This window comes from Carcharodon carcharias, chromosome X (assembly GCF_017639515.1).
Source record: "Carcharodon carcharias isolate sCarCar2 chromosome X, sCarCar2.pri, whole genome shotgun sequence".
NCBI lineage: Eukaryota > Metazoa > Chordata > Chondrichthyes > Lamniformes > Lamnidae > Carcharodon > Carcharodon carcharias.
The window spans coordinates 15,537,081-15,681,259 of NC_054507.1; the positions used below are offsets into that span (position 1 = coordinate 15,537,081).

Sequence of the window (144,179 nt, forward strand, 5' to 3'; positions counted from 1 at the left end):
ACAGCAACCCATAAACTTAACCAGGCACCAGGGAAAGCATTTTCACCGTACAAATTCCAAATGAGGCTCTTTTCACTTTGGTTGCTGTGGAGCCAAAAGGTTTACAGCTGCCTTTTGATCTCACATTGCCTCTGCTCTGCACACCCAAAACCATTGTCTTGTTATACTTACCACTCCCATTGAATGTTAATTCTCATTGTATCAACAACCTCTGAACTAAACCTCTCTAACAATAAAACCCCCTTTCATAGTACCAACTTTATTAGTACTATGAACATATGGCTTGATATCTGCTCGAAAGGCATCAGTTTTCACCCCACTATTCAAAAAATATAAATGCATGCTATCTCTCTTACATATCAAAACTAGTGCCCATCAAAGTACCCAGACTAGCTGGCTTTAATCCAGTTAGGACACATCCACAGACTATACCTCTATTTTAGAAAAAAAATATTTTCCCAAAATATTATATACATTAAGAGCTTCATGACACCAACTCAGTTAAGAATTTGGACTTTAACCAGAAAGACTTAATTCCAATAAAATTAATGAAACAAGCCTTTGAAATATGCACAAAGTTCCTTCCACAGCAAGTTCCTGAATTCAGATGTGTCATCGGGTTAAGTGAGGCAGGGCATTTCCTCACAGGGGAGGAAACTGGCTGAGTCACTTCTACCAATGTCACAGGTCTCTTACTAATTGATCCAAGAATAATGTTGGCATAGAAGTAGGAGCAGTTTGCTTGCCTTCCACACAGACAAGGACGAGGACACAGGATGCAAATAGCAACTAGGAAGGTCCCCAGGTTTGATGTCTGTCCTATGCAGATGTTGTTGATGTCAGCTGGGGTGGTAGTGGATCACCTAACATTGGCCTGGTCTTCCTCTGGCTAGGGAAGGAAATCACTCGCCGAGTTCTGCTTCTGATCACCAGCCAACGACTTCTGCTTGAAGTGCACACTTCAGGTGACAACAGCAGTAACTTGCATTTATATAGCACCTTTAATGTAGTAAAATTCCTCAGGTGCTTCACAAGAGCGCTATCAAACAATATGACACCGAGCTACATAAAGAAGCATTAGGACAGGTCAAAGAGGTAGGTTTTAAGGAGTGTCTTAAAGAAGGAAAGCAATGTAGAGAGGCAGAGAGGTGTAGAGAGGGAATTCCAGGTCTTGGGCCCAGGCAGCTGAAACAATGGTGGAGCGATTAAAACCAGGAATACTCAAGAAGCTAGGATTAGAGGAGCGCAGATATCTCGGAGGGATGTGGGGCTGGGGGAGATTACAGAGATAGGGGAGGGGCGAGGACATGGAGGGGTTTGAAAACAAGAAGGAGAATTTTAAAGTTAAGGGGTCCCTTGACTGGGAGCTGATATTGGTCAGCAAGCACAGGAGTGATGGGGGAAAACAGGATTTGCTGCGAGTCAAGGCAAGGACAGCAGAGTTTTGGATGACTAAGTTTACAGAGGGTAGAATGTGTGGGAGACCGGCCAGAAGTGGATTGGAATAGTCACTATAGAGGTAACGAAGGCATGAACGAGGGTTTCAGCAGCAGATGAGCTGAGGCAGGGGCAATGTTACGGAGATGGAAATAGGCAGTCTTCATGACTGTCGCAAGTTCTGTCGAAGGGTCATGAGGACTCGAAACGTCAACTCTTTTCTTCTCCGCCGATGCTGCCAGACCTGCTGAGTTTTTCCAGGTAATTCTGTTTTTGTTTTGGATTTCCAGCATCCGCAGTTTTTTTGTTTTTATTTTAGTCTTCATGATGGAGCTGATATATGGTTGGAAACTCATCCATTCAAATCCTATACCAAAGTTGCGAATGGTCGGGTTCAGTCTCAGACAGTTGCCAGGGAGAGGAATGGAGTCAGTGGCTAAGGAACAGGTCTGTGTGTGATGCCTCCACTGTTGACTAGCCAGCAGATATTCTTTAGGCTCATATTCAGAAAGTGATCATTCAAGTGAGTTATGAGAGGGCTGCAGTTAACAGCTCCAGTAGGAGAGTAAAGAGACAATTGATTCACTATATCTATATATAATATAGCACAAACAGAGAAAATGCTGGAAAAATTCAGCAGGTCTGACAGTGTCTGTGGAGAAAGAAAAGAGAAAAAGCCCTGAAGGGTCATACAGACTTGAAACGTTAACTTTATTTTTCTCTCTCCACAGAAGCTGTCAGACCTGCTGAGTTTTTGCAGCATTTTCTGTTTTAGTTTCAGATTTCCAGCATCCGCAGTATTTTGCTTATAGCTTGTGAATGAAGAATAGGCCTCAATGTAATAAATATCTGGAGAGATAAGATGCGAAAATACTAAAGGCCAGCATTCGTTGATCATGTACGTGGAATGTCTGGAGAACAATAAACAAACAAACAGAAAATGCAGCAAAAACTCAGCAGGTCTGACAGCATCTGTGGAGAGAGAAAACATGAAAACACAACAGAAAAATGAACATGTGCAAGGGGGCTGGGGAAAGTGGGCTGAGTGACCGCTAGCGCGGTTAAGTGTTAACTCTGCTTACCTACCCACTAACCGCACTTTATTAGGAAACAAACACGGTGCTCATCTTAACCAAACACACTAAGGAACTCAACTTTTTTTTGATGAAACTACCAAAAGCAGTCAGGAGACACAGTTCATTGCTTGAGTAATGGTGACGTCAAGCTCAAAACGCACTGTGAAGTGCTGGCTTTGTATTAGTTCATTTGGAAAGATTAGTAATCGGACATCCCTCTACCTCTTGAGTCTATGTGCCTCTATCAAAGTGAAGAAGAATTATCGTGAACCTAACACCCAATGAATGTTGGCTCCCGATTGCACAACCGGGGCATAATTGCCGAATCAGATGTGATCTTCACGCAACAGCTCGCATGAAGACTTTGCACTGGATAGTGACCAGGAACTTAAATCCTGGCTGTTGTTTCACTCCTTTCACAATTTAATTAAACGATTGCTTCTGCGGCTTTAAAACAAAAATAGAATTCACTCCAGGCTCCACCGGTACATCTCCTAACTCTTCCTCATATCTAAAATTCATGATTTCAAAAATGAATATGCTCAGTGCAGATGATCGCAGAACAAATAACTGCAATAGCCACTAAATGCCAGTCAGTGGTGCTGCTGAACTGTCTGTTCTCAGAAAGCCGCCCTTCCTGATTTTAAATCTCACCCCACCACCCCCCAAAAAGGCTTGCATTCTCATCTGTGTACACCTTAAATTTCTCAATTAATTCAGTGAATGTGAGCATTCTCGGCAAGCGAAATTCAGAATCCCCAGGACAGAGTTAAAGGCCTCAGGCTAGCCTGACGGGGAGGAGAGAAGCAGTATAATTATGACAACAGGTTGGAACAACATGGGTTGCGGATAGCACAATGGATTAGGAGCCTCAACCACATTCACATATGAAAATGAGCTAATTCAGCACAGACCATGAACCAAGTCTTTGATCTTCGGGTTAGCATGCCTAAGTATCACACTCTACAGTACTGGTTCTCGTCAACTAGAAAAGGGGAGGGGCACAAGGAAATGCACCATATGACAATGTGAAATTAAATGAGTTGAGAAAAATAACTTCAATGCTGTACTAAAGCACTCCAAGTATCATTTATTAAAATACTGATAATTGCATATGCTTCAAACAAAGCCAGGACTCCAGAACGTGAGGAATTGCACACCCTGTTCAATTTTCCAGCTGGCTTACTTTGCCATTTTTCCTCATCGTACATACCAATAATTACTTATTTACATGCTGGATAATTTCAAATGGAAGCAGTCTGTGCCTAACTGACCATCAGGAGGATTAAGCTGCACGATTCTATTTCCATAATGGCAGTGCTGGTAGATCATTCAGTATTTTCAATGCAAAAAAAAACTTGCTGCGTGCGTATGTGCCGCAAGCGAGGTCAATAGGGTCATTTTAGTATCCGCCTTTTCAGTTATACCACTGCCAAGTATTTTGTTCTGAAACAAAGCTCCCCTACCTAATAGCAGAGAACTTCCTTAAACTACCAACCCACAGGGATGCTAATCTCCGCTAATTCATTGGAGTTACTCAGTCAGGCAAGTGGCGTTTGGGAGACTTCCTGTCATAATGTCAGGTTTCCATGTGGCTCCTGGAGGGAATTAAAAGGAAGATTTCCCCTTTCGCCAGGTTCTGTGAGACTCCGAGCAAAACAAATTGAAGTGGAAGGAGGGTGCAGCTTTGAGGAGCTGGCCGACCCCTACAAAAAATAATTTCGTTTCCGAATAGGAGTACCAGACTGGTCATGGGTAAGGAAAAACGGATTCACATGTGTTATGTCCAATGGTTCATACATGGGAGGGGGAGCAGAAGAAATCTTCTCTATACCTCTCTTGAAGCTGCTGGCTTCTTCCAGGGTTCTATGGACATCAACAGCTTTCCAGTACCTCATCCAAGTTGCCATTCTTCGCATGGCTGTCAACAGTCTATCTGACCATGGGAGGCATCACAGCAGAGCTCAATCTGGTCCTCTACCATCCATTACCCATCAAGACTCAATAGCTAGTGATCAGAAGTGATGATATTTCTTCTTCCTAATCCAACAGTACCCAGGCCAAGTGTAGTGTCCGTAATGCCCCTACTCAGATTCACCAACTCAGCACAAACCAAGGATTGAACCTAGGCCTTCTCAGTCTCACTAGTTCAGTATCAAACCAAGCAGTGTACTTATCACTAAACAATCCATGGATTTTAACAAAAGATAAGCTGAGTGGTTTCCTTGCTCATTTGGCCCAAACTAGATTTGGTTGTGCTGGTTATAACATGCATCTGGACAAAATATGGTATTGAGATGAAATAGCAAGCAGAATTTCCATCAATATCATATCTTACCATTAAAGAAAGATGTTTCTCCATCAACACTAATTATCCAGGTTTTATATATGGGAGATGGTCCTACATTTACCATAATACTGCAACAAGTACACTTCATGGTTGCAACAAGTACCAGCTCGCCTCAGTTGATAGCACTCTGATTAGAAGGTTATGGGTACAACTCCAAACCAGGACTTCAGCAAATAGTCCAGTCATGCCTCTGCCATACTGAGGGAGTGTTGCTTTGTTGGCAGTGCTGTCTTCCAGATGAAATATTAAGTTAAGGCCCTACCTAACCTTCGGGGTGAATGGAAAAGATCCCTTCAGGAGTTCTTTGAAAAGCAATATGTTTTCATGGTCAGCTCGCAACTTGGTCATTCAGCCCAGTTTACGTGTGTTGGACCTTGCTGGGCTAGTCTGTTTGGAAAAGGTACAAGTTAAATACATTCTGACAAGGAATAAAGGGTGTCTGTTAAACAGTGGAGTTCCATGGGCAAAGGGATTACAACACACATGACATTTAAGAAAAATGCAGATGATAAATATAGAGGGTATAATATAGTAGGAAATTATTAAATATAAGTATAGTTAGCAACCAAAATGGGAGATTAGGAAGGCAAAATGATATACAAATGAAGAACAACAGATAATAAAAAAAAAGTACTTAATAGTCAAGGAGTGGCAGAAATGTTTAAAAAATTAGGCAAAGTACTTATGAGAAACGACAGGGGTAGTTAGCGAGAAAGTGGAAATATTCAAAAGTTACTAAAAAGTTAATAGGGCTGAAAGTAGATAAGTCACCCTGCCCTGTTCCTAATTTGTATGTTCGTACATGCATACCATAATACTTGAGATAGCAAAAATGTGCACCATCATGTTCCAAAAATCTTTGGAAACAGGAATTATGCCAAAAGACTGGAGGATAGCAGATGTTACACCCCTGTTCAAGAAAGAGTAAAGGAATAAGCCAGAAAATTATAGACCAGTTCAATTTATGTCAGTTGTGGGTAAATTGCAAAGGATTTGTTAAAGGCAAGTCATGCTTAACCTATTTAATTGAATGATTTTGAGTAAATTATAGGATTGTATAAAGGGAATATGATGGGTGTGGCTTTTCAGAAGGCATTTGATAAGGTACACGGTATTAAGAGAAATACAGGCACATGAATAGAGAGATGGCTAAATAACAGAAAGCAGAAGGAAGGAATGAATGGTGCTTTACCGATTAGCAGCTTGTAGGTAGTGTCTGCGCCCAGGAGTTGTCCTGTGACATTTTTTAATTTTCCAAACTTTGTAAATATGTGGACATAAACAAGAGGGATGAAATCAAAAGATTGCTGATGAAAGGAAATTGGAGGATATGACAAACTGTGCGGAAGAATGCAAATTACAGAAGGGAGAAGCCAAGTTTGCAGAGAGGAGATAGAGGTCCCTGCAGAGAAATGCTATATGAAGTCGGATACTTTGGGAAAAAGAACAGTAATAGGAAACTCACCCTAAACAAGACATTTAACAGAAAGATCTAAGGGTGGAAATACAAACTCTTTAAAAGTAGGAGTGCAGGTGGAAAAAGCCATAAAAACAGAAAATGCTGGAAGTACTCAGCTGGCAGTATCTGTGGAGAGAGAAACAGTTAATGTTTCAGGTCAATGACCTTTCATCAGAACTGGAAAATGGCAAATTGGTTTCTGGATTTTCTATATACAGCCATTGAACACTAAAGCAAGGAACTGATGTTCAATTAGTACTAAATATTGGTTAGGCATAATTGGAGTACTGCATGTGGTTCTAGGCACTCCATTATAAGGCGGATATTTGAAGCACAGAACAGGTACAGCAAAGATTTACCAGAAGAGCACAAATGAGAGGCTCTAATTATGAAAAAATTGGAAGTTTTTCCAATGGAACAGAAAAAGTTAAGGGGCAGGGAAATTTAATAGAGGCTTTGAAAATTATGAAAAGTTTCAAGAGGTTCAATTAAAAATCGTTTCCACTGGTTGCCAAATGACTAACAGATGGAGGATTATCACAACAGCAATGAAGGGGGAAGTTCGAAGGAATATTTCCCCCCCACAGATGATTATTAAAATATGGAACGCTTTACCAAAAGTTGCTGTCATGTAAAATACGACTATATTTCAAAAAATATAAAAGCATACATTAAAAGAGAAGTGGGATTAGGAGTAGACATCTCTAGTGAAAGAGTCAGCAGCAGCACAGATATGGTAGACAGAATGTCCCTCCTCCTGTACTGTAGTTTCTATGCATTTGCCTCAACTCTTGACAGAAACCAGACAGCAGGTTCTATTTTACATAGGCCCATATGAACACCAAGCCTAGCCCTACAGGGACACAATCGAGTGTCTCTCATTAAAGTTGAGACACCACAAATATTTGTAGGGAAAATTGGTCTACCAAATTATTTTTCTTTAATTAAAAAGTAAAATTGACAAATAAAATCCAAATAGTACAAGCATTTAGTTTTAGGGCACGTGATCTGGATATTCTGCCATCCATTTCCATCATACTAGAGAACCAGAAGTTGGTCAATATTTCCCGTTCTAAGGATCACATACTGTATTCATCTTCCCAGATTATCAATACTGCTTCATAGTGGACTTATACTCAGAAGGAACTGGGTTGAAACTGCCCTAAATCATTTCATGTGGGATCTTTCCAAGCAGTAGGCAGAGACTACTTTCACCCTGGACTAGACTTAGCCTCCAAAAGGCAAAAGGACAGCACATGTATTATGTGATCAAACAATCATTCCAGCCACACCATATGCACACCAGGGTTGATGGGGGGACAAAATGTAAACACAGAGCAATCCAATCAGCAAACAATTAATTCATTTGTATCGAAGGGTTATTTATCATCTTACTTTATTAAATATGCACCACAGGCAGGCTAATTTTTAATAGTTTATTTATAGACATCAGTATGCTGATAGATGCTTTTGGGTGGGGCAATATCACACTTTTGCACAAAAATTTGGCTCATTTAAACAAAAAAGCATTCGTTTTATTTAGGATGCTAATTCTGCGGAATGCCAGAATGCAGCAAACAGAGCACCAGTAAACAAGCGAGGTCCACCCCAGTAAGAACAGGAAGCAGCAGCCATGAGAGCAGAGGCTGGCAAATCGAGTTATCTGCCTGACAATGAACTGCAGAATGGGAAGCAACAGATACAACGAACAAGCCACCCATCAAGAATGCACTGCAGGAAGGGGAAGCAGCAGCTGCAAAGTCTGGCAAGGAAGGTCACCCTAGTGACAAGTGCACTGCAAGAAGGAGAAGCAATAACTGCAAACTGGCAATTGACATCATCCCACTGACAAACTGCAGGAAGGAAAAGGAACAATGTCCTCTTAGTTGGCAAAATAAATACCAGTGCAGTATTACACAATACAGCAACACGATGCAAATTGTTTGGCACAGAGGACTGGGCTTTCGGGGGAATCTAATCAAAATATAATCATTTTGTTTTCAACAGAGCAGTATTCCACTGAATATTTTTACTAAGAATGCTCTCTGGTGTGTCTTATTGAAACAAAATTTGCTGCTAGCAACCAGAGAGACACATGCGTTACTTTAGCAATGAATGATGAAATAGGCCTGCATGTATTTTATTCAAGATCTTAGCATTTCACATTATCCTTCCTGGATTATTACACACCTAGGAAAACAAAAACAAATGCATCAAGTCTTAGATATCTGCATTCAATCTGAGGCTATTGTAATTAACGATCATCACAGTGGGTGGACAATATAACAGTCCTCATCAGGAAGGGCATTCCAGCCTTACTGCAACCTTCCTGTTGGAAACCCTGCTTTATAGCTTGTGTTTAGAACGTCAGCTTTAAACTGTGAAGGTGTTTCAGCTTCTTTCTCACAAAATGCCCATTTCTCAGCTCCACATTTGATGTATCATGTCGCAGGTTGTAGCTGTCCTTTGTAGACGTACTCTAGAGCAGTGGCGATAGTCCTCATGTCCATCTCAATACTTCTCGCCCAGTTCTCAACATCTCCAATTTCCTGGAGGAAAAACAAATGTTCAGCAAGGCTAGACAAAAACAACATTCACTTGCTGCTACAGTTGTCATCGATGGTCCTCTAAAATTCAATATTTGTATGCCAGTTTTTGCCCATTGCCCAGATGCCCATCTTCCAGTAAAAAAGGAAAGCACTTGTGTTTATATAGCTTCAGATCTTCAGTATGACCCAAAGTACTTAACAGTTAGTGAATTACATTTTGTCAGAAAATGCTGCAACCAATTTGTACATAGCAAGTTCTAATAAACAGTTGACATTATTTGTTTTGGTAATGTTGGTTGAGGGATAAATATTGACCAGGACACCAGGGAGAACTCCCTTACTCTTCTTCAAAATAGTGCCATGGGATCTTTCACATCCACCAGAGAGGACAGACGGTGGTCTCGGTTTAGAACCTCATACAAAAGACAGCACTTTGACAGTGCAGCAATCCCTCAATACTGCACTGGAGTATCAATCTGGATTACCGTATGTGCTTGAGACCCTGGAGTGGGACTTGAACCCACAACCATCTGATTTGGAGGCAAAGGTTTTGGCAAGATATTTGCTAATAGGAGGCATCATAACCAAGCTCAATCCTATTCTAACACTGGAACTTACCAGCAGGGCTTATTTGGTACCAATCAAAAACAGGAATTCTGACAGATTGTCTGCTCCCTAGCCAATTGAAGCATCCTGCCTGGACATCAAACATGGGGTATTCCAGTCTGTATGGTTTAACATTACAGGAGGTAGTGTCTCTGCTTACTCAGCCATTGCAGAGCTTATTACATAAAAACTGGAAAAAGGAAACAGCTGTTTGATCCAACTGGTCCATGTTTATGTGCATCCTCCACTCCATCAGTAATTCCTAATCCCACGGTCCTGTCTTGTTCCTATGTCCCTTTATTCCATTTTCCTTCAACCACCTATCCAGCCTATTATTAAATGCTGACATGGTCTCTATTTCAATCATTAACTCTGGTAGTACATTCCACAGTCTCATAATCCTTCTGTGTAAAATGCTTCCTTCTGCTCTAGGTCCTAAATCACCTACATTTAATCTTATGTTTCCTCATTCTTGACCCCATAACCACTGAAAACAATGGTGATTATTTTAACTCCCCAATATGGGTGGGGTTGGGTTAGGGTTTTATTGGATGCAGGATGGTGGGGGGACAGGGTTGGGGGGGGGGGGGGGGGGGGGGGGGGGGGGGGGGGGGGGGGTTTCCAAAACAGCTCTCAGAAAGCAGGTCAGTTACTTTTAAGGAGGCTGCATGCGTCCATTTCAGCTACTGTTGGCCAGATTTTCCAGATCTCGGCAAACCTGGCTGGTAAAAGGAGGCAAGAAGGGCTGGATCCATAAGGTTAAGTGCCTTCACAGCACTGCCTGTGGTGGGCTAGTAGGTGCCAGAGTGTCTCCTCTAAGCCCAACAAACCAACCCTGTAAACCCACAATTTCCCCCTGCAATTACTGGACTCCCTTGCAATCTCTGACCATCCCAGCCATTCTCTACAAACCCTGTGATCACCAGCTTCCACACCCCCCACCACCTACCCAATGATCACTCCCCACTATCATACCAAACCTATTTGCTCCTGGGCTGTAGCCTTCCTCAGAAAATAGGCAACCAAGCCTGTCAATTAGGCTGACTTTCAGGTAGGGAAACTGGGAAAAGAAAGGAAATATGCCCTAGAGTTAAAACTCCTTGCATTTGAAGAGACCGCACTTCTGGCTTTACCAACCATAACTCTTCTCCCACCACTCCAACTCCACAGGTCCAATACCATGCCCCAGTACATATCAGGGCCAATCAGTTTCTACTTACTCTGTCCTATTCCTTCATATCAAATCACCCTGACATCTCCTCTGTTCCAGCAAGTAATGCCCCAATTTTTCAAGTCTTCCTTTGTATTTATACCTCCTCAAACCAGATAGTATCCTCACGAATCTGCCCCAGCATGTTTCCTATAGTGTGCAGCCCAAAGCTACAGAGTATGGCATCTGTAAATGGGTTAGGGTACAGGCAAGATTTTTTTTTATTGAATTATGTTGTTGCCACTGCCCACCTCTTCTGGCAGGCAAAACAGATGGTGTGCGGACCTACTCCCAGTCCTCTTTTTGAGCTACACAAGAGTGATGGCCTGCCACCTGATTATTTTCTGCCCCCCTTATGTGGAAATGTCTGGAACGGATTTAGCAACTAACAAGACTAGATTGTGCAATGAAGCAGTGAGGATTGCATCTGTATCCCACCAGTCTCTTGTGCTGTGCTTTGCTGCTCGATATGCTGTTACACCACATCACTATTAATGTTAATTGGCTAATTGCCATAGAGGAGGTACAGAATATTAAAGGCAAGATGTGATGGTCAATTAAAGGCCTTAACAGCCGAACTTGACAATAACAGGAAACTGGTGATCCGGCTCCTTGTATTCCATTTATACTGTAGAGGGGTTTGTTTGAAAGAACATTCAGCACAGAAAAACTTTGTTGGCTAGGGTGTGTCAGGTATCAGTGTGTTAGGCTTTGTGCTATCTATCTGGCCAACACATGGTCACACTACATAGCGGTTAGATTAAAGAAGCCGTTAGCCAATAGGTAAAAGGATTTTTTTTAAAAAGTCACAGTTCATCATTTTATATTCTCTTTACTGCTGTTATTGTGCTAATTGGTGGAACTTAAGGACAACACTTGTGCTAGCTTTTGTATGTGGATAGGATTGAGCTCCACTGTGGTGTCCCGTACAGTTAAATAGCCCACTAACACTTGCTGTCTAGGTTCACACAAAGAAAGGGCAGTTGAATGAGATATCAGAGGGCTGTACGCCCCTTCGCAATTGTACCCCAGTGCCTTCAGCAGAAAGGGGGAAAAATAGTTTAAAAGTCTGAAACAGAAACAGAAAATGTTACAAGCTCTTATTAGGTGAGACAGCTTCTGTGGAGAGAGATACAGAGTTCATGCTTCAGGTCAATTACCTTTCTTTCATCAGAACTTTTGTCACAGGCCTGAAATGTTAATTCTGTTTCTCTCTCCAAAGATGCTGCCAGGCCTAAGTATTTCCCACATTTTCTGTTTTTATTTCAAATTTCCATCATACGCAGTATTTTGCTTTTGTCTCAAACACCTGAGCATGCATCAGAAGCAAGAAACCTCCATCTCATCTTTGGACCTTGATTCAATCAGGATCACAGACCTGGAAGTATCAGCTTGGCTTAATGTTACCTTTCACTTTGGAGGTAGATTTTAAATCCCACCTGCAGGAACAGTGCGAGCAGGATGTTAAGGGGTAAGCAGGGCATGGTGAGGGATTGTTAAGCTGTATTCCAGCCCCGACAGCAGAACCAGAGGGTGGCCAGAAGAGGCCAAGGTTAACCTTAAAGAAACTATTTTCTTGGTGTCCTTGGAGGCCAGGAGGAGCAGAGTGTTTTTCCCCTCCAGATCCCTGGGTCGCCCCAGCCTTAGTCAGGCCACTCTTTCCCACCATTGGCATTGACTTCAAAAGCCCCTGCCCAATGTTTATTAACTATTCACTTGGGACCCTGACGTCTCTGGGCACCCAACCCAATATTTGCTCCTACCCAACTAGGTATGATGTCACTCCTACCAGTTTTGAGTGGAGACTGTCCTGGATTATATAAATGAAGCCCAGGGTTAAAATACCCCGGGTCTTATGCTGAATTCCCCAGTGGGGATTTCCTTCCCACAATGCATTGCCACCTAACTTCAGTTAAAATCGACCCTTCGAAGTCAGAACACAGTGATTCAAGCTGCAGTCCAGAACTTGAGCACATAATCTAGGCCAGCAGTTCCCAATTTGTTGGTCGTGATCCCAATTGGGATTACAGGAATAGTGAAAGAGGTTGAGAGAAATAAAGTCATGCTAATCTCCACCCCCCACCATATTGGCCCAGAGGTGGGAAGTAACCAATCACATGACAAACTCCCAGCAATGGACACATTGATTCACTGTGGCAGCTCTGATCAGGCATGTTATGACATAACTACGCATTACATAAATATGTCAGACACTTCCCAGCGCGGTGGTGATGTAGGCGGGCACAGATCTAGCGACTGGTGGCAGCCCAGTCACCGAGGGCCCAGGATTTCATCTTAGGTTTTCATATCGCAAACTTTAATAATTATATACTGAATGTTATTATGCTAATTTATTGCTGTTTTGCTTTGGCTGGCATCCAGGGTTGCGTTAATTTTCAATTCTTAAAATGGAATCCTATTGGAAAATAGTTCTGGCACTGCTGATCTAGGCTGACACTTCAGTGTTGTAATGAGCAAGTGCTGCACTGCTGGAGTTGTCAACTTTCGGATGAGATGTTAAACGGAAACCCGATCTGTCTTTAAAAAGATCCCTGTGCACTAATGGGAAGGACAGCAGGGAGTTTGTGCAGGTTAACATTTATGCCTCAATCAACACCACCAGAAGTAGATTAACTGGTTATTTCTCTCTTTGCGGGACTTTGCTGTGCTCAGATTTGTGCCGTGTTGACATAGTTAGTAACAGTAACTGCACTTCAAAAGTAATTAATCAGCAGCTAAATGCTTTAAATACCATTTCCTTATTTTCTTACACCCAGCCTTTAAGGCTTTGTTCTAAAGATAGCCCCAATAATATAACTTGGTAATATATCATAGCTGCAGATTGCTTGTGGAAGGACTGAATTACAGATTCAGGAAGTGGGAAAAGGTCATGGTTTTAGGCATTTATTATTTACTTTCCACAGGTACATGATTTTTTTTGAAGAACAGCTGGATGAAAAGAATGGAGAATTTAAGGATAACTGCAGAGCTGTGAAGCATAATAGTTTATGAAACACAGATATACACCAGTCAAGCCAAAATTGCTTGACTGCATCACTTACACGTGACATTATTGTGACAAAAATAGCACCTGGCTCTCCTGCCTCCCTGAATCCACATCTCCATGAAAGCAGTGATTCTTTTGAACTAATGATTCAAGTTAAAACTGGATTTGCCAGGGTTATGTTAAGATCGATTTTATTTTTCTCCACAGGCCAGCAGATGGTGCTCAGCGCTGCATCAATTCAATGTTGCTAACCAAAGAGGTTTTATCTTTTCTCCATCTAGTTTTCTACCCTCCTTCTCTGAAGCACTGACTGACCAATGCTGAGGTATAGTTCAAGAGTACTCGCTCCCACGCCTGGAGTTAGGGTTGCCAACCCTCCAGGACTGTTGCCCTGGAGAAAGAACATATCGGCATTTAAAAAAGTATTTTTAAAATTTTTCTTTGAGCACTTCTGTTAATTAGTTCTAAAAATATAAGAGATGTACAAAAAAGACTGTTTGACAGTCAAGGATCATCCAATTGGGTAACAAAGTGCTTCTTTGCTTTCTTACTGGTGTGGGGAGGTGAGATGCCATGAGGATCAAGGTGTTGGACAGCCAATTGCAGCAGTATCGGGGCAGGGTGGCTGAAGGCTAGAGGTCATGTGATGAAATCTCCAGGAATACATTCAACCAACGTTAGCAACCCTACCCGGGAGCATGTCAAACAAATGTCTATTCTTTGTATGTGAGCCTAAACAGTGAATGTGAATAGATTGTCTAATCATGGGGGACATCCCAGAGCTTCCTTGCCCGTACTGCTCATGACTACATGATGCACCACATTTCCTAACTGAGGGTAGAGGCTGGGAGGATGTTTCCCTGGCTGCAGAATCTAGAATAAAGGCTCTGCCAGTTAAGACTGAGATGGGGAGAAATTTCTTCATTCAAAGAGTTGTGAATCTTCAGAATTCTCGACCCCAGAGGGCTGTGGATGCTCAGTCATTGATGGATTCAAGGTGGAAAGCAATAGATTTCTGTGTACTATGGGAATCAAAGGATATGGAAATAGTGCAGAAAAATGTACCTGAGGTAGAGATAAGCTACGATCATATTGGTGGAGTAGGCCCGAGGAGCCATAGGGCCTACCAACAGGGTTAGAGTAGGGAAACATGATACAAGGGGAAAAAAATAAAAGCCCAATGCACACAGCATTTGTAACAAGATAGATGAATTGATGGCACAAATAGAAATGGGTATGATCTGCTAGCCATTACAGACACGTGGGGCTGAATTTAATGTTCCCAACGCAGGTCCCACCCACTGTTTGGAGAACCAGTGGGAAACGCACGTTGCTTCTGTCAGGGAGGCCCAACTAAATTAAGTGCCTCTCAGGCAGTTAACTGGCCAGCGCAGGGCCTTTCCCAGGATTTAGAACCCTACAGGCAGAAATCCTGCCCACTGAGAGCTGCTGGCCAATCAGAGGTCAGCAGCTTTTCATTGCTGGCAGCACCACTGGGAGTGGTGGTGTCTGGTGATAATACAGTGAGGCTTTCAGCAGAGATCATTGTGGGATCCCTGGGGAGGGGCGAGTGGAATCAGTTGGGGGGGGTCACAGGAACGTGATCGCCAGTGAGGGGAGGAAGGAGGGTCGGATGCAAAGGCAGGGCACTGGCTTTCAGCAGCCACCCACCCTCCCGATGCCAGGTCCCTTGATCAGGCATAAATGCTTTTGAAAGAGGGAGCTCCAGGAGGCTGCTGTCAAACCCGACAAGGTTTGCTGGGTGACCTTCAGAAGGTACGGCAAACTAATGCAAGTGCAGGAGAATTCCTGTGCAGCCACTAAATTCTGGCGGGCAGGTTTCCTGCATCAGCCCATTTCCACCACTGACTTAATGGGGGTCAGTTTTCCCACCAGAAGTAAATGGGATGCACAACCTTCCCCGCAATTACGCTGGCCCACATAATCATCCGTGGCTAACTAAGGAAGTTAAGGATAATATCAAATTGAAAGAAAAGGCACAAAATGTTGGGAAGATTAGTGGTGGGTTGGGAAATTGGGAAAAATTTTAGAAACCAGCAAAAACAGGATGGAGAAAAGAGATGAGAGAAAAACCAGCATGAAATATAAAAACAAACATTAAGAGCTCTTACAAGTATATAAAAAGGATATTTACTAAATACTATATACTAAAGTAAATATTGATCCATTAGAGTGAGAGACTGGGGAATTAATGATGCGAAATATGAAAATGGCAGACACTTTGAACAAATATTCTGAATCTGTCTTCACAGTAGAGGACACTAAAAGCATCCCAAGAATAGTAGAAAATCAGGGGAAAGGGAAGGACGAACTTAAAATAATTATTGCTAGAGAAAAAGTACTAGGCAAATAATGGGACTCAAGTGCCCTGGACCTGATAGCCTGCATCCTGGAGTCTTAAAAGAAGTGGCTTGAGACAGTGAATGCATTGGTTGTAATCTTCTAAAATTCCCTGGATTTTGGAAAGGTCCCAGTGGATTGCAAAACCGCAAATGTAATATCGCTATTCAGGAAAGAAGACAAACAGAAAGCAATATGTCGGTGATCCTAAAATTTGTCATCGAGGAAATGCAAGAATCCATTATTAACAAAGTATAGTAAAAGTTCTATTATCAGGACAATGTTCTAGGATTGGGAGGTGCTGGTTAATCAAAAATGCCGGTTAACTAAGATGCAAGGTAAATTCCGCATTTTCATTCATTCAGAATGCCCCTGATATCATCCACAGTGGCTGGGTGATCTCACAGTGATGTGGGTGTTGAGGTTTCGCAAAAGCTCACGAGCGTGCAAAATCGAGTGAGTGGCACTTAGGGAACGTGGAAGGCTAAGACTGAAGCGAGGGCAGGCTTTTGATAACAACTACCCGTAAGTTTCACAATTATTAGCGGTTGCGTGGGACTGATGGGGGGGGGAGGGGCGTGAACATAACCACTCAGCAACGAGTGTTAGCACCAGCTTCTGAGGGACGACAGACATCTCCAATTAAAAAAACAGACCCAACACAGCAATTCCAGTTACTACAGCGTGCCAACTGGTACAATGCCAAATGACAGAAATTTTACTGTAGTAGCAGGACATTTAGAAAATCATAATAATGGTTATATGAAAGGAAAATTTATTAAAGTTCTTTGAGAATGTAACAAACAGGATGGATAAAGCAAAACCAGTAGATGTAGTGTATTTGGATTTCCAAAAGGCATTTGATAAGGTGTCACATAAAAGGTTACGACACAAGATAATGGTGTTAGGGGTAACATATTTAGCATGGATAGAGGATGGGCGAACTAACAGAAAAGAGTCAGAACGAATGGGTCATTTTCAGGTTAGCAAACTGTAACTAGTGGAGTGCCATAGGAATCAGTGCTGGGGCCTCAAATATTTACAATCTATATTAATGGCATGGATGAAGGAACCAAGAATATTGTAATCAAATTTGCTGACCATACAAAGAGAGGTGGGAAAGCAAGTTGTGAGGAGAGTACAAAGAGCCTGCAAAGAGATATAGATAGGTTAGGTGAGCGGGCAAAAAATTGGCAGATGGAGTATAAGGCAGGGAAATGTAAGGTTATCAACTTTGGTAGGAAGAACAGAAAAGCAGAATATTATTTAAATAAAGAGACTGCAGAATGCTGCAGTGGAGGGATCTAGGTGTCCTTGTACTTGAAACAAAATAATTATCATGCAGATACAGTAAGTAATTAGGAAGGCAAATGGAATTTGGCCTTTATTGCAAGCGGGATGGAATATAAAAGTAAATGTCTTGATACAGCTGTACAGGGCATTGATGAGACCACACCTACAGTACAGCTTTGGTCACCTTACTTAAAGAGGGATATACTTGCATTGGAGGCAGTTCAGAAAGTGTTCACTAAGTTGATTCCTGAGATGAAATGGTTTTCTTATGATGAGAGGTTGAGCCTATACTCACTGCAGTTTAGAAGAACGAGAAATGATCTTATTGAAACATACAAGATTCTGCTTGACAGGGCAGACATTGAGAGGATGTTTCCCCTCTTAGGGGAATCTAGAACTAGGGTGCGGAGTTTCAAAATAAGGAGTCGCCCATTTAAGATGGAGATGAGGAAGAATTTCTTCCCTCAGTGGGTTATAAATCTTTGGACTTCTCTTCCCCAGAAAGCTGTGAAGGCTGGGTCACTGGATATATTCAAGGCAGAGATAAAATGATTCTTGATCTACGAAGGAGTCAAGGGTCATGGGGGACAGGCAGAAAAGGGGAGTTGGGGCCAAAATCAGATAAGCCATGATCTTATAAAATGGTGGAGCAGGTTTGAGGGGCCATATTCTTATGTCTGCTCCTATTTCTTATGTTCTTATTCCTGCTCCTATACCTTACTTTCTTTTGAGCCATTGGGAAGAGCCTCAACTAAAGGTTTTTAAGCCTTATAACAAAGAATATACTTAGTAAAGCTGAAAATTCAAAGTGCCCTTTTGCTCTGCTATTAATTTCCAATTGGGGAAAAAAGGAAAATTACAAAACAGGTGCGTAAGTCATTCCGTAAGTTTCTGAATGATGAACATTATAAAATGCAAAGAAAACAACAAAAGAACTACAGCACTTTTCTGAAGACCAGGAGTCTTTATCACTTAAATCAGATGCAGAAATACTACCAAGTAATCAGGCAATGTTGGTACATTCCAGTATTTCCCTAAAAATTGTGACTTACTTATAAGAAAATGAGGAGGGATTGAATGGCTCCCCTCTTTTCCCACTCCTGTTTTGATCGCAACAGTTTTTTTTTAAAAAAGGATATGTTAGTGTTTAACTATTTACGTGCTGTGACTAAAGAGCCAGGTTGTTTTTTTTTTAAAAAAAAGGGAATAGTATCTATTGTACTTAACCTGGTCTAAGAAAAATAATTTAAAAAATGCTTTGACTTTCACACACACACACTCAAAGTTCTCACATGCAAATAGATCACAAATAGGAAGATAGATTAAGCAATTTAAAGTCTAGTAAAGTTAAAGGGGCATACAGTTCTTGAAGGATGTTGACTTGGCTAGCTTCAGGCTGAACTTGGTGGTCCTTCTGGGTTGGTGTTGAGGCAGTTTAGAGATGTGGACTGATGATTTATGGGTTATGAGATAGCAGCTATGGGGTTGAGTTCTTTATTAAAATCTATGTCTACAGCACCTGAATAGTCAAAATCAGCAGAAAGAGTACAAAACTTGCAAGGTGGATGGAGAGAGAGGGAACCCACTCAGGGCCTTGCTCCTTTAGTGTCTCAGCTGCTTGCCCTAGTCTTCATAAAAAAACAGTTGCTTAAACACACAAAGGGTAGCCGGCCTATCACATGACCCTCTCTCTCCAACTGCCCAATGACCCAAACATGGTCATGATGAGGGTATTCAGTTGTAACTTGATTAGATTATGGCTGGGAACTCCTCTCTCAGTCAGAGTCCCATTGTCCAAGTGATTATGTCTAATGGTTTGGTCTCCAGCCAGTTGAGTACCCAGGTGATTGTCTGGATGCTTTGCTAATGGGATAGGAGATGGCACCCATACTTCTTCAAGATAACTGTTCCTGGTGCAGCTTTGCAGACTGCTCATCTCCATTTCAATGATTTTGGAATGTAGAAGGTAATGTGATGCAAATGTGCAGCCATCTTTGACTATGATCTCAAGTCTCTGGAATGTGGCTTTAGTCTTTTTTAAAATTCAATTAGGAATTTCCAGCCAGTAAATTCAAAGCTATTTTTCATAAAGCAACATAGTTTATCATTCGCATGTGCCCCCATATGATGTTTTCCGGATAAATCATAGTCAGAGTTATACAGCACAGAAACAGGCCCTTCGGCCCATCGTGTTTGTGCTGGCCATCAAGCACCTATCTATTCTAATCCCATTTTCCAGCACTTGGCCCTTAGCCCTGTATGATATGGCGTTTCAAGTGCTCATCTAAATACTTCTTGAATGTTGTGAGGGTTCCTGCCTCGATCACTTCGTCAGGCAGTGTGTTCAAGGTTCCAACCACCCTCTGGGTGAAAAACAATTTCCTTAAATCCCCTCTAAACCTCCTGCCCCTTACCTTAAATCTATGCCCCTGGTTATTGACACCTCCGCTAAGGGGAAAAGTTTCTTCCTATCTACCCTTTCAATGCCCCTCATAATTTTGTATACCTCTATCAGGTCCCCCTTCAGTCTTCTCTGCTCTAAGGAAAACAACCCAAGCCTATCGAGTCTCACTTCATAGCTGATTTGATTTACAAATTTTACAATCTGCAAGAACTTCATTAGCATTAAAAATTGACTTCCAAGGAGATGTCAATGGTGGCTCCTTGCTCACAAATTTGCAGTGTTCTGATAGGTGATGGGTTATTGAAGTCGCATTGTCCTGAACAATTTCACTTATTAAATCGCTGATTGGCAGAGTGGAATCTTATAAATATTGGACCACTCGAGTTCGGAAAAATGAAGATTCCAAAGTAAATATCAAAACTCCAATGATATACTGAACTATATTTTCCACAAAAATAACAACCCTGCAGAAATACAATCATTGAGTAAGAACCAAGCAGCTTCAAACACTCGACACTGAAGGTAAAGACTGTTTATCCAGTTGCTTGAGCAGCAGCTGGAGAGCTGAAAATAATTATGGCATCTATAGTTAGCCAAGCTTCTTAGGAGACTGACTGGCTTCACACCCACAGGTGTGGGCTCTTGATCTGAAGCAAACAGCATACTTGTGTTGTCCCAGTGCAGTGGAGCATTTGAGAGGAGAACATTTGCAATGAGATGTTATGAACGACTTTGAAATGGCCAGAATGCACAACAGAGCGCTACACAGCTTTTTGAAATGCATCATCAGATGGATTTGTATACGATATTTAAATAAAAATAGGACCTTCTTCCTCCCAACCGAATGCCACATACAAGAGGAGTCTTTTTTATTTTAGATATTGGACTGTGCTTTGGTTGTGTCAGTTTGCAAAAGTCTTTCTGGAGTGGGGGAGAGGAAGGATTCACTCCAACACCAGCAGCTTTGATAGTATCAAGAAAATAGCTTTGCCTGGCAGATATTACAAGCATCCAGTGAAACCATTACTGAGAGGCAAGGAAGTAAAAATGTAAAAAAGCAGTGAATATGCCACCCAGTAGAAAATTCAGCCTCACCATAGACAAAGCTTTCCAAGTTGTTGACTATTGTATATCGCTACTGATGGAGATTCAATTCCCTGACTTGGGACATCAGTGAAGATGGTCATTAACCTGGGATAATTAAGTGATTATGTTGTTCCAGACTGAAGGCAGCAATAGTCTCTCTGACAGCTGTTGGAAAGATATAGTAGCTCATTATTTCAAGGTTTAACTATAGTCACTCAGGAAATGTTAAAGTAGGTTTGGCAAAATGCCAAAAATCAGATATACTTAATTCCCTGTTCCCACAATTATAAGCCAAATGTGTAAATTAAAACAACTCCCCCCACCAACCCCTCCTAGGAAAATGAAAATTACAAAAAGCACATTTTGCACATCAGATTCAGTCAGGGTACACAGTGTACAGAGCACCTACAGGGTTGCAGAGATATCATACACCAAAGCTTCCATCCAGCTCGTAAGCGACCTTGTACATGCTTGGGCAGCACTGAGATAGTAAAAATATTTGGTTGTGGATCAAAGTATTAGTTTGCTCAGTGGATAGCACTCTCACCCAAGTCAAAAGACTTCAAAGTTCAAGCCTCCTCCAGAACTTGAGCACATAATCTAGGTTTACACCACAGTGCAGGATTGAGGGAATGCTGCACTGTTGGAGGTGCTATCTTTTGGTTAAAACGCTAACTAACCAAGGTCCCAGCTACTTGCTCAGGTAGGGAAGACATTCACGGCAGTACTTGATAGGGAGTACTCCAAGGCCAACATTTCTGTCTCAACCGACACCAACAAGAGACACACTGGTCATGAACCTCATTGTTGCTTATGTGATCTTGTTGTGGGCAAACTGCCATTTTTACCTACAAAACAATAGTGACAGCATTTTAGAAGAAATTCACGGGTTGTTAAGTGCTTTGGGACATGACAAGGCACTATATAAATGCAAGGTTCTTTCTTTCACAGCCCCTGCTACTCCATCTGTTTCATTTAAGATTCTGCTCAAAAGGCCAATACTTTGATTGAACACTGATGGGATCAAATCTAAATTTTTCCTGTTTGGAAAAATAAATCAACCAAGCTATTTTGAATTGAATTTGATCACAGTCGGTTCAAAACACAATCAAGGTGATTAACACATTTCGGGATATTTTACTGTATATTAGGTCCTTCCCTGTTACAATTTACCTTTAGTGCCTGGTTGAAGTTATCCACCATACCAAGCCACTGTTGAGTCTGTTTGGCAAACTGGGCAGCCTGGATCTGCAGAGTTTTTACTTCATTGTCCAGTTTCCGCTGATTCACGTAGGCCTGTGCCACTCTGAAAGGGAGACAGCAACACATCAATCAGCACTCTTGCAGAAGTGACAACTGGCTGGTTGCTTATGCAGCCACATAAATGGAAAAATATGATCTTGTGAACAATTTTATCACAATTGCAATTAAGTAGTTATCTCAATGAACATTCTGAATCTATTATTTTGCTTAAAGTACAGCGCATTTGCACTTTAAATTACGTGGTCACGCAATTGTTGCATTCTTCAACAGCACTTCCCTGGCCTGTGCCATCTACCATCAAGACAAAAAGAGGCAGCAATGTTGTCAGAGCACCATCCTTCTCATGTTCTCCTTTTAAGTCACACAGCAGCCTGGCTTGAACATGTATCACTCATCCTCCATCATCACTAGGCCAATATTCTGAAATTCCTTCCCTAACACCATCACAAAAAGACTGCAGTGAATCAAGGAGAAGTCGCTGCTGCATTCTCAGAGCCACCTTTCCAGTGCCACCAACATTCCAGAACAAATAGTTTAAAAAAAAATCTGCTCCAAATAGGACCCCACGCCAAACCAAATTAAATTCTCACCCAAACAGTTCACAATTCCCATTCCCCTTTAGTTATAACCAAGTGTATCCAATAAGGATATTACATAAGGCTTCAATAGTTCTTTCGAGTTCTGGCACTGGGGTTAAACAAATATTGATGGCAATATATAATAAAAGTCCTGACTGCAAATCAGTTCACTTGATTTTAATGTCTGAGATGGGCAAACTCACGCCCCCTTTACAGAGACACTGGGCTGGATTTAGTGGACCCCACCGGAGCAGGCATGATGATGGGAGGGGGGGAATTGGACAGTAGTACTACCTGCATGGGATTCCCAACGTTGGGAAAACTGTCCCCAATTAACTTGGGGGAGGGAAGGGCCTGATGTGGGAATCCTACCCGCTGGCGACAGGAAGCCAATTATTCCTGAGCCCACTGTAATTTAGCAATTTAACGGACTCTACCATGCCTCCCGAAGGCTGCCCAGCAAACCCTTTTGGGTTCAACCGCAGCCTCGTTGGGGACGGAGACAGGGGGGATGGGGGTCCCTCACTGACAGGCACTTTCTGCCCGATCGAGGGACCCAGCATCAGAAAGAGGGGCGCCGAGAGCCAAACCCCCTGCCCTTGCTTTCTACCCCATTGCTCCTCCCCTCCAGTGACTCACGCCCCAGCAGCCCCATCCCATCCTCACTCGTCTGTGTCCCGGGATCCAGCATCGATCCTGGGGCTGGGTCTCAGTGCATTACCAGCGGCAGCCACCACTCCCGCTGGTGTTGCTGAAAATGGAGAACTGCCGGCCTCCAACTGGCTGTCAGGTTTTGGGGGCAGGCTTTCCATCCCACTGGGGGCTAGATTGCATTGGAGAACCGACACTAGCTAGTTAAATCCCCAATGGGCACTTAATTGTGTCGGGCCTGCCCCTCAGAAGTGACACAGCGTTCCTGCCGGTTGTCCAACTGGGGGGGGTGGAACCATGCTGCTGGAACAAAAATCTAGCCCACCGTCACTACGTGAGAAGCAAAGACCTTGTCCAAGTGATAATATGTGCCTGCTCCTTCAGAAGCTAAAACAGCTGCTGCTGCTGGCAGAAGAGATCGCCTTGCCTGGCTACATACAGGCTAAGCATACAACCTGTCTATACAGACTGAGCATTGTGGCTTTCACATTGTTGGGCTGCACAGGTATTGAGGAAGATCCAAATGCCAAAATAAAAGCTATATACCGCTGTTTATGTGCTGCTGCCAGTGCTGTAGAATCCATCCCACTGCGTAAATAACAGCGATTTCTTGCATTTATATAGCACTTTTAATGTAGCAAACATCCCAAGACCCTGAGAACAGGAGCATTATCAAATATAAGTTTGACACCAAACCAAATACGAGGTATCAGGACAGGTAGCTAAAAGCTTGGTCAAAGAGGAAGGTTTTAAGGAGTGTCTTAAGGGAGGAGAGAGGCAGAACGGTTTTAGAGGGGAATTCCATAACTTAGGCAGTTAAAGGTAAGGCTAGTGAAGTTAGAGCAACAAAAATCAGGGATGCTCAAGAGACCAGAATTGGAGGAGTGCAGAGAGATAATAAGACGTATGCTGCTGCATTCATGTATTACAGAATCACTTCAATTTGAAGTGAAGCAGTTCCGTACTATGCAGGAGACTGATGTTGCAATGAATTTGGAGAAGGTTGAAAAATCCATGAGGATTAATTGGTTAGCAACAAATCAAACTCCAGAATGAAATATAACCAACAAGCCAGCACAAATGGCAATGTGCAATAAGAAACAGCTGACAAAACGTCATTCCAAGTAACAGACTTAAAGTGCAGTATGTGCACAATTATGGCGGTCATACTTTTCAACTGCGATGTCCTGCTATAGTCGAACAGCTTGCCAGAACTACCAAGACTTTTGTGTGAAGAATGATTCACGCATGGGGAACTGTGTCTGGGCATGAGTTGGTCCTTTCAGGAGGAAGGCAAGAGATTAGGAAGATGGTTCTACTTCAATTTTTAAAGTTACTTTTCTCCTCTTCTTTAGGCTCCCCCACCCTCAATTTTATTTTGGAAAAGGTGGCAGATAAAATTATTTTAGCTTTCTCCTTTCCAGGGCAAAGATATTCAAATAGAAAATTCTTTGGGCAAATGAAAATTTAAGAACCACATCACTTACTTTCCAGGGTTACTTTCTTAGAAACCCTGAAGCAGTGACATCTACCTTGACTCAAATCAGCAGGGGTGGGGTGTACCATGGGATGTGATTAGTTCAGTGCCAGAGGCAGCCACTTCTTAATGTCAGCTTGTGAACTTGACTTGAGTGAGCTTAGGCAGCAATGGGGAAGCTGGAAGGCATGTGAACTAATGTGAGGGTGTTCTACATTTTAATTATGATTGTCAGAGGCGCTCAGGCATCCAGCAGGCTTCATAAATCTCCAAATAATCAACCACATGGCCAGTTCACAAAATATGCCAATAAGTTTGTTAAATGATAAACAGCTCATAATCCAGTGAAGTACCAACCTGCAACATCAAGAAAGGCTCCAAAACCCAGGATAGATGGCATGCTCCAAGGGTCCAGGGAGGGGATTTGTGAGGCACTGACAATCATTATGAGGGAGTCACTAGACACTGGGAGACACCAGTAGATTTGAAACAGGCCAATATGGTGTCCATATTCAAAAGATGATGACAAAAAAGGCACAGGCAACTACAGACTAATTCATCTTATTTTAATTCCAAGTAAAATAGTAGAATGAATCAAGAGAAATCTTGTATTCAAAAAGATGGTGAGGATCTTGCCGTACCAATCCCTTTGGCTTCTTTGAGGAAGGACAACCCAAGTGGACAGTGGAAAGCCCTGCATTGTTGTGTGCTGCGATTTTCAAAAAGCATTAGACAAAGTTCCATGCAAACAGCTTATACAGGTCGAGTATCCTTTATCTGTAAATCTGAAAATCGGACACATCCAAAAACTGCACTGTTTTTGAACCTCATTAACCTTTAGTGCGAAAAATCTGTGACCAGAGCTGACATGAACCTGGCCAAACCTGACCTTTAGCACGGGAAGTCTAGTTGTTTGTTTGCACTGTTTACCTTGCGAACCTTCTCCTACAAGCAGAATTGCAGATGGCGCCATATGTGGCAACTTATTACAGGTATCTTGTATTTATTATTCAGTAGCACATCTTACTTTTTTAGCCATTTTATTTACTTTTGACTGTAGCTAGCCTAGGCTTTGGTCACTGTAATGTAAGTAGGCTTAGGCCTAACTGCAGTATCTGAAAACCCAAAATTATGAAATACAAAACGCAATCAGCCCCAAGGGTTTTGGATAAAGGATACTCGGCCTGTAGCTAAGTTCAAAGCTGTGAGAAACTGGCTGAAGATATAAAACATCAGGTATTTGTCGAAGGAGTTATTGTCATGGTTGGAGAGGTACCTAGTGGAGTGCCCGGCAATTGGTGTTGGGGGCAGTGCGGTTTCTAATTCATATTAAAGGGCAGAATTTTTCATTCGGTGTGTGGGCACGCGCCCAACACACTGGAACGCTCAATGACGCACGATGACATTGGGTGTGCGTCCCGACGTCATGAAGTCGCGTGATATCTGGTGGAGTCAGCTGCGCACCCGACGATAAGTGATAGGCCTATTAAGGCCATTAACCAGGTAATTAACCGGAATTTTACATTGCCCATCCAACCTTACAGTTGCTGGGCAGGCGAAAAGGCCAAGCAGCCTTTACGTTTTTTAGGAAACCTCATCCACGAGCCGGATGAGGTTTCCTAAAGCTTTTACAAATTAAGTAAAAGCTTTTTTTGAAAAATAAAAGCATGGCACATCTCATCTGACACAGCTCCGTGCTTCAGGGAGAATGAAGCGCTCTTTCACACACACGTGCAAAAAAGCACTGGACCCGACTCTCCCTCCTCTCCCCACCTGCACAGGTAGCGCTCAGTGCTACCACTCACAATCCATGCAGGGCGGACCTTAATTGGCCCGCCTGTGTGAAATCGCGGTGCAGAGCCGATCGCAGGCGGCAGTCAGCTCCACGACCATCCCTGCCCGGTCCTGCTGAGCCCGCCCGATGAATGGAAAATCCTGGCCAATGACTTGGATTCAGAAATCGAGTGATGATACCAAATTAAAAAGCGGAAATGGATGAAGCAACCACAAAATGAGTCAGACAAAATTTGCAAGTGGACTAATTGTAGGTTAAATTTAATGCAGACAGGTGTGAAATAGAGCACTTCAGAAGGAAAAGCAAAATACTGCAAATGCTGGAAATCTGAAACTAAAGCAGAAAATGCTGGAAATACTCAGCAGGTCTGGCAGCACCTGTGGCAAGAAAAACAGTTAACGTTTCATATTTTTTTTATTCGCTTATGGGATGTGGGCTTCGCTGGCTAGGCCAGCATTGACTGCCCATCCCTAATTGCCAGTGAGAAGGTGGTGGTGAGCTGCCTACTTGAACCGCTGCAGTCCGTGTGGTATAGGTACACCCACAGTGCTGGTAGGGAGGGGGTTCCAGGATTTTGACCCAGTGACAGTGAAGGAACATTTCATCAGAATGGTTGCAGACCTGTTGAGTAAACCAGCATTTTGTTTTTATTACTTGGGAAGAAAAAACGGGCTGCACTGATGAGTTTCCAGCGTGCTGCTGAAATAGTCAATTATGAAACTGAAACAACCTACAAGCCTTAGTAGACTTGACACTAACATGTCCAATCGGTATGGAATAGCAATTTGGCAAAGTCAATAGAATGCAGAACGATATTGCCAGAGCAGTAGAAAACAAGTCAGAGAAAGAGATGGTATTCACGTCAGGCCATCCCTCTTGTACAAGTTCAGTTCTGGTCAACAAGACATTCAGGCTCTAGATGCACTACAAAGAGCCACGAGGCTGATTTCCAGCATCAATCTTCCTAGTTAAGAGCAAAGACTGGAAAATGACTTTAAAATAAAATGGAAAAGTAGAAGCAGGTGACAGATTTGGCTCGAAAGCACACACCCTTCATAGATATTCATAGGGCAGATTGAGATGGCATTGTGCCCATGGTCCAGCATCCTATTGATTCTCACGTCCTCAATTTGCACAAAGAAATGTACTCTTGATGAGGTATCAGAGGGTAATTGATCCCATGAAACTACACCCCAGTGTGAGAAGTAGATGTGGGCATGCTGGAGCAAGAGATGAATTTCAGTACTGACTGAAGACAGAAAGAAAGACACGAGGCACCCCAGGCAGAGTTCAGGAAACAGAACATCTTTCCGAACTATTTTCTGAAACCCTCTCTGGTACCTTGCTGTATACATGTGTAGAGGACATTACAGCACAATAGCAACACTCCAACTTTTCAGGTTCCATTAAAGGAAGGCAACATTTCTGTGCAGTCGTTCAAAGAAAATTGTAGGAGGAAACGGAATCAATTGTTCCATTACATCTTCAAACAAGTGTTACCATCACGATGTGAAATGAATTCTTTGTTGGTGTTACAGAGATGCCTACTTTAGAAGTCAGTCACAACACAGCCATTGTGTGAACGGCACAATAAATCATTCCTTTTATAAGAGAGCCCTCAATTGCTGGGTAGCCAGTTTGTGTTCTGCAAAGGAGGTCAATCACAGACAACACTATACTTTGGATGAAAGCATCTGTATTTTTACCTTTACAGTCAGCAGATTATTGCAGTGCCTGACATGGTTGCGCTGTTTTCGAACAGACCGAGAAAATTTTTAAAGAAGTAAAACCACATTCGTGCTTGGGCTCGCAATAATCCGGGGAAGCACAAGGCTTCATCACAGTAAAAAGGTCACTTAAGTTGCTTAAGGCAAATGACTGGAAGAAGAACTTGAGGCCAGGCCCAGGTGCTTAACACTTGGTAAAATCCTCATCAAAAAGACAGCAAGTTCAGCTCTTTGGACTACTCTTCAAGTCATCTTCCGTGCTTTGGTTGGGGAGGAAGTTGCAAGGAGAACAAGTGGAGTAAATACAACAGCAAAGGGTGATGGAAAGAAAGGTGAGTGAGAGAGATTCTGTAAAGGATGGAAAACCCATCAGAAGCAGTGATTCATGCAGCAATTGATGATACAGGAAACAGGAAGATGGAGGTCTTCATAGATTAGATGTGTCAACATGTGGTGAGACAAGTGGTGTAGGAGGGGGTTTGAGATTATTAAGATATGGGGATACAGCAAGGGGAAGCAGTTTAGATGGGATACCCAACAACTAAATTGGATTGGTAGCAATGTCCTTGCAGAGGAGGATAAATACAGCAGCAAGGAAGGATTTAAACTTATTAGCCCCAACGGAAGGGAGCCACCCAAAAAGAAGTTAAAGGAATTTATTAACAAAAAGATCAGCAAGAAAAGAGATCTCCAAATGACAAGTTTAAACATAAGTGGCTTGATGTTCCAGAGGTTATGCTGATAAACTGGCATAACTGGGCTAAACAGAGGAGCAAATCAAGTGCTGAGTCATTTTGCTAATTCCTCATCACTGGACGCCATTTCTGAGCACTGACAATAAATCCAAACAAATGATGGGAATACATCATGCAATGGATTGCCAGCCATTTGCACAGTAAGAAAACTGGGCAGGAAGAATGCATGCATGGTCCTGGCACCCAGTGTTGTTATGGGCCTGGGGAAGTGGTTAAATTTTATGGATACATTTTTACTAATGCAATAAATCAATAGCACTATTAAAAGGAGAATTTAAAAATATTGAAATATGCAAAATCCGTCACTGTTAGCTTTGCTATAGTGTGTGCTTCAGCAATTTCCCTCCCCAGCCCACGTGAAGTGAGTGACCCAAGGGCAGGATAAATGATCAAATTACTAATTACAGAGCCTAGGAAATCAGCCAAGGTCAGGTACACCTTCCCACCAAAGATTGGCTGCCAGCATTTGTAGCAATATGACAGAATTCTAGGCTGTTATGATAATAGAAAACGACAATTAAATCTCCAGAAACAGGTGTTAACCCTAATAGGGTTCTACTTGACTAACATCCTTGATCTTTTTAAGGAAGTGACATCCTTTCAGAGATTGTCTACCTAAGACTTCCAGAAACCATTTAATAAGGTTCCAAGTGAAAGGCTCCACACAAGCCTGAGGCAATGGGTAGCTGACATAAAACGTGAAGGTGGACAAGGAAACAAGAAAAGCAGCAAGTAGTGGGGTAGCAAGGTCAGACTGTGATATCCTTCTTGGAACGCCTCTGTGAGGAGACCCCCCATTGTTTCTAGAAAATGCTCCAAATTCAGAAACACAATGCGAGTTAGTTAAACCTACTAATAATATCAAATAGGGAGGGGAAGCAGTAGAGTTTCATAAAATAGCTAAGTGGTTACAGAAGCAACCAGACAACATTTATAAGTGGGCAAAATTACAGCAAATGAAATTCAGTCCAGATAAATTCAAGGTTTTACAAACTGGAAGAAAAATGGCAGACATACTTAACGAATAGTGTTGAACTACATAGAAGTTACAATTCTGAAACAAGCTTTTCAGCCCAATCAGTCCATATTGACAATTACCCTCCATGTGAGCAGAGACTTGCCCACCCTTTTCAATATCCTTCCTATAGTGTGGAGCAAAGGAAGGGAAGAGGCTTAGAGAAATGCAGGAGCAAACTATCACTTCCCATGTCATGTCATTGTAGAGCTGCAATTAATACAGTAAACAGATTGCTGAGCTACACTTTCAAATCAGTCGAGTCAAAGGCTGAGGCAGCTACGCTAAAGTAGTCACGTCGCACCTTGAATACTGCATTCAGTTCCACTCATTGAGGCACAAAAGAAATATCCAAGCCTTGGAAACAGAGAACAAGGTCCGAGGATCAGAGGACTGAGTTACAAGGAAAGGGTGTGAGCAAGAGAGGACCTCATGGAGGCTACATAAGATACCAAGTGGCAGTAAAACTAATCCTAAGCACTATTGAATACACACACCCACGTGCATTATGCAATGAGGTAGCAGCCACCTAAATAAATGGAACAGCATTCCGCAATGAGGGTAAAAGTCACCACCACGAGCACAAAACCACATAAAACAGAAGATCACAGATTTGATCCTCTTGTCTGCATTGAGTTAGCTGATCTCAGACAGGGTGGTAATTGGAGTGCTTGGAAGGAGGCGGGGGGTAGGCACAAGAGAAAAGAACTAGCCAGGGCTCCCATTTCTGATATCCAAGTACACTTTCTAGCACGATGGCTGAGTGCCAGGGGAGAACAGTATTGGACACAGTGCTGGTGTTGAACAGCTTGCTGACACTTACTTAAGCCTGCACATGGAAAGATCCCTTAAGGGAGACAGGATAGTGCTGCCTGCACCCAGGTCATTGCACCCCAGCATTGTGTCTTCAAAGTGAGGGTCAAAAATAAAGTGAAAAACATATCTCCTTATTTCTGCTCAGTCCAGATTTGTGAAAATATAAACAATAAACAGTATTGTCTGTACTACTTGATGGCGCCTGGGACACTCCGACATACTCTATTCCCATGAATGTTTTAACCAAATTTACTGTAATGATCAAACCAGATGTTTGTCACACAAGAACCAAGATTGCTAACATCGCTTCACATTAGATAATTTAGCTCAGTTGCAACACAAAACAAAGGCCTTGTGTTGTGGTAAAAATCACTTTTTAGGTACAATGCAACTGTGCAGAACATAATTAATTTGGCTGCCAGTTATTCTTCCTTATTACAGTGATTAAACTGGACTCTTCTAATTCTCCGTGCCTCTGAAAATGGTTTCAGTCACACAACAGAGAATCTCTGTAGATTCTGGTCTGTACAATATTTTTGTTCAAATTAAGAAATCTAGTTGAAACCCCAAGGTCCATGGTGCAAGACACCAACCAAGCTGAAAGGATATAGGATTTATCAAGTACAATAAAAACATCCATCTTTTGGATGAGATGGTAAACCGTCTGCCCTCTCGGGCGGGCACAAAAATATCCCACAACACTGTCCAAAGAAGAGCAGGAGAGTTCTCCTCAATGTCCTGGCTAATATTTATTCCCAAAACAACAAACAAATTATCTGGTCTTTATCAATATCAATATATTCCCTGGGACATTCAACAGCATTACCATCTTTGAATCCCCCGCTATCAACACCCTGGGGTTACTGTTGACCAGAAATTGAACTGGGCTAGCCATATAAATATTGTGGCTACAAGTGCAGGTCAGAGGCTAGGAACCTTGCGACAAGTAACTCACCTCCTGACTCCCCAAAGCCCATCCACCATCTACAAGGCACAAGTCAGGAGTGTAATGGAATACTATCCACTTGCCTGGATGAGTGCAGCTCCAACAACACTCAAGAAGCTTGACACCATCTAGAACAAAGCAGCCTGCTTGATTGGCACCCCATCTACCACCTTCAACGTTCACTCCCTCTACCACCGACACAGAGTGGCAGCAGTGTGTACTATCTACAAGATGCAATGCAGCAACTCACCAACTCTCCTTCAACAGTACCTTCCAAACCCACAACCTCTACCACCTAGAAGGACAAGGGCAGCAGATGCATGGGAACACCACCACTTGCAAGCTCCCTTTCAAGCCATACACCATCCTGACTTGGAAATATAATCAGCCGTTCCTTCACTGTCACTGGGTCAAAATCTTGGCACTCCCTGCCTAATAGCACTGTGGGTGGCTGCATTGGTTCAAGGAGGCAGCTCACCACCAGGTTCTCAGGGGTAATTAGGGTTGGGCAACAAATGCTGGCTTAGCCAATGACACCCAAATCCCATAAAAGAATTAAAAAAAAAATGACTTTCTGGAAGCTTGCAGTGCACGAGTTGGTTGCCACGTTTCCTACATTACAACAGTGACTACTTCAAAAAGTACTTAATTGGAAGTAAGGATCTGTGGGATGTTTCCAGGTCGTGAAAGACGCTGTATAAGTGCAAGTTCTTTTTTCTTTACAAGCTTCAAAAAGGCATAAAATATTTACCGACTCATTGCTTTGTATTTTGAAATCATCCGGTGGCAAATTCTTTTCCCTATTTCTTTGCACTCGATGTTTGCATTGAGCACACTCAGTTCAGGTACAGCAGACTCTCTGGCTTCAATTCATGTAGAACTCTTGCAACCAGCAGTAAAGGTGGACAATTATGTTCAACTCTCCAAGTTAAACCCAAATCTCAGAGATAAATGTACAAAACCATTGTACCAACCACACTTTCTAATACAGTACTTACACAATCACTATATCACTGAATACAGAAAACATGTCTAAACTTTTACCAATGACCAAAAGGTTCACATCCATCCTCAATATGCATGCGAACATACAAAATAGGAGCAGACACAGGCCAATTGGCCCCTCGAGCCTGCTCCACCATTCAACAAGATCATGGCTGAACTGTTTGTGTCTCGAATTCCACATTCCTATCTACCCCTGATAACCTTTGATTCCTTTGCCTAACAAGAATCTATCTACCTCTGCCTTAAAGATATTCAATGACCTCCCCCCCACCACCTTCTGAGGCAGAGAGATCTACAGTCACACAACCCTCAGAAAAAATTTCTCTTCATCTCTGTCCTAAAAGGGCAACCCCTAATTTTAAAAACAGTGCCCCCTAGTTTTGGACTCACCCTCAAGAGGAAACATCCTTTCCACGTCTACCTAGCTGATCATTCAGGATCTTATATACTTCAATCAGGTCACCCCTCACTCTTCTAAACTCCAGTGGAAACAAGCCAGTCTGTCTAACCTCATAAGACAACCCGCTCATTCCAGGTATTAATCTAGTAAACCTCCTCTGAACCGTCTCCAATGCATTTAAGGAAGGATGTAAATAAGGAGACCAAAACTGCACACAGTATTCGAGATGTCGCCTCACCAATGCCCTGTATAACTGAAGCATAACATCCTTACTTTTATGTTCAATTCCTTTTGTAATAAAGGATAACATGCCATTAGCCTTCTTAATTACTTGGGAAAGGATTTTCAGCTTGGCATGTGAGTGTGCACCCGACATGCCCGAGTGTGGAATAGCGCACGATGATGTCAGGCAAGGGTCCTGACGTCATCATGCACTCGTGCAATATTTCAGTCAGCGGACATGCGCGAGAGTCGGCAGTGTGCCCACTGACATTTAAGAGGGCTATTATATTAAGGCCCTTAATCAATTCAGCAAAAGCAACTTTTCGCTGCCCATCCAACTTTACAGTTGGTGGGCAGGCGAATCGGCTAGGTGGCCTTTGGATTTTTTAATGAAACCTTATCCACGAGCGGGGTGAGGCTTCCAGCTGTAATTTTTTTTAAATAAAATTTTTTTACACATCATTTTTAATATGTCCCTGTTCATGTGACTGAGTCACATATGGGGACACGTTTCTCTCATTTTTAAATTCTTTATTTTTGTTTCCACAATTCCCCAGCTCCAAGGCAGCTCTCTGTCTTCAGGGAGCTTTCAGTGTGCGCTCCCCAGCACACGCGCAGACTTTAGCGCTCGCACTCCTCCCACTCCCCCACCCCAGCAGCACTGAGCTCCTCAGTGTGCCTTTCACGCTGACTGGCTGTTAATTAGCCCGCCAGCATGAAATCGCGGTCGGGGTCCGATCGCAGACAGTGGATTGTTTCCCGGCTGCTCCCGGAAAAACCTGGCCTTGCTGTACCTGCCCACTCAAAGAACCTCTCGTCTTGATAACCCAGAACTTTAAAACCTGAACAAAGATGGGATTTAAGCATTAGATGGAACAGTACTGTGTATCAATGATTTCCCAAGTTTTCTGCTGATGAGAAAGGGAAATCGAAGCTTACGTTGTTCTAACAGTCATTAATACCTTTCGGTCCAACATCATTATCATGCGCTACTCTTTCAGCCATACCACCTTCAGCGTACTCAGCATGCCCACTAACCCACAGAAAGAGAAATCTCAAAACAAAGCATTGACTGGCCATCACAGGTTATAAAGAAATAATTAGCTTACAGCAGGCTTCAGGCAATTATTCAGTCTCTGGTCTGTCCTGCTGTTTGGGAGACAACTTCAGCATCACTCTTGCAGTTTCTTAAGCCATCAGAACTACTTGATGGAATTAATATCTCAAGCCTTGCTGCAAATTATCAGGTTTACTTGCAAAGAGTTTGAGAAAAAAGGGTCATTGTATCGAATATAGATGGCATATTTTTTCTAGGCGCCATTCCATGGAACAATTCATCATAATTAGGGACTATTCTGCAAGGCACTTGCGTTCATTAGATCTTTTTAACTGACACCTGCTTAGAATCAGATATTTCATAGCAGTGTGCTGATAGTTGGAGAGACAAGTGAGAAAGAGGGAAGAAAGCGAAGTGAAATTTACTTTGACCCAGCTGCTATTAGCCCATAGTGGAGCAGGGTTAACTGAAAAGAAAGTGAGTGCAGATTCCTGTTGTGGCTTGAGTAAATGGATGAGTACTAAGTCATCTAGACCAGAATATTCAATCACCAGTCTGGGCTCAGTGAGCTGATCCCACACAGGGTAGCTTGGGGGAGGTGGTAGCATAGTGGTATTTTTGTTAGACTAGTAATCCAAAGACCTACGGCAGATGGTGGAATTTGAGTCCAATAAAAATCTGGAATTAAAAAATCGTTGCCGAGTGTTGTTAAAATCTGGTTCACTAATGCCCTTCAGGAAAGGAAATCTGCCATCCTTACCTGGTCTGGCCTACATGCGACTCCAGACCCACAGCAATGTGGTTGACTCTTAAGTGCCCTCTGAACTAGGGGTGGGTAATAAATGCTGGCCCAGCCGGTGACGCCCACATCCCATGAAAAAATATAAGAGTACTGCACCCAAGACTTGGAAGAACCAATCAGGGTAACTTGTTTCTGACCACTATCAAGTGGCCAACCCTGGAAAGTGCATGCATGTGAATGTCACTGGAGGTCAGTGTATGAATAGAATGGACACACAGATACTCAGAGGGTAGTTTTTTTACCCTCAGTACAGATTTTGCCAGAAGGCATCCACTAGCCGTCTGATTGTCTGGGCAGGAGACCCAATCAATTTTGAGGGCTGCACCACACTGCCATTTGTCTGAAAAACAAATGTCTTGGGGCAGCCGACCAACTCCGTGTCAACATCCGAGTCAAAAGAAAGTAGATCCTGTGGGGGAAAATGGAATCCAGGTGTGACAGCAGCCCTGACTGCTTTTATTGAAACCCAAAGGGGCACTCCTACTCCTCCTCACTCCCGAAAAAATGTAGCCACAAAACAAACTTACCTGTGGGCTCCAATTTGGCTCGACTCCAGTTGGCACAGGATTGCCCTCACACAACCCAGCACGGTTCTAAAATAGCAAACAGGGTCCTATGAACATTACATTACTCCGATTTGCATATTAAGAGGAATTATGTCCAACTTAGGCAGGAACTCTGGCTGCCCAAGGGTAGGCCACAACAAAGGGAGTAAACAGGACACTCTGTCATTCCCCACCATTTTTAGATTGCCTCTGCCCCATTACCAAGTGGCAGGCCTCAAACATCTCGCCCTCAATGTCGAGTCTTGTGGATGAAGATTGGCCATGTAAATAAAAGGCTGGCAGTGCCCATGGAATCATATCCAAGCAAGGGTTAATGTTTTTGTGAAAGAAAGGGGAGGGGAAAGCAGAACAAGAATTTAAGAAAAGAAAAAGTCTTCACAGGGTACTGCGTCTGATGGAGACAGGGTGATAGTAAGAGAAAGCACCTTTTTTTTAGAAAAAAAGAGAAAAGCCTAGATTTCAATTCTTTTCATGCAGATGTTTAGTTATTTTTCACATGGGATTTCGTTTGTTGTACTACTCTCACAATTTAAACCATAAGGTCAGCGACAATGGTGAGTAAACCCAGTTTTTCAGCAGTTTGTCCCACAGCAACTGACAGAATGAAGAAAGAACATTAAAATTTTAAAAGCACTTAGGATACATGGCTGTTATAATAAACAAAGTTATAAACCCAGTGCTTGCAGGTGGCTTGTTGGCTCAGATAACTCAAAATGAACTCCGTCAACTCTTTTCTTCTCCACCGATGCTGCCAGACCTGCTGAGTTTTTCCAGGTAATTCTGTTTTTGTTTCCCTCAAACGTGGTTCCTTTCTACAAATGTTGACAAGAGAAACATCCAATAACAACCTTAACTGATATAGTATCTTTGAAAAGAGTAAAACATCCTTAGCATGTCACAGGAGCGTAGTCAGACAAAATTAGAAACCAAGCCACAGAGATGAGCTATTAGGATAAGTGCCCAAATGCTTGATCAAAGAGGAGAGAAATAGAGAGAGGTTTAGAGAGGCAATTCCAGATCTTAGGGCCTAGGCACAGCTGCCAATGTGAAGCGAAGGAAAACGGCGGATATGCAAGAGACCAGAATTGGAGGAGTGCAAAGATCGGAGGGTTGTAGGGCAGGAGAAGGTAGAGATAGGGAGGGGCAAGGCCATGGAGGAATTTGAACATAAAGATTGAAATTTTGAAATCAAAGCATTGAAATTAAGGACCGTGAGCCAATGTAGGTCATGAAGCACAGGGGTGATGAGTAAACAGGACTTGTTGAATGTTAGGCTACGGGCAGCAGAGCTTTGAGGATAGTAGGTGGGAGCACCACTTTCATTCCTCCCAGTTTTTGCCCTCAACTGAGATCTCATTAGCTTGCCTCATCCACTCTCTCTTCTTAATCGAGGTCCTTCCTCCAACTATCACCCCTAGCCTTCCCCCATCCCCTCTACTCCCTGCCCTCTGCTTCTTAATCCACGCCCTACACTGCCCTAATTCCCAAAGCTTTTAAGAGTGTGATACTGCCACCAGACCTTGTGCGTCACCTGATTTTTTCCGCTCCCTAGCACTGAGCCAGGAAGCCAACAGTTTTGCTTTGAAAGCATTCAATGTGGTAACAATACATAAATAAGCGCAATGAATGCTTTGAAAACTAAACTGGAAACCTCTCAGCTCAGTGCTGGCAAATCAGGGAACAGAACTGAGTGTGACAAAGGAGCCTTCAACACCACAATTAAGCAGGTCAGGCTGTAAAGAGGTGGCAGCAAGAGAAAAGGAATTTGAGTTCATACAGCGACTTTCATGTCTCATGAGGCAGAATATTACGCTTGACACACCAGGGCGTAAAATGACACGGGATGCCACTGGGTGAGCGTCCCGACGTCATCACGCAGTCTCGTGATATTCCATCTGGCAGGCGCGTGCAGGAGTCAGCTGCGTGCCCACCGCTAATTAAAAGGCCAATTAAGGCCATTAACAATCTAATTAAATTCAAATTTACACTGTCCATCCAACCTTACGGTTGGCAGTCAGGTGAAAAGGCCAAGCGGCCTTTACATGTTTTAGGAAACCTCATCCACAGGCGGGATGAGGTTTCTTAAAGCAAATAAACATGAAATAAAAACTGTACTTTTGAATTAAAAACATGTCCCAGCCCATGTGACAGAGTCACATGAGGGGACATGTTTTATTAAATTCTTAATCTCTTCATTTTTTTTTAAACAGCAGTTCATCTCCTTGAGGCAGCTCTGTGCCTCAGGGAGATTGAAGCGCTCTTTAGTACACATGCACGAACTGCGCGCTAGGCCCGGCTCTCCCTCCTCCCCCCGCCCGCACAGACAGCACACAGCACTGCTGCTCACGATCCACACAAGGCGGCCATTAATTGGCCCGCCTGCGTGAAATTGCAGTGCGGAGCCGATCACGGTCAGCGGCTAGGTTTCCGACTGCCACCGCTGAGCGCCCCCACCAAGGGCAAAATCCTGCCCATAATGATTCACAGCCAGTGAAGTACTCTTGAACTGTGGACATAGTGGAATGTAAGGCAAACACAGTAACCAAAATTGAGCACAGCAAGATCCCACTATCAATGACCAGATATTTTATAGTGATGTTACTCGAGGGTTCAATGGTGGCCAAACGCCAGCAGAGATGGTGGGGGAGCTCCCCTGCTCTTCTGGTGCCATAGATCATTTACATCCATCAGAAAGGATCTCGCAAATCCTGGCCCAGGGATAGCTGGAAGCAGATGTAGGATTTCTAACTGCCGGGATTGGGGTAAATAGGAGGCAACGAGTTAGATCTCAATCCTTCACAGAGAGAGGCTGAACACCTGTAGTTTTATATCATTTCAGTGAGCTGGGTCGAGGATGGTGAGTGATTGGCAATGGTGGCAAATAAAAGTAACTGATATAGCACGATAAACGGAGGGTCAAGGAAAAGAAAAGGGAAAGAACTCATCTGACAGCTGGCAGGATAAGGAGAAAAAAAATGTAATTACTTGCTGTGCTATGTAGAGGAACGCACCTGGGAGATGGCGTTTGGAGGAGCAGCAGTACCCCCTTATGGTGGGATAACTGAAAGGCAAGCCTAATGGAAAGTAGACAAAGCTTACAGTTTACAAGTAATGTTCCTCTCCGCAGATGCTGTCAGACCTGCTGGGTTTTTCCATGTATTTTTGTTTTAGTTTAAAGTAATTACTAGGCATGACAAAAGCTTGACAGAAGTGAAAGCTAGACACAAGACTTAGCAACCTACTGGTGGTAAAAATTAATTGAAGTCAATAGTTTTGTTTAAAAAAAATGATGAGTTTATTATTTCTTTGTGGTCTGGTTTCATTGCAGCTCAATTAATCTACTTCAGTGTGGTCTGGGTTTAGGATAGTTGTACTTTGAACATTCCCTTCAAGAGACTTCTAGCTACTTCCTTGAAGGCACTGATGGAGCTGGGCATCTGCCACCTAGACATATCTTGCTCAAGTGGCACTGAGGTATTCGTGAGACCAGCATGAAGTGGAGTTAAACCTGGGACCTTCTGGTACGTATGGCACAATGACTCACTTCCTTTACCAGCTGAGTCATCAAGGAAGCCTCTGAAGTGAATACTTCCAGCAATTTAAAGGTAATGCAGTGTCATATTCATGAAAAATGTCTCAATAAAAATATCATTCTGTATAAAAGGTAAAAGCATCCAACGTCCAATTATTTTCAACTAATCCAGACCATTCAAGGGTTTGGATTGTTCAGTGCCAAATGGAAAAGTAAACATTCCTCAGTGCTGCCTTCTATCTTGATGAGTACAGATTTCCCGCAAAACTCACTAGATTTCCTGCATTAGACAAAGGTTTAATTCCAAGACGAGGAGGGAAAAGGAATAGATTGGGATGGCAGCGAACAGTTCATTTTTTAAAAACAAGAATGAAGAGATGCTCACAAAGTATTCCATATTACACAAAGTGGGATGAGAGAAATAAAGCAGGTGGAACAGTTTCTCAAGGTAATCCATCCTTAACGACACAGGGTTGTGAATGTGTGAATGTCTTAAATTTCTGTTCTCATACACTGATTTTTCTGGGCTTGGCCTAAATAGCCAAGTGGTTATGGTACTGGGCTTGTAACCCCAAGATGAAGAGTTCAGATCTCACAACGGCAAACTATGAAACAATGTAACTTCATCTGAATAGGAACAAATGGAAAAAACGTGTTTGTACTCGAAAGAGTTACACTGATTTTTCTGTTGTTTTGAGGGTCTCTTGCTGTCATCGCAAGGTCTGTGCTGCTCAATATGACAAGCAGTTTTGACAGGGATGATAGAGGGGGCAAACAATAGACTGGAGTGCAGAGACAGTGAGAGAATGAATTTGGAATGTTTTAAATTCAGTAGCCTCTAGTTATTTTTCCTCAGTTTATAACCAGTGAAAGGTTATCTTAAACCCCTCTTTCTAATATCTAGAATATTTCCGTAGTTGAGTCATTCACATCTGATAGTGGATGGGGTGCCAATCAAATATCTTAACCAGTCACTCCCTCCACCACCAGCGCACAATGGCAGCAGTGTACACCATTTACAAGATATACTGTGGAGCATCTCACCAAGGCTTCTTTGACAGCATCTCCTAAACCATGACCTCAATCGCCTAGAAGGACAAGGGCAACAAGTGCAAGGAAACATCGCCACCTGCAAATTCCCATCTAAGTCACACACTATCCCAAATTGGAAATATATGGCCCTTCCATCATCGTTACTGGGCCGAGTACTGTCGATCCCCAAGCATTACAGTCATGCAAGAAAGTGAAAGGAGGAGTTGGGTAATCAACAGCCCAGTTTCGAGCAGATTATCCTGAAATTCTTACAATGGAAGTCTGTTACGATCTGGTTAGGGAACAGTAACCTTGTCTACTTTAAACAAAAAGTTTGAAACCCCAGTTACCCTCTAGGAGAATAAAGCCACAAGGTATTAAACAAATCAAATAAAATCTACAATATCTTATACTCTTAACATTTAGATGTAACATGAGGTAACTATGAATCAACAAGCAAACTGTGGTCAGGCACACCACACTGCACGTTAAATGGTAGATGCGACCAAGACAGATCCCACAGATTTCTCAGCAACCCACCCAGATGACAGTGACCACTGTGAGTCACAATATTTCATTAAAATTCTGTTTCCCTCATGAGGGATTTCAACTCTTCACTTTCAAAGATTTAGCCTCTGAATTCCATCAAAAGCTGCTCTGACTTGGATTGCCTCAACAACTGCTCACCTCCCAATGGTTCGATCGCTACTCCTGAGACTATGTTTCGCAAGATTCACAAAGCAGCACTTGCAGCTCTGATTACCAGCACACCTCCAGCTCTTTCACAGACCATGAGTTTTACCAAGCTAGTACTGCCCTGGGTTCCTTCGAACTCCAGTCTCCCCGGCTGCACCAAGCTATAAATGGCTCCTAAGACTTCCCTGAGCTCTAATTGCCTGAAGCCTGCTAACAGCTGCAAACCATACAAGGTCCAAACTGCAACCAACCCCTTCTCCCAGCAAACACACAGGTAAATTGAAACCAGAAAGCTCCTCCCATCTCCATGACGACATAGCCTTTCAGGGTTCACTGAATGCTTTCAAACTAATTTAGCTCTAACTCCTAAAACAAAACATCTCTCTGGACTGCACTTCTTTGTCAGCAGTGTCAACATCACCTCTCCAGTTCTCTACTTAACTAAGGCCACTTACTGTTTTGTGGCTCCATCGCTTCTATTCTGATCCTTTTAAACAAACATGGGTAACCAGGAGAGGTGGTGGCATAATGGTAACGTCACCGGGCAAGTAATCCATTGGTCCTGCCAATTGCTTTGGGGACATGAGTTCAAATCCCACCATGGCTAGTGGAATATAAATTTAGTTAATAAATTTGGAATTAAAAAGCTAGTCTCGGTAATAGCAAATGTTGATTGTCGTAAAGACCCAACTGGTTCACTAATGCCCTTTAGGGAAGGAAATCTGCCATCCTTATCTGGTCTGGTCAACATGCGACTCCAGGCCCATAGCAATGCGGTTGAATCTGGGTAGCAAGCCACTCAGTTGTATCAAACTGCTACAAAGACTGCAAAAAGGAATGAAACCAGGTGGATCACCCGGCATCGACCTAGGCACTGGAAACGGCAATAGCAAACCCAGCCCTGTCAACCCTGCAAAGTCCTAATTACTAACAGCTGGGGGCTTGTGCCAACGTTGGTCCCAAAGACCAGTCAAGCAACAGCCTGACACAGTCATACTCACGGAATCTTACCTTACAATGTCCCAGAGACCACCATCACCATCCCTGGCTATGCCCTGTTCCACCGATGGGACAGACCCATCAGAGGTGGCAGCACAGGCAGTTGCCCTGGGAGTTCTCAACATCGACCGTGGACTCCAAGTCGTCTCATGGCATCAGGTCAAACATGGACAAGGAAATCTCCAGCTTGTTATCACCTCTCAGTTGATTAATCAGTACTCCTCCATGTTGAACACCGCTTGGAGGAAGCGGTTAGGCAACAGAATATACTCTGGGTGGGGGACTTCCATGTCCATCACCAAGATTAGCTCAGTAGCACTATCACTGACTGAGTCCTATAGGACATAGCTGCTAGACTGGTCTGTGGCAGGTGGCCAAGAGGAAAAAAAAATTACTGGACCTTATCCTCACCAATCTACCTGTCGCAGATGCATCTGTCCATGACAGTATTGGTAAGAGTGACCACTGCATTGACCTTGTAGAGACAAAGTCCCATCTTCACATTGAGGATACCCTCCATCGTGTTGTTTGGCACTACCACCGTGCTAAATAGGATAGATTCAGAATAGATCTAGCAACTCAAAATTAGGCATCCATGAGGCACTGTGGGCCATCAGCAGCAGCAGAATTATATACAACCATAATCTGTAACCTCATGGCCTGTCATATACCCCACTCTAGTATTATCATGAAACCGGGGGAATCGACCTTGATGCAATGAAGAACGCAGGAGGGTATGCCAGGAGCAGCACTAGGCACACCTAAAAATGAGGTGTCAACCTAGTGAAGCTACAGAACAGGACTACATGCGTCCCAAATGGCATAAGCAGCAAGTGATAGATAGAGCTAAGCCATCCTATAACCAATGGATCAGGTCAAAGTTCTGTAGTCCTGCCACATCCAGTCGTGAATGGTGGTGGACAATTAAACAACTCACTGGAGGAGGAGGCTCCACAAATATCCCCATCCTCAATGATGGAGGAGCCCAGCACAGTGCAAAAGACAAGGCTGAAACCTTGGCAACAACCTGTAGCCAGAAGTGCCAAGTGGATGCTCCATCTTGGCCTCCTCCAGATGGCCCCAGCCTCACAGATGCCAGTCTTCAGCCAATTCGATTCACTTCGCATGATATCAAGAAACGCCTGAAGGCACTGGATACTGCAAAGGCTATGGGCCCTGACAATATTCTGGCAATAGTACTGAAGACTTGTGCTCCAGAACTAGCCTCGCCTCTAGCCAAGCTGTTCCAGTACAGCTATAACACTGGCATCTACCCGGCTATGTGGAAAACTGCCTGGGTATGTCCTGCAAACAAAAAGCAGGACAAGTACAATCCAGCCAATTACCACCCCATCAGTCGACTCTCGATCATCAGCAAAGTAATTGAAGGTGTTGTCAACAGTGCTGTCAAGCAACACTTACTCAGCAATAACCTGCTCACTGATGCTCAGTTTGGGTTCCGCCAGGGCCACTCAGCTCCTGACCTCATTACAGCCTTGGTCCAAACATGGAACATAAGAGCTGAACTCAAGACACTAGGTGAGAGTGACTGCCCTTGACTTCAAGGCAGCATTGACCATGTGTGGCATCAAGGAACCCTAGCAAAACTGGTGTCAATGGGAATCAGGGGGGAAAAAAACTCGCCACTGGTTAGAGTCATACCTGGCACAAAGGAAGACAGTTGTGGTTGTTGGAGGTCAGTCATCTCAGTTCCAGGACATCACTGCAGGAGTTACCCAGGGTAGTGCACTAGAGTCCAACCATCTTCAGTTGCTTCATCAATGGCCTTCCCTCCATCATTAGGTCAGAAGTGGGGTTGTTCACAATTGATCGCACAATGTTCAGCACCATTTATGACTCCTCAGATACTGAAGCAGTCCATGACCATATGCAGCAAGACCTAGGCAACATTCAGGCTTGGGCTGATAAGTGGCAAGTAACATTCGCACCACACAGGTGCCAGGCAACGAGCATCTCCAACACAACCATCTTCCCTTGATGCTCAATGGCATTACCGTCACTGAATCCCCCACTATCAACATCCTGGTGGTGAGCATCAACTAGAAACTGAATTGGGCCAGCCATATAAATACTATGGCTATAAGAGCAAGTCAGAAGCTGGGAATTCTGCGGAGAGTAACTCACCTTCTGACTCCCCAAAGCCTGTCCATCATCCACAAGGCACAAGTCAGGAGTGTGATGGAATACTCTCCACTTGACTGGATGAGTGCAGCTCCCACAACACTCAAGAAGCTTGACACCATCCAGGATAAAGCAGCCCACTTGATTGGCACCCATCCACCACCTTCAACATACACTCCCTCCACCACCGACGCACAGTGGCAGCAGTGTACACCAACTACAAGATGCACTGCAAGGCTCCTTAGACAGCGCCTTCTAAACCGCAACCTCCACCACCTAGAAAGGAAGGGCAGTAGGCGCATGGGAAAACCACCAACTGGAAGTTCCCCTCCAAGCCACACACCATCCTGACTTGGAAATATATCACCGTTCCTTTACTGTTACTGGGTCAAACTCCTGGAACTCCCTCCCTAACAGCACTGTGGGTGTACCTACACCACATGAACTGCAGCAGTTCAAGAAGGCAGCTCACCACCGCCTTCTCAAGGGCAACTAGGGATGGGCAATAAAAATGTTGGCCTCGCCAGTGACACCCACATCCCGTGAAAGAATTTAAAAAAACCTTCTGAACTGCCATTTTCTTTTTGGTCTTCTGACGATCTCTCAAGACCAGCATTTTAGTTATCTTACCTGCACAACAATAATGTTCCCAAATCTAAACATTACCTCTAAAATAATAACATGAACCATAAACTAGATAGTCATAACAAGTCAGATATCAAGGTCTGTTCATCATCCACATATACCCGTGCCTTGTGAACACGGCTGCATTTATTTCAGATTTGTAAGCTTTTTGATGAAATTCACCAGCAGCAAACAGTGGAACTCGAATTTAATCCCATTTTTCCTTGCCTCTGCCCCCACCCAAGTACAAGATATTCAAGTTGAGCACAAAAAGTGAAAGTCACTTGGTTATGGTGACAATTTTAGATTCTCTCCTAACAAGCAACAGTTATGACCATCTTTGCCCGCTAACACTACTCCAGCAATATTACTCATCATTGAGTTGCCAAGCAATTACAAGATACATCTATTTTTAAACTTCCTTCCTGAACTAAAAGTCAGAACAAAGGTTTGAGTCTACATCTGGACAGGCAGATAAAGCAGTTGACTTTAGATAAATGGGTCTCCATCCAACTGTAGTTTCGGCTGCCTTAAGAAACAGGATTCTTTCAGTTGGCGCCAATAGATATTCCAAACCTCAGTTCTACGTAGGAAAGTTTTCAATTTTGAAAAAAGAATGTTTGTTCCTTTAACCCTTACAGAACCAGATACATAAATTGCCATTTTATTATTTTTTAAAAAATGATCTTTTCATAGTGAAGGACATTAGCCCCGAGCAATGAAAGTTCCTTCCACATCTAGCAGCTGCTATGGTTAGATACGCCATGGCTTAAATGCAAGATAAAGCTCTACCCAGGGAACAATGCCCACCTACACCAGTGTGACATTTCTATTTTCCACCCCATCCATGTCACTTAATTTTGTTCCTTACCAATTTTTCCTTCTCTACTGAAGGAGCAATCTCCTCGCTAAAGGAGTGAGCTGCAGATGCCAACCTCCTCCAGTGTCTTATCCAAGTAACTATTATCCATGTGTGAACCATGACAGTGAGAGTAGGCAGGCTACTTGGTCATTGGGGATCCTAATCCTGTACTCAGCCCAGCATTTTCGTATGCATTCCCAGCAGGATTCCTGGGATAGTAATAAAAACAAAAATAAAAATACATGGAAAAACTCAGCAGGTCTGACAGCATCTGAGGAGAGGAATACAGTTAACGTTTCGAGTCCATATGACTCTTCAACAGAAATCAGGAGCGGAAGCCCTAGCTAACTTTCCCCTCGCTAATCTAGTCAAACCCCTACCTCCACCCCAAATGAGATTAGCCAATTTTGTGTCAGATTCATTAAGTTTTATGCTACGGATCAGTACCCAGTGGGAGCTGGGCTAAGCTGGCCAAATTTAAAACAAAAACAGAATTACCTGGAAAAACTCAGCAGGTCTGGCAGCATCGGCGGAGAAGAAAAGAGTTGACGTTTCGAGTCCTCATGACCCTTCGACAGAACTTAATTTAAGTCACTTCAAACCTCCTAGTTGCAGAACAAGGAACATTCATACCTGTCCTTCTAAGGTATAGCTCAACATAGGTACCAGTGCTACAAGACAATGGTCTACTCACTGCACCTCACCTGCTCACTCACTCCATACGGATTCCTGTTTATTAAGGGTTAAAATACTATTCACTACATTTGTTGCATTAATACAAATGAGTTTATCCAGTATCCCATATATTCAATCTGTTTGTGCTCCAGTTCCATCTCTTATAGCATCATTATCACATTTAGTAAACAAAGCACACTAAAATATCAAGGAGCATTTCTTCATTCTGACTCATCAATAATCCAATATTTGATGTGAGATTGGTTAGATTCCTCTGATTTCTTTGCCTTAACAGCCTTGGTATGGGTAGTAACACAGACTTCAATACCAGTGATGCGAAGTAAAACAGGCAACCTGGCTGTCTCCATAGATGCCAAGAATAAAACAAGACAGGTATTACTGACACATCTGGTGAGAGCAGCAACACCAGCGGCAAACGTGACTGCTGTTCGCAGCCACCATTCTTATGGCTGCTGTTGGGCTGAATGCTCAGCTCACTCTCAGGAGCCAGTGATGAGCTTTTCCCATCGTTGTATGGACCTTCCCCAGCCGCTGGGGACGTCTGGTGGGAAGAAAATTGCAAGTGGTTTGTCTGCTGCACTAGTTCTGTGAAATCAGCCTGTAAAATGCGTGCAGTGCATTGCACAGCACCGGGAGCTTGTACGTGTTACTAATTTGCTTCTACTTGAGAAGGTTGTGCACCATAACAGGGGGCAATGTTTGGGGGGGGCATTAGATTTGAAGAGACTCAGGGTTCAGCTAATACTTACAACATTGGAGAACTTGCTGCAAAAAAAAATCATCCCACCCCTTGCAATTATTGAAGCTTTCTTCATGCATCATAGAAGTCACTGCCAGCACACTGCCTCATTTTACAAATCAATTTGGTGAATTCAATAAGGGACTGTACTGATATTGCAAATTGCTTATGTTTGTGCATTTGTGCATGCAGTGTACTTTGATCAAAGTATAAAATCTGAGCAAACAAGGTCCATATTTATCAAGATGCAACTGAATGGCTTGCAATAAGGACCAGATGTTAGTTCATTATAGACACATGGTACAAGTAATTACAGTAGGAGTTCAAAGGGTCCATTTACAGGGTGAAATACACAAGGCAGATTCGAAAAAGAATAGTCACCATTCAGGCTATCATGAAAGAGGTGTGATCCGTTTTTTCTTCTTAAATTCTCCAAAGCATTATCACTTCAATCACAGAATGAGACTTACAGAATTGGACGCACCTGAAAACTATTATAGAAAGTATTACTGTATCAGGAACAATTACCAGGTGAAGCCCAGCAGGCACAAGTGAAATTTCAGAGAGCTACTTCACAAATTTGTGACTTTCAACCAATGATACATTTCTCTGATCTGGGGGAAATACAGAAACCCTGATCTGTATACTGCAGGGCTCCTCTCTTTGTATAGGGACTATGCCCAACAAACACTGGGATTGCATCCTCTGGGACTGGGATGCTAGTCATGGTTATTGTGGTCTCCCAGACTACAAAGGAGACACACCAAGTTTGCTTTGACTTTCCAACATCTGCAACAAACACTCTCAGCTTGAATAATATGTAGTTGTCCAGTACAGAGAAGGGTAAATTGAGACCCAGGTGCTGCACCATCTTTTCTTAAAATTCATTCATGGGATGTGGTTTGTCTACTGCACTAGTTCTGTGAAATCAGCCTGTAAAACGCATGCAGTGCACTGCACAGCATCGGGAGCTTGTACATGTTACTGAATTGCTTCTACCTGAGGAAGTTGTGCAACATAACAGGGGGCAATGTTGGGGGGGGAGGCATTAGATTTGAAGAGACTCAGGGTTCAACTAATATTTACAACATTGGAGAGAACTTGCTGCAAAAAAATCATCCCACCCCTTGCAATTATTGAAGCTTTCATCATGCATCATAGAAGTCACTGCCAGCACACTGCCTCATTTTACAAATCAATTCGGTAAACTCAATAAGGGACTGTACTGATATTGCAAATTGCTTATTTTTGTGCATTTGTGCATGCAGTGTACTTTGATCAAAGTATAAAATCTGAGCAAACAAGTTCTATATTTATCATGATACAACTGAATGGCTTGCTGGCTGGGCCAGCAATTATTGCCCATCCCTAGTTGCCCTTGAGAAGGCGGTGGTGAGCTGCCTTCTTGAACCGCTGCAGTTCATATGGTGTAGGTACACCCACAGTACTGTTAGGAAGAGAGTTCCAGGATTTTGACCCAGTGACAGTTAAGGAACAGTGATATATTTCCAAGTCAGGATGGTGTGTGACTTGGAGGGGAACTTCCAGGTGGTGGTGTTCCCATGTGTCTGCTGCCCTTGTCCTTCTAGATGGTAGCAGTAGTGAGTTTGGAAGGTGCTATCGAAGGAGCCTTGGTGAATTCCTGCAGTGCATCTTGTTGATAGCACATACTGCCGCTACTGGGTGTCAGTGGTGGAGGGAGTGAATGTTTGTAAATGTGGTGCCAATCAAGCAGGCTGCTTTGTCCTGGACAGTGTCAAGCTTCTTGAATGTTATGGGAGCTGCACTCATCCAGGCAAGTGGGGAGTATTCCATCACATTCCTGGCTTGTGCCTTGTAGATGTGGCCAGGCTTTGGGGAGTCAGGAGGTGGGTTACTCGTCGCACGATTCCTAGCCTCTGACCTGCTCTTGTAGCCAAAGTATTTATATGGGTAGGCCAGTTCAGTTTCTGGTCAATGGTAACCCCCAGGATGTTGTTAGTGAAGGATTCAGTGATGGTAATGCCATTGAACATCAAGGGGCGATGGTTGGATTCTCTCTTGTTGAAGATGGCCATTGCCTGACACTTGTGTGGCATGAATGTTACTTGCCACTTGTCAGCCCAAGCCTGGATATTGTCCAGGTCTTGCTGCATTTGGACATGGACTGCTGCAGAATCTGAGTTGGGAATGGTGCTGAACATCATGTGATCATCAGCAAACATCCCCACTTCTGACCTTATGATGGAAGGAAGGTCATTGATGAAGCAGCTGAAGATGGTTGGGCTCAGGACACTACCCTGAGGAACAACTGCAGTGATGTCCTGGAGCTGAGATGACTGACTCCAACAACCACAGCCATCTTCCTTTGTGCTAGGTATGACTCCAACCAGTGGAGAGTTTCCCCCCCGATTCCCATTGACTCCAGTTTTGCTAGGGCTCCTTGATGCCACACTTGGTCAAATGCTGCCTTGATGTCAAGAGCAGTCACTCTCACCTCACCTCGGGAGTTCAGCTCTTTTGTCTATGTTTGAACCAAGGCTGTAATGAGGTCAGGAGCTGACTGGCCTTGGCGGAACCCAAACTGGGCATCAGTGAGCAGGTTATTGCTAAGCAAGTGCCACTTGATAGCACTGTTTATGACCCCCTTCCATTACTTTACTGATGATGGAGAGCAGACTGATGGGGCGGTAATTAGCCGGGTTGGACAAGTCCTGCTTTTTGTGTACAGGACATACCTGGGCAATTTTCCACATAGCCGGGTAGATGCCAGTGTTGTAACTGTACAGGGACTGCTTGGCTAGGGGTGCAGCAAGTTCTGGAGCACAAGTCTTCAGTACTATTGACGGAATATTGTCAGGGCCCATAGCCTTTGCAATATCCAGTGCCTTCCGCCATTTCTTGATACCATGTGGAGGGAATCAAATTGGTTGGAGACTGGAATCTATGATGCTGGGGACCTCCAGAGGAGGCCGAGTTGGATCATCCACTCGACACTTCTGGCTGAAGATTGTCTGAGGAAGAAGGTGCCTGCTTGTATTATTATTATTAAGTCAATGCGTCCTGCCAACATCCTTCACACCCTAATTAGTGAGCAGTGTAATCCTTCAGGTCCAGTTGGCTATAAACAGGTACACTCTTCCTATTCAATAATCCATCTTTGAATCAGGTCACAATGGGAATCATCACAGCAGTAACTGAACGACCTCCAGCTTGCATTTATATAGCACCTTTAATGTAGTAGAACAACCCAAGCCTTATACCAGGAGTGTTTGCAAACAAAGTTTGACACCAAGCCTCATGAGGAAATATTAGAGGAAGGTTATCAAGTTTGGTCAAATAATAGGTTTTAAGAATTATCTTGGGGGGGGCGGGGAGGAGAGGTTTAGGGAGGTAACTATGGAGCTTCAGCAAAGCAGCTGAAGGCACAGCCACCAATGGTAGAGCAATGAATATTGGAGGTGCTCAAGAGGCCAGAACTGGAGGAGCACAGAGATCGTGGGAGTTTTGTATGGCTGCAGGAGGTTACATTACTGAGTTCTTCTGATGACAGAGTTGGTAAATTTGCAACCGGCACTTCTGTAACTACCTCGGGAAGTTTCTGGCTTCAGGAGAGCAGCAATACAGAGGGGAAAAAGATTCCTACACTAATGGTTTTGCTTTTCATTTATATGCTGCCATATAAGGGTTGGCAAGATAGACTGAAAATAAATTAAGTTCTCATGGGTGATATCCATGTTGAAATAAATTTGGAATTTTTGAATTTCCTCCTTTGTAAAAAATATCTGACTTGTCAGATGCATGAAAACATAATTTTCTTCCAACTCTTCCAATACAATGATACGACACATGCTTAACATGAACATTTTACTGCTTTCTGTGGTTAACTTTCACTCTCCAGTACTGAGCATGCTGTGTGAAATCATTCAATATTGCACCTTGAAATTTTATTTGGTCAACTGGTAATCTTGATTGGGTGTTCAAATGACATGCATCTATTGAAGAAAGGAGGGCCTGTAATATATGATTTAGTAGAATGACCATGCCGTATAAATAAGGCCTAAGTGGCACACCCAGTCCCTGGGAGAAACATTGCTTCATTTAAAGCATTGCGTACTGTGCTCCTTGCAGTCTTGTTATTTGTAGTCCACATTCCACTCCCATTACCCATCTCAGACAAATGCCAATGTAAACCAAGAGGGTGGATTCAGGCTGTCAGAGAATGCCCTTCCGATTTCCAGTACGTTACTCACACTTTGCGCAAAAAAAAAATCAAGTGACGAGTAAAATCTGAAAGTTTACCCCATTTCAAATGTTTCAGATTCAGGGACATAAAAGAAAAACATGCAAGATATTTTAAGCTTTATTAATTTATTATTTTGCTTGGCATGCTACTTAGTCCAGAGAAGACTTGCTTGACTTGTTTTTACGGATGAACAGTCCAAAACTGGAATATAAATCACATGAGTCACAGAAGCCCCTTGTGAAACATGCTTAGCATCTTCACCTCAGAACTAACAGTGACCTTTTCCCATTTATTTTAAGATACGGACTTGGGATTAACAAAGTTTGTTCAGCTGTATACTTCCAAACTAAAGCACAGCAAAAAACAAATAGATTTGTCTACCAGCCATAGTTATGTACTATATTGCAATATATTAATATTTACATACTGAAATTCCCCACCTTCAATGTTCTATGCTCTTTTCCTGAAGGCGATGGCTCTTGCCGGGCAGGGACACTTCACCGGTTCTCGACCCTCGGGTACATATAGGGTGCCATATGAATTCAAGGTGTTGTTGGGCAGATTCAAACATTGCATGGACAGGGCTAAAGGTACAAAAAATTGTTGAGGTAATGAAGAGAGGCATTAAGTGCCACTTCTTAAAAGTCCACATCAACTACTGTTGCTGCGTTATAATTCTACGATGCTGACAGTTCTCCAGTACACAAATATCTATTCTTCACATATTGAGTCAGAGCAAAAGTGTCAAAAGGCCATTGCCATAGCCCAATCCTGTCCTTACTCAATATCCACCCGCCCTGCTGCACTTTCCAGCAATAGTCACGAGATAATAAAGCTGTATTTTGTTGGCCCAGGGACACCCTTACTTGTAGTGTCCCTCTGAGGTTAGGGGTAGAATTTTCAGGTTGACAGGTGGCCACATCAGCGGACCCGGGAGTGGCCAGGGAATGGGCCACCACCCGTGATCGGACCCCAACTGAGATTTCACGCTGGCTGGCCAATTAACGGCCAGCCAGCGTGAAACGTGCGCTGAAAGGCTCAGCGCTGCTGGGATGGGGGCAGGAGGAGGGCGAGTGCTGAAGTCAGCGAGCATGCGGGGAAGTGCGGAAGGAAAGCTCCCTGAAGGCAGAGAAGGAGCCTGAGGGAGCTGATGAATTTAAAGTCAATAAAGGCAGAATTTAAAATCTGGTAAAAATGTCCACGCATCAGAATGAGTCACCTGTGCGTGGACGTTATAAAAATTCTGTGCATAGTTTTAAAATGTTTTAAATTTAATTACGGAAACCTCATCCCACCCTTAGATGAGGTTTCATGAAAAATGCAACAGTCACATGGCTGATTCGCCTGCCCGCCAACCGTAAGGTTGGGCGGGAGGCCAAAAATCCTGTTAATTGATACTTTTAATGGCCTAATGGGCCTCTTAATTGTCAGCAGGCAAGCTGCCAACCGAAATATTGCGCAAACATGCGATGACATTGGGACTCTCGCCCAGCATTTCACCCTTGAGCGTGTCGGGCGTGCGCCCATACATCGAGTGGAAAATTCTATCCTAGCTGACTCAACATAGTGCTAGGGCATCACACCTTGTATGGCTCAAGACTTAGTTGAGCGTTGGGAGTGTGGTGGAAAAGGAGATGCTTTTTGCATCTTATTTTAAAATTTTTTAAAAAGGTCAGGTGATTAGGAGGACATCATGAGTTTCCTATTGATTCGGAAGGTTTTCCTAAGTAACATCAGCTCCAATGTTAGGCTAACACTAACTATTTGTCTTCCATAAGGAAGCTGAATGGTCTAATATTCAGTTTAAAGCATGGTTTCTCTGCTATCACAGCGTTCCCTCACTGCACTGTGGTGCTAGTTAATCTTCCATCCAATGCGTTGGGAACTAAATGCTTATTATTAAATATTAGCTTCTTGGAATATTAACTGACCTTTTTTTTCACCAACTGGACCTCTATTCTGTAAACTGACAGTTAGTTTTCCATGTTATGATCAGATGAGGACAGGTCAAATGGCTCCCTTCTTTGCCCTGTTCACATTTGACCGCAACAGGTTTTTTGTTTGAAAAGGATATGCTTGCCAATTCAGTGAGTTTATGTGCTGTGATCATAAAAGAACCAATAAGACAGGCTTTCTTGAGTTTAACAAAGAAACAGGCTTGCTTTAGTTGGGGGCAGGGAGGTACTGGCGAACAGGGGGTGGGGCGGGAGTTTGGGGGTGTGGGATGAGCTGGCGAACCTGTGACAATGGGCAGCTGGGAGCAGCGCAAACATGCAGAAGGTCTGAAATAGAGGAAAAGCAGTATCCTGGCAACATACAACCCAGAACAATCACCTCGATTACGGGACGATCCCGTAAAATTCAGGATGGCTGGGCACCATGGCAGGAGGGACCGCACTTAGGTCTTCTCCCTAAACTGCTTGTCCTCAGTTCTGCTGAGAAAACATGTGCTTAAAACATACAAATGGTTGGCTTGCCACATGGCCTTCCTTCCCCAACTGCCAGCAGGTTTAATAAAAGATATTGTCTGTGTATTTCAACAGTGACTTTATTAGTTCATGTCTGGAAGCTAACATAGCAAGGGTCCCATTGTCCAAGCGAATAGCCTTAAAGGCCCATCTCCAACAGCTGAATATCTCAGGTGATTGCCATAGATGCCTTGCTAAGAGACAGGAGATGCAAGTCCTTCACACTCCCTGAAGTCACTGTCATTGGGGTTTGCTTTTAAGAGTTCAATTCAGATTTCCAGCCAGTGGTTTAAAAATCAGTGTGTAGCATAAAGTACATCTTCAAGACAATGTTTTAAGGGACTGATAGCTACTGCATTATCCTGAAGTTCATTCGTGGCTGGGCATAGTATCTTTGAGACATTACAACATTCCCAGAGTTTAATAATCCACGTCACCCTCAGCTTCACTTTTCCTAGCTCCAACTTCAGTTGGAGGAGGAAAAGACCAACACCAGATGTGGGAGCACTTAGTGTGCAAGAGTTCTGTCAGGGTAGGCTCAAAACTAATTTGAAATGAAAGCAAGTCCTGCCCAGGTCAACCAAATTGACTCCAAGCCCATCTACCCTGTAGCTAATTCAAACTAGTACTGTACAAATGAAATATTGGCTCTATTGAATTTTCCCCCCTCCAATACAGGGTTGGATTTCTTGTTGGACAGAGGGATGTAGCACATTACACAAAATCTGAAACCCCAGTCCAGTCTTAATCACACTGGCCAAGTCAGGAGTTTGATTTTGCTGCCCCATTATCTGGTAGTCTGTGTTAATCAGTATTACAGCATTATGATACACAGTTTATATGCATTGTATCGATAGTTAAACATATGAAGTAGAAAGGAATAGAACACTACTCCAATACGGTGAGATGATGAGGGGTGGGCGGTGGCTCGTGTCAAACATAAACATCACCATAGCCCTGTTGGACCGAAGAGCCTTTTTCTGTGCTGTAGACTCAATGTAATTCTATGTATCCAAATGAGAGAGAATAAAACCCGACAGGCCTTTAGAAGGCTTGTAATATACCCGAGGGGTTGGTAGTATAGCACAAACTATTACAGTGAAGCAAAGTAGTGAAAACTGCAAATGCTGGAGTTAAGTCGTAAAAGCAAGAAATGCTGGAAATACATAGTAGGTTGATCCAGCAGCTGCTGAGAGAAAAGACAGGCTCATGTTTCAGGTAAAGACCCTTCCTCAGGCCTAAACATCTTCCATGGGAAATGGTAGCTTATCTTTCTTCTTTCAGATGTGGCAGGTCTTGTACAAACAGAAAATGTTGGAAACATGCACAAGAGCAAAGATTAAGCTGTTTATACAACCATCCAAATCCCCGAGAGCATGACACAGTCTAGCAGCTGAAGTTCCCACATTACTCTCTCCCAATTGAGCTTTCTAGTCACCAAATGATGGGAAGAGAGCATATTGCTGAAAAAGAAATGGAAGTATGTGTATATATGGATGCACACAGAGGTTAATAGATAACTGGTAGTGAGACACATGACAGCAATTGAATTAAGGGTTTAGATGGCATCATAAATCACAGCAGTAAAGCTCGAGTTTGCACTGAAGTCTCATCACTGTTATCTTACATTGACAGCGAGTTTAAAAAATATATATATATTTCTAGGATCCATGACAGTATTATTGAAATATTCTGAAATGCCATGTTGGTAAATGGCAATTATCATTCTTGCATTAAAAAAATCAGTAATATCAGGCAGGAAACAGAATTTATGCAGATGGTACACACCTTTGCTGCATTACAATCCTGTAAAATCCAGTGCAAAAGGCATACCACTGACGTGTTTTTATTAACTATGAATCTGCAGGTGTAAACAAAGATGTTCCACTCTGCATAAAGACATACAGATGAGATTCAAATGCTGGCAGGACTTGGAAACAAAACTGAATAAATTCTTAAACCACTAGCTAATGCACTGCCATCTGCCCCAGTTCATGGTGACAAGGGTCAGTGGACAAACAGGACATATTCTAGCACTAAAATAAAAACAAAGTGCTGGAAAAACTCAGCAGGTCTGGCAGCATCTGTGGAGAGAGAAACAGACTTAACGTTTCAAGTTCAATATGACTCTTCTTCAGAGCTGAGGAGAGTTGGGAATGTGATGGGTTTCATACTGTCGAAAAGGGGGGAGGGGAGCAGGTGGAGCCAAAGAGAGGTCAGGGATAGGTACATATTCTAGTACTTATAGGTGGATTCCTAATACTGTACACATGCAAGTAGTGGTGATTCCCGATCGTAATTGATTCTAATTTTAATTAATAATTGTAATGCACTGCTTTATAATAATGAGTAAAAATACTGGGCGGACCATAGCAACAACGCAAGCATCATCCTACTAACCACTTGAGTATGTTAAAGGCCTAACTTCCCAACCAATTTTCTTGCCTGCTTTTCTGGAAATACAGGTTCACACTATGGTTTCAAAAGGAGTGACAATCCACTGGTGCCTCAGCTCAGTGGTCATTACAAATATGCAAGCCCAGGTGGTGAAAAGTGCTTAGCTATTCCACAGTGGGGGCATCAGAGCAGAGACTGATCACACTCTCACTTAATTTCCAAATATTTGTACTTTCTGGCAGAGCTCCCTGATTCGCCACTTCTTAGCCCAGGGGCACTGAGACCAACTGAGGTGCCCCAACTGCTGCAATGTTTGAGATGAGCTAATTCGGGGGGGTCAATGCGGAATCTTTTGATCGGGATGATTTAGGATTACATAAGGAGTTTGACCAGTAGAGTAACAAATCAAAATATCTGAATTGCTACTGTTTTTTTAAAAAGTTTTATGATACATAAATACAAGTCCTTGAAAATGGAGTATGACATCTTTTATACATATTAAATAAAATGCCCCAAGGTGGTATGGCAAAGGGGTTTGGGAAGAGGATTCCAATAAGCGGAAACTAAGCAGCTGAAGGCACAGCTGCCAATAGTGGGGCAAAAGGAGGGGGAAGCACCAAGAGGCCAGAGTCAACAGAACAGAGTTTGGAGGAAGAGATGTAGGGATGGAGGAGGTTGCAGAAATAGGAGGGGACAAGGGCAAGAAGGCATTTAAAGTGCAAAGATGAACATTTTAAATTGAAGGCATGAGGAGGCTGGAAGCCAACGTGGAAGAACCACAGTGGTGGAACGTTGAGGATAGGAGGCTGGCCAGGAGAGCATTGAATTAATCAAACCCGTGACAAGCGAATCGTTCGTAGTTTCAATTTTAAAATTTTGGCTGATTTTTAAAAAGTTCTCTTTTAAAATATGCTAGGCGCTAGTTTTTAAAAGGAAAGGGTTAAAAACTGTTGGCACATTGCTGGAGAATTTTTCTATTGCCAAACCTCAGAGTCTCAGCCTCTCACAGCTGCCGGCCACTGTAGGCAGCTCAAGACATTGTAAACCTCACTCCAGTACAGCGCAACTGCAAGATTTTATTAGTGGGAAACTGGAAAAAATGACGAAAGTTGATCTGAATCAGTCCAAGGGTGGGACCAGTTTAAAAAAAAAGGTTCTGAACTGGAATACCAAAAACAAACAGCAGTCATGAGCACGAGGGAAAACTAAGCCAGCCAGGCTTGGGAACTTAAAAAGGCAAGCGGCTGTTTGTAGCCACTGAATGGGCCTTGCAGTTTTCCAAAAGCATGCACATGATTTCTGTAAGAGAACAGATGGAAAAAATAATTTTTTGTAAAAGGCAGTTGGGAGCCAAATACTTCCCAAGATAATCTTTCAATGTACACGAGAGTAAAAGGGACAATTTATAGAAAGAGAAATTTTTAAAAATTATAAAGACTATGCACCTTGCTGGTAGAAGTTTGACTTTACTATTGGTCATAGGGTGTGGTACCCCAAATGTGGTTAAAGTACTCCCAATTTCTCAGAAATCACCAGTTCAGAGTTCGAAACTAGATGAAGAGGTGACCCCACACAACTTGCTCTGTACATCAGCTACACTATAATTGCAACTGATACCTAGCTAAATTTTTAAACTCTAAAGTCAAAGTGCATAAGCGATCGAGGCAGTTGACTCAATCCCACTGGATTCAAATCAATTTTTCCCTGCAATCTCAGCTGAAGGTATTAAATTTCTGGTGGGTGACCTTTGGTTATTCACCTGTGTGATCTTTCTTCATGTGTGATCCCAGCCACCTAATGCAAACGGGCTGCTCAGCCGTGTGAATCATCACCGGAGAGCCCAATCCCGCACTCAACTGGCATCCATACATATGCAAGCTTTCCACAAGGGTTGGTGAAGCCAACTGTAAGCCTCCTGCTTCCCCTCTTGTCGAGATCACCTAACTCAGCTCACTTATTGTACCTGGGACATTCCTAATTTTAACTAAGATGACAGCATGTTGCCTGTGGGGCAGTGTTAAGTTTGCCCTGGCTTGTGGGTGTGAGGCCCTTGCCATTTTTACTCCTGGGTTTCATTTAAATACACTAGGCCCGACTCCCACTTGAACCCATTAACAATGACATGAAGCCAGAAGGCAGGGGTTGGGTGAACGCCACAAGAGGATGTGGCCATGTATGTTTGAAAATGGTCCCAGCAATCAGTTAAGTGGTGAGGCATTCATGACAGGTGGGAAGTCCAGGGGCTGAGGAAGGAAAAACATTTTAAAAATAAAATGAAATTACCTTTTCTATCCTATTCTGGACCTGCTGCTCCTTTGGGCTCAGTGTTCCTAGTGGGCCCAGGCACCATACTCAGCTGCTCACTGTGAAATCGTCACCTGGATCCGAATTATGTCTTCAGACCTCTACTTTTGAATGTCAATGGGAGCCTCACTGGCCTGTGTCCATCAAAATGGTGCTTGGGCTTCAACCACATCTGCTACCTGTTATTCTGGGGCACTGATCAACTGAGACACCAAGAAAACGCAAAATATTCTTATCCCAAAAGGGTGCCGACAAACTCTTAGGTGAAAATGCTTTGGAGAGAATACTGGCCACACAGTGAGGGAGTCAAGCGATGACTAAACTCACTAGACTCAAACATACGCACAATATCATCTGATGATAATTTAGCTCTTACATGCCACTGGGCCCAACAAACCTTTTCCCCCAAGATTAGCAGTATTTATTGTTCAAAAATACTACTTTCAAAAAACTTGGCAAAAATATTGAAAGATAAAACGGTCACATTTCTTGTAATAGTTTGGATATAAAAATAGAAAGAAAAAGGTTCCCATGGTGACACTCATTTTTAAATCTCAGGATCTCATCCCATTTTTAAACTTAAATGCTGCTGTTGTCCTCCAGGGACAGAAGAGATTGTGGGAGAAGATGGAAACACACAGCAAGTCCATGAGCTTTTACAAAGAGAAAAAAGGAGTTACACACCATTCCCAAAATAAATTATTTTTGCCTGCCCTTCTCTGCGGAAGGAAGATGCTCATGTTTGTTGACAAGTTCATGGACAGCAGATGCCACCTGGTACTTTGCCCAAGTAGCCTTGCCAGTGACACTCACATCCCATGAAAGAGTAAAAAAGTTGGCAAGCTGTTTGACCATGGGAACGAGCAAGGAAAATAAAAAGAAAAAGCAAAGCCAAGCTCAATGCTATCTTCACCCAAAATTGATGATCACGCACTTTGCAGGGAACAATGAATTAAAATGTGGAAGAGGAAATCTGGCTGATTTTCCCCTCCCTAACCAAAAGGCACTGAGGATAAAGGTGTTACCCTTAATCAATTAGAATGTGCCAAGGGCATTTACCCTGGATCCATAAGAGATACATCTAATTCGATGTTGCAATCAAAACAAATCTTCTCCAGATTATTCTGAACCATACAAAAGTGTGTGATATCTTACTTGTTACATGAGTGGCTCACAAGAGCACATTTAGATGTAAACTCTGGTATTCCCTCCTTAAACTCTCCACTTCTCTCTATTCCTTTAAGATGCTCCTTAAAGCTTACTTCTTTGACCAAGCCCAAATAACTCATGTGACTCGGTGTCAAATTTTGTCTGGCAACACTCTTGTGAAGGACCTTGGGACACTTTTACTAGCTTTAAAGAGGTGCAATATAAATGCAAGTTGCTGTTTATCTCCTGGACATACAGAATTTAGTTTATGCAAGATAACAATTTGATTGACACCACTTGCCCGTGAGTCACTAGCAGCTTAAAAAGCATGCAAAAAGTTGCCAATTTTCATGCAGCATTAGCTGCCAACACAGCAACTTCCTCACCTTAACTGCCACACAGCATGCAGAAGCATCAGCTATCTCCCTAGCATTACACAGCTAAGACAAGAAAAGGTGGAATTTAATTGGTGAGGAGCAGCTCCAGACGGCGAAAGCAGAAGTGTGTACCACTTCCATTTGTGTGTCGGCAGCCAGCACGCATGGAATTTAATGTTAATTTTAAAGGCTGGGTGGCAGCCATGTGGGGCACAAGTGGTCACATAGTGGGGGCAAGCAGGGAGTGGCTGAACCCACGGTCAGCTGATAACAGTGCAGCTCCAGACGGGCTAGAAAAGAGCCCTCAGGACAAGCAAGCAGGCTCTGCAGGTAGGGAGGTCAGGTGGGGGACAAAATTTGCAGATTTGGAAGGATATTGACTGGAAGCCAAGCCTTCATCCTTCTTTGCAGCTCTAAATCTTCTACCCCTATCATTCACCTTCCTCATAATTTTATATCATCTCCTGGGACACCCCACCCCCATCACTCCCACTCCCACTCTCCTCCTGCAGTCCAATCATCTCCTGGGACCCCTCCCACCCCACTTTGCCCTTGCTGCCGGTAGCGGACCTGCGATCATTCACCTGCACCCTTCCCCTCTCCTTAGTATTCAACAAGACAACCACTCACCTGGATCCTGCCGCACATCACCATACTGTCATAAATCAGGTGGCACAATTTTTCCATTTGCCACTGAATTAATCTTGAAGGTCTGACTTAATTTGGAGAAATTGTGATTTAGTGAGTATTCATGGCTTGCAAGTATGGGGAAAAGTGATTCCTATCACTGGACAACCTAAGAGTCTCAAACATCACCAACTTAATCCCTTAAATTCAACCCATCGTTGGGAAGTCGAGATTTCAGCTCCCACCTGATTGAGTCACCCCACATGCCACCCATTAAATTCTGGCCAATATATGGAATCCAGTACTAATGAATGCCTATCAAGTAGGCACAAAAGGGCACTACAAATTTTCACACCCAAGCTAAGCAATGCCAGAAAGTTTGCTGGTGCTTCGGAGTAAAAGAGATCCATAAGGATAGGCTTAACCAAAGCCAAGGCTGAACTGACTACACATCAGCCTCAAAAAAAAAGACACAGCCAGTCATGGTGCAAGATGCAGTCTTTTAAAAGAAAAAGGTACCTCAAAAACATACATGAAAGGAAATAGAAATTGTAAACCGAATGCTGCATGTGAAAGACCTCTAACTTTCAATGTTAACCCATTTTCTTTTTTCAGATGCAAGTTTCAATTTCAAGCATTTCCTCCTCTAGTCATTTATTCTATGTCGAGAGATTTGTATAACTAGCTTGAGCTACATAGTCTGCTTCGGCTACAAAATACTCAATTTTATCATTTTTCAGTTGTGATGAGAGATTAAACTTTATAGAGTGTAAGGCTAAAAATTCAAAGTTCATGTATTAAGCAAGGAGACTTAGCAACGTTTCTCCAAGTTAAACTGCTATTTTTACACTCTAATTACCATAAAAAGGGAGTTGAGTGAGCCCTTGCATTGTAACAGGTAAAACCTGTGCCTATATGACCAGTATTTATAAAAGGACAGAATTTTCGAATAAATACAGTATCCAAAAAAAAAATCCTTTACTTTTGGAGTATTCCTCAGCTTCCTGATCTTGTGATGTATTTTGGATCCTTTTTGAAGAATTGGGTCATAAGTGTCCAACATTTTACAAGGATAAAGCAGTGCTTTTATAGCTTTGCTTCAATCCTTTATTTATATACATCAAGGGTTTTTGGTTTTACAGAATTTTCTTCAGTGGGGAGATTGGGTTAGCAGCCTGTGGGTATCTCCAAGCCTGGTGCAGCTGTAAATACTGTTGTTCAGCGGCATTAAACAGTAAGACTGTACTTGGTGCTGAATAAAGTGGTTCATGACAGCTTTCCCATGAGGTTATCTACCCATCAGCTTAAACTCAAAATTAAAAAATTATGAAGTGAGCAGCTAATCTACAACAGTAACCATCCAGCATAAAGAAACAGATGTCTATATGTCCCAATCAGTCTATGACAGATGGTCATTTATATACACAGAGAAATCTAACTTATGATTCAACTTTCATTGTCAATGTAAGGCTATATGTGGAACTGAAGCAGTTGAAAAAACTGTCCGTGCCATAGGCATTGAAGAAACATTGGGAAATAATGGAACAACAAATGCTAATTACATCTCAACAAAGGAAGAAAAGGGCAATTCATTGCCCCCTTGCAAAAGAAAGCAAATTTACAGTTGATCTTATTTTCCCATTCCTTTAAATACCTGTATCCAGAAGTGGAGAGTACATTTGGACAACATGGTACACCCGAACCCAACCCCTTAAATTCAAGGATCCCAGTACCAAGGACACAATGTTCAAATGCTTTAAAAAGTGTCCTGATATTGGCTCAATTGACTTCATATGTCTTGCTGAAACTCTCACCACCATACACAGGCTAAGGGTTTTCTGCAAGATGAGCTATTTTCAATTACTATCAACCTTGCTTTTAATTGAAGATGTGAAAAAGGAACACATTGGACTAAACACTTTAATTTAAATTTTAGTCAGATTTTGAAAAGTTTGAAAGCTTTAGTTCCTCTTCCACTTCATAATTGCTCTACTTTCGCACAAGGTGGACAAGGCAGACAGCCTACATCGATGTTGCTCAGTGCTGATTGACAGGCGACAGCTTGTGTGGTAGGGCAAGGCTCCATACCAAATTCTTCTTTTCCCCCGGCCCGCCCCCGTCTCCTGCTGATTGTTGCTATGAGGGGTAAAGAATGCTCAAAGAATTGCAAGGCTCATCACAAAGAATGGCTGAATTAGTGAGTCAATCAAGGGTGCAATTAAGGGTAAAATCTAGTTGGCACAATCATTCTAAAAAGCACACTTTCATCTTCTGGGCCTCGATATTTTAAAACAAGTGGGAGCAGTGGCAGATGGCTCATTTTTCTGATCAGCACTAATGCAGACGTTTCTCAGACCAGCTGCTGTCAAGAGCCAGTGGCACATTCTACTGCTGGAAATAAGATTTTTCTGGTTACAGGCACTCATGACTTAAGTTGAAGTGGCTACAAATTCCTCCACATGTCACATTTCTCCTATGGGGAAAATCATAATAGTTACAAGACTTGTTCATGAGGCAAATGTAATGCATGGAAGGGTTTCTAGCCTAGACTGAATACTGGCTGCTAACCCATACAATCACTCACTGAGTTATACAGCAAACTGAATGATTATAACTGAATACCCCCTCAAACGCAATACCACCTACGAATATGTCTGTAATGAGCTGCATTACTTTACAGGTAAGTATTTTATATTTTAATAGTGACTTGAGCTCTTGGTCTTCATTTTTGTGAATTTAGAAGGAGAAAGGGCAGGGGTACAGCATATTGTAAATTGGTAATTTTTTTCATATGCATCCCATAAAAGTTTGATACAAACATTTAAATTTCTTGGCAGATCACTTGTGCATTTACTTGGATTTAATTACATTACAATTAAATTATATTATGCAGTTTACCCATCACAGTGGGTACTTCACTCGGCAAGAGCTTGGCTACTTAAAAGAACTTTTGTTAAGTCTATTTTAAAAACTAAAAGTGTGGCTTGTTCTAAATATCATATAAACTTTGATTTTGACCTTAATTTTGCAATTTAACAGGCTCTCTTTTGTATTCTGAAAACAACATTGTCAAGGCCAGCTTTTAGTTAGCCACCTACATGAGGATTTGAGAACTGGTAACGCCTACTTCATGTCCACAGCTCAGGAGGCATTGTATTCCGGGTGGAATCTAGTTGGCGTAGAAAGCTGTAAAATCGATTTAAAAGTGCTGTTTCGTCTCCTGGGTTCCGTGTTAAAACTGCTACTAAAAACAACTGGGAATGGGCAGACTGCTCGAAGTGCAATCAGCACAAAAGCAACTGCTTTTTGAAGCAACCCTGCACATCCACATGCAGAATCAGTGACATATGCCAGTGCTGGAAAATATATTTTGCTCTTGCATCTCTTTTTTTTCCCCCACCATTAAAAACACAGAGCTTTCCAGATGGTGCAATGGGTAAGGGCACTGCCTGGTGTGGCACTAAGCCACATAGGGAATGATCAAAGGTGTGATTCCCACTCCCCACTGAATGAACTGATTCTGTGTTGGGAAAGCAGCTGGGGCACTGAACTAAGAAGCTGGGGGCGCTGCGACGAATTAGAGTTCCACTCCTAGTGGCTACCCAAATAACCTTAAATGAGAAATGCATGTGGGTGGCTGTTGGGTGAAATCACAGAATTACACAGAATTTACAGGTCAAATGGTCTGTTCTAAGCCAGTGTTTATACTCCACAGAAGCTTCCTAGAACTCTACTCCATGTGACTCTATCAGCATAGCCAATCCACAGATTGTGCTCAGCTGCGACATCCTCCACAGTTCAACAGCCTGCACACTCGGAGTTCAATTTTATATCCCTGATGGAGATGCAACTCAAAAGACAAGTGTCCAGGGAAGCAAAGTAGAGGTCCTGATGATTTTAACAGGTAAACCTCATTAACATACCACTGGCCAGTTTCCTGATCAAAATGACCTGGAAGTCAGCGGGAAGTGGGTTCCTAGCCATTGAAATTGGCCGGTAGGAGGGCTTCACCAGGACCAGAGGGAACCATCCCTGGCCCAAAGGCAAGTGATCAGGGTAGGCGGGGGTGGTGGGTCTGACATGGATAGCAGTTGGTAAGGGGCAGGGAGGCTGAGGAGGACCCCACAAACAATTTAAAAAGAAGGTTTTACATTCATCTTTCTGGGTCTCTTCTGGTCCCAGCTCCACTTCCCGACAGCTCAGGGGACGCCAGTACTGGTCCTTCGCTCAGGCCTTGGGGTTAATATTGCAGTCAGTCCTCGTTGACGACATCAGACTCCGAATGGCACATTTAAAGAAGCAACCATCTGGTTTCAAACGGGTCCGCTTGCCACCTGCAATGTATAATTACAGTTGGCCAGATTGGGGACAGGAAGCCAATGGTTAGTCCCATTTTAACCGGGTGGGGAAGTCAAAATTTCCCCCCACTCTGTCAGGTCTAACACATGAAGATGAACAATTTGAGTTAAGTACTGGCAGGTACCCCTCGTTTATAGCTCTGTGTCATAAGTTAGGAGGGGTAAAAAACGATGTGCGGATGTGGGAGGGTAGAAAATCAACTCCGACCAATGAAAATTAAGCCAAGAAAGAAATAAAGTCCATCCTTAATATAAAAGAGAAGCCAGTCAGTGTGGGTATAGCAAGGACCTACAAAAATTTACAGTGGATCAAACTCAGCAAGGAACTGCAGAATGGAACAATATAAGGATTGAAGATGATGGAGTGCATAGCTGAAGGAACTTGGATGGTGGCCAGTTCCTTTGTTTTTATACTCACCAATACTGGGTATTAACTTGCCTCCGACTGTTTGGTAAGCAGAATGTTTCAGTCACGGCATGATGACTGTTTCACTCGGAGGGGTACTGCTACTGTACACTTTGAGGTAAAAATTGAAACAAGCTGCCTCCTTCAAAGGCAAAGACCTGTACAACCAGCTGACAAAGTAAACAATACTCCCTGCTCTAAGTGTTTATTCTTCTGCGCAATTTTTGGTTCTGTTTTATTTGCCAGGCGGGGGGGTGCTTCTCACAAGCTTGATTGTGACTGGTGTTCTTGTTTTTGCTAAAAGCAGGTCCACTTGTGCATTATCAAGTACATACTCATGCACCTCATGAGTCCTAAACCCAGGCCTCTGGTCCCATCCTTCAGTGCTCGCACCCTTGAGATTAAATTCTCTGGTTCCCTCTCAGTTTTCAATTACCTTCCAATGAAGTCCCCCCTAACATTATGGAAAATATCCTATATACATTATAATTCACATTATTTTGTGTCTCCGAGCTTATATACATATCATTCAGAGTTATAACTGGCTGCTTATATCACTGACTTTTGAGAACAGCAGTTTAAAAACTGATTTGCACCGTTATTTGGGCACAGGGTTGTGTTTTGAGACCTGCCCACACCAGTTCTGGTGGAGGTGGGCAGCATGCAAATTTGGTGCTGCCAAATTTGGTAGGTCCAAGTATCTGCTGAGCTGCTGGTTGCCTCTTGTGTTCAGAAGAGGGCCAAGCAGCATTTGCAGAAAGCATGGAGAGCAGCCAGCCTTTTGTTCTTAAAGGCAGTCTGTCCCACTAAAAGGGAAGCTGCACTGCATGACAGGAGGCAGCTGTTGAATACTACTGCTGCAATTCTAACAATGAGAACTGGAACAAGGGCAGGGGTATGGATGGGGCACTAGAACCCTTGGTGGTGGAGGTAGACAGAAGAGGTGCCATAGTTCCATGGTGGGGGAGGAAAGAGAGGGTGCAGGGCTCTCAAGGGTAACCTTCAGAAGGGAATGAGAGCAGATAGCCAATTCTCGGCATCGAGACCCGAGGTTTTGGCAGCAGTGCCATAAAAAGTCTAATGACCTCAAATGGGCCAGTGAATGCATCTTCACATGTTATCCCCTACTATCACACCACCAACCTCAGCCTCACCAGCCCTTGGCACTCAGGACTCATGCCTAACATCCAGATATTCCATCTCATCCACCCTACCCTTGCTACCAGTCTCACACCCACCTCTCACTGCCTCTCCATACCTCCAGCTATTCAGCTATGGCAGATACAATGCAACACAATCACTGACATTCTGCCTCTCTCTTGCAGGATACAATGGCACATAGAAGTGGTCACAGCAAGGCTAGCAGGGGACAAGGATATCTGCATCTTCTGAGCCCTATGGAAGGGATAGTTCGCTGCATCATTCAGCAGACTGTGACAAAGGTCGTGGCATCTGATGTCGCAAATAATATTGAGGATGTTCTTACCTTGTGGCCCTTGTCAACTCCCAGCTCACCCTCATCCTCCCATCTGGTATGAGCAAGCTGCAGATGGTGTCACAGCTGACCTCTTGCTTTCCACCCAACCCACTTTCCCTACCCCAACCCTCCCTTTCTGATTTTCTGATTTCAGACACCCAACAACTGCCACCTGGCCAGCCACAGAGGAAGAAAGAGAGCACAGCTGATGAACAGACCCCGTCACTTGATTTGACAATTGCAACCACCAGCCGAAATACTGGCACTGCGTGTCCTTAAAGGCTAGTATATAAAGCTGAGATCAGCAAGTGGTACGTTAGAGGCGCAAGTGGGCTGCAGTCAGACCAGGGGACAATGATTGGTTTGTGTGCAAGCTCACCAGGGGGAGGAGTCACAGATGAGTTCTGCTACCGGAGACTCAGAGGAGGACCTCAATGTGGCAGCATACAGGAGAATGCTGATGAGTTTGCAGACCAAGATGCTAGGATGCACTGGTTGGCCTGCCTGATGGCCTCTTGTCATTGTCAAGGAGAATGAAGAGTCCAGCTCCAACTTGGCAGAGGGCATCTTACAGAGTTTCCCCTCTCCACAGCCTCTACTCCATTCCCCTGTCATATTGCAGACCCACAGATACCAGAAACCAGGAACCACAACAGTAAGAAAGCTAACTGAACAGAAATATTCACAACCAAGTATGTATGATCAATCTCAAAAGGTTTACCTAATCTTGGAGTTCAAATGACAAACACAACCTAACCAAACTCTTCACACAAGAGTTTCAGATGTCATCTCAACACTGACATGACTACTGCCTTATCATAACAGGTGCTGTTTGTTATAATTGGAACATCTGCAATCAAAAGACAAGACAGCAAGAACATAATGAATTGACAACGGTTCAAGGCAGCAGCCACTGAAAAACAATTGGCTCCACGAAACTCTCAACTGCACAGATTTTGAATCTGAATCGTTGACATTATGTCGGAATCACCAGTATCTCTAAAATGGATTGGTACGATCAAGAGACTTTTGACCAAATTTCAAACTACATACAGTAGTACCATTAATGCAGTTACTGTCATCTGGAGGCACATCTATAAGAGGACATTGCTGCTAACCAGCTTCTTCTGGCTGTTATGGTTCAGGGCTCTCACTTGTACCACATTGCTCAAGGCGCATACTGTATTTTCATCTTTTAATTATATTTTCATCCCATCTTGCTCTGGGTTTGGTGGTGAATGATCAGGCAGGGTTAGACTTGGAAAGGAGCATGAAGCATCTGTCCAGTGGACGTGGTAATGATGAACTAACCAGGACAGCAGTGATTGATTATTTAGCTCGCCCATAGTCACATGAGGTTTTGTCCTCAGGTTTAACTTTTAGTAGTGGGTGAAGTGATCTAGAATTGAACCTACTAATCCAATTATTCATTTCTTTGCCATATGGCCATGTAGCTAAGCCATATTTAAATATGGATATTACTAACGTATTGTAGAGCCGTACTTTGAGATCACGACTTATGTTCAACCTCCATTCATGGGAGAGAGAGTGCATTGCAGAGCTCACAGCTACAAGATAGTTCCCACTGGAGGAAACCATGTCATCTAAGTAGTGAAATTTATCACTGATTCTAATACCTTGGGTGGATAATCATCCATCATGAAAGTAGCTGGAATGGTATTGTGCTGTCTTGTTCTAGCCAACCTGAAACTAGCTGCTTCTTGGTCAAGAAGCTTTGGGACAGATGCCCAGTTGCAGATATGGTCGCTATGTTGTTGGCAAAGCCCAGCTCTGTTCACACACAGTCATCGCCCAGGTAGGTTCCACATCCATTTTTTTTCTGTTGTTGACTTCATAATGTGATCAACAGGCAGCACAAATAAGGTTGGGGCGAGAACACAACCCCACTGTATTCAAATTTGAAATGCTCAAAGCGTTCTAACAATGTGGACCCAGCTACTTGTGTGGGCTTAAAGTTCTCTGATTAATGACAAAATTTGGTAGGGATACCTAGAATTTGTAACAAGAGTCATAGGCACTCTCTTTTCAGTGAGCCAAAAGCTTTATTTTCAATTTGAAGAAAGCAACATATATTGGCTCACTGTATTCACAGCATTTGGCTCCCCCTGCCATTTATTCAATGGTGAACCTATTCTCTCAAAGGGTTTTTGATTCAAGCATGTATCATCCAAGCAAACACTTCAGCTTATACTTAGAACCATAGGAAAGTTACGGCACAGAAAGAGGCCATTCAGCCCATTGTGTCTGCGCCAGCTGAAAAAAAACTAGCCCCCAATTCTAATCCCACCTTCCAGCACCCAGTCCATAGCATTGCAGGTTACAGCACTTCAGGTATAGATCCAGGTACCTTTTAAATCAGTTGAGGGTTTCTGCCTCAACCACCAAACCAGACAGCTAATTCTGGACACTCTAGGTGAAAAAGTTTTTCCTAATATCCCCTCTAATCCTTCTACCAGTCACCTTAAATCTGTAATTGAACTCTCCATCAGGGGAAACAAGTCTTCCCTGTCTGCTCTATCTGGCCCCTCATAATTTTGTACACCTCAATCAAGTCATCCCTCAGCCTCCTCTGCTCTAAGGAAAACAACCCTAGCCTACATAATCTTTCCTCATAGCTGCAATTTTTCAGCCCTGGCAACATTCTTGTAAATCTCCTCTATACTCTCTCCACAGCAATTGTGTCCTTCCTATAATGTGGTAACCAGAACTATGCGCAAAACTCCAGCTGTGGTCTAACCTACATTTTAAACAGTTCCATCATTACATCCCTGCTTTTGTATTCAATACCTTGCCCAATAAAGGAAAGCATTTCATATTTCCAGCATCTGCAGTATTTTGCTTTTATCAAAGCATTTCATATGCTTTCTTTACCACCTGATTTACCTGCCCTGGAACCTTCAGGGACCTGTGGACATGCACTCCAAGGTCTCTCACTTCCTCTACCCCTCTCAATATCCTCCTGTTTGAGTATTCCCTTGCTTTGTTTGCCCTCTCAAAATGCATAACCTCAGATTTCTCTGGATTAAATTCCATTTGCCACATTTCCACCCATTCAACCAAACCATTGATATCTTTCTGGAGTCGACAGCTATCCTCTTCACTATCAACTATGTGGCCAATTTTTGTGTCACCTGCAAATTTCCCAATCATGCCTCCCACATTTAAGTCCAGATCATTAATAAATCTTATACTTATGTTGATATTGCTGTCGTTGCTGCAATCTGCTCCGAATCCCTTGCCTCTGTAAAAGTACACAGAGGCTGCCTCTGCACTACAGTTGCAATGCAGTCAACAAAACAGAAATATTATGAGCTCTAGGTGGACAGGAGGATGCACTTCTACACAAAAAGAGAAATGAATTGATAGCACTCAATATGGGATGGGCCAATTGAGAACTAGTTTGCCATAAAATAAAAGGCACCCAATGGATACTATAGGTCTGCTTCAGGTATTTCGTGCATTCTACAGTATTTGAATTCTGGAAAGAGTTATAGCAGTGCTTTTTTGATTTACAAGAATCATTCCAGAAAACGTTATTAAACAAAAGCTTTAATCTGAAGAACCCACAACACTGTAGCTTTATGCTCAAGCCACATACCTCTTAGAGACTTCCTACATATAAATCTATCATCACGTTTTTTAGAAGTTAAGAAAAGGTATACCGTTAAGGTTTGAAATGAACTTTAGACAACTGATTCTAACTAGTTTACCACAATCCTTTACTGTTGCACAAAAAAATATTCACCTCAACAGGATTTTCGCAAGCCTCTAAATATGTTCCACTTCAACTTTTCAAACTTAATTAAAATTGCTTCCCTTGGTCTCAGCTATGGCTCCATTAATAGTTCTTGGAATTTGACCCCCCCCCCCCCACCACCCCAGTAAACAAACACCTCCTTTGAAAAAAAAAAGTTGGCAAATTGCACACCAACATTTGTAGTGAATTTTCCCTCTATTGTAACACTACCCAGCTGTAATTTCTTTTGGCTCTGAGGAAGTGCCACGGCTGTAGAATTTCCTGCATGCAATTTTACCACATGTGTAGCAGCTGAAAACAGTACTAAAACGTTCTTTATATCTGCCTACAGAAGGGTCAAAGACAAGAAGAGGACACAGCCTCAAATCTACATATATTAACAAATTGTGTCCATGGCTGGAATTTTCTGGACCTGTTGGGGTCAGGCATTGTGGCAGGCAGGGGAGAGTGAACGAAACAGCAGGAAGGTCAAAAATCGGTTTTATGCTGTCGTGAAACCAGCTTGCGATCGTCTGCTCCACTCATCAAAAGATGGATGGCGTTTCCCGCCACCGTACGTTGGAAGTCTAATTTCAATATTTTAGCATCTCGTTATAAGCCCTGCTCACCGGAATCATCCAGGCATGTGCGATGTGTTTCACAACTGTCCATACGCGACGTGCATCTGGCGAGCTGCACTTTGCTCCAGACTTTGAGCTTTGTTTGCCTACCATGCTTCAGGCAGCACTTGTGGTCATCAGTGCCAGGCTTCACAGGCAGCACCACATCACTTTTAGGGGGTTCACGGGCAGGTCTCTACCTACCAGACCAGCTGTAAGGCAGGGGTGGCTTTTCAACAGCTGCAGGGCTAGGGCTTGCTTGGGGAAGGGGGAGAAGTGGCCTCAGGCAAGGGAAGAGGCTGCAGGGCAAGGGCTGTACTGGGGAAGGAGGGTATTCCAGGGTGTGTGGGGGATACATGTTGATCTGTGCAAGTGGCCTCAAGAGGGTGAGGGCTGAGGAGGCAGTCTCCAGAGGAGATGAGGCCAGATGGAGATGTGAGGATGTGTGTTAGAGAATGAGCGGTGATGTCCCTGGAGCTGGCAATGAGTGAGATGCCAGTGAATGTGTAATGGCCTTGTGAGTGTGAGAGTTTAAAGTGATAAGATGGTTGCCTTGCCCTGGCGCACAGATGAGATCATTCATCCATTTTCTGCACTGGATGGTGAACCTCTTCAGCTTGGGTGGCAACAGTGGTCAGTGCCAAGGCTGCACAAGTGTGGTGATACATATGGGCCTCCCGCAACCAAAGCAGGGGTAGAGGACATTGTGGCGGCCCTCCAGTGTCCAAAAGGTGTTCCAGGGTTGTGTCAGAAAAACGATGGGCTGCAGGCTTCTTGCCTTTCGGGGTCATGTTGTCTGTGCAGCAGTCCTGGTCTGCAAGTGCTGAGAGCTGTGCGTGCGGCTGCAGTTCAAATGTGGCGCCCAGCGTGAGGAAACGACGAGGTGATGGCATGGCAGGCAAATCGGAGGAAGACTGCCAACGAAATGGCGTGCTTCCCGTGACTGCACAAATAATGAGGTGAAAAGGCGACAATATCGCGCAAAAACCTGCCATTGCAGTTAGCGGGAAAAACATTGCTTTACACACCCACTACCACGTTTAGTGCAATTCTGGGACGATTCTGCCCCATGTGCATGCGTCTGGATTCTGGTAATGCCCCAAAGAGAAGAGACATTTTTCATTTGTTCTCAGGACGTGAGGGACACTTAAGAGGCCTAAATTAACTGCCCATCTCTTGCCCTCAAAGATAGTGATGTGCCTTCTTCATGGTGATTTTTTCTTTTTGGTCTCCTTATTTAAGAAAAGATAGAATTGAATTGGAAGCAGTGCAGAGAAGGTTCACTCGGCTGATTCCTGGGATGAAGGGGTTACCTTGAGGAAAATATTGGACAGGTTGGGCCTGTATCCATTGAAGTTTAGAAGATCGAGGGGTGATCTTATTGAAACATAAAATCCTGATGGGACTTGATAGGGGGAAGTTGAAACCATATTTCCCTTTGTGGGGGAGTCTAAAACCAGGGGACAGAGTTTAAAAATTAGGGGTCTCCCATTTAATACAGAGATGAGAATTTTTGTCTCAGAGGGTCTGTGGAATTCTCTTCCCCAGTGAGCAGTGGATACAGGGTCATTGAATATTTTTCAGGCTGAGTTCTGACTGACAAAGGAGTCAAAGGATATAGGGGTGGACAGGACAATAGAGGCCACAATCAGATCAGCCATGATCTTATTAAATGGTGGAGCAGGCTCGAGGGGCCGACTGACCCACTCCTGCTCCTAATTCATATGTTCGTATGAATGCTAGGCTACCTCAAGAGGGTGTTAAAAATCAATCACCTAGCCATACATAGGGAATATCTGGTCAGGATGTCAGGTACCCTTCCCAGAAAGATGGTGGAGAATCATTTTGACTTTTACAACAGCACACCAACTTTCACAAACCCATTTGTTCTCCCTAATCCTTGACTTGCGGCTCAACATCTCCCTGCGACCTTCGGTTGTTCTGCCAGGCAATGAAGGCTGCTCATTTTTGTTCTAGAGGTCACATTTTTCAGCAACGTTTTCTTCAAACCATCCTGGTGATGATGATGCTCAAACGCAATGGTCTGGGCATAGGAGTCCAGTACAGCTGACTTTATTTGATCTCACTGTTCTGGATTTGAGTTGGATGTGTGGAGATTTTCCAAATAGATTGTGGGCTGCACTTGGAATTCCACTCTTTGGTCAGGCTGCTTTAGGGCCGAAACATTAATCTTCTTCCTCTTGTACTTTTGGGGCCTTGCGCTGCCTTGGTGCTAGGTGGATGTTCGACACTAATCAAACAAGTCTATGATCTGTCCAGCAGGCATCACTTGGATCTTTGACCCAAACAATGACATAATCCAGGAGGTGCTAATGCATTGATCTAGGATGGTTCCATGTGGTTTCATATTCATCCTTCTGGTGGAAGAGGGCGTTTGTTATCATGAGGCCATGCTGAGCATACTTTATTAGCAGGGGGAAGCCTCCTCAACCTCAAGTCAGGGATGAGATTTTTTTCACTTAGAAAGTAAGACAGGATTCAGGCTCATACCCCACCATTCTCCTTCCCCAGCCAATCAACTCCCTGGGCTCATGTGAAGAATCAGCACTTGACAATCTGTACATGTGCAAAGTGAGCCTGAGTAAATGTCAAAATTGAATTGGTTCGGCAGGTAGTTTAACTGCAGATATACCTGACAACCCTGAAATTCATAAGCTATTGGGAACTCTCCATCCTTGAGTATCTAACTGGCAAAATGCTTATCATATTGCTTTGAAAGCCACATAACGACCCAGAATAGAAAATCAATATCTTAACCCCAAATGTAGAAAGGAACCAACAGCTTCTGTGAATTCCCTATTATGGCACCTAGACTGCCCCACATGATGACTTCATAACCTTGCACCAGACACAGTGATGCTGCCACTGTCATACCCGCCCCATAAACGCTCAGCTTTGATTTGAGATTTCTTAAGTCATTAGCACCATGCCTCCCCAGACTCTGTCTTGTAATCCATTTTTTGCCTTTCCATTGACAGGCAATCATCTTCATTAAAAACTGACCAAATTAGGTAGACGTGGCTGTAGACATTACACAAACACGAGAGGGGGTTGGTGTGTGCAAAAGACTGCAGGATACAGAAGAAAGAGGGGAAGCATGGAATTGCTATCATAAGTGCAGCTGTGATACCAGGAAAGAGAAGGGGCTCACAGTCCATGTACTCTATCAAATAAGTGCCTGAAGCATTTCAGCACCTCCGCCCACCCCTACACCTGCCACACACAGCTGCTATAGTGCTGGTGAGCGATAGGTCATGCTTAGGTTAAGCAGCTACCATTGCAGTGGATTTTACAGTGGAAATAAAACAACCTTACCCAGCCAAACACAATCTTGAAGGCCACTGCTACTCAATTACTACTACAGCGATTACATTTCTCAGTGTTGAAATATGAAACACTGAGAACATAACAGCAATAATGCACCCCCTCCCACTCAGCTAATTTCACAAGAAGCAATTACAAGTTTAACTCATTCACTGGCTTGACTACCCTCTGTTAATGCCTTTTGCACAGCTGGTACTTTTGAATGACATGCTATCCAATCGTCTCTATAACTATACCTGTTATTATGAAAATTATACCCTCGTCAGTATTTAATATTCCTTACCACACCCTTTTGCTCTCTCTTGACACCATGCTTCATTTTCCATATATAAAAGCATACCAGTTTATTTATAAAATGAAAGAAAATGAAATGGAAGGCTCGTGTCAGACAATATACAGTATTTATCTTCAGACCCATTAGATTTTCCAAGATTTCATCTGTGCGTTAATGAAATGGTACAAAAACTTAGCAAGCTGTTTATGAAGGGTCAAACTAACAGATTTAGGGCCTTTTGTCATGAGCCATTCATCATAGGTGAGAACCAAAAACAAGTGGCTTTATTTGGTTCTGAAAGAAATACATACTTGTTTCAAAAGGCTTGCCCAGCATCAGGCCTACAAACTTCCCCATTCCCTGCCCCCCAAGTGCTATTTCAAGACGAAACACATACAGCCAAAGTAAGTGCAAGGTTGCCACTGTGCCTGCTGCACCCATCCACACTATTTTAAGTTGACTCATTATAGAATAAAATCAGCAAGCTGTTCAGTGTTCAATGAGTTCTAGTGGGCAGCTCACTACACCCGGAGTAGCAGGGCAGACAGGGGTGGTTACCCAGCAGTATTTTTATGAGGTCAGCACCAACATTCCTGCTCTTCCTGGCCCCATAAGAATGATCCAAACAGTCTTATTCTTGAACGTTGCAAACAGGGTCCTAGAACCAGCGAAGGACTCCGATTTATCTAAGCAGTTTTTAGGGCCTGTTTCGGACAGGGGCACTAAGCATCCATTTACAGGCCTGTCTGAAAATATGCACCAGGCAGGCCTCGAAGGCCCAAGAAGTGGTCAATGCTTCCCTGCCATTTTCAAATGCCAGCTGCCTCAAACAGGCAGCAGCTGAAAATGGCCTAAACACACACCTAGTAGAGATCAATAGACAGTAACCAGATTTCACCCTGCTAAGCAGGTATACTGATGATAACTGGAATATTCACACTAATGTTTAATTTTCAAGCGCAGCTCCAAAGCTGGTAGGATGTTATGTGTACATATTTTACAGATTGCCCTTGGCCTTTACAAATGATAAAGATTAGGGCACAAGTGAAAAAAGCTTAAACTCGGAGGACAAATTACTGGATGTATCCAAACAGTACCTACAGCAGGGCATAATCCTGCCTTGGGGCAATCAAACTATTATCCTCTTGTAATTATCATGGGCGATTTGAACATTTATAACGGATAACAAGGCTGTCAGGGAAATGTAGTCAATCATGCAACAGTGCCGTATTGAAGGAGGGAGAAACATCTACCTTAAAGATGGCAAAATAAGTACAGAAATTATCAATCATTTCAACAATCATTTCTACCTGTCTCTTCATAATTTCTGAAGAATTCTTCAAAAAATGTTTTTTGGATTTTTTTTTTAGATCACTGATAAAAGCCAAAATACCCACCCAACATTAAGGTGATCCACCAGTGCTTCAGTGAGACGGGTAGCAGCTGCAACAGCTTCCCTCCTCCGCTTTTCTGAAAGGAAACGAAGACACAAGGTTGGTGAAGAACTGCACAGCCACCCTTTTCTATCCTTCCACTTTGAAGAAAGGAGAAAAGTAACCACATATGCATGACCCAAATAAAATTTGGCATTTTAACTTTCTAGTGTTGCTACCAAAATGCACAATTTGAATATCCTATTGAAGTGACTACCCTCACTTCATTCATCGTTATGTAGGAATGGGCTTGAAGACTCAGATGGCATCCAGCTGCTCTAAGTCACTTCTACAATGTCATCAAGTGACTGTATAATAACAGACAGAACAGGTTGGAGCCAATCACAACTACCACTCCACAACATGCTCAAAGCAGATTGCAAGCTTCCCAGAATAGATAATTACCATTACCCACTCTCAGTCCTTGGCATCAAATGTTTGCTGTTCACTTGCATCAAAAGATTGGTGGCAGCAACAAGGCAGCAGGAGCACTTGTCCATTTCATTACAAAACTAGTAAACATGCTAAAATAATTTCCTCATTAAAGAATCGCAATATTAGAAATTCTCGTGTCAATGTTGCATTGAGATGCTGCAATTGCTGCAGAGAAATCTAAATGCTTTCCTTCTTTTATATTAAAAAAATGGACCTTCCCCACACCCCACCCATCCCTCTCTCCCAAGCTGGGACACCGCTCTACAGGCACAAACAGCTCTCTAATGCCTCTTACAAGCTTTTTTGCATACAAGTCCGATTGGTAAGCATCACAGCTGAGCCCTATCCTGTGGACACCATCCACCTGTGGAAGTGGGGAGTTTGAAGATTCACTGTAGAATGTCCAGGAACAGAGTGACTTTTCCCTTCCCTGAAATTAAAATACAAACCAACTGAAGCAGCCCCCATCTCCCAACCCCCCAAGCTGAGATCGGCTCATTCAGCACAACTCAAAGATTGAACCAGAGGCCTTTCTGGTCTGTGAAGGTCGGTACCACATCACAGAGCGCCTATTGCCCACTAAACTATCTCAGAAATTCCAGAACAGTAGTGTTTAATTCAACGTCAAAAGATGCTTTGTTTCTTCATTTTATTTTGGTTAGGTTAACAGGACAGCAATAGGAGAAATATTGCACCACAGAGGAGGTTGATGTCTGTAATTTCTCATATGGCGCATTCCTGATCTTGGTATGGCCACAGCCAAGGAGACAAAATGCTCAAATGCCAAGCAGAAGCAGGAATTTGTCCACAAAAGAGGAAAAAGCATAGGAGCAAAAAAATAAATGAGTCACAACTGGTTAGCGGAGCACAAGAGCAGCTTATGAATGAAGTTTGCAAAACCCAGGAACTGAAGAAGGGAAATAAACAATTACTGTTGCTTTAAAGGAATAACATACAATTATCATTGTTTACCCAAGTTACATTTTCTTGCTTCTGAATAGGAAAAAATCTACATATGGCTGCTAACTCTACATTGTCATTTTATACAGCAAGGCCTGAGATTACCTTATTAACTCACCATCGGTTTGTAATTCTGAAGAATGTATGAAGACTTCAAAGTCTTCAAAAAAGGGAATGGGAGGGAGAACAAGAGAGTCATGCAAGACCCACATGTCAGGAGCCAGCAGCATTAGAACAGTATGTATACAATATGAAAGCAACTATGGATTTTGTCATTGACGATTTTAAGCTTAATAACACTATGGTGAAGTACTAGTAGTCACAGGTCTGTCATTATTTCTAGTTGCTTCCAGCACCAATGTATTAAATGGATCAATAAAGAAATATTGATTTAATCATCAAAGCTTGACTTCATACATTTTTGCAGATCTGTTAAAAATTGACAGCATCAGGCAAATCAATTCTGACATAGGATCTGACAATGACCTGAAAGGTGATCCTGTCATTTTCTCTTCTCAGATACTGACCAATTGTGAATTTCCAGCATTTGTATTTTTTTACCTTACAGTCTTGATCTTATTTGTGCACTAAGACATTTCCTATAATGCACTGATACAATATGCTAAATAAGGCTGCTGATGAACTGATGCAAAGGCTTTGTTGGATCAATTGGAGTGTGATGCAATGTGGTTGCTTAAATTATTTTAAAAGGAGAGAGAGAAAAAAAGACCCTTTTTGGCCCTCGGATGCTGGATCTGCACTGTACAACTGTTCTTGAAGATTATTTTTTCTTACTCAGACTGTGGGAAAAGATGCTGGCCAGATCTCAACTTCTCTGCCTAGAGAATAACTTGGGTCTCCAGGGTAATTAGAAAAGGGCTAACAGACTGCGGAATAGCTTTATCTTTACTAGAGAACAGAGAACAGTGTTTATTCTTTGAAACCATCCATCGCACCATGGGACAAGGGATAGGAAACACTCGACATATGAGCTGGATCAATCCAGTCATAAAGTTGGCATTATTATGGTAGCAGAATCATCTTGGAAATTACGGGCAAATCACAGCTGAATAATTCTGGGTTGACTTATTGTGACTTTTGTTGTAACAAATAGTTTTTTCAGCAAACTGCTGGTGAAGGGAAAGCAATAAAAGTCATGCAAGAGACATTTTGCTACACAGGGCACAAAATGAAGAGCCACACAGCCAAATGTCCTAGTGCCAGGGCATTTTTTTTTCACTTACTTTATTTTATTTTATACCAGTTTTCTCTAGGTCTATCGAGAGCACCGGCTCTTGCTGGGGTACAACTGTATAAATGCCAGCTTCCCAGAGGTGTCTTGCGCAACTGGTTATCACTTCAAGCACGAGCCTAAACAGTGAGTGCCAACTGGGTCATTCAAATTCTGAGGGTATCACAACTGAGCCAACATGCGCTCTCTCGTGGGAGTCATTACATAGCGATCAGGACTGGAAACTCCCTTTCCAGACCAGAATCATGGAGAGAAATTGGAACCCTCCAAATGAGACCAACTCATTCAGATCAGGAATCAAAGACAAAGCCTTTTGACTCTATGGCTGAGTACCAGGCAACACAGTTCATTTACACACTTAGACACTAGGGGCAGACTGTACTTGATATTTTTGCTGCCTGTGAACCAATGCGTGAACACATTTTGTACAGTTGCACCTTGTCAACTCAACCCATCTGCTGTGGTACCTGTCGTGTATCACATTTTCAATATTGATTTCCTCAGCAACACTAAATGGCAGTATTCAATAGCTGCCCAATGTTACTAGATGAGGTGCAACGCTCACTGCAAAGAACTTAAAAGACCAAGGCAGGACTGCAAATCAATTTAGGCACAACAGATTGACAGTTCTGTACTGGTAGATGTCACTGCTTCATCAGAACTGGGAACAATAAAACTTAAGAGTGTCTACCTAAGTCCATCTTTTGGCATTTGGCATTTGTGCAATCGTACCCCAGCAAGAGCCGGTGCTCTCGAAAGACCTAGAGAAAGCTGGCATAAAATAAAATACAGTTAAGTAAAAAAAAAATGCCCTGGCACTTGGACATTTGGCTGGGTGGCTCTTCATTTTGTGCCCTGTGTAGCAAAATGTCTCCTGCATGACATTTATCGCTTTCCCTTCACCAGCAGTTTGCTAAAAAAGCTATTTGTTACAATAAAAGTCACTAACTCCATCTTCTACATTAGTGGCCATTTTCACTTCCAGTCACATGGCAGGGTCCCCAGTGCAGGCTAAAATACTGCCAGAGCCACTGTAAAGCATAAAAATTAAGCTGGCCCAGAAATTTCACCAGAGTTATGAGGAGAGCAAAGCTCGAAGTTGGAACATATTTGTTCACAGAGTTATTAAAACATGGAATGCTTTACTACAAGTTGCTACTGAGGCAGGGATCAGATAATTTAAAAGGGAGGATTGGATCAGCATTTGAAAAGGGAGAATATAAATGGGTACAGAAAATGGAATTGGAAAAGATAGTTTCCATTGAAGTGCTAGTACTGGTAGACAATTGACTGAATGGCCTCCTTCTGCATTCCAATTCTTATTAAAGATAATTCTATGATATCCTTGCTATCACTGGCATCCTTACAGTGTACTGCAAATTTACAAAGCGTATACTAATGACAACTAGGACAAGATATCCCCAATGCACCAGACTTCTGCTTTCATTCCAATATTAAACATGGAGTCCAAATGGCCTAGTTTCAGGATCTTAGTGATGAGATTCAAAATGTTTTTGCCAAGTATGCTCCATTCAGGCAGAATTCCAAAAATTCAGATCTTAAACTTCAAAGCTTCGAACAGCTACATCCTGCATAGCAGCTATTCTATCTTAATGACTGTCTGGATTTGAAATAAGTTCTGGGACTACTACTGTTGTAATTCAGATTAAAAATTAAAAAGATGCCCTTCGGGCGCAAGGTGCTACCAGAATTTAATGCCCACAAACACAGCACACAGCTGACTTGATCCAAATCACCATTCGTACAAGAGACATGTGCTAGAAAAATAGATAACAGCTTTCCCAGCACTGACATGTGTTCTGGTCTCTAGTATAAGCTCCTCTGTATGTATCCTATTTAGGGCATACATAGAACCAATGATACCAATAAACATGCCGCAGAGTGCCAGGTGTGTGCAAGTAGTTAACATTTACTCACCATTCGCTGCATCAGTTTGTGTAAGTAGAACCATGTTATTTAGTTTAAGTAAAGCCATATAACCTGCCTAAATTTTCCTTCTGTATGCAGGATTCTGCCATCACTCTGGAAGCATTATTTATATTAACACTTTCCGAGAACATTACAATGCCAGCACTAAAGGTTTAACAAGATGTCTCCAGCAGCTTTCAAAATACTCACATATATCCTCACCTTTGGCGGATGGGGGTGGGGTGGGTGTTCAGATTGGAGGCTAACTGCTCCAACATTATGAAATAGAAACAAGTCAGACCCATACACCTTCTAGTCATCAATTAAATAGCAGGTTTATACAATCATGGAATGATAAGCGCAGAAAGAGTCCAGATCAACTCATCATGCCTGTGCCAACACTTTAGTAGAGCTATCCAACTAATCCCGCTCCTTTGTTCTTTTTCCCTGAAGGATTTATTTATCCTATTAAGCAAGCAGGTTACCCACCTACAATCTCAAGTGAAGAACAGTGATAAGGATCGGAACAGGAATTTGATTTTTGAAATTGTTACTGCAGCCTTCAATCTTTACCAACCTGAACATAAGCATAATCAGAATAATCAGCAGATCCCGACTTTAATTATCCTTCACTAAGATAGCATAATAGCTTTGGGTTATCCTGGCCAAATTCTTTCCCCAGCCAAGACCATCAAAATGCATTCAATTAGCTCTCTGCTGTTTGTGGGACCTTGCTGAATGCAAACTACCTGCTACCTTTGCTTACAAATAAAATTGACTACACTTCTAAACTCGTTTGTTGACCGTGAAGCACTTTGGGATATCCTGAGGATATGAAAGGCGCAACTGAAATACACGTTCTCTTCTAGCTGCTGCATACAACGAGATTGATGCCTTTATAAAGCTCTACTGCGACTCGAGGTCTTTCTTCTTGAAGGCCAATCAACTCAATTCCAGGACAACACTGCAGGAGTTCCTCAGGGTAGTGTCCAAAGCCCAACCATCTTCAGCTGCTTCATCAATGACCTTCCTTCTATCATGAGGTCAGGAGTGGGGATGTTCGTTGATGATTGCATGATGTTCAGCAACATTCGCAACTCCTCAGATACTGAAGCAGTCCATGTGCACATGCAACAAGATCTGGATAATATCCAGGCTTAAATTGACAAGCGGCAAGTAACATTTGTGCCACACAAGTGTCTGGCAATGACCATCTCCAACAGGAGAGAATCCAACCATCGTCCCTTGACATTCAATGGCGTTGCCATCACTGAATCCCCCACTATCAACATCCTGGGGGTTACCATTGACAAGAAACTGAACTGGACTAGCCACATAAATACTGTGGCTACAATAGCAGGTCAGAGGCTAGGAATCACGCGATGAGTAACTCACCTCCTGATTCCCCAAAGCCTGTCCACCATCTACAAGGCACAAGTCAGGAGTGTGATAGAATACTTCCCACTTGCCTGGATGAGTGCAGCTCCAACAACACTCAAGAAGCTTGACACCATCCAGGACAAAGCAGCCTGCTTGATTGGCACCCCATCCACAAACATTCACTCCCTCCATCACCGATGAACAGTGCCAGCAGTGTGTACCATCTAGAAGACGCACTGCAGAAACTTACCAAGGCTCCTTTGACAGTACCTTCCATATCCAGGACCTCTACCACCTCGAAGGACAAGGGCAGCAGACGCATGGGAACACCACCACCTGGAAGTTCCCTTCCAAGTCACTCACCGTCCTGATTTGGAAATATATCACCGTTCCTTCACTGTCACTGGGTCAAAATCCTGGAACTCCCTCCCTAACACCACATTGACTGCAGTGGTTCCAGAAGACAGCTCACCACCACCTTCTCAAGTACAATTAGGGATGGGCAATAAACGCTGACTGAGCCAGCGACGCCCACATCCCGTAAATGAATTTAAAATATATTATCTACATGATGGTAGCAATTTAAAGCTTAAAGATAATTCCTACATGTGTACAGTTTGACTGTACAATTTTGTAATGACAGCCAGAGGGCAAATGATTGAAACTTTTTCCAACAACTTGTCAAGCCTCCATGACCGGTTAATGGAGGCAGATGATGGAAACACTACTTTCAAAAAAACCACCCCGCTGTTCTTGAAAATTGCTCTATAATTTCAGTTACTTTTAAAGAGCACTGCCTTTACAAAGAAGGGTTTGGCAAACCTTATTAAATCCGTTTGCAAACATTGCACTGAAACATAAAATTGAGACACTTGTAAATGTTGCTAGCTAGAAATGGTTCCTCTGCATTCTAGAATGAAAAGATTTGCACAACACTGCATAATCAAGGCAGTGAGCATCACAATTCAGACGCTCTCTAGATTCATTTTCTCATATCTAGCACAAAGGACACCTTCAGAAGATAGTCCAAACTCCCTGTGAACTGCAATTTGACCCTCCTGCAAAGTTATCTGGGACAGAGTTACAGGGTGAACAATTAGCCTTCTGTACCATTATTTGATGGTCTTCAGAATAACTGAGCCATTTTAAAATCTGTCACAATACAACCAACTTTCCATAAAGAAAGCTTAGTCCAGAAGATGCACGAGGTGATCCCCGAAGTCCCTATGCAAGGGCCATGCAGGAATTGCACAGGAAGTTTAAACTTCCAATTGGCAATTACCCTGCGCCTCGAACCATCCAATACTCCTATTTAAACTGGAGACCTCAGATGCTTTCAACTCTTTTAGTATGTTAATTACCCAGGAAAAGTTAGAAGAATGAAAACCACTTCTAACTCCTGTACTGACAACCACATGGCCCATCCACCACCCCCACCCACCCACCCCATGGGCCCTTCCCACCCCCGCAACTACTCCCTCCCACCTGACTACCCTCCCCCAACCATGCAACTTCACCCCCTTCCCCCCAGACTACCCTCCCAAGCCGTCAAGCCTCCAACGTCCCCCTTAATCATACTCCCAAGCCCCCAACTACTTCCCCACCCCCCAAACTACCCTCCCGAGCCCCCGACTACTCCCCCACCCACTCACCCTCCCTCCCGAGCCCCCAGCTACTCCCCTCCCCAACTACCCTCCCGAGCCCCAGGCTACCCCTCCTAACACCCTGACCCCACCTACCCCCTGGCTGCATCCAGACTCCCAACCACCCTAACCCCTCACCCATTTACTTTCTCCCTGGCTTCTGGGACCTTTAATCTTACTGTACATGGTTTACACCAGTTAGTGTCGTAAAAAGGAAGTGTGGCTTCACTTCCCTTAATGGTGATTGCCATTCCACAGAAGCTGGGCCATTATATACAATTGTGTGGCATTTTAATCGGACTTTTGAAAATCTAGATTGCATTATTCTCATCTATTCTCTTACCTCTTCAAATAATTCATTTCTCTTATTTGCTCTGCTTCAATCCCCATCACTAGATCCAGTAGTGTATGGTCTTATGAATCCTCCCTTTTTGGGCTTCTTAAATACTGAGTTCAAAAGGATTCCGTACACAATGTAGGAACTTCATTACCTTATCCTCTTTACCACTTCTGCGCAATTAACTTCAGGGTAGCTGAAGTCCCCTATGTTTCTTACTCTATGTCCTTTTACTCACTTCCATAATTTGTTTGCATATTTCTTCCTCCATCTCCATTCCACAATAAGCTGGTCTTTAGATTACCCCTGTGTAAATGATCCTTTATTACCTTCCATCTCTATCCACATGGGTTCTGTATTTGCTGTGACATCATTTGGTGATCATGGGCTCCTCCACTCCGTCATCTGTGATGTCACTTTTGCAAATGTAGTCAACATTTTGTTTTTCCCTTGAAACATTAGTATAAAGGGACCAATTTTCCTTGGAAAGTCCAGGCTGCCTCTTTATAGGTCCTCCAAATTGAAAGGACAGTTCAGCAGCATCCAACATTCAAGTGTCATGGACATTTGATTGCCCACTTGTGTGCCCAGCTTTAGACCTGGATAAATGGCACATGAAGTGCTATTATATCACTCCAATGTTATTAATACACAATTTTTATAAATTCTCCTTTTCAGACAGAGCTTTCCACCCAGGCAGGAGACAGCCCTGAAAATGTGCATCAAGGACAAACAGGTTTGAAGCCCAGCATTAGGGAGCTGCAACCCATTTTTCCATCTTTAACATTCAGGAAATTGGCGTACTAGGCAGAGAGAAAAAAATCAGCCCCAGAATATCCATTGATTGAAAGTAGGACCAATCTCTGAACCTGCAAATCTTTATAGGTAGAGAGCAAACCATGAACACCTGAAATAAAACAGAAAATGTTGGAAGTGCACAGCAAATCAAACAGCATGTAAAGACAAGCTAGCATCTTGTGTTGGACTCATTAAATTGAAGGGAATAAATTTTTTTTTGTCTTTCTCATGACCCTGTCAACACTGTCTTTCTAAACAAAGAATGTACATAAAATCTTATGGCACCAGTTATCGTGACAGAAGAATAACTTATTTTATGTTCCCTACACAACAGTGAGTCTTGAACATCTTTTACAGTGAAAATGCATAGAGAGTGAAATATTCTTGTTATATATTGTATTTTGTTTTACAAAAATGAGCCACAAGTTGTCGCAAAAATGCATTCCATTGAGTAATATGTCAGTAATGTGTGTCAAGGTGCTATGCTAATAACAAGCGTTCATGTAGCATCCTTAACTTAGTAAAACCTCCCAAGATGCTTCACAGGGTGTTACCAAACAAAATTTGACACTGAGCCAAGCAATGTTCGGAGAGGTGACCAAAAGCTTGGTCAAAGAGTTAGGTTTTAAGGGATATCTTAAAGGAGGACAGAGAGGTTTATGGTGGGAATTCCAAGGGTTAGAACCAAGGCAGCCGAAAGGACAGCCATCAACAGTGGAGTGATTAAAATCGGGGACGTGCTGAGGCCAGAAATGGGGCAGCACAGAGATCTCAGCAAAGTATGTTAAGAGCCGTATGTCTAAATGGCATGTCTGCATTGTGGGTGACCCCAGACAGTACGTATTGGATAGGAAGCTAGCTGACTGACACGAAACAAAGGATTCCCGTTCAGGGGCATTGCTTTAAGTGGAGAAAGGTTGCAAGTGATATGCGCCAAAGTTTATTGCTGGGTCCACTTTATATATTCTTTGTATTTGGACCTAAAGAGCAGAATATCAAAATGTGTTGCCAATACAAAGGTAAGGGGCTTGGCAAATAGCATGAAGGACTGAAATACTTCACGTAGATATGGACAAGTCAGCAAAATAAGCAGTTAGGAGAAAACAAATTCTTGGATAGCTAAAGAAGAAATCACAGTGCACATTCAATGGAAAGATGCTGAAAGGTATAGGTGAAGAGGTAATCTAGAAGTACAAATTAATAATTCCTTACAAATGTGTGCGCGAGTAGATAAAGCCATAGAAAAGATTAAGAACATTTTGGGCTTTGTAAATAGGGAAAAAGAGTACAACAAAAAAAATATGGAAAATAGTTAGGCCACAGTTATAGTCTCCAGTAATATGTCTAGTTTTGAGCACCCCATTCTATACAGGATATTAAAGCCATAGATCCAACAGAATGTTACCAGAGATGAGGAAAGACTTTAGGTATTGAAGCACAGAAGGCAAAAGGCAATTTCAGGGTTTTTTTAAATTCAGGAGGTTTCAAGGTGAATAGGGAAAGACCATTTTCTATGTTTGGGGAATTAGTAATGAGGAGTCATCAATTTAAAACCCTCACCAAGACAGAGAGGCAAGGAAATTTCTTTGCAGAGAGTCATTGGAGCATGGAATGCTTTGCCACAGGAGCTAGTTGAGGCAGAGATATTGCACCTTCTGAAGCAGAGGAAGACACAGGGCTAGGGAAGAGCAGGGAATCAAGATTAATTTTGGATTGTTTGAGCAAAAGGAGCTGGTATAGACACAATGGGTTAAATTGCCTCCTTCTGTGCTGTAAATATCTAAAGGTGGAAACAGGCATTCTTAGTAATGGGCCTAATATATATATATATATATATATATATATAAAATAGGATATAGAGCTCAGCTCTGGGTCAAACAAGACAAAGCAAAACAGCTGTGGAAAGGGACGGAATCAGGGTCTACGGTACTTAGCTTCAGGCTAGAGCCAGAATTCCTTTCAGTCTTGTCATGTTTTTTGACAACACAAACGTTAAGCTTTTTATTAGTCATATTAAAGATTTTAAATGACTAATACAATGTAAGCCAATTACTTGATTTCTGAAAGTTCCTGTACAGTGAGCCATGCCTATAAGAGCGAAGCATAGACCTCAATTCATTATTGAATCAAATAGTCAGTTTCTGTTGACAGAAAAACTCAAAAACAAAATTTAGGAAATGGAATTCATGAGCCAGAATTTTTGAATGGTAAGTGGTAATTTAGTCACATTACTCAGCCACTCAAGTGGTTTGTAATGACCATCTAGACCGCAAGATGAAACTTGTGCAGATTTTTAAAACTATCCACTCAACAAAGCCAGTAAAAACGGAGCAACAGCTTCAAAAGAATTGACAGGTACCTAGAAAGCTAACAACTTAAAACCAGCCCTAACTATAGGTCCATGATACTAGTTACATTATTAGTGCAGTCAGACATGGGCTTCTCTTACATTATGATGCAGATATATTTCTTGCAACATTTCATCACCTGTATAGCTGAAGATTGTGGGCAAAGTTATAGGGAATTCTCCCTAATTTCTTAGAGAAATTCTGAGCTATTGTGGATTTGTATTGATATTCTGCAACTAAACCTAATAGTGTTTAAAAATTGTTTCCATGGTACGATATGAAGGAACTTTCTCTCCCCCCTCCACCCCACCCCAAGTTCACATGGATACTCTTGCCATTCAAAGTAACATTCTTCTTTCTCTCTCCTCCCTCTAGTTTATACTAGCATTCTTCCTGCTCGATTTCCCCTTCACCACTGCGCACCAGACACTGCAGCTCCCACTGATCGAACTTGGCTACACACCGAGGCTGAGAATTCACAATCTTACAAAATTGTTACAAGCTAATCCTGGATCATCAGGTGGCAGTGATAGAAAGAGTCAAGAGAGGTGGCGAGGGACAGACTGGAAAATACCAGTCCTTTCGAATGGTAGATTATATCAAGGTATGCTCACCTCTGGGTCCGGATGCAATAAGTTCAAATCCCATTTCAGGAATGGAGCACATAATCTAGGCATATGTTCCAGGGCAGTACTGAAAGACTGCAATGTTGTCAGAGGTGTTATCTTTCAGATGAGACAGTAAACAAAGACCCCATCTACCCTACCAGGTGGATGTAAAAGATCCCACCACACTGCACTGCTCGAAAAGCAGGGACTTTCTCCTGGTGAACAAGCCAAACTTTATTCCTCAACAACCATGTGAAAAAGATTAACTAGTTATTTTTGTGCATTATTGTGAGACCTTTGCTGTGTGCAAACTGGCTACCACAGCTACCTACAAAGCAGTGAGCACACTTCAAACATACATAATTACCTGTAAAACACAAATGGATGTTGAGGACATGAAAGGAGTACTATAGAAACAATTCTTTCCCCCAACCCCACCCAACCCAACCCAATCATCTGCCTGCTCAGGTGGACATAGAAAATCATAGCACTGTTTGAAGAGCAGGAAGTTCTCCCAGTGCACTAGTCAACATGCCTCCTTCATCACCAGAAACGCATTAACTGGTCTTTCATTCATTTGTAGTTTATGGGCCCTTAAAGTCTGAAAATTGGCTGCCCTGTTTGCCTACATCGCAATGACTACACTGCAAAAAGCATTAGCAATTAATCGGCTGTGAAATTAAGGTCATGAAAATATTCTATAAATGCAGGAGTTTCCCCCTTAAACAGACAAATGGATACTGAGTCCAAAATGTTAATTCTTGTTGTAGGGAGATAACAAGTCAACATATAAACTACATCAAGTACAAGCTCATGACAGCTTTCAATGGAGATGTCAATTCAGATCAATGGTGGCAATTTGGGGCTATTCTTTAGTTTAAACACAATTGTATTGTGATCGATACAAGTTTACCAAGGTACAATTTACATTATCACTTGAGAGGTTGAACCTTATACATAAATTATGGCAGTTAAATCTCAGTAAGTATAATTTCTTCTCACTTATATTGTGTTCTACAATCCAACGGTACTTTTATTGCGTTTTTATTTTGGAAAAAATGAAGCTAAAGCCTCATCTTGCAATATTACTGACAGCTGATTGCACCAATCAGGGAAGCACATTTATTGGGCCGCCCTATATATGGGCAGACATTCCGCTCACATGGACCAATTGCTGGGAGCACAGGGTTGTCTCCATGGCGATCTGGGCCTTCCTCTCAGGTCGTGTAGAGCAGCCGAACGCTCCGACGGTCAATGGCCGCTCGAGCTCCGGCGGTATAAAGGAAGTTAGGTTGCGGCGGTAAGAATAGCAACGTCCGGACCCACCTTGGAGTTCTTTGCGTTCATTTTGCTTGGCCTGATGATCTTTCAGTAAGCGGGACAACATGATGTCGGCGAAGTTCCTGAGGAGAGGAACGTCGCTCACAAACCAACACGGGAATTCGCAGCCAGATCTCGCGAGGAGGGGGAGGGGGAAGAGTGACTATGTTCACGTGAGCAGTTTAGCAGCTCCCTTGGCTGCTCCATAAACAGCTGTCAGCCCACTGAGAAAGTATGAGGAGTGGCAGCCTTGCAGATTACAAACATGTTTAAACATATGGAGCTAGAGTTATGGTCCCACTCCCCGGCCTTGGAGGTGTGCTTCAGTTGCACTTTCAACCCATTTCCCCCACTCACCACTTTCTCTAACCTAGTGCCATGGAGGCTAATTACTGGCACTGTTGTCCCAGCTAAGAATAATCCAACCTACAGTTGATTTCAGCCATGTGAAAATATAAAACAAAAACAGAATTACCTGGAAAAACTCAGCAGGTCTGGCAGCATCGTGGAGAAGAATATATAATCCTGGAAGAATGAGGTCCCGGGTTTGGCTGGTGAGATTCGCCCAGATACTCAAGTGAGCCCCTAGCTTGTATGTTTAACAACTCGCATAGGATCAGGGATTTTTCCCATGGACTGGAGAAAGCCTAGGATGCTGTAATTCAAAGTCAGAACTGGGAAGTTCCAGGTTCAAATCCCACTCCAAGATTTGAGCACAAGATTCGAGGCTAATTCTTTACTCCCTGCTGAGGAAGTGTTGCACTGTTGGAGGTGCCATCTTTCAGATGAGATGCTACACCATCTGTCCTCTCAGGTAGATGTAAAAAATCCCATGAAATTATTTCAAAGAAGAGTAGCAGAGTTATCCACAGTGTCCTGACCAACATTTATCTCTCAGTCAACATTACAAAAACAGATTATCTGGCCATTATCACACAGCTTGCTGTGCACTAATTGGCTGCTATGCTTCCTCCGTTGCAACAGTGATGGCAATTCTAAAGTACTTCTTTGGCTGTAAAACACTTTGACACGTCCAGTGGTTGTGAAAAGTGTCATATAAATGCAAGTTTTTTTTTCTTTTGTAGGTATTTGCCCTTACTGTGTGTGACCCCATGAGTTTTGGCTTCTCCTTTGCATTTGCTTGAATGATCAGAAATGTTTGTCTACATATGGAGTCTCAGGGACTCTGCTTTCATCTGGGGTATTTTAACCATGTCCAACCTTGTTCTAAATTCCACTCATGCACTTTTCAACAGAGATCACTGGCAATTGGGTGTGGGAGCCTTGACTGATTTTTTCCACCGTTTCCCCACCGCCCCCCCCCCCCCCCCCCCCCATCAATCTTCTCTAACGTAGTGCCTTGGAGGCTAATTACTGCCACTATTGTCCCAACTAAGAATGATCCAACCTACAGTTGGATGTTGATATAATCCTGGAAGAATGGGGTCTCTGATTCGGCTGGTGAGTTTTATCCAGATACTCAGTGAGCCCCTAGCTAGTATATTTAACAGCTCACGTAGGATCAGGGACTTTTCCTATGGATTGGAGAAAATCCTAGGATGCTGTAATTCAAAAATGGTAACAAGTCCAGGATTTTGACTCAGTGACAGTGAAGGAACAGTGATATATTTCCAAGTCAGGATGGTGAGTGACTTCCAGGTGGTGGTGTTCCCATCTGTCTGCTGCCCTTGTCCTTTTGGATGATAGTGGTTGTGGGTTTGGAAGGTGCTTTCTAGGGAGGCTTGGTGAGTTCCTGCAGTGCATCTTGTAGATGGTACACACTGCTGCTGCTGCTGTGTGTCAGTGGTGGAGGGAGTGAATGTTTGTGGATGGGGTGCCAGTCAAGCAGGCTGCTTTGTCCTAAATGGTATCAAACTTCATGAATGTTGTTGGAGCTGTACTCATTCAGGCAAACGGAGAGTATTCCATCGCACTCCTGACTTGTGCTTTGTAGATGGTGGACAGGCTTTGGGGAGTCGAGAGGTGAGCTACTCACCACAGGATTCCTAGCCTCTGACCTGCTCTTGTAACCATAGTATTTATGTAGCTAGTCCAGTTCAGTTTCTGGTCAATGTTATCACCCAAGATGTTGATAGTGGGGGATTCAACAATGGTAATGCCATTGAATGTCATGGAGTGATGGTTGGATTCTCTCTTGGAAATGGTCATTGTCTGGCACTTGTGTGGCGTGAATATTACTTGCCACTTGTCAGCCCAAGCCTGGATATTGTCCAGATCTTACTGCATTTGGTCATGGACTGCTTCAGTATCTGAGGAGTTGAGAACACTTGGGCAACGGAGGGAAAAGTCTCCAAATGTTTCCACCTCTGATGCATCTAATGACTGGTACCAGAGGTGTATGGGTGTGGATGTTGGAGGATGGCAGCTCACTGACCGATGCTGCCACAGTTCGGCAAATGGTCCATCAGCACTCATTGTTTGGGCTTTCTTGTGAAAAATGATTAGGTGGATGAGGTACTGGAGAGTAGTGGCACCTGTAAAATCCTACTCCAACAAGAGACGGTGCCTTCAGGAGAGTATAGGCAGTTGAGGTAGGAGTGAAAAGGACTTTGTGGAAGTTAAGTATGAGTTGTATTTAATCAGTTAACAATAGATTTGGATGAAGAAAGATTTTTGGCTTGTCCCAAGTCATCCATCCAAAAAGAACCTATGATTCTCTCCAAAAAAATCTAATTATAAACCGAGTCAGGGCTTTTGCCTCCAGTTACCTGACCTGGAAGTTAGAATGTCTTTCCTTTGGCAGTAGTGCAGCACATGGGACCATTTGAGTCATCGCTATATTGTTGCACTGATTTGCATCCTCTTCCTCTTTAGCTCCCTCTTCCCTAAAGCACATAATCCATTGTCAGTTATGACTCAGTGGATAGCACTGTCGCCTCTGAGTCAGGAGGTTGTGGGTTGAAGTCCCATACAAGAGACTTAAACCCAAAAACATAGGCTGGCACTCCAATGCAATACTGCTGAAGTATGGTATTGTTGGGGATGCCACTTTTTTTGGTAAAATGTTAAACTAAAGTCCTAAGTGCTCTATCAGGTGGGCATTCCTATGGCACTATTTGGAAGAAGAACAGCAGAGCTATCCCCAGTGCCCTGGCCAATATTTATCCCTCAATACAGACCAGATGCATCCTACTAACTTTTCCTGGGTAATTATTCTGGAAAGTAAATTGGAATCATCCAAAGTCTCCAACTTTAACTCTGTTTTGGAGGGTTCTGGACAGAGGGTAATTGCCCATCGGAACTCCAAGTTTCATGGGCAATTCCCACGTAGGCAGTGCATGGGGACTTCCAAGGTGTCCCCCAGCTCCTCTTGGGGGATGCCTCCGGGATACAACCATCTGGAGATCCCTGGGCCATTATCTGGTCATTATCACATTTGCTGTTTGTGGGAGCTTACTATATGCAACTGGGCTGCCTCAGTTCCTACATTACAACAGTGAGTGCATTTCAAAAAAAGTACTTCATTGGCTGTAAAGTGCTTTGGAACATTGAGGCCTTGAAAGGCACTATATAAATTTTGCCTGGTGGCAAAAGAAGCAATGTATTCTAAAAGATGAAGAGTTGAAATTCTACAATTTTTTTGGCATAATATCCTTTTGCATTTTACAAGTATTATATTTATATTTTTGCATGTCCTTTATAGGAGATGCAGAGTGTGGGTCTTGATAGTCTTGGGTGCCCCATTAAGTTTTAATCTCCCCACTGCTTGGAGGAGAATCTAAAATTTTTATGTTAATCCTCTATGAATACACTTCCTATTCAACTTTTTGTTTTCATGATGTTTGGTCACGTTTTTATGTCAACATCAAACTCTTTCTATATGCCACCTCATGAACAATATATTGACCTTGGAGTGGGTGCAGCATAGATTCACCAGGATTATACCAAAGCTCAAAGTTAAATTAAGAAAATTGTTTGCATAAACTTGCTTGTAGTCTCTTGAGTTTAATGGAGTGAGGAATGATCTGACCGAGGTGTTTAAAACGTTAAAAGGATTGGATTGGGTGTACGCAACAGACAAGGTACAGACCAACCAGCCTGTGCTTGCAAAACTCAAAACATAGTGTCCAACATTAGATGTGGTTCTGTGATTGGACAACACTTGCTAACAATCCCGACTGTGCTAAGAATTACACTGACAATCAATTTAAGATTATCAGTCAGGCTCAGCGTGGCTCACTTGTGTGTGCTAGAAGCTGCATATATGAATACACAAGACCCTGTTCTTTGCAGACGGACATAGCCACATATTGTGCCTTTTTCAACTAAACGAATAAGTTACAGCCATTCTCTGGTTCATTCCCCAGAGCAATGCCTTGACAAGTCAAAGTCGACCTGCCTGGTTTGAATTTAAACAAAGCTTGGCAGTTAACTGTCAGTCATCAGTTAACTACTGCATTCTCCATGGCAACATCAGACTCCACTTGCCAACCAATCAGCACTCTCTTCTCAAGCAGTATAAATAATTGTTCCCTTTCCATTTGGCATTCTTGCAAATTGTCCTGATGAGCGCAAGACGAAGAGCTTCACAATGCCTGTCTTTTTTCAATAATACTCAAGTTCTGTATTACCAAACAACTAGAAATAGGAACCTTTGCTGATTTTATTTTTTTTTCTTACCTGCCCCCCCGCCCCCCCTCCCCCCACCCCCTCCCCCTCCCCCTCCCCCCACCCCCTTCCACTAGCCCAGATATGTTGTGGCAATTTGTTGCAGCCCTCCCTGATGTCCTGGCTGAAATGGGCTACTGCACAGATGTGAAATTGAGTTGGAGCATTCTAGCCTGTGGTTTAGCTTCAAGGAGCATTTACCAATTGAACCACTTGGAGTGCAGCATATTTCAATAAACAGGAGCAAGGAGGGTAAGGAATGTTTAATACAGTTGGTTAATTGCTGCAGATGAGAAGACTATGAGAAAAGGCTGAAGGCGATAGAGTGCAAGAAAAAAGAGTTGGGTAGCAAGTAGGTTTACTGGATATGTGCAGTCATAAAAAGAATTACAAACCAAAACTCCCAGACAATGTTGATGCACATGCAATATACACAAACTATTTCTCAAAACTAAACTCATCTGCCAAAGCAACTGCGGCATCTCCACAATAACTGAATTGTTTGTGCTGCAAATGTAATCCCTTCATTTTATCTACCAAAGGAAAATATTGCTCCAGCCAAAAAATGCATGGGAGTTTAGAATGATACAATGACAAAACCTCAAATGGTCACAACAACCTCCTCTGCATCCACAGTGGGTGACAGGAGGGAGAGAGAGGGGAATAGCTTGTGGTGGCAATTTAATTTTCTTAAACACACAACTCAAATTGCACTTTCTGGAAGCTCAGCTGAGGAAAAGAGGGGTGTCTCTAACTCTTAGTGATTGAATTTTTTGAGGAGGTGACCAGGTGTGTAGATGAGGGTTGTGCAGTTGATGTAGTTTATATGGATTTCAGCAAAGCCTTTGACAAGGTCCCACATGGGAGACCTATAAAGAAGACAAATGCACATGGGATACAGGGTGATATGATAAGGTGGATTCAAAATTGGCTTAATTGTAGGAGACAGAGTGTTATGACAGAAGGATGCTTTAGTAACTGGAAGCCACTGTCCAGTAGTGTACCACAGGGATCTGTGCTGGGTCCCCTATAATTTGTCATTTATATAAACGACATAGATGACTATGTCGGGGGTAGGATTAGTATGTTTGCGGATGACACAAAGATTGGCCGGGTGGTTAACAGTGAGGTTGAGTGTCTTGGGCTACAGGAAGATATAGACGGGATGGTCAAATGGGCAGATAAGTGGCAGATGGAATTTAACCCTGAAAAGTGTGAGGTGATACACTTTGGAAGGAGTAATTTAACAAGGAAGTATTCAATGAACGGCATGACACTAGGAAGTTCTGAGGAGCAAAGGGACCTTGGCGTGTGTGTCCATAGATCTCTGAAGGTGGAGGGGCATGTTAGTGGGGTGGTGAAAAAGGCATTTGGGACACTTGCCTTTATCAATCGAGGCATAGATTACAAAAGTAGGGAGGTCATGTTGGAGTTGTTTAGAACCTTGGTGAGGCCACAGCTGGAGTACTGTGTGCAGTTCTGGTCACTACGTTATAGGAAGGGTGTGATTGTACTGGAGGGGGTGCAGAGGCGATTCACCAGGATGGTGCCTGGGATGAAACATTTAAGTTATGAAGAGAGGTTGGATAGACTTGGGTTGTTTTCGTTGGAGCAGAGAAGACTGACGGGTGACCTGATCGAGGTGTACAAGATTATGAGGGGCGTGGATAGGGAGCAGCTGTTCCCCTTAGTTGAAGAGTCACTCACAAGGGGACACAAGTTCAAGGTGAGGGGCAGGAGGTTTAGGGGGGGATGTGAGGAAAAACGTTTTTACCCAGAGGGTGGTGACAGTTTGGAATGCGCTGCCTGAGAGGATGTTAGAGGCGGGTTGCCTCACATCCTTTAAAAAGTACCTGGATGAACACTTGGCACATCATAACATTCAAGGCTATGGGCCAAGTGCTGGGAAATGGGATTAGGTAGGTAGGTCAGGTGTTTCTCACGTGTCGGTGCAGACTCGATGGGCCGAAGGGCCTCTTCTGCACTGTGAGATTCTGTGGTATAGAGATGAATATGCATTTATAGTCATTACTAATTCGATAAAACAATGGTGAACAAGATTAAAAAGCCAAATACCTTGAAATGGAACGTTTGCAATAATTAATCTTGGCTGCATAACATATCCAAGAAGAGGACAAATCCCTGCATACTTTACATATAGCAGTGAGTTCCATACTTGTGCAAATATTGACATAGACTCCGAGGTCCTTTGTCCTAAAAGACATCTGCCCCCAAAACTCCATGAGATCTGATGCTGGTGGTTAATCTTGAATGCACCCTCTAGCACTGACCCTGATGGAGTTGGGCATCAGTAAGGAGACGCATTGTTTACATAGGTTAGGTAGGTGCAAGTATCAATATAGATGCATCTCTGATGGCAGCCAGCTCTTTGCAGATGGAAAATTCAATGCCTGCCATTGGGGGAAGGGGGAAGAGGGTTTTCCAGTTCCTCCTCTGCATGCCCTCCTCCAGCTGCAACCATGTCCTCTTTAGTTGCCTGTGTAAAGTTTGGGTGGAGGGATGCAGCGGGTGGTGGGGGAGGGGGGGGAGAGGTATCAGTTTTTAAAAAAAGAAAATTTGCTCCTTTCTTCACTGACTGATGTGTCTTGACCTATTCTGTGTATCAGCTTTCAGCATTACCCCGGATCACACGGAGACCAGCAAGCAGGAATTCTCCACGTAGAGCACTTGCAACTCTAACTCCAACATCTCAAGACCCCAACATTTCCCTGCCATCCGCCCCCCCAAGAACATGAAACTAATCATTTTTAGCGATGCTTCTCGTGCAAGCCGTCCTTTGCGGGTACTCTGTGCAGCTGGTTTCACAACATTTCTTACTGGTGAAAATAGGAAATGTTGTCCCTTAGCTTGGGAAGCTAGAAAAATGAGTTGTTTAAAAAGTACTTTAGCTGCTGAAACACTGGCTCATGAGGCAGTGGCTATGAGATTCCATTGAATATTTTAAATGAGATTCTGTACCAGGGATATACTGAAGATAGTGTATCCATTGAATATTAAGTAGATAATCATTCATTGTGGGATAATGTACATTCAGCAAAAAGTACATGTGAAGAAAGGTTATGAATTGACCTTGCTGGCTTGAAACAAATGCGGGAGAGAATGGACATGTGTAAAATCAAATGGATGGGCACAAGTCATCAACTGTCTGATTGTATATGCATTTCTTTTTTATAGAACAAAAAGCTGTTGGGGTCCAAGAGGAAGGGTGTCTCACAATGTAATGCAATGTAATGTAAGAGAAGTGAGATTTTGCCTTCGATGAAGCAGGTTGGAACCTAGCACAACTGGGTGTCTGCTGTTTACTGGTGGGATCCAACAGCTTCTGCTGGAGCTGGAGCAGGCAGAATCCCCATGGATTTTTGGGGAACATTATCACTTACCAAAAAGAGGGAGCATAGTCTTAAGAAAAGGTCTTAATGGTACTGACAACAAACCTTGTGCTTGGAAAGCTGATCTGTTAGAATTGCACTGCATTGCCAGAAATCCAGATTCTATGATTTGACTTTGCAGACTGATTTATACTTGTAAAACCCCTGGCATACACAGGGCTACAACCAGATAAGAGCACCAAGCTTTTTCAAAGCGCTTGTGTTCTGATTATATATCATTTTCTTCAGTTACCAGTTTGATGTAAAGTCCAGTCCTGATCATACAACATTGATTTATTTAGTGCAACAAAGAAAAAACAAACATGTAATGATTTGTGATGTAGGAATTGGCAGTAAAGAATGATTTATCAGAGAATTTGAATGAAGTGACTTTGAATTAAGAGGAGCAGTGTGTGTTTGGGGCACCCAACTGGAGGAGCTTCAAAATCCACAGATAACCTACCGTGCTTTCAGGAGCAAAGCCTTAACCCTCGCGGCAACCAATAATCCAATAAAGAGGCAGATGATGCCTGTAGCTATGATTAGTAGTATGGGAGTTACATCTGTATTCCCTAGTGGCCCAGGAAGGCTTCTTTGGAGATGGAATTGGATTTTTAGCTTCATTAAGCTCTCAATCTTATGTAATCTGAAATCAGAGGAAAGCAAATGCTGTGTGCTGGGTGACATTGCTCAAGCTAGTAAAACTATCCTGCAAATATAATTGCAAACTGTGCATGCAGTTATAACTTATATGGTAATCCTGATGATTTGAAAGATGATTGTTTCAAACTACTTTAAACTTTCTATAGAATAATAAATGTTTAAGCAGAAGTTGAAAAATGGATAACAGAATTCTTGATCAGGTACTACAGCAAGCTGTGCAAGCAACTTTGTGAAAAACTCCTGGGGGAAAAAATACCTCTTATTTCAAAATGGGGTCTGAGATAAAATGTGTACCGCTGCAGTATGTCAGCATGGTGGAACATTGTGGATAGCTATTAGCAACATAATAAGATAACCCTGCTGTGAGCTTGTCATTGCCACTGCTTGAAGAAAAACAATGGTCAGGTGGTTTAAAAAAAAACTAGCAGGCTGAAGCAACTAGAAAGAAATTTAATCAAAATTCTTCCATTCATATCAGAATCAGATCCCTGGGTCACAAGCCCTAATCTTGTGAGTTGGCAAATTTGACTTCTAAACAGATTGTCAATGCAACAGATTTCACTCTGAACTTGAAGCAGCTCATCTTTTGTATTTGAGGAAAAAATTGCTGGTGGAGGAGAGAGGGACTGCATGCCAATATTTTACGTGCAGAGCAACCAAGATGATAGTGGGTCTAGGGGATTTAAGGTTAACAAACTCAGCTTTGCTTTCTTGAAAATGGATCAAGCATTTGTGATAACAGGAATATTGGCAAGAGATGGAGTTTACTGCAAATGTAAACCGGGTTCCAACAGCAGGAATTTCCTAGAAATGTATTTGTATACCAGTTTAATTTCTGATATTAAGTGTTTGGTTGACTTTGAGGGAATATGTCCTTTAATTTGTAATACAAACCAACTCAACACACATGCAAGGTAACATGATGGTGTCATAACAAATTGGGTTCTTCCAATGGTGTTTGTGAATGATGACTGGTTTTCTGATTGTGTTCCTATGTACTAGGTGACACGGATAACTTAAAATGATCCCAACTCATTCAAAACATGGCAACAGTGTTGGTCCAAATGAAAATCAGTTTACAAAAAACAAAATTCCATATTGTTCACAGCTCTCAACAGAAATTACCCTAATATTAGAATCACTGACAGACTTGGTGCAGCTGCAGCCTTCATCCACCTGTTGGTGCAACACAACCGAGCCAGCTTACACAGACCAGCTCATTAATTCAACAGACGTGGCCACGACAATTGCAGAGGTCAAGCAGCTGAAAGCAGAGGTTAGCTTATTCTCACAGATATTATAATATGTTATGGGACAGAGTGAAAGATGGGTCAATAACATTGAAGTGACTCTGCAAGTATGGTGAGCAGCTCAAGAGTTGGAAGTCACACCTGATGCCATAGTGACAAATATGGTGATCCTGATCACCAATGACCCAGCCAGATTTACCTGAGAGATGATGGACATACTACATCACCCTGAGAGTCGGGTTTGTTCAGGATGTTTGTCTTGTATCCTCGGAAACAAAATCACTGGAGAAGCTCTGGATCTAGAAATAAAATTATTTATAAGACAAATCCATTTGACGAAAAGGTCAATATTTTCAGCATTCTCCATGGGGTTGGGAGGGGAGGGGGAGGGGGAACCCTATGAGTGAAATTTGCAATGATCAAAAACAGCAGTTACTTATCAGCTTAGTAACTGCATTCATTTTATCACACTGAGGTGAGTTACCTATTTCAATAAAAAAGAAAGACTTGCATTTATATAGTGCCTTTCATGACCATATGACATCACAAAGCGTTTTACAGCCAATCGAGTACTTTTGAAGTGCAGTCACTGTTGCAGTAAATGCAGCAGCCAATTTGCACACAGCAAGGTCATGCAAACATCAGTGTGATAACCAGATAATCTGTTTTTGTGATGGAATTGAGGGGAAAAATATTGGCCAGGACACCAGGGAGAACTGCCCTGCTCTTCTTCAAAATAGCTCCTCAGTTTAACATCTCATCTGAGGACAGCAGCTCCATCAGGGCAGCAGTCTCTCAGTCCTGCGATGGGGTATCAGCTTTGATTTTGTGCTCAAGTCCTGGATTTGGACTTAAACCTATAACCTTGTGAAGTAGGAGCAAGCCTACTACCACTGAGCCACAGTTGACACCCAGTTACTTAGCACATACCAGGAAAGGGCTGCACTTTCAGGGATGGGGCACATTCGTAACTCCACTAATGCTCATTTGGTAAAACCAAGATTTATCTCAACCACCAAAAAGGAGTCTCCAGTTCAATTTTCCATCTGTGCTTAGATAGCTGAACTTGTTAATAGTTGGTCTCAGCATCCTCCAATGGAGACAGGAATATCGGTCTGAAAAGCTGCTCCTAATGGCCAAGTGAATCCTGCCAATGGATATGCATTTGGAGATGTAGAGTGACATGAAGAATAGTTGCTCAGGAGGTACCAAAGAGGCCTGAAAGCATACTCCAACAGGAGTCTGTCTCTTCTGGAAAGGAGCTGGGGACAGAATTAACAAATGTACAAGGATGTGCATCTTTATTTGACACCCTGCCCACCCCTGCAAACCTGCTTCTCCAGAAAGGTGGTGGCTACTGCTGTGTTACAACTCCACCACCAGGGAGCAATCAACAGTCCTCGTGTACATCACTCAAGTGTCCATTCTTCACATTTGAATCTTGAATGAGTGTCAGCAAGTCATTCAATTGTGGGAACTTGACTGCTGAGCCTGATATGACCCTCACCTGACCCCCACATACTCACTATCCGGGAGGGGCCCTACAAAAACTGGTGTTCAATAGCAGGAATTCTGGCAGCGCAGCACACAACCTCCAAACAGCTAACCACTCAAGAATGGCCCCGTTCTTAAAGCTTCTTCAGGTGTGAAAGTTTGAATTTATTTCATGGAAAATTGCAGAGTTGTCTGTTGGTTTCAGTTTTGTGAACGATAAGGTCTTATTTTAGATTGGCCTTATTTGATTGGAATTCTGGCATTACATTCCTTTGGACCAGTCTGGAATTTTTACCTAAAGTCGATACCCATTTCAATAAGGATCAAGGAATTATTGTCTCATTGTTCTATTTACTACCACACAAATAAGAACTGGAATGTTGTTTCCAATATTGCATCAGAAGTTGGGATGCTCACTGATGATTGCACAGTCTTCAGTTCCATTCACAGTCTTCAGTTCCATTCATAACTCCTCAGGTCCTGAAGCAGTTTGGGCTGGCATGCAGCAAGACCTGGGCAATATTCAGACTTGGGCTGATAAGTGGTAAGTAACATTCGTGCCACACAAGTGCTAGATAATGGCCATTGCCAACAAGAGAGAATCTAAATGTTAATGGGATTACCATAGCTGAACCTCCACAATCAACATCTTGAACATCACCATTCAGTAGAAACTTAACTGAACCAGCCACTTAAATGTTGTGACTACAATGCTTGCAAAGCCAAAATTTTCTTTTAACATGTCTTGAAAAGAGCATTGGCGGTATTTTCAGGCAATTATTCAGTTCCTATGATGCAAGGACACAAGTCATACCAGTTATGCAACAGCAGTTGGAGAAATGAATGATTGAGTGTATCCTTCACTGCTACCATCTTGCATGGATAAAGCCCAGGGGACAGGTTACGGTAAATCCCCTGCTACTTCCTGAATATCTCGATCAGGTTCCAATGTTTTTTTTTCTCCGAAAATATACGCTACTCATAAAATTTGTAAAAGTACATTACAATTCAAAGTTGACATTGCATAAAGTGCAAAACGTATCTGTTTCTTTCAATACACTGTGGTGCCTCACTACACTTACAATTATAGGTGATATTTATAATATTTCATGTCATGCATACAGCCCAAGGGGTTTATACAGTTTCCAGCCCCTATTAGGCTCCAACTTACAGCATACTCATAAAAAAAGCTTCAAATATTCACAAGATTATTACTGTTTAGGTTTAACTGCTGCACATAACACTGACACTAGCCAGACATCTTGAAACGGTCCTTTCTGGTCCTGTATACTCCAATGTTTCTTGGTACCTTTGGAAGATTGGCCCTAATAGCTGGTATTATGTCTCCTATGCAGGGGCAACCCCCTCCTAAATTAATACAACCTTGATTGTATGAATGAAGCATAAATGAAACGTGGATTACCTACCCCATAAAGACTTAATTCTTCAAATGATAATGAATCCTCCACACCACATGATCTCACCCATTTGTCCCTACAGGCCCTGTGGAAGTATAGTTTTTGAGGGGAATTATTGTTATGTGGATAGTTTTAGTTCCGTTTCACAGCAAATTGAATTGATGTAGTAACTCTGGTCCTGGGTTTTTTTTATGACACAGGAATCAGAGATCATGGTGGCACTTCTAATTTGCAAAGTCATGCTCTGGGCACATGATTTCCCTCCAGCAAGTCTATGCACCTACAGTGTGTGGATCTGAAAAAAATGATGATGACCTTGCCAGGTATATGATCTATCTTTGTAATGATAAAAGGCAATTCATTGTAGAACATGAGTCTAAATTACAGTAATGCTTTAGTTATTCTTTCAGTAACCAAGCACTATTGCTATAATTCATTTATAGCTGATGGAATAATGGTGAAGATAAGATTTCAGCACATTGTATGGATGAGATCATGAAGTAATTTAGCCAATTCTCTTTTCTCCTCCCAATTTTCTCTCGTTTTGCTTCTCTCTAGTAAAGGTGCTGACTCTATGCTTGGGTATGAGTCCACAGTGCAACAGTCCTCAGCATGAGGCCATGCTTCAAGTGAGTATATGTAGAAAGATATTCAAGTGTGAAAGATCTTTGCTAAGTGGAGGAGCTCCATACATATTTTGATAGTAAGTTGCCAGAACCCCCTTGGTGATGCCAAACCAGGAAGTACAAGATGATCCCACCTTTCAGATAGCAGCCATAAAGAAATTCATAACTAGAATTGTCCCAGTGCCTTTTCAGGAGGAAGTGCCATGTGAACCTAAAGAGGCCTTCGGTTATAGAAATAATTATTTTTATCCCAATATTCAGCAGTACAAGCACCATATTAATGTTTCTGAAGTGCGATTAATGCAGTGACTCTGAACTCTAAAAGTAAACCATGGACTTGTCAAGAGTCTCTGGGTAGTCAGAGACTGGATGTAACTCCCAAGATACGTGTGGGACCCCTTGGAAGTCCCAACGCAGTGGGAATTTTTTAGGAGGTTTGAACTTATGATGGACAATTCCCCTGCCCATCAGGAGCCTCCGAAAAAGTCTCCAATTCGGAAACTTTGGACCGTTCTGATTTACCCAGGAAAGTCAGATTAAACCCTAGTCTAACACCTGGGTAACTGCAGAATTGAAACCATCCCCCTCGTCAATCACACACACTGACCCCCCCCGACCCCTTCCCGAACACCACCCCCCACCTTCCCCCCCCCCCCCCCCCCCCCCCCCCCCCCCCCCCCGCAACGACCCAACCTGACTAGACCCCACCATTTGACTCCCACTCACCAACCCGACCTGACTAATCCCCCACCGGCTGACTCCCCCTGACCCTCCGACCACCCCCCCTGCCCCCGCCAGAATCCCTGACTCGCCCCTGACTTGACCTGACAGGCCCCCCAACTCGATTCAACCTGAATAATTCTGTTCACCCGACTCCCTCCCCGATGCCCGACTCCCCCCAAACCCGACCTGACCCGACCTCACCACTCTACCCACCTTACCCCCTGGCTCATCCTACTCACTTACCTTACCCACCCTACCTCCTCACCCACCTTATCCTGGGACCTGAATAGTGAAGGGTATTTGATACTTTGAAATGATTGGAAGCTAGGAAAAGGCAGTGGGGTAGCTCTGTTAATTAAGGATGTCATTAGTACAGAAATGAGAGTTGACCTTAGCTCGAAAGAGCAAGATGTAGAATCAGTTTGGATAGAGAAAAGAAATAGTAAAGGTAAGAAGTCACTTGTAGTAGTGGTTTATAGGCCCCTTAACAATAGTTACATGGTAGGACAGCGCATACAGGAATAAATAAATGGGGCCGTAAGAAAGATACCGCAATAATCATGTTGGCTTTAATTTGCATGTAGATTGGGCGAATCAAATTGGCAAAGGTAGCCTAGAACATGAGTTCATAGAGTGTATTCGGGACAATTTCTTAGAGCAGAATGTTTTAGAGTCAAACAGGGAGCAGGCTGTTCTGGACCTGGTAACGAGACAGGATTAATCAATAACCTCATGGTAAAGGAGCCTCTAAGTGGCAGTGATCATAGCATGATAGCACTTCATGGTCAGTTTGAAGGGGAGAAGTGTCGGTCTAAGTTTAATGTTTTAAACCTGAATAAAGGTAATTATAAGGGTATGGAGGCAGAGCTAGCTAAAATGAACTGGGAAACTAAGTTAAACCATAGCACAGTAGAAATTCAGTGGCAGACTTTTAAGGAGGTATTTAATAACTCTCAGCAAAGATTTATCCCAGTGAGAAAGAAAGACTCTTTGAGGAGGATGCATCATCTGTGGCTAAATAAGGGAGTTGAGGATAATATCAAATTGAAAGGAACACTGTACAAATCTTTAAAAATTAGTGTTAGGCCAGAAGATTGGTCAAATTTTAAGAACCAGCAAAGAATGACTAAAAAATAATAAAGAGGGTGAAAGCAGAATATGAGAGAAAGCTAGCTATAGCTAGTAACATAAAAACAGATAGTAAGCGTTTCTGCAAGTATTTAAATAGGAAAAGAGCAACTAAAGCTAGTGTTGGTCCTCTAGAGAATGAGCCTGGGGAATTGATAATAGAAAACAAGGAAATGATGGAGGCATTGAACAGGCATTTTGTTTCTGTCTTCACTGGAGAAGACTTAGAAAACTTCCCAAAGAAACTTGAAAATCAAGAGGTAAAGGGAAGGAGGAACTTAAAACAGTCACCATCACCAGGGAAAAGGTGCTGGGAAAACTATTAGACCTAAAGGCTGACAAGTCACCAGGACCAGATGGCCTGCATCCTAGGGTCTTCAAAAAAGTGGCTGGAGAGATAGTAGATGCATTGGTTATAATCTTCCAAAATTCCTTAGATTTTGGAAGGGTCCAAGCAGTTTGGAATACAACTAATGTAACATATTTATTCAAGAAAGGAGGAGACAGAAAGCAGGAAACTATAGGCCAATTAGCCTAATATCTGTCATAGGGAAATTGCTAGAATCCATTATTAAAGAGGTTATAGCAAGATACTTATATAATCATAATGTGATCAGGTAGAGTCAACATGGCTTTATGAAAGGGAAATTGTGTTTAACTAATTTGTTATAGTTTTCTGAGGTAGTAACAAACAAGGTGGATAAAGGGGAACTTGTGGATGTGGTGTACTTGGATTTCCAAAGGCTTCTAATAAGGTGCCTCATCAAAGGTTACGACACAAGATAAGAGCACATTGTGTAGGAATTAACATATTAGCATGGATAGAGGATTAGTTAGCTGACAGGAAGCAGAGAGTAGGGATAAATGGATCTTTTTCAGGTTGACAAGCTGTAACTATTGGAGTGCCACAGGGATCAGTGCTGGGTCCTCAACTATTTGCAATATATACCAATGACTTGGATGAAGGAACCAAATGTACAGTAGCTAAATTTGCCGATGACACCAAGATAGGTAGGAAAGTAAGTTGTTAAGAGGAGGTAGAGAGTCTTCGAAGCGATATAGATAGGTGAAGTAAGTGGGCAAAGCTTTGGCACATGGAGTATAATGTGGGAAAATGTGAACTTGTCCACTTTGTCAGGAAGAATAGAAAAGCGGTATACTATTGAAATGGAAACTCAGTGGGACAGAGGGATCTGGATGCCCTGGTACATGAATCACAAAAAGTTATGCAGGTCCATTAAGCGATTGGGAAGGCAAATGGAATGTTGGTGTGTATTGCAAGGGGAGTGGAATATAAAAGTAGGGAAGTTTTACTGCAGCTGTACAGGGCCTTAATGAGACCACGCCTGGAGTACTGTGTATAGTTTCGATCTCCTTATTTGAAAGAAAGATAAAGTTGTGTTAGAAGCAGTTCAAAGAAGGTTCACTGAATTCATTCCTGGGATGAAGGGTTTATCTTATGAAGAAAGCTTGAACAGTTTGGGCCTATACCCATTGGAGTTTAGAAGAATGAGAGATAATCTTATTGAAACATATAAGATCCTGAGGGGGCTTGACAGGGTGGATGTGGACCCGGAGGATGTTTCCTCTTGTTGGGGAGACTAGAACTAGGGGACAGTTTAAGAATAAGAGGCCTCCCTTTTAAGACGGAGATGAGGAGAATTTATTGCTCTCACATGGTTGTTAGTATGTAGAATTCTCTTCCCCAGAGAGCAGCGGAAGATGGGTCATTGAATATATTCAAGGCTGAGTTAGATAGATTTTTGATAGACAAGGGAGTTGAGGGTTATGGGTGGCAGACAGCAAGGTGGAGTTGAAACCACAACCAGATCAGCCATGATCTTATTGAATGGTTGCGCAGGCTGGAAGAGCCTGCACCTAAGTCTTATGTTCATATGTACTCACTTACCTTACCCACCCTACCCCTCCACCCACTTAGTTTCTCTCCATAGCTTTTGAAAAAGCTTTGAGACATTTAAACTCTTAGGGCAGAATTCTTCGCTTGGCATGTGGGCACGCGCCCAACCCACTCGAGCGTGAAATAGCATGTGATGACGTCGGACGAGCGTCCCGATGTGATAGCGCACTTGCACGATATTTCAGTTGGCGGGCGCATGTGAGAGTCTGAAGCACACCTGCTGAAAATTAAGAGGCTTATTAAGGCCATTAAAGTAGTAATTTACTGAGATTTTTTGTTACTTGCCCAATGTTACAGTTGGCGGGTGGGCAAATCGACCAGGCGGCCTTTGCATTTTCCAGGAAACCTCATCCACAGGCGAGATGAGGTTTCCGATGTTAATTTAAAAAAACCGTTTCGACAGAATTTTCACCAACCGTATGTTCCGGTGACTGTTTCTGAGGTGTGGGCACTTTTTCCCGGTTTTTAAAATCTTTATTTTTTGCATTTAAGTTCTTCAGCTCCCTGGGGCAGCTCTCTGCCTTCAGGGAGCTTTCATTCCGCACTGCCCTGCGCCTGCACTGACTTCAGCACTCGCCTTCCTCCCACCCGCACTCCGGCAGTGCTGAGCCTTTCAGTGCATCTTTCACGCTGGCTAGCCGTTAATTGGCCAGCCAGCGTGAAAGTGTGGTCGGAGGCAGATTGCGGTTGGGGGTCCATTTCTGGGCCTGCTGAACTAAAGACCCTGCCCTCATTTACCAGAATATGGCAGCAAGTGCCATAAAAAGGGGGCATGGTTCCTGTGCAGATTCTCTCTATTGCTCCCTCCAAGATTTCCTGCACTGACTGAGTTCTGCAGGATCCTCCATCGGAAGACTGCCCTGAAAAATTGGGGGAAGGCAAGTGCGTATTTTTTTTGTTCCAAACCTGAACGGAAGATTTGTGTCAATGTTTCTAAGCTTATGCTATTAGTAGAAGGGATTAAGCATTGAATGGTTAAGAATTGAATATTGAACCACTTGTAGGCTATCCTTACTCCCTGCAAAGCCCCAATATATTTCATGAGGTGTGGTGCCCAAAAGAGAAAGTAATACTCCAGGTGGAGTAGGACCAAGGCTCAGAAGAACTGAAGCATCACTCCTTTATATTCCAGCTTCTTTGAGATAGAAGCCAACACTCTATTAGCTTTTTCTAACCACTTTTTGTACTTGTGCCTTTTAGCAATTTGTCTACCTGGACACCTAAATTCCCTTGCTGCTCAACAGCTTTAAGTATCTCACTATTAAGAAAATGTTCCAATTTGTCTTTCTCAGATCCAAGGTGGATGACGTCACATTAAATTTGAGCTGCCTTGGTTTTGCCCACTTATTTAGTCCATGTCCTTATATAACCTTTTGCTTCCATCCACATAGTTTACTATGCCTCCTAACTTTTTCATCTGCAAATTTGGATATACAACCCCCCATTCTTTCATGCAAGTCGTTAATATACAAGGTGAAAAGCTGAGGCCACAATACAGATCTCTGGGGAGCATCACTTGTCACATCCTGCTAATCAGGCTGAACCTTTTATCCCTACTCTCAGTCTCCTGCCTCCCAATCAATTACCAACCCATGTCACAAGGTTACCTACAGCTCTGTGTGCTTGCACTTTTTAGTAATTCCTTGTGAAGAACCTTGTCTAATGCCTCTTGGAAGTCCATATAAATAACGTCCATAGACACTCCCTGTCCATTATGCTAGTTATCCTCTCAAAAAAAACCATCTAGATTTGTTAGTCATGACTTGCCCTTCACAAATATGTGACGGTGGGTCTGTCACATGGCACCAAAATCAAAGACTGGCAATGGAACGAAAAGCAACAAGAACACCAGAAGCAGGAACACAACAGTGGAAAGCAAAATTTAAAAAAAACCAACAAATTAAAAAATACATACCCAGGAGTGGATTGTAATAAACCTAAGCACCAAAAGTGAGAATTAAAAAAAAAGTGAAGTAATTAAAAAATTAAACAAATATTGGGAGCAGGAGTTAAAAGAAAAATATCGTAAGTGAGAATTTTATCTTTGTTCTTCCCCCTCTAGCTCCATCTTGCCCATCTCTCTTCCAACCCACTAACCTCTTCTCTCTCCAGTTCACAAATTTCCAATCTGTTTCCTAGCATTAGCAATCATGCTGTCAGTTTTTATCAAGTGCTTGCATTATACTTGCAGTTGACTTATCTCTATCCCACTACAACTTCTCTTGTCAGCTGTACCCAACTCTCTCCTTTAATCCTTTCCCTCATTCTTTCCTTCTTTCCCACACGCCATTACATCCTCCTTATCAACCCCCACCTCCTCTTACATCACCCAATTTCCCCTCTTCTCCCTGGCCACAAAACATTTATAAAAAAAAATAAAACCTTGTTCCCAGTGGTCTCTCCCTGGTGTGAGAAAAACCATTGTTATTTGTCCTTGAACTTTCTTTAATTCATTTGTAAAAACAAGCAAATGTATGTGTACAGTTGGAGGCAGGAGGGAAACATCCAAAATGCTGCAGATACATCCTGTGATATTGAGAACACTGCACACGTTTGCACTATGGGGCCTTCCTTCGGCCAGCAGAATTAGTGACAAAATCTCGAGTCCAAGCCCAACCTTTTTGAGAAGCTGACTGCAGAGCCACTCAAATAAACAGAACAATTTCTTACACTTGGTACTTAATTGTGCTATTGTGAAATATCTGGAGTTCTCTTTTCTTTTATTACAGTAAAGCTTTATTTTAAGCTTGGACTTGAGTGGGAGGGGGCAGGGAGTTCTAGGCTGCTGAGGGAGAAAACGACCAGGTTTTTTTGACCAACTTGATTGGGTGGTTCATCTTCTTTCCTAGAAACCTTCATCTGCAATTTAATTGTTTTTAGTCATATCATCGAGGAGAGATTTGTGCTGGTCGTTAATCAATTTGCACATCAGCCAAGAGGAAGTTGCATATAGCAAACAATTGCCATTGGAAGACTGTTTTCACACAAGAAGTGTGACTGAAGAAGGATCGTTCCACAGTTCAACACCTCTGTGATGCAAGATGACACAAAAATCATTCCTTAGAATATTAAACAGATAGCTTTCCCTGAAAGAAATCACAATCTGCCCATGTCCCCTAGCTTGTAAGCTTGTTTCAATTGGTAGTATTCCTTCCTCTGAATTTGAAGGTGAAACAGAAGGTTGTAGGTTCAAGCTGCATACCAGAAGAGCAGTGAGATTTACTGCTGCCCAGGCAAACATTTCTGCCTCAATCAATATCACCAAACACTGGCTATTCATCACACTGATATTTGTGGATTTGGTATGTAGTGTTGAGAAATTTAAAGTTACTAGTATATTAAGGGATTACTTAATGATCAATGTACAAGTATCATGGACTGGGTGAATTAGAGCATATTTCTGATTAACCAAATATACCTCATGAAAGAAAGTGAGCTGTAAGTGACTGACACACTTCACAGGAGGAGGGGAAGTCTAGACAATGTTGCATGGAATTTTCCATTCTGGGACTAAGTCCCGTGGCAGGGGCGGGAACGGGGAGAATTTCCCACCATGGAGGCCGGTGGGAATTTGCGCTGTATCATGCGACACTGGCCTAATTAATTATGCAGTCAGGGGTTTCCTGACATTTTGCGCAGCAGAGCGGGCTGGATGGCTCACATCCCAGCATCATATCCATATTTAAAAGGTGCCCGGACATCAACTTACCCACCGTTGAAGGAGAAGATCCACCTCACAGAAGATCCTGAAGCTTCACCCATCCACATGGTGTTCCAGCGTCGATGGTCACTAGTGGCCTCCATTTTCCCTTCCGATTTCCGTGAGCTGTCGCAGGCCTTTTTGCAGGTAAGCCTGGCGTGTGCACAACATGTTGGTTGAGACGTGCTCTGGACTGGTGTGATATCCCACTGGTGGTGCGGACAATCAGACAGGGATGGGACGATTCCGGTTGGACCTTCATCTGCATCCCATTAGCGAGATGCAAAACAGTTTTGCGCCAGCCTCTGATGGGAATGGTGACCCGCCACGATGGGCGGGAGCGCAAGTTCCCGTCGTCATTTTATGTCAGCAAGAAACCGATTTTTCAGCTTCTGCTGCGTTGACACCTCCCCGCCCACCATTAAACCTGCCGTGGGGTGCGGTGGGGGGAGGGGTGGGAATATTCCACCCATTGTCTTACTCTTACCACTGACTATCATGATGCATTTTTGCCCACAATTGACTCTAAGACAATAAAACTTGACAGATATAATCCTTTATACTGATGTTTTGTGGGATTATGTTTTGCATCTCTGATCAGCAACTCAGAGGAATTTTGTCAACTTGGCAGCTTATTATCTGTCCGCCACCATGAACTGCTTTAAAGGACACAATGGGAGCTTGTCAATGTATGAACTTCCTAAAATGTCCAAGTTGAGTCTGCATTAGCTTCACACAGATATTCAAACCATCAATGACTCTGCCACACACATTCTCTCCTTTCATTGCTAATGTGTTCGAACTTTCAGCTCTTGTCCTTGGAAGGTTAAAGGTCAGAGGATTAATGCTGAAGCAACTGCAGGGAAGGAACCAATGTATGCACTGAGCAGGGTATTTAATAGGCACAACATTGTGTGTGGCAGAGCAGACTCCATGCTGTAGTGGGTTAAACACTGTACTTCAGAGTTGTGTACCTCAGTTACTCAGTTTTTGGAAAAGGTACCTAGCTCTCTGTTGGAGGTGTTCTACACCTGATATTGTCAGCTGCATAATATCAGGAGTGGAAACTCTAAGCTTCCCTCTTTTTAGCTCAGTGATGATTGGTTCAATTGTGATCAGCTAACTCGCCATAGACCAAGAACTGAGCCAGTACCCTGTCTGCATGACTTCATATGATAGGGAAATGTTTTTTTCCCACTGGCCATCAAGGGAGCTTCTATCGCAATTGTTAACCTCCACTGCAGGTACCATCATGCATCAATCACTGCCAATAATTGCCACAATACCTGCCAGTGGCAAAAACATATTTGTGCTTCAAAGGGATTAACTTGACCTCTTTTGGAGCTAAATTAGGTCTTATGCAAGGTTCTATTGAGAAGCCCTGAAAACTGGACTTTTTCTTTTTAAAAAAAGGTACTTTCTGTAACTGTAGCTCAGTGGGTAGCACTCTTGCATCTGAGTCAGAAGGCTGTGGATTCAAGCCCCATTCAGAGACTTGAGTGTAAAGTTAGGGCTAATGCAAGTACAGCACTCCCGCAGTGCTGCATTGTCGTAGGTGTCACCTTTCTGATGAGGTATTAAACTGAAACTCCGTCTGCCCTCTCAGGAGGATGTAAACGATTGCCTAACACTATTTTACAGAAGAGTTCTCCCTGGTGTGTTAGCCAATGCCCATCCCTGAAATACTAAAGCGGATGATTAGGTCATTATCCTATTGCTGTTTGTGAGACCTTGCTCTGTGCTACATAACAGTGAAGTACTTCATTGTCTGTCAAGTGCTTTGGGACGTTCTGAGGTTGTGAAAGGTAAATGCAAGCTCTTTCTTATAAATTAATTCATGAAGAATCGTTTCAGGCTAATTCTGGTACTTAACCCTATACAAAATGTTGTTTTTAAATAAATGTTAAAAATCATTGGCTGGAATCTGGACCCCATTCCTATTTCACCTAGCCACCATTTCTTCTCCAATGTCCCTAGCTCTTTAGCTAGTGTAGTCCCCTTTCAACTGTTTGCCCAAGTCATTTTTTAATCCCCAGTAGTGAGGGCAGTATAAGAGCTGAGCTCAATCATGTCCACACACATGCACTTTCCAGCAGAGGTCATTGACTTGCATTCAAGGACAGGAACCTTGGTTGCTTTCAAGGGAGGGTGAGGATATTGGTAGTTCCCAACTATTGCCTCATCCCAGATTTCAGCTAACTAAGCACAGGCCAGGGCTTGAATCTGAGTGTATCATTATGTGCATGATAGCGTTACCCAAACTGCCAATGGTATGGATTGTCGAGTGATGCGGGTTAGAAGGCAATTGTTCACGTTCCTTTTAAAAGATGCGCATTGTACTTGCAAAGGTCAGGGGTCATAGACCTCCAGATTGAAACTAGCTCCATGTCATCGAACTTAAATATAATCTTTTTTTTCAAATGGAGAACTCTTCACTTGGTCGCTGACTCCGCATTGGGTGGAGCAGATCCTAGTGAAGTCCTGTTCTCTCTGTAATTTCAACACTTAAATCATTGAATGTAGGAAAATATGTAAATATTTTTTTCTGTCAACTAATGCGGTCTAAATAAGTAATTCACACTTTCTCATTGCGTAAGCTGTGCTCCCTCTCCAAAAATAGCAGCTTAAGGCATTTTCCAGAGTTCAGTGTGCTATAAATAGGGATCTATGCCCTAATAGTTATAATTACCTTGGTGTGAATTTGTGAAGCATGTTTGTTCGTGGCTTTCAAATTTAAAATAATCTAGGGAGGTGTGAAAGGGTTACTGAAAGCTGTCTGGAAAGACTGTATGTGTGTGTGTCTGAGAGAGAGAGAGAGAGAGGGGGAGTGTTTTACTAACACTTGCAGTGTTCAATAATTTCGCCTCCTGTAAACACGAGGTCGCACACAGACTCAGTCAGTTCCTCTCTGTCGGGCTGGGTAACAGCTTCTCCTGCACCAGAGACATGACTTCAGAAATGACACCTCTTCTGTGCGTGTGTTGTCTGCTCTTGGCAGCCCGGAGCTCAGCTTTTAACCTGGAGACAACCAACACGATCGCAAAGGAAGGAGAAAGAGGGAGTTTGTTTGGGTTTTCTGTGGCTTTACACAAACAGACCAGCCCGGAGGCACAGAGCTGGTGAGTTGGAAATATATTGACTCTTGTCGATTCTCTCATCCAGACCGGTGTCTCACAAAAGGTGCGGGAAAGAGGAAAAGTGCAGATTGATCAACCATTGCCAATTTTATTACTGTTGGGGGCGGGGTGGGGGGAAGAGAGAATAATGACGTTCATCACATTAACGGAATGGAATATTTCTGAATAACGCATTTGTCTTAATGTCAACTTTTTTCTTGTTTTTAAAAAATGTATCTCTTTGGGAGTATCCAAAAAAGGCAATGCCTGCACTTCTGGGCACGTCGACTCAAATATTGTATCCTTAACCCTTTCCTGTGACAGGTTGCAAGGCTTTTCGCGCTGGAATATTTAAACCAGAAACCCAATACTATCAGGAACTGAATTCTTTCTTAGCATCCTTGCATGTCCACTTCGTAAAGTATGTAATATGTTATATTAACTAACGGTAGTGTTGGACATGTAAAAGCAACCAAAGAAAGTGTTGCAAGGTGCAAGAAGGGGTTTCAACATGTTAGTGATTGCATTGCAATTGGAAGGTTGGGTTCGGGCAAGCCAGTGTTCAGAAGGTGAAGTATTCATTGCACTGGATGTTTGAATGCGTGGGACATTTCGGACTGCTTTACGTGAACAAAGAATTGCTTTATGAAAAGTTACGAGTTCGGTGCAGTGATGGCTGGGCTTGTCTGGCCCATTGACTTCAACCTGCAGGAGTTGCGTTTGGCAGCTTTCAACCTGCCCATCCCATTCGTTTCTCATGCTTTAAAATCTGGCCGGTCTTGGTGGGAACAGCTCATGAATTATTTAAGAGTGCTTGACAAATCTACTGCAGCTCAACAATTCCACGACTAACCGACAAAGCCAGGACTGAGGACTTGCTCTAAACCTCGGGATACATACAAACAAGGAGCAGGAGGAGGCCATTCAGCCCCTCGAGCCTGCACCGCCATTCAATAAGATCATGGCTGATCTGATAGTAACCTGCAATCTGCATCCCACCTGCCGCCGATAACCTATCACCTCCTTGTTTTTTCAAGAATCTAGCCACCTCTCCCTTAAAAATATTCAAAGACCCTGCTTCCACCACCTTTTCAGGAAGAGTTCCAAAGACTCACGACCCTCTGAGAGAAAAAAATCTCCTCATCTCCATTTTAAATGGGTGACCCATTGTTTTTAAACAGTGACCCTTAGTTCTAGATTCTCCCACAAGAGGAAACATCCTCTTCACATCCACCCCATCAAGTGCCTTCAGGATCTTATATGTTTCAATCAAGTCGCCTCTTACTCTTCTAAGCTCCAGTGGATACAAGCCCAACCTGTCCAATCTTTCCTCATAAGGCAAGGCACCCATTCATGGTATTAGGATGATTGAGTTCAGATGTAGGCATGCAAACCATTTAGATTTACAATATTTATTGGCATGTAAATAACCAAATACTGCAGTCACTTAATATGGAAAATAAAACCCAAGCTGACCATTTAAAGTTTAATTAAAAAATTCAAAACTGCTGGACTTTTATTATAACAACAACTTGCATTTATATCACACCTTTAATGTGGTAAAACGTACCAAGGTGCTTCACAGGAACAACATCAAACAAAATTTGACACCAAGCCATATAAGGAGATATTGGGGTAGGTGACCAGAAAATTAGTCAAGGAGGTAGGTTTAAAAGAATGGGGGGTGGGGGGGGGGTGGTGGTGGAATGGGAGAATTTGGAGGAATGCCAAGATCTTGGAGGGTTGTAGGGCTGAAGGAGATGAGAGATCAGGAAGGGCAAGAGCCATGGAGGGATTTGAAAGCAAGATTAAGAATTTTAAGATTGAGGCACTGTTGAACTGGGAGGCAATGTAGGTCAGTAAGCATCGAAGTGATAGTGAGTGGGACTTTGTGCGGGTTAGGATACAGGTAGCAGGGGTTTGAATGAGCTGAAGTTTACAGAGGGTGCGAGAAAGGAAGTCAGACAGGAAAGCATTGGAATAGTTGAGACTAGAGGGCACAAAGGCAGGGTGAGTGTTTCAGCAGCAGATGAGCTGAGGTAAGCTGAGTGACAATACCGAAGTAGTGTTGGCGATGGAGAAGGAGGATGTAGGAAAACATCACAGGACCCTAATCCGATTTACAAGTTAACACTGAATCAAAGAAGGAGATGGGCAACTAAATCAAAAACAGAAAATGCTGGAAAAAAACGCAGCAGGTCTAACAGCATCTGTGGAGAGAAAGACAGAGTTAACGTTTCAAGTCCGTATGACTCTTCTTCAGACTTGAAATGTTAACTCTGTCTTTCTCTCCACAGATGCTGTCAGACCTGCTGAGCTTTTCCAGCATTTTTCTGTTTTTGTTTCAGATTTCCAGCATCTGCAGTATTTTGCTTTTCTATGTGGGTAACTAAAAGTTCAGTTCAAAAGGTGGGGCATTCAGTCAGCTTTTAAATGAGAGAGGGGCGAGGCCAGAGTTGGAGCAAAGCATGGCTCTTCAATGGCTGTAGAGTTGGAGGATGTTACAAAGATGGAGAGGAACAAGGCCATACTGAGATTTGAACATGAGGAAGATAACTTTGTGGAGTGGGAACCAATGCAAGTCACTAAGCTCAGAGGTGATGGGCGAATGGAGTAGGATACGGGCAGCAATGAGTTGGATGAGCTCAAGCTCAAGGTGGATGGAAGGATGGAGTCCATCCAGGGGAGTATTGGAACAGTCAAGTCTGGAAGCTTATAGGAAGTGACTGGGGTAGTTTTAATAGGAACAGGAGGAGGCCACTCAGCCCTTCAAGTCTGTTCTGCCATTTAATAATATCATTGTTGATCTGGATGCTAATGATGTGACCAGTTAAAGGATGATGTTTTGTAGGCAGAGACTTCAGTTGACATGAGAAATCTTGTGACTGGCTATTAAGAAGTCTCTCAGAAACCAGCAACAAAGCACAGATGATTAGATTTGTATTTATTGACTAACTAGCTCATCATTTCTGTCTGTCTGTCATTTGTACAGCCCAGCTGGGAAGCTGGCACTGTCTTTAGGAAGTTACATACATTCTTAGGGATGTACAGGGGATCCAATGGAGTGTATCAAAATGCAGGGGTCCCCCCATAAGTTTAAAAACTACAGACAGGAAGCTTTATCACCGCATTGAAGTCGAAAGAAAAATACTTAATTATTAATGCTGGATGGGATTAATGTTTGGAAAAATAGAGGGCTAGAAATTTGTCTCGAGTGGTGGCGCTAAACGGGTGGGATAGAATCGGCTGCCCGATATTCAGCTTTGAAACTCAAGACGCTAAATAGAACGGGTAGTAGATCTGATACCGCCCGTTTTATGCCATCGCCCGAGACGAGTTTCAATCCCACAAACTACTAGTAGTAGTTTCAATACTTTTATAGGATGAATGGAGGAGGGGGGCGGGGAGGCACCTTGTGGGCGTTGAACGTTTCAGTTAGTCCAAGGAGAAAGGGCTACTACGTTTGGCACACAAGAGTGTCGAGGCAGAAATGCGGTAAGGTAACGTAAATATTCGTCAATAATTAGCACACGCCCGGAGTTGAGAGCACACATCTACCCCCAAACACTTAACTCGCCTGCTCGTGTGTTAATACTTAACTGGAAGGGGAGGTAATCATTAACTAGGGCAGCTCATGTAGAGAGGGGCTCGGGGTACTTCTGGTGTGGCTTCAAGCAGGAGTGTGAACCGGTTAACGTGCGGGACAATGTCAGAATTGCACAAGGCATTAACACAGGCAAACAGCCCATCAGCTATAAAACGACTGGTGACCCCTCGGTCCCATTAAATCTGGTAAATGAATGGGGGTGGTCTGACCTTTTTTGGTAATACTGCATTCATTCTGATAGCTGATGACTGAGCGGAGTTATTTGAAGGTTGTCTGTGTGCCTTATTTATTTTTGACCGACTCCAGGAACACGTGTCACTCACATTATTAAGTCCCGTTAGAAACACTGCAAAAATATCCCGGGGACAGTTAGACGGCACGGTGTCCAATTATATATCATTTAAGAATGCAGGGTGTGCATTCTGAGTCATTTATCCATCTATAAATATTTAAAAGAAAGTTTCCTTATTTGCTCGATTCTCTAGTAACCTTATTTCCTTTCTTTGGTTTATATATTTTCCTTGCTGCTGCTTTTCCCGTGTTGCTTTTTCCAAAATCCACCTCCCTCTTCCCATTTTTACTTCCCGAAGGCGTGGCTTTGGTTCAAGAACAGCTTCAAAAGTGCCAGCAGTACCTCCGCCCAAACTGCCGTTCTTAGATAAGCACAGCTAGGCTATTCAGCCATGGGGGCAGCACAGCCCAACCCAGCCCTTGTCTGACACCCGCACATTTGTGATTTTTTAAATATATTATTCATCGGCGAGGAGAAACCCTGCTTTCTGTTTTCTCCCCACCTCCTTCTGGCCTTTGGTCTCTGAGGTGAATTCTTGTGCCCTGCACCCTCCCCTTTTCAAACTATCTCATTCCCTTTGTTTTGGCATTCCTTTTTGGCTGCCTTTGACCTTTTTTTGTTTTGTAAATTTATTCCCTGAATGCTATTTTGTTGCTATGTGCGACACTATAGGAATGAAGTGGAGTTTCAATTCTATCCATCTGTCTCCCCACACTTAACAGTTCCCTTTTAAACATTTTTTTTCAGAATGTAGAGATTATTTTCTTGGCTGGATTTTGACCCAACCAAAGGCCACGTTAGAGAAGAGCAATTTATCTTGGTGTATTCTGGAACTTTCCATACGGATCAGCTGGATTGATTATCCAGTTCCCTGGATCCTTCCCAATAGACATTCCCTTGGGATGTTGTGAGAAGGAGTAGCCAGTCTTTAATTCTCTCTCTTTATAAGACCGTGTTAGAAGGGCTACTTCAAACATCTGTGCCCAGATAATGTGACTGTCCCGGGGGCCCTGTTGAGAGACACCTCACTCGTCAGGGAATTAGTTAAGAAACAGATTGCAGGAACCACAGTCAGATTCAGGACTGTGAAAAGCGTGGTTTGTCAGCCGACGCATTCAATAACCAGTCAACTTTGCAAGAATTCATTGGAACTCTTGACGGCTGTGTACAACGTGTGCTTACCCCCATACTTTTCATATAAGTCTTTTGTCTGGAGTGTCCCGGGAGCTGTAAAAGTTGTCAATTCTTTTTCGATGCTAATGGCTCCTCTTTGGCCTGATGAGGAATAACTGAAGCAGACCAGGCTGTTTGCAGTGGTGGCATCAAATGATGAACCTGACTGGTTATGGTACAGAACCAAGTGGACATTTGGGGGATGATGTTGTTGTGCTAGGCTGTTTTTCTTTGCACACAAGCAAAAATACCATATGGTGCTATATGTTTGTTCACCAATGTATCCCCGATAGTTGAATCCACTGTCTGGATTTGAACTTTTTTTCATTCGTTCTTGGATGTGAGCTTTGCTGGCAATTTATTGCCCATCTCTGACCCAGCGACAGTGAAGGAACAGTGATATATTTCCAAGTCAGGATGGTGAGTGTCTTGGAGAGGAACTTCCAGGTGGTGGTGTTCCCATGTGTCTGCTGCCCTTGTCCTTCTAGGTGGTAGAGGTCAGGGGTTTGGAAGGTGCTGTGGCAAGTTACTTCATCATAGGATTACATAGGGTATACAGTACAGATGATTTGAACCAATGCCCCTTTTGAGCAGTCACATTCCAGAATATGAGCAGTCAAATTTCAGGTACCCCTGTCCCATCAACCTTCCAGCTAATGCAAGGAAGCCCTGGACTTCTTTGACACTAAGATTGAGACCATCTGTTTGGCTACCTCAGATTCCCTTTCCTCTTGCTTGTGTCTTTCTACAGATTCACTCATAGCTCCCCTCATATCCTTTCCAAGTGCATCGTGTTTGCTGAGGAATAAACCATGTCCAGGACATCATCCCCAATATGGTGCTATAGAATCGTTTACATCCACCTGACCAGGCAGACAAGTTCTCAGTTTAAAGGCAGCATATCTGACAGTGCAGCACTTTCTCACAAGTGTGATTGTGTTCAAGGCTTGGTAGTGGGCCATGGACCCAGTCTTCTGGGCAACTCTTAAGTTGACAACTTTACCTTACCTGTGTGAGTGTGCATGTATATTTATTCTTTCAAGGGCTGTGGGCATCACTGGCAGGGCCAGCATTTGTTGTCCATCCCTAATTGCCCCTGAACTGACTTTGCTAGGTCATTTTAGAGGGCAGCTAAGAGTCAACCACATGCTGTGGGCCTGGAATCACAAGTAGGCCCGATCAGGATGGCAGATTTCCTTCCCAGTGAAGCGGATGAGTTTTTATGACAATTGATGATAATTTCATGGTCACCACTGAGGACTAGCTCTGTATTCCAGATTTATTAATTGAATTCAAATTTCACTAACTGCCATGGTGGGATTTGAAACCATGTTCCCAGAGCATTAGACTGGGTCCCTGGATTACTAGTCCAGTGACATTACCACTGTGCCACCATGCACATGCACGCAGGCACACACTGGGGTTGGAAAAGAGCTATCTAGATTATCTTAACCTACAATGAGCAATTTATGCTGGCTAGGCAATAAAAAGCTTTCACGTGGGAGTAATTGAGCAGTCCGTGGATTGCTTGGCAATCTTACCAGTTTATCAAGGCTACGAAGAATCAAGAGCCTGTCTGGAGTGGAATGGAAAACAAGACAGACGTGCCCTGAGCAGAATTAAATGCATTTACAAATTCTTGTGTATGGTGACACTTCATTGTCAAGCAACAAAAATCTGGCCCTATAACTGGGAAATGACTTCTGAGCTGTTGACCCAGTGAATACATTATGAGCACAAAGGTAATTCATTTAAAATTAAAAACAAAAAAATTACATCTGTCTTAGAAGCTGCTGAGCTGGTCATTTAGTTGTGTGTTGGAGCATGCCTGTCAATAGCAATTTCCAATTTCAGATGATTAGACCGTGCTCTGAATTCTTAAAGGCACAGTGCAAGTTACAGGTCCCTGGAGTGTGTGATTTTCATTAAGTGAATGAAAGTCTTGGATGCCACACGGATTTCTCTTGGACCCATGCAGTTTGCTCTTTCTGTAAGCAGAGCTGAAAACCCATGCATTATTTCTTGTGGGAGCACTGGATTATGCATTTAAATGTGGAGTTTTGAATGAAACATTGGTAGGTGAAATTCTCCATGTCTGCATGGCAGTTAATGAGTTGTGCCATCTTAATCCATTTGAGTTTTCAGTGGATGTGTTCCACAAGGCAGCATTACCGTTCCCCTCATGAATCATTTTTTTATTAAATGTAGCTTGGTCTTTGTCCAAGTCATTAATGTAGATTGTAAATAGCTGAGGCCCCAAAACTGATCCTTGTGGCACTCCGCTAGTCACAGCCTACCAACTTGAAAATGCCCTGTTGATCCCTCTCTGCTTCCTGTCCGTTAACTAATCCTCCATCCATGCTAATCTATTACCCCCAACTCCATGAGCTCTTAAATTGCGTATTAACCTTTTGTGGGGAACCTTATCAAATTTAGGCAGGAAAATCCAGAGCTTGGGACCTAGACAGCTGAAGGCGCAGAGACACAAGCTGAAGACAATTTTGGGTCACATGGGCCTTCCAACCTTCACTGCTTCAGCTCACTCAGGCTAGGGGCACTGTTATAGGGCATGGGAGAGCACAAGCAAACAGCTAAGGCTCAGAATAGCTGGAAAGTGCAAGCGTGTGGAAGGCAGGAGAGAGTGAGATTAGGTGGCATCCTTTAGCGCCTTTACGAAAGGAGGGCAGAAACCTGCAAGGGGGTAGGGGGTAGTTATCTTGTTCAGAGACATGCACAAGCATGGTCACCTGCTCGGAATCGGTGCCGAAAGCAAGTCAGCCTGAGGGCAATGCGTAAGCTCCTCTGTCCTACTCAATTACTGAGGCGGGGCAAGGCAGAACTGGATTTCAGGGGTCAATAATCATTAATAATTCCTTTCACGACAGTGTAATGGAGAAATTCCACTTGATCTGTCACACTGAGATATGAAGTACTGGGTGATCATGTAGCTTACCTTGAGACTTCTGCAACATCAGACTATAGCTTACAACCAACCAGGCTAATCACTCACTCAACAAGGTGTTTGAAGAAATATCCATTTCTATGTTGAAAGTAGTAAAAAACCCAGTCATTTTGTGGAGAAGGGAAGTGAACCAGCTATAAGAAACCTCGACTGTCCCTATTATGTAACAGGTTAACAACATTGAGTATGGCAGTAGAAATTAGAGGTTTCGGCAAACTATTAATGTTTTTTCAGCCTTTCCAAAAAAAAAACCCGCCAAAATATTCATGGTACAATCTTTCAGATGGTAAAAGTTTGTAGGGAATGTCCAAATGTTTACCCCAGCCCTCCCAAAGGCACCAACTCTTACAAAAGCATATGGAATCCTGGGCTTTGTAAATATAAATATGCAATGTCACTAGTGTGCCTAGTGCACAAAGGCAAAGGAAGTTATGCTCAACCTTCACAAAAACACAAGTTAGCCCTCAACTCGAGTATTGTCTCCAGTTCTGGGAACCACACTTCAGGAAGAACGGCGAGGTGTTGGAGAGGATGAAGCAGAGATTTACAAGAATGATACCAGGGACTTCAGTTACCTGGAGAGACTAGAGAAGCTAGGAGTGTTCTCCTTTTGCTCTGACTTTGTTAATGTACATGAGGCATATGCTACAGGCCTCTCTGCACCATCTTCCATTATGTGAGATAACACCACATCTCACCCTTGTGGTGAGGCATCACGCACTGAAACCAATTGTTTCTTGGGATCACAGTGGGCCAAAACAACATCACTAGTCTGCACTTTCTTCACTTCTTCAAATGCCTTCTGACACTCCATAGACCACTCCCAAGCTACTCCATCTTTGAGCAGTTGATACAGTGGGCGAATGTGTTAGCTAAGTCAGGGATGAACTTAGAATAATATACAACAATCCCTATGAATGTTTTAAGTTCTTCTTTGTGCTCTGGCCTCTTTGCTTTCAAAGTTCTTTCTACCTTCTCTTGCATTGGGTGGATACCTTCACCACCTATTTGGTGATCCAGCTATGTAACACTTGACATCATGATGCAACACTTGTGCTTTTTAGCTTTGATGCCATACTCTTGAAGTCTATCTAGGACCCCGTTCAACCTTACAATGTGCTCTTTCTCTGTCTTACTGCTAATTAGAATGTCGTTTAAGAAGCAGCACGCTCTTTTCATCCCACTTAGTACCCGATCCCTGATGTTCTGGAACACTGTGGGGGTAGTATATACCCCAAATGTCAACCTGTCATACTGCTACAACTCTATGTGTATGAATAGTGAGTAGTTCTTTGCTCTTGTCAGTTAATTCTAATTGAAAATATGCATTTGACAAATCTTTCTTCACCTTTCCATTGGCTAAATTAGAAAACAAATCTTCACTGATAGGCAGTGGGTAAATATCATTCTCAATCACCTTATTTACTGTTTGCTTAGAACCTCCACAAATCCAAGCAGACCCGTCTGCTTTTTTAACAATGACAATGGGTGTGGCCCATTCACTGCTCTTCACCTTCTTAGTTGCCTCTGTTCTTTTTAATCTATCCAGCTCTTTACTTACTGCGTCTAACTGTGCATAAGGCACTGGCCCAACTTTGCAAAATGTCAGCAATACATTGTTCATTATTTTGATTTCAGCCTTGTGATGCCTAATTTTATGCTTTCATCCTCCTTGTTCAAAGACCACTTTGTGCTCTCTTAACACTTTCTCAATGTCAGACATACTCTTACTGATAACCGTATCTTCTTAGTCTAATTCCTTTCCCATCAGGGAGACTTTGGGCAGAATTTTCCACTCGGCGTGGATGAAGGCAGGCAAGCATCCCGACTTCATCACACACTTGCACGAGAGTCGGCAGCGTGCCTGCCAACAATTAAAGCCATTAATGTATTAGTCAATGGTGATTTTTCGCTGCCCGTCCAACGTTACGGTTGGCGGGCAGGTGAATCAGCCAGGTGCACTTTGCCTTTTTGAGGAAACCTCATCCAATGGCGGGATGAGGTTTCCGATATTAATTTAAAAAAAATGTTTGCACACAGTTTTCATCTGGTATACATTCCAGTGACTGATTCTGATGCTTGGGCATTTTTTCCCAGTTTTTACAATCTTCATATTTGGCAGTTAAATTCTTCAGCTCCCTGAGGTAGCTCTCTGCCTTCAGGGACCTTTCATTGCATGCTTCCCTGTGCCCATGCTGACTTCAGCACTCGCCCTCCTCCCACCCCCACCCCAGCAGCGCTGAGCCTTTCAGCACGCCTTTCACGCTGGCTGCCCATTAATTGGGGGTCAATCGCGGTTGGGTGTCCGTTCCCCGGCTACTCCCAGGCCCGCCGATTGTGGGTGCCCGTCAAACTAAAAATCCTGCCCTTTGATCCTTCCAACTAATACCAATAGGGTGCGTCATCATATTCCACCCAAACACTAGCTTGAACCTAACACTGGAATACTGTTACTGAAGTAACTACTGTACAGTTAAATTGTGATGAGTTAAACTCGGATGACTCCAAATTCCGGTTATGTCGAAGTCATCAACCATTCCCGCCGGCAGAATAGCAAATCCTACAGAACGATGCCTATGGTAGGCTGAAGTTCTGCACTGGTAACTCTGGATTAGCCAACATTTTGTTATATGATCACGCCGACTAATCAGAGTGGAGTTAGACCAGCCAGCCCGCCTGTTTTTCTAGCCGATTCCAAAAAGGCCATGGAGATGCTCCAGGGTTTCACACTGCAGTGCAAAAACTCCAAAAACATGTTTGACTGCATTGACGACATGGTGGACTGTGTTACGCATGTCTGAAGACAGCACGCTAAGCAGAGAAAGATTACAGAGTTTTTCCAGAGCTAACTCCCGACATTTATCAATACAAAGCTCTGGCCTTTTACTAGGTCAGGCCATTGTAAGGTGTGAACAAATTTAATAGAAACTTTATAACATTTACTGCTTTATTGTGTTTTAATTTGACAGTTGAATTTGTTGTTTTTGACATTGACCGCGGTTGTAGGCATATTGGGTCACATAGAGGTGCATTCATGTGGGAATGGGGCCTCCTCAGCTATCATGAAGCTCCGCTTAACACAAATTTGTGAGCGGACCTGCTGGGGTTCAATTCGTTGGGGTTTTATTGTAATCACTTTCCTTTTGCATAAGGCAGTGTGACTTAGGGACTTCTTGTACTCTCCTTCCGAGACAACAGACATGGCTGCAGCTGTATCAGCGATGGAAGTAAGCTGTGAATCTTCTACTTTCATTTCTACTGCGGGTGCTGGAATTATATCTTCAGCCCTATTAGCCTCATCTTCTATGTGCTGTTTTTTGACTGAGTACAACTCTTGATTCCCCTGCTCGATAACATCAATTTCTATTTCTAAATTGATCATATGCACATTTAAGGACTTGCAGGCTCCTGAACTAGCTCTAGACCTACCTTGACCTCGTGACCTGAAGCTTGACCTTGACCTGGAGCATTACTGTTTCTCTATGCACGCCGTCTGGATAGGATCAGCTTTTTGACAGGCACAGCACTTTGACTGGGAGTGGGGGCATTTAGATGGTTGGTGGCTACCATGGCAATGGTAACTTCTGACTGGAGGCAGTGGACCTGGCTGCTATGGCTTGGATCCCATTGAAATCTGATGGAAAAGAACTCCCTTGCAATTGGTAACTATCTCTTTCTGCCATTTCCATGGCCATGGCCTCATCTCAGGCTCCTTCCATATCAGCTTATTTTCTTTACTCAAAAGCTTAGCCTGGAATTTATTGTTCTTTAGGCCCTGTACGAAAGTGTTTAAAATATTGATTGCTAAGTATGCATACCCACAGTGGCATGAGAGTTTCTTTAACTCAAGAATGTAATCTGCTACAGTCTTACTTGGTAACTGTTTTCCTTGATGAAATGCAGTTTTTAGTAATGTTGTAATAGGAGTCCAGAAACTAATTTATTTGCCATACTGGGATTTATCAGGCAATACTGATTAGACACTACATCAACATGATGTGAACATGACGTGCACATGGAAGAATCTTTCAAAATATTCAAAACATCCTCAAATTTAACTTTAGGAGTTCCAAAGAGTATGTCACAATGTTCTCTGGCCCTTAATTATTCAAATGAAATGTTGTTAAAATGCTCCCTTGCCACAGTCTTCCTGTGGTGTTTTGGACTGGAAATAACTTGCATGGACACTACTTAATTGACCATGTTGTTCCACAATTTATTCACCACTCTCAAAAGAGAGGGCAATATGAGCAGCTCTTACTATATACTACAAGGTGCTTGACAGGCTAGTCATTGAAAAGGTTTTTTTCCCCTGACTGGGGAATCTAGAACATGGGGGCACAGTCTCAGGATAAGGGGCCGATCATGTAGGACTGAGATGAGGAGAAATTACTTCACTCAAAGGGTTGTGAATCTTTGCAATTCCCTACCCCAGAGGGTTGTGGATGCTCCATCATTGGATATATTTAAGGCTGGGATAGGTAGGTATTTTTCTCAAGGGATAAAGCGATATGTGGAGTGGGCAGGAAAATAGAGCCGAGGCATACGTTTATACACACCACTCCGACCCAAGTATAACATTTCCCAACATTTTGCCTTGACAATGCTTGGCTTTGAATATTGTCACTGATATCATTCAAGTATGGTAAATTCTGTTTGTTAGTCTGCATCATAGTTTTAATGAAAGGTTAATTTTTAAAAAAATTGCGTTTACATAAGGCCTTTTGTTGCAGTCCCAAAGTTCTCATACAGGGGGCTGGATTCTACATGGGGGCAGGGGGCATATTACTGCACCCCTTCCCCTTGTTGGAAAAGTCAGTTGCGAATCAGCAGACTTTAAAAATTGGTGTCCCGCAGTGATAACACACTGCCGATGGCCTTAATGAGCTCAGTGTGGAACTTGCGGCCCCTCAGTGGGAGGAAGCCTCGCCCTTGAGAGCTGCCGGCCAATCCTGATTGGCTGGCAGCTCTAGCAGTCTCAGCTGTGCCAGAACTCAGTAGTGGGCACTGCTGGGACTACAATCAGGCCCTGGGAAGAAGAGAGCAATGGATCCTGGATGCCCCGGACTCAGTAAAGTCCAGAGTTTTTGGACGGGGAGGGATCAGGCACCCTAAGGGAGGGGGTTATCGGGGATTGTTGGCGGGGTGAGGGGTAGGTTTTGGAGGCCAGGTGGGGAGCCACAAAGCAGCGGTATCATCCTGGGCAGGGGTGGGTGGGGACAGAGTGCCCCCGATGCACACAGGGTACCTCCCAAAGGATGCTGCCCTCCTTCCTTCCTGCTTTTCCCTTCAGATAGTAAAAAAGCAGACTCTGCTCCATTTTTTTCCTGCCTACCCACACATTATGGCATGGGCAGCGTAATAATTTGGGTCAATTGGTTTGTTAACGAGCTAAATTTCCCGTTAATGATTTGTTTCAAAATGGCTGGCGGGCTGCAGATTTTGGCTTGCTGTATTATGGGAAATCGGCGTGTTGACATTTGGGTCACGACCTGACATCATCACACTGGATTTTATGTGTGTGCGGGACAGTGGCATTCCCGATTTGCAAACGTAAAATCCAGCCCAATGAGTGTTTTTTTGAAGTGCGATTTCTTTCTGCGTTGTCAGATAGGAAAATGTGGCAGCCACTCTGTATCAGCAAGGTGCCACAAACCGTGAAGATTGACCAGTTACTCCAGTAAATTCCTATTGATGCAGTAGGTGGTAATAATTGCCTTGGAGGCATGTATTTCCCTGCGCTTTCTTCTCCAACCTCTTCAACAGGCCCCACACACAGCTGTCAACATTCAGGCGAACTTTGGTACTGGAATTTGGTCCAAAAGACCAAGGCTGATCCCAGACCAATTAAATGCCTGGAGCCGTGTTTAGTTTTAGGAGTGACATGCATTAAAATAGGTTCAGTGAAACTTCTAGGCCAAAATGAGTGGAACTCAGTAGGTCTGCCGCACATCTTTTTGTGCTTTGAGACTGCAGCTGGACAGTCTTCTGCTTGGCCACCGCCAATGCCACTGTTGTTCAGCTGTCAGCAAACGAGTATGGTAAGGCCAAAATTTCCCTTTAGATTCTTTCCCTTTTCTGTCTCGCCTCTTGAAGACGTGCCTCCCCTTTGCGTGGTGTTTCCCTACAGCACTGCAGCTGACACCAGGTCAGTGTAATAAGGGACCTGCGTCTCACCACTGTGGCACCACACTTGGCACTTAGGTATGAACCACCTCTGTATCACCACCTCAATTCACTAATAGTTGAACATTTTCACATACTTAAATAGTTTATGGGTCTCTCCCTCTTTCACAAAACCCAATGAGATACTCAGATTTTAAGTCACTGTTATGCATTTAGAGAATGTAAAAACAGCTATGGTAGTGCAATCAATGTGATTTTTGCTACTTCACAGTAATTGGATGTATTGAGTGTCAAGTCTGTTGACACCGTTATGTCTCTCTCAACTTTAACTATTTCACCACCATTCATGCAGTAAGCATGTTGCCAATCTTTTCCTTCCTCTTTTTAGTACTTCACACCTGCCTGTATTAAAATTTCACCTGCCATTATCCTTCCTACTTGTGTACTTTGTCAAACTTATCATTTAGAAGCTGCTTCTTCAGATGGTACTGCCCCTCTTCATTTGGTGAAATTGAACTTCACCTCTCCCTATCCCTGTAACCTCCTCCAGCCCTCTGAGAACTCTTGTGTCCCTCCAATTTTGGCCTCTTGCACATCCTCCAGTTCCTTTGTTCCACTATTGGCGGCCATGCCTTCAACCATATCATCACTAAGGCCTGAATTTTTAGGGTGTTTGGGGCTCGGCCCTCACCATCGGAGGAGTCAGTGAGGAACACATCCTCAACCGAATCCAGCAGCCATGATAATATTTTACGCTCTAACAATTGTTTGGCATATGGCAGGACTTCCGCCCTAACTCAGGAAGGACTGCTGGCCAGTCAGATGGCCGATAGCTCTCCAGTCCCTCCAGGCACAGCACGGCAGTGACTGGAAGAGGCACTGCAGGGAGCTGCCTGGAACCAAGTCCTGGGACCTGGAGGACAGGTTAGCGGCAGGGGTCCCAGGGCGGGGAGGGTAGGCAACATCTGGGGGTGATCGGGGTCTTGGGGGATAGGCCGGTGGGGGGGCAGGTGGGTGGGGGGGAAGGAGGGCTGGAGGTCACCTGTCAGAAGGGCCTTCTGATGGAGGCAACCCATCCCACCCAAGATTGAACTCAGTTTATTTCCGGCCTTTCCTCCTTCCACCACCATCCTGCCCCCCCCCCCCACCCACCCCCCAAAGCTAAAAATTGAGGCTGGGCAAGAAAAGGCCCTAAAGTGGCCGTTGTGGCCACTTAAGGCCCAGGGCCTTAACTGGGGCAAGGGCAGGCTTCCTGTAAGAGGCCCTGCCTTCAGCCATTTTGTCACGAAGACCTGAGGTCCGAGGTCGGGCGGGCGGGAACCCGTAGAGAACCCCGCCCATGCAATGTTACACAACCGTTCCCCTACCCACTCCCCTCCCTGCCCCCGCGCTGGCCTAAGTTCTGGCATTCCTTCCCTAAACCTCGCCATTTCTCCACCTCTCTCTCTCCTCACTTAAGATGCCCCCTAAAGCCTACTTTTTAGCTTTTGCCACCAATCCCGATATCGTCTTATGCGGCTTAGTGTTTTTTTTGTTTCATTTCACTTCTGTGATGCTTTGGGACGTTTAATTATGTTAAAAGTGTTACATATAAATGCAAGCTTCCTATTCTTCTTCCTCCCCACCCCTCCTGCCCATTGGTTTGTAAAACTTTGAATGTAGGTGTAGTACTTTATTTCATAAGGAATTTGTTTTCTTAATATGGCTGTATCTTATCAGTTTGACATCTGCCAGTTAACACTAGTGTGCTATGTATACCAACAGATATTACCTTCTTTGCATTGTGTTAATTATTTTTCTCTTTGATAGATGATTCTTTTGTAAACATGGAGCTGTTCCTTTGGTGGCCATCATTATTCCACATCCTCATATAGATATGCCCGAGGGCACTGGACAAGCATTTGTCATTTGTGCAGCCACAGGGAAGTTGCAATGCATCTTCAATATTCTAAGCAAATGCATCTACAAATAAAGTTGCATGATTCTCATTCTTGAATGCATTCAGGTTGGATTTACTTTCCTTTATATTGTTCCATTCTCTTGAGTCCACCCTGCCTTACTGACCTGTTTGGAGGTAGCAATGAAGTGATTGATTCTCACTTTATTTGCAGTGTTATTGGCTACCACTTGTGGAATTATTACCACACCCATGAATCAGTGCTGGCAAGAGAAGTTGGGAAAATTACTGAATGGGGAGGGGGGAATTAATCATCTATCTATTTGCTCCTTCCCACTACTGGCTTCATTGTGTCAGCCATGGCTCAGCTGATGGAATTCTTGTCTCTGAATCATGAGGCTCTGGGTTCACTCCAGAGCTTGAGCACAAAAATCAAGGCTGATACTTCGTGCAGTCTTGAGGGAGTGCTGCACCATCGGAGGTGCCGCTTTTTGGATGAGATGTTGAACCATCTGCCCTCTCAAGTGGATGTAAAAGATCCTGGGGCACTATTTTGAAGAAGAGCTGGGGAGTTCTCCCCTGATGTCCTGGCCGACGTTTATCCCTCCAGCAACATCACAAAAACAAATTATCTGGTCATTATCGCATTGCTGTTTGCGGGAGCTTGCTGTGCTCAGATTGGCTGCCACATTTCCTACGTTACACCAGTGACCACACTTCAAAAAGCACTTCATTGGCTGTAAAGCCTATGAGATGTCTGTTGGTCATGAAAAGCAGTATATAAATGCAAATTTTTCTTTCTTTCTTACAAATTTAATCCTGATAGTTTTTCCTTTAAAGTAAATTATACTGGTTTTAATTTTGCTTTCATTGGTTAATCCTCCCCATCTGCCCTGCCCAATCCCCAGTAAAGTCTCCATGTAATCTCTTCAGCCTGACAGTGGGGTTACCAACTGTGATTAAATTTATTCCTGGAGGTTTCATCACATGGTTATCCCCCATGCTCCAGCCATTAGTCGGCCAACGCATCCTTGTGACATACTGCCTTCCTACATCAATTGGAAAACAAGAAGACTCATTACCCAATTGGATGATGCTCGACTGTCATCCAAACTGCCTCCCCCCACCCTAACCCTGACCCTGACCCATTTTCAATAATTTTACATCTTGTAAAGAGAAATGTTCAAAGAAAGTGACAAAGAAAACTATCTTTTTCACTGTCCCTACTATATTTCTCCAGGGTTGCGTGTCCTGGCGATTGACCTTCAATTCCTGGAGACTCCAGGCCAATCCTGGAGGGTTGGCAACCCTACCTGAGAGACCAGGACATTCTAGGATGTGGCCTTCTACAGGGCTAAAGGAGACCTAACTGACAGGAGAGATTTAGAATGACATGGACAATGCTTGTTTTCTTTTCTCAGCCAAGGTAGACATTGACCAATGCCTTTGGCAAAGGATTATCTTGGGTGTTAATTGGCAAAACTCATCCAAGAACTGAGTCTTGTGTAATCCTGGACATGAGCCTGATTTCCATCACCAGTGGTTTGATCAAATAGCAATGCAGGAGGATGGGATAGAAAGCTAGCTAGTCAGTCTACTTTTTAGCATTTCTTACGATGTCTTTTTTTTCTTCTCCCTTTCTTGGATCACCCATGTGCCGCAGTAAACGTTAAATGACAAAAGGCTAAAAATAAAAACAAAAAAACTGCGAATGCTGGAAATCCAAAACAAAAACAGAATTACCTGGAAAAACTCAGCAGGTCTGGCAGCATCGGCGGAGAAGAAAAGAGTTGACGTTTCGAGTCCTCATGACCCTTCAACAGAACTAGGTGAATCCAAGGAAGACCCCTTCCTTGGATTCACCTAGTTCTATTGAAGGGTCATGAGGGCTCGAAACGTCAACTCTTTTCTTCTCCGCCGATGCTGCCAGACCTGCTGAGTTTTTCCAGGTAAATGACAAAAGGCTGTTTGACCCATCGAGCCTAAGTGTTCCCTAAAATATGTACTGTCCACTCTATAATAGACTGTACCCGACTTATTAAATCACCTGAGGGAAAGTCAAGCACAGATACTTCCTGATGCCCAAAGTTAATCAAGAGAGATCACCTTTACACCTCCATCCTTGAAAATTTTTCTTTTAGAGTAAAAAAAGTGGGAAATGTTGTACCAATAAAACCTGGGTAAATTTGGAGAAAATCAGTTTTTATCTTAAACGTCAACAAAATGCAAGAAATCAATCAAGCAACTTGGAAGAAAAGTTTTAGTCAAAACTGTTGACAGCTGGTAGTTATTTTACAAAGCTTGTGGGTTCTACTATAATGGGGCTCACCATCAGACTCTTGCATGACTCCTAGATAGTTTATTTCAACTCAAAGTAAAGTTGAAGAACATATTATTACTGTGGTTCCAGCCACTTAAGTGCCAAATGCTAAAAGAAAGAGCATTTATATTGGCCCAGATCTTCCATGCTCCGATGGTTGAACCCCAGACGTACCCCGGAAGATGTGCTACAGGGCACTTTGGAAGCCCCAATGCAAGGACTCCATGGGAATTGCCCGGGAAGTTTCAATTTCCGATGGGTGATTCCCCTGCTCCCTGGGACCCTCTGGAAAACGTCTCCTATCCTGAATTAGAGTCAGTGATGTTGGATGATTCTGACTTATTGACCTGGATGGTTACCCAGGAAACGTTGGACAGAGAAAAACCATGTTCAACTCCTGGGTAGCTATAAAACTGATCCACCCCCGACTCCCCACTGACCCCTTCCGACCTCCTGCCCCATTCCCCGACTGCACTTTCACCCTCTGACCCCCCCCCACCCTGACCCTCCGACTCCCTGCCCTCTACGACCCCAATCCTCCGCCAACCCTCCAAAAAATAGATCGGGGAATTGGTGGAAATTGGTTAAAAACTGATGCTGCAGGGATAAAAAGAGAAAATGCTGCTCGAAACCCTCAGCAGGTCAGGTGGCACCTGTAGAGAGAGAAACAGAGTTAAAGTTTCAGGACAATGACAGTTCATCAGAACAGTTCTGATGAAGACTCATCGACCAGTAACGTTAACTCTGTTTCTCTCTCCACAGGTGCTGCCTAACCTGCTGAGTTTTTCCAGCAGTTTCTGTTTTTATTTCTGATTTCCAGCATCTGCAGTATTTTGTTTTTGTGTAGGTAGCTGGAATCTGACTATCTTCATGCCACTCTGAGCTCCTCCAAGCACCCCTTCCCTCCTGAGTGAGTCAGTTAGCCCACAGTGTGCTGTGCATGTGGTGGCCACAGTATGCCTCTGCCTTCCGGCTCACACCAAGCCCGCCTCCAGCTGCTGCACATACACTTGCTCTTGACCAAGATGTTCCCCCTGACCAAGACACCCTGGGTAGTTGACCATCTGTAAGGCCAGCCCTACTCCCGAAGCACTTTCACACTATTTTGTCAACTCCCTGGAAAGCCTCTGCAGATCCCCAGCAGTTCAAAGTCCCTAGCTTGTGAACCACTGAACTAAGGTTCGCTGACGACCTTAAGTGTACTGGGTAATGGAGGGGAAAATGGCACTGTGTTAGGAAATTTCTTGTAGATTGGCTTGGCTCCAATCTAAGTGATTTACAAACTTTTTATATTAAATGGTCCCTTTATTGAAACCATGATAAATTCAAAATGCTGAGTTAAGTGTGTCTGGGTGTGTATGCAGCACAGTTATCCCTTTCAATGGTTAGGTAGCAAGTTGCTGAAAGCAGACCTTGTCCATTTAAGGTCTTTTGCATTGGCACTTGCAGAGGTTATATAACCTGGGGTGTAATCTGTGTATCAAAATATGTGTAGAATTGTCCTAAATTAAACATGTGTGTTTGCATAACACAGTTATTCCTTTCAGTGGTTTCACAGCAGAGGTCACATGACCTGGGGTTAATAATTGCCACCATGGCAGCAAACTGTGTCCTATGAGGGAGGCGGTAGCATAGTGGTAATGCACTGGACTGATAATCCAGATGCTCCATGCCAAGGCTCTGGGGACAGGGGTTCAAATCCTACCATAACAGCTTCAATTTATTAAAAATAATCTGGAATATAAAGCTAGTCACAGTGAAGCCATCATTGATTGTTATAAAAACCCATCTGGCTCACTAATGCCCTTTTAGGGAAGGAAATCTGTCATCCTTACCTGGTCTGGCCTACGTGTGACTCTGGACTCACATCAGTGTGGTTGACTCTTAACTGCCCTCTGAAATGGCCTAGCAAGCCACTTGGTCCAAGGGCAATTAGGGATGGGCAACAGATGGCAGCCTTGCCAACAATGCCCACATCCCACAAAAAAATTTTTAAAAATGCAGATTCCTCCTGTGATTTCAATCATGCTGGCATGTGGAATATCATAACATCAGTTAGAGATTTTACAGGCTAGAATAACTGAAGTATTTATTTTACAATGTAAATATTAAAGCAGCATCACATCGCTCAAGGTACACTTCTTGGAATCAAAAAGCAGAGGCACTTTATGGTTGGTGCAACTGCCCCCAGGTATTTACATATGTGTAGCCAGTCATCAACCACACTCCACATCCATTTCTAATGAAATTCATACTGAACTACTGATCTGTCTCAAATGCCAAATCGAAGAGAAGCCTCATTGATGGTTTTCATTGGGGTGGAAATTGCCTGCGGACATCTTGGATTTAATGCAACAGGACATAGGTTAATTTTTTTGTTACATGAGATTTAAAAATTGCAGAACATACCTTCAACTTCCATCACAATATCATGTCAAAGCTGTGAGACTTGCCCTGCCCTCCGTTTTCTCCCTTTCCTTGCACTCTCTATTTAACATTATATCCCCAGTGGAATCACTTCAAATAAAAGCAGCATGATTTGTACAGAACTAGAAAGGGCATTGCCTGAGAAACTGATGTTTAATAAGTGGGTATCTGGCTGCTAATACTTTTCCTCTGTTCTCTCCTCATTCTGTTGCCTCTTGTAGGAGTCCAGTTCTTAGGCACTTGGCCTAAATGACTTCTTCAAGTGTGAGCCTAGAAATGGCTGGTGAAGTTAGTGAATGAACATTTAATAGGTTCATGTGCCATCCCTCTGCCCAAAATTTCAGCAACACTTGCATTCAAATAACAGACAGAGGAATGTGAGCATGATTATTGCTGAAAAAAGAGACATGTCGAAGCTTTTCATCTTGCACTCGTCAGGACACTTTGCAAGAATAGCAATATAAGGGGTGAGTGCAAGGCGAAAAGCTTTGACATGTCTCTTTTTTCAGCAATCCTCAAGTTCTGTGCTGCCAAAGGACTATGAATGTGAACAGGTTAAATATTTGTTAATACCATCTACAGTCATTTCTGGACTTGAGCATGGGCAGGCTTTTTAAACCATGGAAGGTCATTGCATCCAAACCCAATCCTCTTCTCTTCATACACCCTCTTTCCACAAGAAATTTTGGAGAGCGAAGAAGCACCCTGGTTGATTTCTCCTCCCCTGCACCACCCACTCCCCTGGCCCTCATTGTTTCCCACCAAGGTCTGGGGTGCTGAAGCCCATTCTCTTCTTCAGGTCTGACCAACATAAGGGAAAATAATTTAATCTGTTGTTTTCCCCTTATATTGGTTTTCTTGCAAAGTGTCCTGATGAGCTCAAGACAAAAACCTTCGACATGTCTCTTTTTTCAGCAATACTCATGCTCACATTCCTCTGCCTATTATTTGAATGCAAGTTAACTCAGACCAGGGATTGAATTTAAAACCTTCTGATCTGTATAGTTTAGCCCCATATTGGGTGGTGAATTTACCTACTCAATCACTGAGGCCAGTCTAATTAGGAAAAAGAGCCATGAGTTCGGAGGATTCACTCCAAGTGGATATCTTTTTAAACTGTATCAAACCTTGGTTGAATCAACATACAGCACAAGGCACCAGGTACAGATGATGTGATGCTGTTGTGCTGAATCCCAGCACTTAAGCAAAGCTGAACTAAAACACAAAAAGAACAATAGCTCCTCTCTCCCTGTAAAATACACTATACAAGGATATTTTGTTGGACTACAGGAGAGGACAATTATTGGTAAGTTTAGAAGCTGTATAAACAAATGAAGTAGAAACTGTTTGGAGAAATGTAATATATGAGCTCTGTATGGGGAAACCTGCTGTTTGGATGGTGCTGCAAAAGTTCACTGATACTTGAAAGTCAATAAGAGCAGGTACTTAGCCTACTGACAGATTAAAAATGCCCTCGACTCTGATAAGTGAATAATTCTTAGTAGATGGGTATAGAATTATTTTTAATTAACTCTTCTTAAAACGTGAGCTTCCAAGTTAGTGTCCTGGCCAACATTTTCCCCTAAACCAATATCACTTAAACAGATAATCTGTTCATTATCATGTTGCTGTTTGTGGGAGCTTGCTGTGCACAAATTGGTTGCCATGTGTCCTGCATGACTACATTTCAAGATTACTTCAAAACCAATGTTCCCTTAACCGCCTGACTGTGCAGCAACCTGGAAATTGCCGCGCCAGCCACCCCCTTTAAGATACTGTGTGTGTAACGCAAAAAAACTTAAAGATCCTGCACACTTAAATGCAAAAAAAAACAAAAACAAGTTAGAGGGAACGTTGTTTTTATGTCCTGAGGTCGTGCTGTATAAGTGCAAGTCTTTCTTTTCTGAAGATTAGTTTTGGCTTCCCAATAACTTTAATGGCAAATACACTATCCAGTGTTCTAATGAATCATACAGAGCAGCAAGATCCCATGTTGAATTCACCATCTGTGCTGAATTAGCTGCTTTCAGTTGGAGTGGTTACATTGATCCCTGGGCTCGGGAGGGGTAGTGTTGGCCAAGGCCACTGCTCTTGATTATCCAGCAGCCCCTGTTGCAAAGCATGGATGCCCAATAAGCACAGATTCAGCTTGCCGATGACTTTGTCCATAAACGGGTAGCCTGTCACAGTTATGCACTGTGTGGGCTCAAAGTTGAATGGACACATCAGTAAAATACTTGAGGATGCCACATCTCCATCCTCTCCAAATCATCACTGTTGAGGGAAGTGGGTGGACTACACTCACTTTTCTTTGATATCATGAGGTTGTTGTGTAAGGCAAATTGAGATGCAAACCTAAAAATACCATCAAGATTTTTCCAGTGTGTAATATTGATCCATTCATTTTTTTTTTGAATTATTATCCCCATCCATGAGTTTCCTGGTCAGCCAGACTGCAGAAGGCAACAGCAAACCATTGCAGTGCTTTGCCAAGCATAATCATGGGCTGACCCTCTGAAAGTCCATGGTTGCCAACATCATCTTAGGTCTTGGTACCTGAAGGAGTAGGAGGAGGATCCTCATTCATATGAGAGTTTTCTTCTCAGAAGAACCTTTCTGTTAATTTTCTAAAGTCCTTAAACATTTTTTCTAAAAAAAAAGCTGATCAATTTTTGTAGAATGTGACTAACTGGCCTGGAGATCTCGCGGGATTTAGAAGAATTTCTGGGAGCCTTGATTGAAATGCAGGCATTCCTAAAGTGTCGAGTCTCCTATCAGACAATGTGTTACCATAGCAATACGCGATGCTCTTCAGTGGTTCGCCGTTCTGGAAAGAGTCAGAACTTACCGAGGAGTGAGGTGCTAGAGTATTTTGTTTTTGCTGCTCTCTCCTGCTGGAACATTTAACCTTGCTTATTCTTCCTGGCAGGTAGTTGGAGAATTTAGTTCAGAGAGAGAGTGCATTGTCATTCAAGTACAGTACCAGTGTAAGATTTGTGAAGATATTCTAAAATGACATTGCTGTCGGTACATCCAATTCACTGAATAGGTCTTCACATCATTGGTGGAGATGTGATGGAGCCATTTTTCTGCAATAGATTAGAAAGCACAATTATATATTCCTCCTCCACCCTGAACACTATTGATTCAGTGGAGTGAATGATAGCAGCAGTGAAAACTCCGAGCAGTAATGAACACTTGTAAATTATCATTCAACACTTGGCAATGCCTTCTGTGAACTGACTCAGAATCCAAGAATTAATCTCTCCTCAAGAATGTATAGAATATCTCACTGGTGACGGTGTGAATTCCAGATGCTTTCCCATGCCTGTGAAAGATTGTTCTCAGACTGTTTGTGCTGGTACAGTGCTGGCACATGAATGCATGTGAGGGGAGAGTTGGGAATGTCGTTTGGGTGGTTCGATTCAATTCCCCATTTACTTTCAGCTATTAGTGATCCTAGGAATGAGCGTGACACTAATATGAACCGTACATACATATAGCTTGAGCCATACAGTGTGGAAGGTGCCAGGCTTCTATCTCCATGGCTAATATCATTGCTGGAGGGAATGGTTTGCAATAATTAATTATAGGATGTGGGCGTTGCTGGCTAGGCCAGCATTTATTGTCGATCCCTAATTGCCCTTTAAAAGATGGCATTGACACTATTGAGTGGCTTGCCAGACCACTTCAGAAAGTAGTTAAGGGCCCACCATGTTGATGTGGGACTGGAATCACATATAAAGAAAGAACTTAAATTTATATCACATCTTTCACACCCCAAAGTACTTTACAGCTAATGAAGCATCTTCGAAGCAAAGTCACTGTTGAAATAGACCAGACACACCTAGAAGGACAAGGGCAGCAGATAGATGGGAACACCACCACCTGGAAGTTCCCCTCCAAGCCACTCACCATCCTGACTTAGAAATATGTCGCCGTTCCTTCAGTGTCACTGGGTCAAAATCCTGGAACTCCCTCCCTAACAGCACTGTGGGTGTACCTACACCACATGGACTGCAGCGGTTCAAGAAGGCAGCTCACCACCACCTTCTCAAGGGCAACTAGAAATGGGCAATAAATGCTGGCCCAGCCAGCGATGCCCACATCGCATGAACGATTTTAAAAAAAGGTAAGGATGGTAAGTTTCCTTCCCTAAAGGACATTAGTAAACAACAATTTCTACAACAATCTGAGTTTCATGGTCACTCTTACCGATACCATCGTTTTATTTTGAGTTTTGTATACAGAAATGAATTCAAGCTCCCAAACTGTTACTGTGTGATTTGAACTCACTAATTACGAGTTCAACTATAAGCACTGCACTACTGTGCCCATAATACTAGGTGACTTTACTTTTTAAAGAGGGGTCCCGCTGGTTGTCGTGGTTCTGCTAACCATGCCTGTGTTGAATATGTGAAAATACATGCTTATAAATGATTCATGTGGTGGTAGAAATCTGGGAGCAGCTGTTCTACAAATTGCTTTGTGATGGAAGAGCTGGGATCTCTAACCTTTGGAGTCCCTGAGGACTGAGCGCTGCAGATAGCGGCATTTTCTTTTCAATGACTATGGAATTTGTTCGGAATATATTACAGGCAGGAAACATTTAACTCTTTATACCCCCATCATAATTATGTAGCAAATAATGGGGAGCTATTGTGAGAAAATCTCAGAGTGGAGTTGTCCCAGATTGGCACTAAGTGCTGTGTCAGGTGTGAAAAACGATGTTTTATTCGCCGGCCGCAATGGCGGGTTTTTGTACCACATTGTCTGCTTCCCGCTTCTTTAACTATGCAGTCACAGGAAACACGCTGTCTCACTGGCGGGCGGCCTCTGAATCAGCCACCATGCCACTACCTCACTGCTTCCTCACTCCAGGTGCCCTATCTAAACTGCAGCCACATACACAGTTCTCAATGCTTGCAGTCCAGGACTGCTCGACTGAAGCCTCATGCCCTGAAAGTCAAGAAGAGTTCAGTGACCTGCCACTGGACTGCCTTTTGGAGGCCGCTGTGATGTCCTCCAACCCCGCTCTGGCCGCAGGAGGTCCAGCAATCTCATCACTCCGACTTGGTAGGCGATGGCAGAGGTGGTCAGTGCCAACACTGCACAGAAGAGGTTGGCCATCCAGTGCAGATAGAGGGTGAATGATCTCATCCATGCAGCCAGGGTAAGGCAACCATCTCATCACTGTAAACTCACACACTCACAAGCCCATCACACACTCACTGGTATCTCACTCACTGCCAGCTCAAGGGACATCACCACTCACTCTCTCACACGCACCCTCACATCTCCATCTGGCCTCGTCTCCTCTGGAGACTGCCTCCTCAGCCCTCACCTTCTTGAGGCCATTTGTACAAATCAACTTGTGCCCCCCACACACACCCTGGGATACCCTCCTTCCCCAGTACAGCCCTCACCCTGCAGCCTCTTCCCCTGCCTGAGGCCACTTCTCCCCCTTCCCCAAGCAAGCCCCAGCCCTGCAGCTGTTGAAAAGCCACCCCCACCTTACGGCTGGTCTGGTAGGTAGAGACCTGCCCGTGAGCCCCCCTAAAAGTGATGTGGTGCTGCCTGTGAAGCCTGGCACTGATGACTGCGAGTGCTGCCTGAAGCAAGGTAGGCAAACAAACCGCCAAGTCCCGTGTGAAGTGCAGCTCGCCAAGTGCATGTTGCTTATGTACAGTTGTGAAACACGTCGCCATGCAATCGCGCCAACATACCCGATTGATCCAGCGTTGAGGGGATGATTCCGGCGGGCAGGACTTATCATGAGATGCTAAGGTATTGAAATTAGGTCCCTGACGTGCTGTGGTGGGAAACGTGGCCCGCCATTGACGGGTGGAGCGGACGCTCGCAAACTGGTTTTGCAATGATGTGAAATGATCTTTGTGAAGACAGAACCAAAGTATGTATTTAGTTGGTCAGCCATTTCTTTGTTCCCCATTATAAATTCCCCTGTTTCTGACTGTAAGGGACCTACATTTGTCTTCACCAATCTTTTTCTCTTCACATACCTGTTGAAACTTTTACAGTCAGTTTTTATGTTCCCAGCAAGCTTACTCTCATACTCTATCTTCCCCTTCTTAATCAATCCCTTGGTCCTCCTTTGCTGAATTCTAAAGTGCTCCCAATCCTCAGATCTGTTGTTTTTTCTGGCCAATTTGTATGCCTCTTCCTTGGATCTAATACTATCTCTAATTTCCCTTGTAAGCTATATATATATTTATATATATATATATATATATGTATATATTGATATAGAGGGAGTGCAGCGAAGGTTTACCAGACTGATTCCCGAGATGGTGGAACTGACATATGAGGAAAGATTGAGTCAGTTAGGATTATATTCACTGGAGTTCAGAAGAATAAGGGGGGATCTCATAGAATTTTATGGGTTTCTAATAGGACTAGACAAGGGTAGATGCAGGAAGGATGTTCCTGATGGTGGGGGAGTCCAGAACCAGGGGTCACAGTCTGAAGATTCGGGGTAGACCATTTTGGACTGAGATGAGGAGAAATTTCTTCACCCAGAGAGTGGTGAGCCTGTGGAATTCGTTACCACAGAAAGTACTTGGGGCCAAAACATTGTATGTTTTCAAGAAAGAGTTAGATATAGCTCTTGGGGCGAAAGGGATCAAAGGGTATGGGGAGAAAGCGGGAGCAGGCTATTGAGTTGGATGATCAGCCATGATCATAATGAATGGCGGAGCAGGCTCGAGGGGCCGAATGGCCTACTCCTGCTCCTAGTTTCTATGTCTATGTCTATGTCTAAGCCGATTTTTGCAATCTCCCGATATTTTCTGCTCCCATCCTCTATGACGTCCGCCGCAAAGACGATTCTGCCCTCACTGTGGAATGCAGGTGGAGTTTGGTAAATGGGGTAAGCTTCAAATGAACCCAGAGCTGAGGGATTCTTTACATTGTTATCACTTCCAATTACCTATTATGTCCCGTTATCGTAAATCAGAAGTATGATTTTCATACACGTTCATCAGAATTAGCTGCAAGTGGCATAGCTTGCATTGATATCCTGGAAGCTCTATTCAAAAAATCCGAAGCAAATTCGTGATTTGTCCACTGTAAGAATTTAATCAGTTAGCAAATTGAACCGCTCTGTATGTTTTCCCTCCCATTCATCAACAGCACCTTGCATTTATATAGCACCTTTAATGTCACAAAACATCTCAAGGCACTTCCCAGGAATATTAACGTGGAAATATTGGAATAGGTGACTAAAAGCTTGGTCAAAGGTTTTAAAGGAGGACAGATAGGTAGGCTTAGGGAGAAAATTCCAGAGCTTGGGCCTAGCTGGCTGAAGGCACCGGGCAGAATTTTCCGCTCCCGCCAGCAGTGGGAATCGTGGTGTGTGGGGCCTCTTCATTTGGCGGGAGGCAAAAAAACCTGTTTTCCATTGGCGGGATCAACTGTTGGAATTTTGTTCTTTCAGTTTTCAACACAGGTTAAAGCCGGGTCAAGCTTCCTGTTGAACAGTGTGAGGAACCCCTTTTGCATGCATTTGCATGTCAAGCATGCTCATTAATAGGTCACCTCGCTGGAATTAAGTTCGCCCTCCAAATTAAGTTCCCTGCCAGCAAGAATGTAGAATGTTTAGTTCTACGACTGTAGATAAGTGGCGAGCACCTGGCGAGCTTCACTTCTTTCACAACTTTGAGGTCCGTCGACGTTGCCCTCTCTTTCAGGGAGACCTTGCACAGCTTCACTTGAGTGCCGTTAGTAAACTCTGCACCAGGGCTGAACAAGGCAGGCAGGCGAAGGCTGGAACGAGGCCGGGGAACGGGGGGAGGCGTAGGATGGAAAGGTGGAGCGAAGGCTGCACAGGGGAGGCAGGCTTACCAAGGAAGTGAGGGGGGTGTCATGAAAATATAATTTTCATAATATTATTGTGATTTATTGTAAAGGATAGAATGATAGTGGGGTTTGGATTAGTTTGTGTGTGTGTGTTTTAATTGAATTGCAGACAGCTAGCCTGGAGCTTTTGCATTATAAAAAGAGAAGCTAGGTTTGAAATGCTAAATATGTAAACATGGCTGAAGTTTTAGAATGTGAGGTGTGAAGAACATTTGCATTTTTAGATAAACCAGAGTTGTGAATTTCAAAGAGGTGGTAAGGTGTTACACCTAGCCAACAGAGGCTAAGCCAAACAGTGTGTTTATTTTTCCCAAAGATTACTGATAATGTAAGTACTATGGAAGATTTATATTGTGGAAAAAGTAAAGTTGCAAAGACATAGTGGAACAATGGGATTTACATTAAAAAGGGAGAAACCTGTATAAATAGATGGGGTTGTGTGTGAGGAGAAGGTATTCTAAGATCTAACAAGTGTGAAAAGCCTCCAGCCTCTATGGGCGGAATTTTATGCCAACGGGATTTTACGGTCCCGCCAAAGCCAATGGACCTTTGAATGGCTTACCGCATTTTACGGCCCAGCCTGTGCTTTGACTGTGCCGTAGAATTCTGCCCTATTTATTCAAGGCACACAAAGTGCAAATTGGAAACAGTTGTGGCAGCTGTTTCCCTCTGGGATTTGAGCAGCTTAGCATTTACCATGCACAGTGCCATAACAGGGGCAATGTCAGGGGAAAGGGCAGGGGGGAATGTCTTAGAAAACGGGGTCGGTGGTATTGACAATGGAGTCTTGCAGGGAGAACTCGGGGTACTGGTGTTAGGAGGGGAGAGTCACAGTCAGAGGGGGAGTGGGATGAGGTACAGTGGCAGGTCCAGGGCGAGAGTCTGGTAGGTGAAGGTCTCATCAGGTGGGTCACGGAGAGGAACCAGACAGATGACTTGGATAACAGGAGGGGGCAGGGTAAGGATGGGCACGGGGATGGTAACAGGTGTCGGCTCTGAGGGGAGGAAAGGCATGTGAAGGTGAATCATGATAGGATCCAGGGTAATGGGGGGAGGTTCAAAGGTGACAGTGGGGAGAAGGATGGTGATATTGGGTGGGTCTATGGTGATGGGGGAGGTTGGTGAGTGACGGGGGGAGGGTAGAAGGTGGTGGAGGGTGACAATGGGGAGAGGGATGGTGATATTGGGTGGGTCGATGGTGATGAGGGGAGGTTAGTGGGTGACGGGGGAGGGTAGAAGGTGGTGGAGGGTGACAGTGAGGAGAGGAATGGTGATATTGGGTGGGTCTATGGTGAACGGAGGAAGGTAGAAGGTGGTGGAGGGCGACAGTGGGGAGAGGGATGGTTATATTGGGTGGGTCTATGGTGATGGGGGGAGGTTGTTGGGTGACGGGGGGAGGGTAGAAGGCGGTGGAGAGAGTTTGAAAGGTGCTGCACACCATTTTTCCAAATTGACTTTGACCATGCAGTTAGTCAGTGAGATCCTTCGAGGTGGGAGGAGGGTCTTTTTGGGTGGATAGAGCTCAAGGTCAGCACATGTGGCCGACTAAAGGGTCACACTAATAATCATGAGGAAACGGGATGAGAACCATGTTCAGGTGTGTTCTCCTCTCTCTGGTGAAGCCCACATTGCAGCAGGTTTGTCCCCAACTCATGGGTCTCACAACCTCGAGATCCCAACAAGGTGTTGAGCTGCCATTCATTCTGTGCCATTTGCCATCGGCTGCAGTCAGAGGCAGGGATGAAGGGAGGGAGGGAGGTGAATGCCTCCAGGGAGCACGGCTGGTGGAGGGCAGTCAACTCGTGACTCCAAACCTCCATCCTCCTGGGTGAATGGTCTTGGTTGACAAGGGGTCATGCTCTTAGTCTTTCTATGCTGCTAAGGCAATGGGCTCTCTATAGAGTCTCGAGGGTGATGGAGACAAGCAGAAAATTGTCCAGGTGAGGCTTCTTGCACACGGCTCTCATCACCCTGGTCAAAGAGC

The 144,179-nt window shown here is 43.3% G+C and overlaps 2 protein-coding genes and 1 long non-coding RNA gene across 6 annotated transcripts in view; 2 read left to right on the forward strand and 1 right to left on the reverse strand.

Annotated features, from left to right (window-relative positions):
- Positions 1–7,744: 7,744 nt before the first annotated feature.
- On the reverse strand, positions 7,745–89,601 carry bloc1s1 (biogenesis of lysosomal organelles complex-1, subunit 1). The gene is made up of 4 exons (XM_041180535.1): positions 89,469–89,601; positions 76,417–76,489; positions 22,012–22,144; positions 7,745–8,871 (listed from the first exon to the last, which is right to left on the reverse strand). Exons 1-4 carry the CDS (start codon positions 89,527–89,529, stop codon positions 8,764–8,766), a joined length of 375 nt encoding a protein of 124 aa, XP_041036469.1. The 5' UTR covers positions 89,530–89,601; the 3' UTR covers positions 7,745–8,763.
- A 4,613-nt stretch (positions 89,602–94,214) lies between these two features.
- Positions 94,215–98,320, forward strand: LOC121273358. The gene is made up of 2 exons (XR_005942006.1): positions 94,215–94,343; positions 96,719–98,320. It is a non-coding gene; the product is annotated as an uncharacterized LOC121273358 (long non-coding RNA).
- Positions 98,321–113,262: 14,942 nt separating this feature from the next.
- LOC121273263 (integrin alpha-7-like) overlaps positions 113,263–144,179 on the forward strand; it is a 273,170-nt gene continuing 242,253 nt past the window's right edge. For all 4 annotated transcript variants that reach the window (XM_041180296.1, XM_041180293.1, XM_041180294.1 and 1 more), the window contains exon 1: positions 113,263–113,519. In XM_041180296.1, coding sequence (XP_041036230.1) covers positions 113,347–113,519 — 173 coding nt within the window. In that variant the 5' untranslated portion in view covers positions 113,263–113,346. The remainder of the gene's footprint in view (positions 113,520–144,179) is intronic.

Coding starts and splice junctions, on each gene's coding strand:
- bloc1s1 (XM_041180535.1), bottom strand. CDS start 89,529: ATGTTGTCCCGCTTACTGAAAGATCATCAGGCCAAGCAAAATGAACGC. Junction 76,490..89,468: donor TGAACGCAAAGAACTCCAAG/GTGGGTCCGGAC, acceptor GTTTCCTTTCAG/AAAAGCGGAGGAGGGAAGCT. Junction 8,872..22,011: donor ACTTCAACCAGGCACTAAAG/GTAAATTGTAAC, acceptor TTTTTCCTCCAG/GAAATTGGAGATGTTGAGAA.